Raw genomic sequence first — 141,527 nt, forward strand, 5'->3', positions numbered from 1 at the left:
GCGCGTGCAGAGGTGGTGTCGGGGTGGCATCTTCTGCTCGATGCCCCATACTAGGGACTGCCACCGTGGGGCCATCCCTGCCCATGTGGAGGGGAAGATAGTGCAGGCAGCGGTGGGCAGCGGGGATGAGCCTGCCCAGGCAAAGCCAACACAAAGGGAGCTGGAGAAATCCCCTGCCAGATGCAGGCAGTGCTTTCTAATTAATCTTCCCCCACCCTGTCAGGCTGGGAAGTGATTTTTATCTTTAGCAGAGTCTAAAACACTTGCTTGAGGGCTCTAGCAGGATTTGTGCTTTGTCAGGGCTCATCCTGGGCCACGCTTCAGAGCTTCCCCAGGGTGCTGCTCTTTCTAAAGGGGACCAAGGCCTTCACCAGCAGCTTGCAGAGCAGGTTCCCCCTTTTCTTACTGTGCTGGCATGCTTCTGATTAGGGCTGGAAAGAAGGGGGTTCAAGCAGCTGCAGTGGTGCACAGAGCAAACTTGTCTTTGTGTTCTTGCAGGGGTGATTTGGGGGGTTCTTAATGGATCTGCTTGTCAGGCTGAGGCTGGCAGTACCACTGAATCAAGCATTGTGAGCCTACATGAATAATGAATAGTGATCACATGAATATTTCAGAGACACGGCCCTGAGATCTCCCAGAGCTGCCTTAGAGGAAAATGGAGAAAAAGTTGTCCAGAAAGAACAATGTTTCCTTTAGGCAAGAATGCACTGGTATAGTTGGCTTTTGGAAAAGAGCTGCTGCTGCTAAATAGTCCTCAGGATTTGCATCAAAAACCGGAACAGTGGTTCGACTTGAAGGCAGAAGAGGTTGGGAGGGAAGCCAGCCCTTTTGACACAAATCAGTGCTTACAACATGCGAGAAGGACAGCAGATTTTACTTCATCTGTGCAATGGTTTTGTGAGAAGTCCCAAAGCTATGGCTACCCTCCAAAGAGCCGGCAGCGTTGAGCACTCAGTTAACAGTTTTCAACAAAGCAGCAAGAGGTTCAGTGATGGACAGGGGGTGCTCGCTGTCCCAGGACAGCATTGCACTCCATCCTGAGCACTGTCGTCAAAGGCCTGAGTTGTAAAAGCAAGGCTCAACAGTGAAAATAGTCTTCAGTTTGCAGCTGCTGCATTATATGAAAGTGGGCTGCAGAGCAACAGCAGCATGCCCCTCTCCTCTGTGTTCTCCTTGGCTGTCTGTGGTCTTGGCAGGTACACACAGGTGCCAAGCTGCCTTTTAATTCTCTTGTGAAAGCATTTATCTTGCTGTGGCCCTTTTCACTGCATGCAATTAATCCACGCATAAATGTCTTCTAGAAGAAGCAGGTTGTCATGTTTAGGTAAAAACAGAAGAAACCTGTCCTGTTGAGGTAGGCACAGCAGAGCATGAGGAGGGAGATGAGAGACATGGCAGTTAGAAATAGTCAGTTAAGACTCTAGCTGAGGCTCTGATGTCTGTCACTGGCATCACCCAGTCTGTACCTCCTTCAACACTTCTCTGCTCTAAGTGATCCTCACTGTGCTGCTGGCATCAGTGGACAGAAATAATTCCTTGGTGTTTATGGAGAGCTCAGAAATGTTTCTGTTTCAAGAATGAGGGAAATCTGGGCATTTCTTCAGCAGATCCCACAAAAGTGTCAGAAAATATCTGCAGTGACGGTCCCTGGAGTGCTTCAGTTTGGAAATGGGGAATGGTGTGGGAAAAAGGGCAACATGTGGGAAAAACATTCCAATGAAAATGCACACATCTTTGCTCTTCAGGTTACCCTCAAACCTTACTGCCTCAGGATGTACAGAGGGTTGCAGGCCATGGTGCAAGCCTCAGCCTCCTTTTCCCACCACACCAGCACTTCTGCCTACCTCCATGTGTCTCTGTGTCCAGTTCATGCCACTGCCTGCGGCTGCCCATGTTCCACGGAAGTGCATCAAGCCCCGCACTCCATACCAGTGACTGTGTCACCAGCCAAGGACCCTGGTGGTGCTGAGCCCATGCTGCCGAGGCTGTGCAGATGGGATTATTGAACTGTTTTGCCCCTGGTTGGGCAGCCTGGAAACAGCATTGCATGTGCCTCAGCTGTGGAGTTAGAAGTGCTGCCAGACCCAAGGTATGGGGAAAGGCTGGACTGGCTGGCTGCTCTGGTTGATGATTATGCAGTGGAGAAGGAAGGTAACCTTTAACTGAAGTACAAAAGAAATACAATAATGAGCACTTACATTACTGCTTTGGTGCCCACATAAAGACCTGAAATGGTTTCATTAAAGACGACTTGATTAAAAATGAATTTACTAAATCGCTGCGTGCTCTCTGCAGCCCACCAGCCTTTCACTGAAGTACCTCATGTAAATGAAAAGGTGAATGCTGAGTCCCATTTCATCTGTCTCATGTGCCTTTAGCAAGCAAACAAGGGGCTGGGCCAGGCTAGCAGTGGTGGCAGAGCCTGGGATGAGCATGGCAAGGTTTCAGATGTATGTGGGAAATTAGTTCTGTATGGTTGCTGGCTTTGAGAATTAGAAGAAAGGAAGAACTTTGTCTTCTTACCGACCATTTATCACGGGGAGGCATCACGTATTGCTGAGCATGAGAAAAGACCACTCCTGCCCACAGGGTGTTGCACGCTGTCGTGCTGCTGGTGGACAATACCTGAAGTTAAGCTTTGCCTGCCTGTGTAGGCAGTACCTGTGTTTTCCAACTATTAGCCAGATTATTCTGCAGTTACAACGGACACACAGTACAGAGTTAGAGTAAAAATGTCTGGCCTTAACCCAACATCGATAAAAGAGAAATGGTTCATAAATCAGTTCACTGTACAAGAAGAGGTCAAGTTGTTTATTAATTTAACCTTCTCTCCCATCTTGACCCAGACTGGCTGCAATGGCTGCTGCCAAATCCCATTTGATGGTTCCCTGGTTGGGCAAGCAATGTTCTCCATCCTGCAGAGATGCCCAGACTCTGATCAAATTTTGGCAGCTATCTCATGGCATCTGAGGTACATTGCTACATCTCCACATCTGAGATCCCTCTTTGTCACCATCATTCCTCATGTGCACTGTTTGGTGCACTGGGGATGGAGAACCTGTGTGGGGCTAGGTGTATTACAAGGTACAGGGACAACCTCAGCCCCGGAGCTTGCCGCTTTCCCTGGAGGGACACACAGAACCTCTGCCCCCATTGCCAGCTGCTGGAACAGGGTTTCACATGTCTCACTGCCAGCACTGTTTGCTTTCTCGGGGCTAGTATCTGCACCAGGCCAAATCAGTGAGTGAAACAGGCCCCTACAGCCATCGGTGCTGCTGTGGGCTCTGCCAGGGCTCACAGCACTGCATGTTGTCCCTCTGCCAGGGCTCCTTGCAGCAGTGCAGGGGTTGGGGTGCTCTGCTCAGATGTGCCCCGGGTTTTATTAGTGCTGTGTGTCAATGGTGGGGTGGTGGCTGCTAAGGGAGTGAGAGGGTTGGAGATAGGTCTCAGAGAGGCATGTCTCTGTGCTGAGCAACATGGAGGGGGCGGGAGGGAGGGAGGGAGGGAGGGAGGGAGGGAGGGAGGGAGGGAGGGAGGGAGGGATGGATGGATGGATGGATGGATGGATGGATGGATGGATGGATGGATAAATGGGGATGGGTGAATGGGTGGATGGATGGATGGAGAGATGGAGAGGCGGGGCAGTGTGGGGATGATCGGAGGGATGTGCCGGGGTGCTGGTGGAGGGGCGTGCTGCCGGGCACTGCAGCGTGCGGACGTGTGTCGGTGGATGGGATGGACCAGCGCAGCACCACGTTGGGCCCGGAGCTCCCGAGCCGGTCACTGGGCGGCGGTGCCGGTGCCGTGGCGCCGCCAGGCGGCTGGCGCAGGGAACACGGGGCCGTCCCGGAACGCGGCTGCCCGGAACGCTGTTCCGCGGGAGGCGGGGCGTGGCGGAGGAGCCCGGCGGGGACCGAACTTCCGTCTCCGGCAGCGGCATGGGCAAGAAGCGGAGTGGGGGGCTTGGCCGCTCCCTGCAGCGGCAGCGCGGGCTGGAGCGCCGCGGCGCCTCCTCATGGGTAGGGCGGGCGGGCAGGCTGCGGGGCGGGCGCGGTGGAGGACCAGGAGACCCGGGGCTGACTTCGGCGTCTTGTCCCGGCAGCTACACGCGAGCGAGGTGTGCGGTGAGCGAGGGCCAGACCTGCGGTCGGCTCCCGAGCAGAGCCCGCTGGAGGAGTTCTTGGCCACGGCCGAGCTGGCCGGCACCCGCTTCGTGGCCGGTGAGGGGCCGGGCCGGGCTGGGTCCTGGGCGGCGGGGGGGGCTTCGGGGCTGTGGCGAAGATCCAGGATCTGGGGACGGGAACCCGGGGGTGGGGTTTGCAATGGGGCTGTCGGGGTGGGGGGCCAGGGGATGGGGTCCTTAGCACGGGCTGGGATGGGGACAGCTGCCTTTGGATGATTGTCTGTCCCTTCCTGCAGAGCGTCTGAACATCCAGATCGTGTCTGCCCAGAGCCGCACCGGCCTGCTCACGGCACAGGAGGCCCAGCACGTCCGGCAGCTGCATGAGGAGAACCAGCAGTTCCTGCGCATCCCGCGGAGGTGAGTCCCGCGGGGCTGGGGCTGGGCCTGGAGCTCTGCTGAGTATGTTCAGTCTTTCGGTGACTGCGAGCATGTGGACAGTGCCCAGCTTTGCCAGTACCCTGGTTTTGGGGAAGCCACTGCCTAGCCTGCATGAGCCCACTGTAACCTAAAGCATGGGTGCCTACGTGCCATGTGGGTGCTGCCAGCCCTAGGCTGTCTGTCCTGATTGTGTGGGTGTTCTGTGCAGAACCTGGTACTGCTGGAGCTGGTGCAACCAGGCCCTCTAGTAAACGTTTCCAGAGCTCTGTGCATGCTAGGCAGAGAGGTGCATCTCCCGTCTTAAATGCTTTGAAAATCTTAGTTCGAAAAAACAGCTTTGTGAGATCTGGTGTGCATAGGATAGTGTCTTAACAGCTAGTGGGGTTTAGAAGAGCAAGGAAAAAACGTGTAATTAAAGCTGCTTAAGATAAATGCACTGTGTCTGAGCTGTAACCATCTCAGCATAGCTGAATGTGTGGTGCCTGCCTTTTTTATAGATGTTTCCAGCAGTGAAACTGGTGTAACTGTTACTTCTAACCACTCCAAAATATGCTTGTTACAGGCCACGCTGGGATCAGACAACCAGTGCAGAGGCCTTGCAGCAAGCTGAGAGGGAGAGCTTTCTTGAATGGAGGCGACAGCTTGCTCAGTGAGTATGTTGCTTGTGTGTGGTTAAATAGCTGGCATTTGGAGACACAGGAAGCAGTGGCTTGTATTTATCCTTGTTAGGCCAGTAGTTAATTCATCAGTAGTTCGCTGTACTTCTTTGGGAAGGCTGGAAGTCCTAGCCACAGTCCAGACATATATTTGTGGTAAGCTCTGCAAAGCTCTTGTGTGTGCATGTTCTTACACTGTTTAGAGTTACAATTCTTCAGGATGGAGTGTGATGGTTCTGCTTTTGCCTGTGCAGTGTGGTAGTGGTGAATGTGTCCTCTAAGAGCAACAGTGTTGCTCTTAATAGGGTGCAGTGCTGCCAGCCTGTGCCAGCTTGTGCTGGTCCTGGAGAATTAAGCGGTATCTACTCACACCCTGTGAGCAGACCTACTCTTGCCCCGATCAAAGATGTTCAGCAGGTGATAACAGCAGCTCAAGGGTTGCGTAGAGCCATTTCAGGTACCATCTCCAGATTTTCCAGGTGATGTTTGGTTGAACTGCTGACATTTGGGATAACTTCTCTGTTTTATTATTGTGGCTCTGACATTCCATGGGCAAATGTTTATCCAGGTGCTAATCTGTTTGCAATACTGGCAGAAATAGTACCTATATGAGTCTGATTTGACTCCTGAAACTAAACTATGAACTATCCCTGAAACTAAAGGCTTCTGGATCCAGGAAAGAACTGGTGCTGTGCTTATTGCCTGACATGGGCCGAATAGGATGTATTTTCTCTGTTTTACCTTAGCCTTGAGGAAGAAAAAAAGTTAATTCTAACCCCATTTGAACGCAACTTGGAATTTTGGCGTCAGCTTTGGAGAGTCATTGAAAGAAGGTAAAGTATATCCCTCTCTGCTTTTTTAAAGTGATGTTTAATGTGTTTTCTGGAATTAAAGTTTCTGAGTCAAGCTTCAAGTGTTTGAGCCCAGGAAGAACAATTACAGTCAGTAATATTTTTCTATCAGCACTGAAGTGATTTTGTTTTAAAGTGATCACAAAGTGATGTGAAGAAAGGTGGCTGCTTAGTGGCTCGTGCTTGCCCTCAGCACTGTGATTCTGCATGTGGTGCGCTTGAGTCTGTGATGGTTCTTCAGATGCTGCTGCTCTTGGCCTCTTCTGTAACTGTGGGAGGCCTCTTCTGAGAATGTGTCTTTGAGGTCTTCGGCCAAATTAACCGTTTCCCCTCTTTGTCAGTCACACAGCTGCAGCCTGACATCTAGGGACAGGTGGCAAGGGAGATGAACTAAATTAATGTTAAGAAAGAAAGAGCCTCTTGGTCCTTGGCTTCTTGCCATACAGAAAAATTGCAGCAGTACACAAAAGGCAAAAGCCTGTCATATCACAGAAGTAGCTTTGTTTGCTCTGCAGACCTATAATACAATAGGGGTGCTATCTGCTTTGTTAATCCAACTGGGGCATTTAATTTCGCTAGTAATTAAGTTTGACATCATCTCATTTGATTTTCCTAAAATTGAAAAATACTTCACCAGTGAAGTCGTGGTAAGCTGGTCCTTTCACAGAAGTGGCTTTGTACTGGGTGCTGCTGGGCCTTTGGCTGGGACAGAGCTAGGTCAGGAGCACCCACTACAGGGTATCGTTATGTGCAGTGTGTATGTATTATGTTTTGAGGGAGCTGGAATATGTTATCAGTGCCTTTCTGCTCTTGTTGAAGCTTTTTATTTCGTGTAGAGTGAGAATGTTGTCTCAGAATCAAACAAAAGTTTTCCAGTCCTTCACCTTGTCAGATAACTTGATCTGTTGTCAGCCTTTTCTTATGTTTGCTTCAGATGAGCTCCCAGGATTGTGATTCAGTAACTTCTCGATATCTCATCTCACTACCATGGTGTCAGCTTTCTGTCATCTTGGAATTTCTGTAACTATTCAGTACCTCTTTGTACCATGTGGCTTATTAAATTACTCCCTTAGGGAGGGTATTGATTTTATATTTATTTATTTTATTTTTTATATGTAACCAACTGCCTAGTGAGGCTTGAAATTCTTTCATTCACCCTGTGGTGTTCTGAAGCTGTCCCAAGTTAACAGAAATCACTGTCAAAGAAAATAGAATGAGCATGTGGCAACCAAAATTATCTGCCTGGAGACTTCTAATGGAAGTGCCTGTAGTTAAACTATTTTTTCGAAAGGAGGGGAAAAAGTTTATATGGCTTTCTTTTATTTTTCAGTGATATTGTAGTCCAGATAGTAGATGCCAGAAACCCCCTTCTGTTTAGATGCCAAGATCTGGTAAGTAAATCACTTTCTTGAATATTGTCTTCATTTTATTTCTTATAGTTTGTGTGATGTATTTTTGTTTAATACTTTCATCCACCTTGAAGCTGTTTGTCTGTTGTGCCTAAGTGGATGTCTTATTTATTTATGCAAGTATTCCGCCATCAAATTATATTTCTTCAATGTTTTTTGATATTTCACATGGAGCATTCAGGATTTAGAGGCAGTTCTGCAGATACTAAATTGCAGATATTACTTTGCTCCTCATTACGCACTAGATGTGTCCACACTTAAAGGAATTGTCCTATTTAAAAGCATGGTGGAATAAAAATGGGTAAGAATTACTGCGCTGAAATTGGAGGATCAATAATTATTGAAGTGACACTTTTGTAATAATTTAGAACACTGCATCAGTGAGTTAACAGAATTGTTCAAGTAATTGATCTCAGGAGTTCCTGCTGTGACGTGCTGATTAATATCTTGTCATAGTTCTAAGCAGACAAGGTGTTGGCACAGGTGGCCAGAAACAGCCTGTATTGCTGTAGTTCCATGCTCTTGATTTGTTCTTGTAACTGTCTGCTCAACACCAGTTTCATCTAGCCCAGGGATGGTAAGCTTAGCTGTCACTGGTGTGGAGCTGGATGGGGTAGCTTGTCTTGCTGCTCTCGTATCACCTTAGGGGGAGGAGGAGTCTAAACCAGAATACAAACTGATCTTTCTCTTGTTTTCTTCAGGAAAGTTATGTTAAGGAAGTCAGCAATGACAAGGAGAACATGATCCTGATAAACAAAGCAGATTTGCTGAGTGAGGAGCAGCGGGCTGCCTGGGCACAGTTCTTTGAGAAAGAGGGTGTTAAGGTGGTGTTCTGGTCAGCTTTGGCAGAGTGCAAACAGCTGTCTGGAGAAGAAAAGGTACTGTAGGTGACCAGTTCAAACTGCGTGTGTGCCAACTTCCTCTGATAACTTCCTTTGCAGTTATGCTTGTGATACACCTGATACCTTTCTAGGAAAAACACAGTCCTTATCTCAGGGAAGCATAATTCTAAGGACCTGTGTGGCTATAAACAGTAATTTAATGACTGCTTCAGACCAAAAGTGAGTACAGTAAAATTGTGAACAAAATGGTACACCCTTTGGTCACTGTAGTGCTTGCGATTTCTCTTTCAAGGTTTATGACTGAATAATGCTGAACTAAATGTAACTGTCCTTGAGGTTGCTCCTGAATAGCTACAGAAACATGCCTTGTAGATCTGTTTGCAAACCCTTGAATTGTTGAAAGAATTGGAATCCTTTCCAAGAGGGACGCTGTGAGGAAAGTATCTGCACACAGGATCTTTCTTTCAGGGAGAGGAGGTGTTTCTTAGAGAGCCTAAAATACTTGAGGACCTTTCTTTGCCCACTGGAACAAATTGCTGCTGCCCCACATTAATATGTTATCGATATATGCCACTTTCAGGTTTTGGTTACAGCCACTGCTGCTCAGTTATAGAATATCCCATATCTCCCTCCAGAAATAACTAGTCTGTTCAGTTGGTTTACAGCCCTTGGATAAAATCTTTTTACAGATGGATTCAAAGTGTTGGTTGTGCTTTTTTTCAGAAAGAAAAGTAAAAATACTATTATTATGAAAAGGTCTTTCTTTTTGAATGTGAACTGTTTGCAGTTTTCATGGAAGAAATGTGAAGAGTTAGACTGAAAAAGCTTGAAATCATTCTAATGAAATGTTTAGACCTGAAAAAAAATGGCTTTGTGTTCTGAACATTTAAAAAAAAATGTATTAATTCCTCTTACTGAGAACACTGAATAATTGAAAAAACTGTTCTCTATGCTCCATTGCTGCTGTGCATATGGGTGCTGTGGGTGTGCATCCATTCAGTTGTACTTCTGGAGAGAAACCTCTAACAACTGCACAATGAAGCTAACAGTCTCTCTTAGTATACTTTTCTCACTCCACTCAAACAGGCTAATTGTTTTTATGTCTTATTGAAGACCCCTAAAAAACCTCTGTGATTTAAGTAGTGAATTGTCAGTCCTTGGGATCTGGCTGATGAAAACACAATGGACTGTGCTGCAGTAGTTGCAGTCAGCAGCAAGACTTAGCATTCTCTTTGCATTTCACCTGTGAAATACTGTTCACACAGGAACTAAATGCTGAAGAAGTAACAGAAGACCTGAGTGATTCTGAGGATGAAGGCTCCATTCAAGAAGAAGGTGAAACAGAGCAAGATAGTGCAGAAAGTACATCCCCAGGCAACTCTCTGCAAACTGTAAACCAAGTTCTGGTTAGTGATGATGACAGTAGTGGTGAATATGAGGACTGTGAAGATGACGATGAGGAGGCCTGGCAAACCTGTTCTGAAGATGGTGGGGACAAAGTAAACGCTATTGCTCCAGGGAGGATCGAAAGCAGGACTGCTGGTGCTGAAGTGCAGGATATAGTGCAGGAGCAGAAGAGGAACATCAGGAACTTCAGCCATCTGGTGCAGAGAAATGAGCTGCTGGAGATATTCAAAACCATGCACAATGGACCAAGGGTGAAGGATGGGGAAGTAAATGTTGGGCTGGTGAGTTGGACTTTGTGCTTAAATGGAGCTTACTTAATTTAAATTTTAATTTTAATTCCATATGCTTTCCATGGGAAAAATCCATCCTGTAGCCTGGCTTCCTGTAAGGGTAAAAATATTAGCACGCACAAATTACTAAGGGTTTTCTATAAAGTTTAATTCTGAAGTTCTTAAAGCTTGGTGTTCCCCACTGCTTGCCTTATATTTTTTAGTACATTTTATTAAAGTACTTTTGTGTCAGAGCTCTGACAGTCTTCTGGCACTGCCCTGCCTGATATCACTGTTACCGTTCCACTTCTTTATCATCTAGGTGGGTTATCCTAATGTTGGCAAAAGTTCAACCATCAACACAATCCTTGGAAATAAGAAGGTGTCAGTGTCTGCTACACCAGGTCATACAAAACACTTTCAGGTATTGCTAACAAAGAGTATTGAACTTCTTATAACTTCTTTTTTCCCTGGTGGAAGAGAGCTTTATTATGAATTAGTTGCAACTGTGTGCACTCACCGAGAACTCTGTTTGTCAACTTGAACTCTGCCAAGCAAAGTAAGTTGGAGAGGGATGGGCTTGATGTATATGGTTTTGGAATTTTAGTTCTTGCTTCCAAACTCTTGCTACAGTCTGAGAGTTGCTCATGAAAACTGCTCTACAGTGGGAGGTGTATTCCATCTGATTTTATTTAGGTAGTTTAGCCCTGTTTTTTTCAACACCACCTCTGAAAAGTGAATGCTCCTCTGCATAGCTTAAGGTCAAGCTTTTGAACTTTCCTCCTTGTCCACAGTCATTGCTGTAAGTGTAGTTATGCTACTGATTTCATATTGATCAAATTTAATTTTGAGGTAGCAACTCCAGTGCTATAATGAGCATTGTGGGATTTGTACTTGTGCAATTTGTTACATGTTTCAAAAGGTCTAAAGGTTTCTGGAGTGCTTTCTTCTCTCCCATTGGATCGGAGAGCTGAAGATCTTGCTGCCCCCATCTGGACACCTTATTTATGAACTTTGGAAGTGCTGCTGTCTTCCACATCAGATTTCTTAAAATTTAAAAAGGGGAAGTTCAGGTCAGATATAAGGAAGAAGTTCTTTACTGTGAGAGTGATGAAGCCCTGGAACAGGTTGCCCAGAGAAGTGGTTGTCCTAGGTTCAGCAGTAGCAGTCATTTTTCTCCTTAGTAGCTGGTGCAGTGCCGTGGTTTAACTTGGCTGGGAACAGCACTGATAACACACTGGTGTTTTTAGTTGTTGCTAAGTAATGTTTACTCTGACCAAGGACTTTCAGAGTCTCATGGTCTGCCAGGGAGGAGGGGAAGCTGGGAGGAAGCAGAGACAGGACACCCGACCCAGACTAGCCAGAGGGGTATTCCATACCACAGCACATCATGCCCAGTATATAAACTGTGGGGTAGTTACTCAGAAGGCCCAGATCACTGCTCAGCTTGGGCTGGGTATCTGGTGGTGGGTGGTGAGTGCTTGTATTATCTTCCCTTGTTATTTTCCTTATCATTACTATTATTGGTGGTAGCAGCAGTGGTTTGTGTTATACCTTAGTTACTGGACTGTTCTTATCTCAACCCATGGGAGTTATGTTCTTTTGATTCTCCTCCCCATCCTCCTGGCAGTGGGGGGAGTGAGCGAGCAGCTGCATGGTTCTGAGTTACTGGCTGGGCTTAAACCACAAGAGCGGTAGATGCTCCATCCCTGGCAGTGTTAAAGGCTGGGTTGGACAGAGCTTGGGTGACATGGTTTAGTGTGAGGTCTCCCTTCCCATTGCATGGGGGTTGGAAGTAGATGACTTTAAAGTCCATTCCAACCCTAACCATTCAATGATTCTGCTATTAATTCAGTGGCTGTGGCCAACAGGGCAAATATCTGTGTTAGTAGAATTTCTGCTTATTCACATTTTCATCCACGTTTCTTCTGTGCATTTGACTTTTTTGTTACTTTTTCCTCCATGGACATTGACTTGCCTTGGTGAATTAATTGGTTATTTATTGTGTAGACTCTATATGTGGAGCCTGGCCTGTGTCTTTGTGATTGCCCTGGTCTGGTGATGCCATCTTTCATCTCTACCAAGGCAGAAATGATTTGTTCTGGAATTCTGCCTATAGATCAGATGAGAGACCATGTCCCACCTATTTCTCTAATATCCTTTGTGTGGGTTTTGTGAGAGTGTCTGCATACGCTGGATCTGGAATATGCAATGTAGCATGTTCCAGCCCTGCCAGGGGCACACATGCTCATGTGCTGAGGGTGGTGGGGACACACATTGGATAAAACAGCCCTGCTGTGCTGGTGTTTCACCATCTCATTTCAAGTTTGTCTTGTCAGACTGACATTGTTGTTCTTGTTTGCAACAAAACCTGAAAGTTCGTGTATGCTCTTGGAATGACTGGGGCAAGATTATTTGTGTAGCTGAAAATCAACCAGGTGGTTTCCTTCACTAGCTTACGTTTGCCAGCATATCCCACGAAACGTTTTGGAAGCAACTTATGGAATAAATATCATAAGGCCAAGGGAAGATGACGATCCAGATCGAAAGCCAACAGCTGAAGAGCTGCTAACAGCATACGGATGTGAGTGATGATCCCTTCAAAGCCTATTGCCTACACTGCATACATGGTCCTTAGGAGAACTATTTAAAGTTAAACCCAACTCAGATTTGTCACACATTGAATGCAAGTCCCCATTAAGGCTTGCCCTCCTCTCAGGAAGGACCTTTGGTAACAGCTAATCTCATGTGTTTGTTTCAGTGGTGCTTTGCCAGTTTTGTCAGACAGATGATGCAATTGTGTTGAGGATGTTGAAGTGCCATGCGAGCCTGTGCAGTGTGGTGCTCTCATCCTTTTAGATACTTTCCATCAATTCTGTCTTGAATTAGACTTTGAAGAATACAGTGAAGGATTATCTCCCTTATTTGATTCTCTGAGGCAGTCAATCTTCTCTGGCCTTAAAACAAAAACAGCTGTAGGGAGATGTCAGCTCATTTCAGGTTAGAATGCTTCTGCAGTACCTCTACAGTCAGCAGGTTCTCTTTTTTTTTGCCTGCTTTCCTCAACAGAAGCTTCTTTCTAATGGTTTTTTGGGGTTTTGGTTTTTTTGGTGAGTTGTTTTTAAGAAAGGATACAAATATGCAGTTAGGCAGCAGAGAACAACATTGCTAGTTTTGTGGTTGTACTGACACAGAATGTACTTTGGATTTGGTTTACAGATATGAGAGGCTTTATGACAGCTCATGGACAGCCAGACCAGCCAAGATCGGCTCGATATGTGTTAAAAGACTATGTCAGTGTAAGTGCTTCCTGCATCTGGGTTTTCTCTCCTCCTAGGAGTTGAATTGAAGGTTTGACTAGAGCCTGAGGAGCATAGTAAAATTAATTCTATTTCTCCAAATAAAATCACCATATATCAAAATATTCTTTAAATTTGGCTATTTTTATGTTTTAAAAGAATAAATGGAACTTTTTGAACTGCTTAATAGTAAAAAGATGATTGCTTAAAGATGTGGTTCCAGCTAAATAAATTGTGTCTCTAAAACAGGCAGGAGATATTCAGGAAACCCATATTGTATAGCTGGACCTGTATATGGCACTAAGGACTGTGGTGTTGTAATGCTGCATGCTTCTACAGCACCTCTTAGCAACTTATTGTTCAGTATTTCTTAATAGGATCCTCCAGTACTCCTCAGAGTTTTGCTCTATACTGTTTGTAGCTGGACACTGCAGCTGGAAATGGTTCCTTAAGTAGAGGTGGAATGGTACTTTAACTTAAAAGCTGAGCCAATTGTTACCTGGAAGGAGAAATAAAGTGTACTGATAATCAGCCGGTGTGAGTGCCTGGACTTCCAGGGCCCTTCTTGGGTTTGGTGTTGTCTTCTTTCCTCTGTGTATCTCTTGAGTTTTTGGGTTTGCTTTTTCTTGTAATAACTGTATCCCATTGCTTTCACAGGGGAAGCTGTTATATTGTCATCCGCCTCCTGGCATTGACCCCAGTGATTTTCAGCACCAGCATCAAAGGTGCTCAGAGAGCAGAACTGTGCATGCCAATGGACAGGTGAAGCCTGAGAAGAATACCAAAGCAAAACAGATTGAAAATGTGGTGGACAAAACATTTTTCCACCAGGTAAATTCTGGAGGAGACTTATTGTAGGATTCTTACTGCAGCACTGTCATGCCGTAGTTACTGGAAAACACATAGCTTTGAGGATGGGTTGAGTTAAAGGTGTGTTATGTTGCGTGTTAATTTCTACCCAAGACCTCTCTGTTTTTAGTATCCCCTCAGTGACTGGGAATGTCCTGAGGAACTGAGAGATAGCTAATGAGGAACACAGTTGATTTTTTTTAAAAGGTCAGCAGGGTGACACCTATCATCATGGGCCTGACACTGATCTTGAGTGAACAGGAGAGTCACTGGGAGGAGACACAAAGAAGGAGGGTGGTGTGATATAGCAACCTAGCAGGAACATGGTTTTGGACTAACAGATCCTTCAACTAACTTTCCTTTCTTGAGATGATATATTTAGGGGATGTGATAAGCTTCTTTAAGACAACCAATTTAGTACTATATGGTTGTTTTGACTCAAAACCTTAAAGTATATGAAAAGAACACAAACTCATGTAAACTCTAATTTAGAAATCTTGAAATGGAAAATGAGATTTTTTTTTTAACTCATATGTTTCTTATTAGGTCCCACAGGGATCTGTTTTGCCTATACACTACAGAAAAATTTGTTAGTGACTCAGAATGTCAAATCCAGAACTGATTGAGTCTGTGTACTTGACAGGGATCATAACAGGGTGTTTAGCAGTGAGGAGGATGCATGATCCGTTCTGTTTGGTTAGCTGGATATGAACAGTATTTGTTTCAGCACAGCTAAAGATAGCCAAGCATTTTGAAAACAAGAATTCAGGCTCTCTTCAAAAAACCCAGTGAGCTGTTTCAAAAACTATGACCTGAAGAGAATTTTTGGAATTACCAGACTCTTCCTCTGGCTGCCCAAAGTGCTGGCATGAGCTGAGAGCCCCGACAGTGCTACCCACGCTCCAGACTTCAGCAAGTTATTTTAGTCTCTGGCTTTTCACACACACCAGATTTATTTGCAAAGCCAGTTTGTTGTGTGCAAAGCAGAGACTGTGAGACTCAGTCATGGTGCCATAGCTTATGTCTGTCGGAGCTCAGTGTCTCGTCAATGCTCTTGTGCTTGCAGCAGTAGACACTGAGGACCTGGCACAGTGAGGTGTAGCTGCAGACAGAATTGGAGCATGTTGGCAGGCTTTAACTCAGCTGTGTGGTGTGACCTTTCCTGCAGCTCTGGAGGTAGGGCTGAGCAGGTCTTGATGGGTTTGAGCTTGTCTGTGTTAACATGTCACAGTTCTGTGTGGTTAGGTATCTTCTCATGGTCACTGGTGATTGTCTCCTCTTCCAGGAGAATGTTCGTGCCCTCGTGAAAGGAGTCCGGGCTGCAATGGGATACCGGCCTAGTGGTGGCCTTGTGTCTGTGACTACACCCAATCCTGGGAATGTTGTAGGAAAGCCCTGGAAGAAACATGGAAATAGGAACAAGAAGGAGAAAATCCGCAGGATCACTAAGCACCTGGAGGCTTAGCTGTGGCACTGGTGTCTGGCGTTTCTAGGGCAGGCACTGTGCTGTCTACAGGCCTGAACTGAGGCGGGTGAGAAAAGGATAAGTGGGCATCGCTTGCTCACCTGCTGTGGATTGTCCTGGGCAGGGGATGACACTGGGCTCTGCTAGTTGAGCTCACCCCTTCTGAGGGCAAAAGAGACCTGGCTGCTAGTGTTATCTGGAAGCCAGCCCAGGCATCTGCTTGCTGCTGAAACATCCTTTCAATAGGAGCAGATGGAACTGTGTAGGAATGTTTTTTCCTTCCATAAAGGATGTATTTTGTAGCAGTTGGGATCAAGGCAAGACCTGTAAAACTGACAAAAATTTTGGAACATTTGAATTTCAGTGAGTGTTTTTGGTTACATTTTGTGGCACTGTTGCTCATTATTCTTTTTAAGCTTGTTGATTTGAGAATACTTCAATCTGGTGAAAAACACAGTAAAGGATCTTTATTGCCCTCACTTCTCTCCTATGCAAGCCCTGTTCCATGCAATCCAGTACTGAAACCACTCTCTTTTTCTCAGCTTAAAGCAGAGCATGGTACACCATGCAAGGAAAATGCTGCTTTTATGTCCTTCAAACTGAGCTGGTGTCAGTTGTTTTTCTGTGACTTCCTGTTGGTATTTTAAAACACGAGCTCTGTGTGACTGGCCAACAATCTGGTGCTAATTTGTCCTAAAATATATTTGAGATTTTACTTCCTATATGGTGTCATGTTCTGTTGCACTGACCTGGTCACAGAAACGTCATAATAACAGATTTTAACTGTCTCTGAAACTAATTAGTATTTGACTCTCAAAAGGCTGTACTTACTTTGGGTCAGACTTAAGTGAGATGTACTCCTTGGTTACTCTGCTGAGAAAATGTGCACTTGGTGAGTGGTGTTCATTCCTACTCCAGCACACAGGGAGTAATAAAAGGACTGGAAAGGCTCACAAAGACAAATTGTGCTTTGTTTTTAGGTGATGGAGCAAGTTAACAGATGATGCTGTCTCTGCTAAAAAAGGGATTGCTGTCTTGTAATTTTGTACTTTCCAAGCCCTTAGTGTGAATGGAGAGATGAAAGCAACTGCTGAGCAAAGACACAGCAGATGTGGAAAGTGTGACCAAGCTGGTTTTGACTTTGTGACCCTTTGTGTGCTTCTACTGTACAGCCAGTTTGCTCTATGTGTGTGAAGGGTCATAGAATGGTTTGGGTTGGAAGGAACCTTAAAGCTCATCCAGTTCCAACCCCACTGCTACAGGCAGGGACACCTTTCAATAGACCAGGTTGCTCAAAACCCCAACCTACGCGGCCTTGAACACTGACAGGGATGGAGCAGTCACAGCTTCTCTGGGCAACCTGTGCCCATGCTTCAGCACCCTCACAGTGAGCTCTCACCTTGGCTTCTGCTTCCCCTGACGTCCCTACTCCCAAGCTCTTAATTACATCACTGGAGGGAAGATATTTCCCTGCCACTCGTACAGCTAAGGCATAATTATACTGAATGAATATGGTCACTGGTGGTTTAAGTAAGTTTACTGTGGCGGAAAGTAGATTTGCAGGAGAGACTGTTTAATCTGGTTCTCCTGGGGAAGGTGATCTTTGCCTTTGTTTCCTGAAGAGGTTGTGCCCTACCCAGATAGTGTCTGATCAGACTTCCCCACCTACCTTGGAGAAACAGTTTCTGCCTTTGTCCCTTATAATGCTTAAGAGGCCTGATTGCTCAGAAGTGCCCATTTTTTTTGTCCTGTTCGGTGGGAAGCTATAACCTGTCAAACTGACCTTGGGGTATCCTTTATTGAAGTTCTAAAATATATTTTTCTGTTCTGCTTCTCTCCTTTCAAGGCATTTCGAATTCTTGGCTCCTGTTGCACCTACCTGAGTTTTCTTATTTTGCATTCTCTGCCCCTTCCTGCCAGCTGGGTCTCCATGAACCTCCTTGCTGGAGAGGCTGTGTCCTGGTGTAGACTCTTCCAAATGTAGGGAGTTAACAAATCTGCAGGGCTGAGACTTGGGACAACTCTGCTTGTTGCTTGCAGAAACCTTTGGCCACAAGACCTGCCAAACCACTTGCAGTGTGTGTGAGTGAATAGAGGATAATGTAAATACAACTGAGCAAGTAATGTTTGCTCAGTTTTGTGAATTGTAAGCTGCTCCTTGCTGTGCTGAAGGACTCTTGCCTCAATAAGAGGAGGACCATAAGCAAGAGTTGACCTAAAAGCTTGTTAATATCTCATGCTGCTACTGAGCAGTGGGCAAATGAAGTAATAGGCAAAGACCGTGCTTAAATTAATGCTTTCCTCTGGTGGTTTGATCTGTTGCTCAACAGCATTTGCCTTGCCCTAACTTGCTGGGAAATGCCAGCTGGGCTGTGCTGACATCTCAGTGCGGTGCTTACAAGCAGCTGGCAGGCATGAGGCAATGTGGGGACTCTGCTGTTGTGAGGAGCCTACACAAAGGAGACATTGTGCTTTGCCCCAGCCACCTGTTGAATGAGCTGCTCTGCTACTCCCGCTGCTTTCTACAGAAGGCAAGTTCCATTTTTGAGTGCTGTTTACTTAAAAGTGCCTTGTGCATGTGGAGTGGGTGTGCAGGCTGCAACCATCTCCAGTCTGTTCTTCAGGATCTGCAGCACTTGTGGCACCCCAGCAGTGTGCCTTCCTTATAGGGGGCTTTTCTTTCTAATGGAGACAGTTATTTTCCTAGCTGCTGCAGTTGCCTGCTGCACTGACACCTGCAGCAGAATCACAGAGTGGTTTGGGTTGGAAGTCCAACCTGCCTGGCAGGTGCATGTCCTGCATCCTGTACAGCTTCCTGGGCCACATCTGCAACACCTTTGGGGGGCTGCTTGCCAGCCAGCTTGGCATCCAGGTGGGTACCCTGCCTCGCCTCTGGGGTGGCCATGGGCCACACACCTGCCCTGCTGCTCTGGGATGCTGGGCTTGGGGGGGGAAGGGGGGGAGGGGGGAGAGGCAGAGGATTTGGCAGCCTGGCTGCAGGTGGCATCACTCTGTCCTGCTGCAGTGTGTACGTTAAGGCATCCACCCCACACAGTGACAGTCCTGCTGCTAGGCAGATCTAGAGTCCTATTTGGACAGGTCCATCCCAGAACAATGCACAGGATGCTGCCAAGGCACATGGGCTGCTCTGTAGAGCAGAGCTCAGAAAATGAGCATGGAGGCTAGCTTGTCATGTCAAGGCATAGGTGCACCACCACAGCATCTCTACATCTCCTCACACATATGCCAGCCTTGCTTGCAGCCTGTTCATGGCTACCCCTGAAAAGGCTGGAGCCAGGGTGAGCTCCAGGCTGTCTCAAGCTCACTCAAAGATCTTTTTACTCTGAACTGTTGCTGATACGCTCCTGCAGAAAAGCTGCTGTGAAAGGAATGGATTTTGTAGGACTCATTGGTTGTGTTACATTGGCCCTTCTCTCTTTTTCTCTGCCTACTGGTCAGTAGAGTCTTATTACCAGAAGAGGGGCAAGACTGGTACATTTTCGGAGTTTCTATGCTATTTCCTGATAGTCCTACTTTCTCCCAAGAGCTTTTCCCACTCAGGCTGCTGCTGTTGGCTGCAAGGTTTCAGTGCAAGTCATCTTGGTGCAAGACTGGTGCCGGTTCTGCCTCTGAGGTTCAGAAGACTGGGGCTGTCCACACACAGGACTTGGCATTGCACAGAGAGCTGCTTCCTAGGCCATCCCTCTAATAGAAAATGTGCTTTGCAGCCCCTGCCTGGGGGGAGAGCAGTATTGTTTTATTCTGTTCCTGAAAATGGAAGCATCGCGTATGAACAAGTGAAGGGGATGCCAGGATGCACTCACTGACAGCTCTGCTGTGGGGTGCTGTGGCTCTTCCAACACTGCAGCACTACACAAGAGTCTCTTGCCCGTCACCCTACTGTGGAGCACGCTGTCAGAGTCGGGTGCGTCTGATCTTTTCCTGATGTTTCAGCTCAAGGACGTCTGGGACGATGACTTTTGCAGCACGGGGCTGCCACGCGTGCATCCCTCCAGCTCCTCTGCCGCTGCCTGGTTCAAAAACATCTCGTTTCTTCTTCGGCGGAGGATGAAATCCTGCACTCCCGCCGTTAGGGGCCGGCCTTTCCAAGGCAGAGGAAGAGCAGCCCTGCCCGCGCAGGCGGCTCTGCGCAGCTGGGTCCGGTCCCGTTGAGGGACCCCAGCAGGGGTGGAGGCCACCCCACACGCACCCTGCCCTGTGGCACAGGAACGGGCTGTTCCCAGCCAGCCTGGCAAGAACGCGGTCGGCAGCACCATCCTAGGGAAGAGCTCGTGGTCGGGTGGGTGATGCGGGGCTCCAGGACGGCTCAGGCTGCTTCTGTTGAAGTTAAACAGCTCTCTCCTGCCTGTCCTGAAGCGCCAGTGCTTTAATATAAGAAGCAACCCCGCTATTCACAGCTTCTTCCCTGCTCCAGTGAGCCTGGCATCAGCAGGCTTCTCTACATGCATGTCTGCGAGGAGCAGCGCTGTGCTCTGTCACCCCCTCCGTGCTGGATCTAGTCCAGCCTTTTTCCTGGGGTGGTTTTATTTATTTTACTTTCTTCACCTTTCTTTTGCAGCAAAAATATTGGGGAAAAGCATCACTGGGCTGCTGAGAGCAGCTCCCCAGGGCGCCCCAGAGGGTACCCTCTCAGAGACACATCGTGGGATATGCAAAGAGGTCATGGTGAGGACAAGAGAAAAACTGCTCCTGAGTCAGAAGAACTCTGCCCCAGTGTTTTGCTACGGCTGTGGGAAAAGGGTCTGTCCTATGGGTGGTGTCAGGGCAGCAGGACTCTGCTTGCCGGGTGGAGCAGGCTTGGGTTGCCTTCCTGGGAATGTCCCATTCCCAGTCCTGTGTCACTCCAGAGTCAGCAGCTGAGGCAAAGCAACAGAAACATCATGTCCTGGTGGGAAGTTCCCCCAGGCCAGCCAGGCTTTTGCAGCCTGCACACAGCAAAGGGAAGCTTGGAAGCCTCTGCAAAGCCCCTGTGTGTTGCTGGCACTGATGAACCAGCCTGAGCTTCATCTAGGGTTTTGCAGGGTTTTAGCAAGAGGTGACTCTCAGTACCAGCTCTGCTTATGGCACCTCAGGGAGATGTTCAGGAATCGTTGCTGTGGGATCCCAGGGAAAAGGGATTCTCCTCCTGACATACTCATTGTCTCACTTGATCACCACCCCATGTGCTCCAGAGCCCTGTCCTCATGTTGCCTGGGCAGGGAGGGAAGCACATGAGAAAATGGAACCCAGTGTTGTTCTGCTTTGAGCTTTGCTAGTGTTGCTGTGGAGAAAGGGAGAACCAAACACTTTCTGGTTTCAATTCCCGTTCAATTCAACAGCCAATTCCCCTTTCCTGTACAGGCGGTGCAGACCCTGTGCCCCCGCAGCAGCAGTGCCTTGAAGCAGTGCTGCCCTGGGCTTCCTCACACCCAGCTGTGCAGCTGCCTGCTCCTTGCTCTTCACAGTGGGACCCTGATGATGCAGTGGAGCTGGCCAAGCCCTGCTGGTCAGCCTTGCTCCATGCTGCGTCCATGCACCTTCAGATCTGCTGCCCCTCCGAGCCACCCCGAGTACCCACTCCCCTGTCCAAGCAAACAGAACGTGCTTCATCAGGGCTGCCCTGGGACAGGTGACAAGCTCTGGGGTGCCATTCCGTGCTGCCATGCTGTGTTGTGCCTGAAGCACTGCTGGATGGAGCAGTGACAGCTTTCAGCATCTCCTTTCATCTTTGTTGCTGCTGCAAAGGTCCACTTTTCCCCCTGCTGTTGGCTCCACTTCCTGGAATTGGGGCTGTGGGAGAGATACAGCCTTAACGCTGGGTTTAAACCCAGCAGTCTCCTCGTTTGGTTGGGCTCCTGTTTTCCCAGCACTGGGGGTTAAAAGCTCTGCCTAGTCATGTTTTGTAAACTCTTGAAGCATGCTGCTCTGCCCAGCAAGGCAGGAGATAGGGATAGTCTCAACTGTGGCTTCTTGCTGGTGACTGCTGCACTTCCCGGTCATCCCCATCTGCTTAACACTAGCCAGGGACCAGTGAGACAGACACCCATTAGGAAGGCTATAAATGTCTTAAGTCAGTGGAGGACTGACCCATTGCTCTTTGTCTGCCTGGCAGGTGCCTGCTGCTGTGCTGAGGATATGAATTTCATACCGAGATGATTGTGTGCTTCAAAACATGTGCAGTGTAGACCAGTGGAAGTTGCAGAAACAGGACACCACACGAAAGTCAGGAGGGAGCAATCAGTTTGCATTCACTGTCCCTTGGGCCACATGTGCAGTGGTGAGGCTGCAGCATGGGGATCTCAGGACCCCACAGCCCACATGGATGGATTTGTTGCACACAAAGTGCTGCTTTACCTCTAACTTCATCTGTATCTGTCAAATCCACATGCTGTGCTGTGCCCGGAAGCCCAACTCCCAGGATGCTGGGAAGGAAGCCCTGGCTGGCCTGGACGTTCTGTTGGAGCAAGAGGGTTTAAGCTGGGAACTTGGGGACCTGCCTGATGCTCTCCTGCTCCTCTGTGTTATGGAGCACAGAGGAGGAGAAGAGCTTCCCACACAGGAGGGCAGTGAGAAGCACAAATGGCACCAGTTTGCTCCATGTAGCTGAGCTCAGCTCTTTGCCCCAGGATGGGTGGTGGTGGCTTCTACCAAGAGTATATCAGGAAAAGAGCCTTTGGTATAGCCCTGGGCTGATGGTGTCTCTCACAGTCTTTTTCAAGGTGCTCGTGGCTCATAGCTGACCCTCCTTCCCAATGGCATGTGTCCTGCCCTGGTCTCTGAGCATTGCTTTGGATGAATAAACTGGGAGGAGAAAAGAAATGAGAGACCATGTTTTTTTAATGCCATGGTCAAACCTCATCAAGCACTGCTGCCTGGCACTGCTATCCCTCCAGGTGAATGGCTGAGCTGGAACCTGCTTTAGGCAGTGGAAAATGCACAGCTCCTTAACAGAGTGATGCTTAGCAGGGTGAGGATGGGGCCCTGGGGTGGTCAGACCCTGCCTGGTCTGGTTGCAGCAGCAAAAGGAGCCTTTGCAGAGCTTCTGCTGATAAGAAGTGCCTGCATTCATGTTTCCAAGGGTCCGAGTGAACTGCTGAGTGGTAAGGCTCAGAAATCCAGACGCCAGACAATGGAAAGGCTGGAAACATGAAGGAAAGGAAATTCTTCTGCTGTATTGCCTTTCCTATGGCGATAAGATAACCCAAAGTGAAACAAAAGTCCCCGCTGCAGACGGTGGGGTGGGCACCTCAGCTGCTCTCTAAAGCACCGGAGGATGTCGGCATGAGCCAGGATCTCCTGCGCTGGCAGGGCACAGCCATCGTGTGCTCCTGTTGCGCAGTGCACAGTGTCAGCAGTGTCTGCAGTTCTCTGCAACAGGGAACCTGGCCTGCTCCATCCTACATGTCCTTCATTTACACACTGATTGGAGAAATCTTACTTTAAATGCTCTGGAAGACCAGCGAAAAGTGAGGCTGCAATGTTTGCTAATGATGCATAATAGCTGGGTGTGTGAACATCCCAGAGCTGGTACTGGAATGTGTTGAAAGGGTCTAGCACTGCTGTGTGGCTGCAGTCAGTGTGACAGCTTATATTACATGCCAGAGTGGTGGGGACAGGGACGGAGAGTGTGTCCATATGGCAGGGCTGAGAGCAGGATTAGCTCCAGCCATAGAGGAAGCTGGTCCTGGGAGCACAACACTGTGTGGGAGCTGCCAGGGCAAGGGCTGCAAGTGAATCTGTGCAATGCTGGTGTGTGTACAGAGCTGGGCATCCCCCAAAACACCCGGAGCTACATAGGTCACAGTAAGAGGAGCAAGTGGCACAGATGGTATCAGAGAAAGGATGGAGGTGAACCTCTGAAAAGGCGTCCTGTTCCAAAGAGGGGATGTAATGGGGTGGGTACCATCAGGGCAGCAGAGGAAAGAACAAGTGCCTCTGCTGCATCTCAGAGCACAAGCACAGGGAGCTCTGGAATGAAGCTGGCAGAGACAAGTTCAGATTACAGCATGCAGGCTCAGAGGAGGTCTAAATTAACTGTGGAAATCATTGTGTGCTATTTCAGGAAGCAGGGCTGGGATGAATGATGAGAGGAGTTTAGGGAGACAGGCCAGGGCAGCCCCTCTGGCTCAGGAAGCACCCAGGGCTGTGGCCACTGGGAGCAGCAGGGCTGGCTGCAGGAGGTCACCCTATGCCTCCCTGCTTAGAGGTGAGCCTCTGCTGTTTTGGGCTGCTTTGGGATCCTATCATTAGCAGCCAAACTTCAGACAACAGGACAGGTGCTGTGTCCTGCTCCCTTCTGGGTTGAGGTCCCATGATGGGAGCTGTGAGGGGCTGTGATGGTGTTAGTTCAGGCTACAGTGACCTACGTGAAAGGAGAAGCTGCGCAGGGGGGGCCTGGGACGCGGGTACATCACACATTGCTGTGGTTTGCAGCTCTCTAGTGGCTGCACTTGCTCTTTGTCCAGGATGCAGTGGGCGGAGATCAGTGGTCTCAGCACTTTCAGATCTTGTACTCAGTCCACCTGGGTTTTTTCCCCTTTGTTTTCATGCTGATGGCTCTGGAAAGAGGGGGGACTGAGTTGTAGGCACGGGGAGAAGTGCAGGAGTCAGAACAGCAGCAGCTTTGGTTGGATCGTCGTGACACTTGCAGTGCTTCGCTTCATGCTGCCTAGGGAAACAGGACCTGGCAGCAGAGCAAAACACGGCACAAAGCACCGTAACACTGGGCAGGTGTTGCACATCTGTGCAGTGTGGTTTGCTGTAACCGCTCTGCCTGCTCCCTGTAGCCTTCACTGGTTGCTTCTGCTGGGCTATTTTGGGAGCTACCTCTGCCACTAGCACCTCTGGTGGAGATCACCCCACAGTAACCACAGCCATGTGGGGGCATGAAAAGCTCTGGAGTGTTCCCAGCACTGCTGCCCAACCAGTCCTGCTGCAGCCACACGTTGCACAAGCAGTCACATGATGACGCTGGCTGTATGCGCCCAGCATGGTCCCTTTGCTGTTTGGTGAACCGAGTGGGGAGGGCAGGCTTCCCCCATGGGACATCACTGTGGGCTTGTTCTGGCTGTTCCAGTGCCATTACAGTTGCCTTTTGGATCTTCTCCTGCCCTATGGCTTGCAGCAAAGGTGAGCCAAGCACCCACTGCTCCCTGTTCTGCCAGAGGGTGTGGTTTGTGGGGTACTTGGAGTCCCTCAGGAGGTTCTTTTGGCCCTCCCAGGCCTGAGGGTCCCCAAGTGGTCTTGCAGCAGTGAAGAACAGAGAGATGGCAGGAGTCACCTGCTCTCCTCCCTGTAGGGATGCTCTGCAGGTGGAGAGGGGCTCATGGGCTTTTAGGCTTCCCAGTGAGATGACATAAGCTCTTCAAGCAGTGATGCTCCTTGCCCCAGGACTGGGAACAATGCATCTCCTGTTTCAACTGTCTACATGTCCCAGGGGGAGGATGGCCACTGGCCATGCTGGGTATCCCGTGCCGTGGCAGCATGAAGCTGAGTGGCTTTGAAGTGCTCTCTGCACTGCTGTTGTACAGGATCTGAGCAGCCATTGTGCAAAGCAAAACAAACCCTTCCTATCCTGTCAGAGGCTTGGAGGGTGGCTCTGCTTCCAGCTGCAGGGCTGAAGAACCCTGCCAGAGCCTGCTGATAACCATCTCCCCTTGCAAAAGAGTTCAAGTCCGTGCTCCTGGTGGATGATGTCACCTTATCAGCACTCGAAGGCTCCTGATAAAGGGATCAGTCTAGCTTCAGTTGCATCCCCACCTGCAAACACAATGTAGGGGCACAGCAGCAGGGAGCGTGGCCGGGGCCCCCGTGCTCTTTTGACCTGGGGAGGGTCGTGGCTGCCCGGATCTTGCCCAGCGCAGCACCGGGACTGGGAACAATAGTGGCCAGGGCAGTGCTGTGGCCAGGGTGGGCGATTACTGAAAATCACGTGCTTACCCCGGCTGCAACAGAGGCAATTTGTCAAAGTCCCATTTTCCCTTCCCTGATAAGATATGGCTTGTGGAGTACAATAATGCTGTTCTGAGACACAATTGTGGCTCTTCTACCCGGCACACACGCAGGGGAGGCTAATTTTGGCCTTGCTGTCAGGCAGGAGGTGAGAGGGTGCTTCTGTCTGTGCCAAGGGGCAGAGCAGCTCTTTGAGCCTGGAGAACTAGGACAGCCCAGGAACAACAAGGTCACGCTGTCTCCTACGAGCTGGCACACTCCCTGCCAGCGGTCCTGGAAGGTGCCATGGCTGCAGAAGGAGCTGTTGCCACTGGCTTTGTGATATGGAGCCAATACAATGCAGCACATTGCTGCAGTCCCTGCCAGCAGCTAGAGACTCAGCCTGAGGCTGGGGTAGCCCTGATAGCCAGTGGTCCCTCTTACTCTTGGTGGCACCCAGCACCCTCACACCCTCTTCCTTCCCATGCTTTGGACATTGCCCTGCATGGTGATGTGAGGACGGTGTTCATGCGCTGGGCCAAGGGAAGCTGCCTGTTCTCAGCTGTCTGCACTGTGGCTTGCTGGCCAAGCATAGGCAGGAAGGTCTTGGTTACCTTGTGCAAGCCAGTCTCTTTGGAGGCAGCACCAGTGCCACCACAGCCTCAAGGAAAAAGTAGTAAACAGCACTCCTGACAAAGCCAGAGCTAATGAGATCCCCAGCCTGCCTGGGAAACAGACCTTTTTGGTAAGATGTATTATAGTGGTAGGTGCTGGATCTGGCCTTCCTCAGGAGGGCAGTGAGCAGCACACCCCTCTGGCAGAGCCAGAGTTTCCATTTTGGCATATTGCTTGGGATGCATTTTCTTCACAGTTTGAAATCCGAGCATAATACTATCTTCATGAACCACATTCACCAGTCTGATAATGTGACCCGACAAAAGGTCAATGGAAAAGTTAATATAATTTATTGGCTGATTTTTAAAAAAAAAATCTAATCATCCGTCTTTCCTTTTTCCTGACCCCCCCACCCGCACCCAGCGCCCTGCTGATATTTTCCACCCATTCCCAAACAATAGCCAGGGTGGGAGCGCTCTGAGCGGGCACAGCTCTGGAGGAAACTTTTCCTGAGGAGCTGGAGCTGCATCTGTCTGCTCAGCTCCCCCTCCCGAGAGCTGTGCTCAGCCTAGCTCACCAGCCTGGCCAGGGACAGGGATGGCACTACGTCAGGTTTGGGCAGACCTAGTGCTTTTAGTATGTTTGCTGGGGGTTTTCTGCTCTACAGGGTGGCTTGAGGTTTTAGGCTTGAAGAGAGACATTAATCTCTGCTGGTTTTGTAGGTGTGGACAGGAGGGAAGGAGGGTCCAGCTGCTCTAGCTGCTGGAGCAGTATGGCCAGATGTCTTGGATTAAGCCCTCAGAGGCCCCAAGAACATCATCTCCGTGGACACAGCCCTGTGGGGAAGTCCCTATCAGTGCATGTTGTGCTGCCTCACAGGAAAGCTACAGGAAGCCCCAGTGTGGTGCACATGGATGTATTCCTTTGCACGTGTGTGTGAGTAGGTGGGATGTGCTGACACACAAGCGTTCCTCTTCCTTGCACAGTTCCTCAGTTTTCCCAGCCACCAAAAGCATGGTGCTGCTTGCTCAGCCCAGTGCATGGGGCTGAAAGCTGCTTCACCCCATAGCTACTCAGCAACCACTTGTCTTCTCATGCCCTAGAGTCCACACTGTCTTTAGAATCCCAGGAGGTGTCTGAAGCAATCAAGCAGCCAGATGGTTGTCTGGGCATGACCTCTCCTAAGGAGGCAGATGAGCTTGCTTTGTTAGGGTGGAGCTGCAAAAGTAATTAGTAATTTCTCATGCTAATACCTTACAGATGCAAAAGAAAGGTTCCTAGAGGGTAAGGGATAGTGGAAAGGATCCAATAGTTTTTCCTTCAGCATCAGCTGTTGCTTACGTGTAGTGGCTTTGGAGTTCACACCTTGCTGAGCTGTGGGAAGGAGAGAGAGCATGGGGAAGCTTTCTTCTGGCACGGGCTGGGAGAAAAAGAAAGCCCCCAGCTGCCCGTTTCTGTCAGGCTGCAGCATTGCTGAGCTTTGTTATGGTGATACCATGGCTGGGCATAAAAACCCCCAGATCCTATCAGTCACAAGTGACTGTCCTCCCTGCTTCCTTTGCAGCACTGTCTGCAGGCCTGGTTGTTGCTGAGGAAAGGCTGGAGAGATGGAAGGAGCCTGGGCAGTGTGTGTTGCAAAGCAGGGGACAAAGGAAAAGCAGGTAACTTCTGAAGCCTGGAGTTTCAAAAAGGCAAAATGACCCTTAAGCATGTTCTCACCTTGTGTTTTGTAAAGCTGTTTTATGTGCATTTGTGTGTGGGGCTGGCTGTGGTGTGGGGGCTCCCTGGCTGTGCAGCTCTGCCTGCTGCACACCAGCAAACCCAGCCTCTCCAGCTGGGGGAACTGGGTGCCCATGCTGGGGATACCCCACTGCCTCTCTTGGTGAGCTCAGGAAGGTCTGGCCTTCATCATAGGTAGCATTGGGTTTCTTCAAGTCTTTCACAAGCAGGAGCATTCAGATACTGCTGTGCCCAACAGCCCAGCGTACAGGTACCCCTAGCCAAATGCTTACAACAGGCATCACTTGTGCAAAACTGCCTGTCCTCGTCACTCTGCAGTTACCAGACTGTGCTGCTTGTGTTCCCAACGCTTTCTGCCTGCCATAGAAACTGCTTTTCCGTGTCTTGTGGGTGAGTTGATCTTCTCTGGCCCTTGCACAAGACGTTTTTTGCCCATCAGCACATTCAGTTCCCGCTCTGTTCCAGCTGGTGCTGGGCCACGTGGGCAGGGCACACTAACCTCAATGGCAGTGATGCTGCTGCTCTGTGGGGTGAACTGGGAGCCACCAGGGCGGCAGAGGGCATTGCAGAAGCATAGTTTCTCAGACCGTAATAAGCTTGTGGACTTGGCCCTTTTAGTTTAAATAACGGAGATGAAAAAGTTACTAATGAGGATGATTGATGATGAGCCAAATGAGCAGACAGCATAACCCGCATTGCCTCCTTCCCCAAGGCACTGTGCCAAGGAGATGAGATGCACACACGTTCTGGCTCCTGTGCTCTCTGAAAGCCAGCACATCCCAGCCTTGCTCTGGAGTGCACAAAGCAGAAGAAAGGCTTCCCAGCCTTCCACTTTGTTGTAACAGCACCGACTGCCTGTCTGCTGGGCAGTTTCCCAGGAGGTGCTGTGAGAACAAGGTTGCATAAGTCACTTCAGCAGTAACCCTTCCTGTTCTGCCCTGGCCCACACTGTTAAAATGGTGTCTTGTCTCCAGGCATGGCAGGGGTTAGGAGCTGTTCCTTAGCCTGGCAGGACAGGGGCAGCTTGGTTTGAGATCTCTGATGACCCCCTGGAGAAGCTGTGGATGCCAAATACCCCCTGTCCTGCCTGTGTTACAGTCCCAGGTGGTAGGCAGTAAAAAGGGGATGTGTGTTTGATACCCTTATGGGAAGGTGTGTGAGCTCACCCTAGGTTTCAGTGCACTTCAGCTCCTTACTGCATGATTGCCTGCTCTGGGCCAGCTCCCGTCAGAGATGGTCAGGACAGTAGGCTGCACAGACCTTCAGCCTGGCCCAGGATGACTGCAAGATCTGCTGCTTCTCTGCAATTGATGTTGAAGGACAGAAGGTGAAAAGGGGTGTTGCATATGTTATAAAAATCAAATAAATTTTTGTTTTTTATTTTAATGGGGAACTTTGCTATGAAAAATATGTCTCAGAAACTGAGAATCTGAACAACAATGGCTCAAAGAAATCTTTCTAGTGTTATAAATCTAAATCTCCTCATCACAGCACAGCCCTTGTCAGGGTAAGTATAATGGGGATCGTGTCCTCACTTTCTGCCAAGGGTGTCAAAGCAAGCAAATTCACAGATCTTGAAGAATGTGCCAGTGGTATTTCAGCAGCCCTAATGCTCTGCAGCCAGTGAAGTCTGCACAGTAACTGAAAGGAAATATCTTTGTTTTTATTCACTTGGCTTTATTCCTAATTTACTCTTTGATGCCATCAGCCTGGGATAACACATTTTCAGAGATACGCTTTAAATTAAGGAAATGAGTTTGATTAAGTCCTTTAAACATACTTTGATGGAGAAAGTATAACAATAGAGGTATTAAAGGCCCTATTTTAAAGCAATTCTAATATGAAATCAAAACATCGTGCTGCTAGATGGCAAGGTCCATTAGTGGTGTGTGTGTGTTCTTTAGCTGGAGGGGATATCTCCTTTTCCAGCTGGGAAAGTTACCAAAGAGCTTGAATCTGTCCTCTGTGCTGGGTGGGCAGTGACAGGCAGGTTCATTTCACTGTCTGCTTACTTGCAGCCAAATAATAAATACACAAGCACTTGCCCTTTGCCAGTTGTACTCTGCTAGGTAAAAGTAATGTTTTCTCAAGAGTCATGTGTTTGAGGTTTGGCTGCATGTTATTTCTTTTTATTTCTCTTTAGATAGTTACTTTACTATTATTTTTTTTAGCAGTCCCGAGGTAGTTTATCTGTAAATAGGTTACCTAGTATTGTGTTTATGCTGTTCATCGGTGTGGGTGGAGGGCTCCCCCATTTATTGGAATACTTCCAGTGAAGTCAATAGAGTTGCAGGTATCTGCTGTGTCCCAGTGGCAACTTCTCCCTCTAGCTGGGACAACTGCTACCAAATTCAAACCTCATTCCTAGTGCAGCAGCCTTTGTTCTGCTGTTAGCATCACCAGTGCTGATGTGGTGCTTGAGGATCTCAGCCCAACTCAGCTGTGGCAAGTGCTGTGTAAGCCATCAGGATATTGGTGTCCTCAGTGGAGACAATCCATCAGCAAGTTTTTTGGTGTGTGACACATGGCAGCATTCAGAAACAATATGGTGGAGGCATGAAAGTGGCTAAAGACACTCAGATCCCACTTTTTGTTGGGTATGATACAGGCTAGACAAAGACTGACAGTCCTATTAACTGAAAGACTCTGTATTATTTAAAATAGAAAGGGTAGAGGGAAAGGGACAAATGCCAATGAAAAGGATGTGCCAAGGAGCTGCACAGTGATTCAGTTATGGCTTTGTGGCAGCAGGGAACCAGCATAGGAGAGGGGATGGTAACTTCTGGGGAGGGAATAATCTTCAAAGTGTCTGAGAAGTAACCTGGTGACAGGCTTGACATCCTTTACTCCTTCCCATGGCAGTTGTGGGGCTAGCAAGAGGAATGGGGGAAAGCACCATATTATTTATTCCATCTACTATAAAAAGTGACTAAGATCTTGTTCGTGTAAATGGAGCAATGAATTCCCCTTTCACTCTGACTGTTGTTGAAGGCATGTGACTTATTAGATATGCTGCTGTTGTAATGAAAATAACTAGGCAGGCTATTTTAAACCAAAAAGAACTACATGTCTGGGGAAAGGGGGGAAAGAGGATTGGATAGCACAAGAAAAGAGAGGCTTCTTCTGTGACAATCTTGGGCATTTTGTACAATTTGCTCTTTAAGATGTTTCCCAAGCTCTTCTGGCAGAGAAGCGATAACAAATTGTTTAACAACTCAGGCTTGTCAAAGCAGTTTAAGGAGCTTTTAAAAGAGACATTTTAAGACTTGTAGCTTTCAACTGCATATGAATCATCTTCTTGAAAAGTGAAACTGTAATTTCAGATTCCTAACAACCATTTCATGGATCACCATATACCTGTCTGTGTGCTTATGAGCTCTGGCACTCTATTCAAGAGTTAGGTGTTCCTATGCAGAGCCCATAGGACACAATGCCTGTGTCTGAGAGCCAGCACAGCATTGCTGTTGCCAACCTACTGAACTTGAACGTCTCAACTGGCAGAACCTGTGAGCAACAGAGGTCAGGGAAAATGCATAAGGGGAGGAGGAGGAATGTCATGTCCACCCACAGCCAATTCCTTCCCCTCTGTGGCTCAGGGAAGGCATAGAGCCTTATCCACTCCCAGCTCCTTTTCTTATGGAGCTCTTTCTATTTGCTGAAGGGTGTTTGGGGATTAGAGAGTGGGCCAGGGGGACTTCATCCTCTAAGCATAGCAGGGATCCTTTGCCTTCTTTGCCAGGAAAGTGAGGCAAACAAGCCCAGAAATGTCCCACAGGAGGTCCTACAGCTGTCCCAGGGGGGGGCTTGGTGGTACAGGCATAGCAGAGGTGTGCTTGCAGCATCTGGCATCAGATGTGGCCAGTTAGGTGTCTGCACTGTGGAGACAGACCTATAACCTCCTCTGAGCTAACCCATGTATTTATACAGCCCTACTAGAAAAATCAGGGTGGAACACGTTAATATAGACACATTGAAGAGACTGAATAAACAAATGGTAGGTTTTGATTTATTTTCCCTGCTACTTGGATATCCTAGTTTTGGCTCAAGGTAGATTTTGTACACAAATGTGATCCCCAGATAGGTTCTTGTCCTGGCTGATTTAGAAATCATGTGCAAAGGAGAAAAACTTTGCAAATATTCTTAAAGCAAAATTATATTTATGCTGTTTACTGCCGAAGCATGTAAAATTCTTGACCCCCATTAGCTAGGTAATATGCGACAAATAACAAAGCTGGTCTCTGCCCTGAAGGATTTACAGTTTAAGATAAGAGATAATAGTGGATACAGTCAGAGAGAAAAAACACATAAAATGTGATTAGTCAGCTAAATGCCATGCACCTAACGAGCATCATTCAGCACATCTGTGCCTCGCCTGGCAGAGTGCAGGGCTTGGTGGGGCAAAGCTGGACATGGAAAACAGCCTACGCCCTTGACACTGGGGAAAAGGTGATGGGAGGGAGCAATTAAGAAATGTCACAAGTAAGAAATGTTCTAGTCACAGGAAGTTGTAAATGAGTTAATAACTTTTATTGTGGGACCTACACTCAGTTCAGGTGGAATGTAGGTAACTAAGATATCAAAATAGCCATGGGAAGCTTGTTAAGAAAGGCTACAGGACTTACTTCTCTTCCTCAAGGTCCGAGATGCTTGTCTGCTCCCACATTACTGAGCAAAGTGAGGAATTACACCGGCTGTGAATGGTAGCAACATTTCCAGGAGCAGTGACAGTGCTAAAATATGTGCTCTGGCTCACTTCCTCCTCTTAACCAGTTCACTAAGAAGAACTAAACACCAAAAACCTGTTGTTTCTCTGCTATTTTTTTTCTTGTTTCTACCAGGTTGAACTACTTGATGTTTTAAAAGCACCAAGCATGATGATTTCTCGGTATATATCTAGCGATAACTCTTGATGCCCTGTGACACATCCCATCTCTGCAGAAGGTGCAGCCAGTGATGCTGCAGCAGAGTGGAGGTTGCCAGGCACTTCCAGCAGTACAAACCAGAGTGACACCAAGAGAGCTGGAAAGCTGCTGAGAAACAGCTTAATGAGATGGGTGGAAAGATTGTGCCAACAGTGAAATTAATCTCTGGATTTAAAAAAAACTGCATGGTTTGAGGTTTGTGAAGCAATAAACTAGTTCAGATTTGCCAGTAGCTGAAAAAGAAAAGCAATTAGATGTGTCCTGGTTTTGGCTGCTTCTGTCCCTGTGACAAGCACTGCAGCTACTCAAACTCCAGTGACAAGCATTGTGGCTATTCAAACCCCAGCGACAAGCACTACAACCACTCAGACCCTGGTGAGGGGTGATGCTACTGAGCTAGAGGACTAACATGTTGGTATCAGTCACCCCTATGCATGAGAAGTGGACACAAAAGATGTCTCACTTAGTGAAGGAGGATAAATCAAGTTCATTGCTGGAACAGGAGGAGAAGGCAGAACAAGAGGTAACCTCTCAGTCCATATCCCTGAGTGAGCTGCAAGATATGCAAAACAGTATCAGCCATCATCCAGGTGACGACACTATCACCTGGCTGCTCTGGTGCTGGGAGAATGGGGCTAGTAGTTTGGAATTAGAGGATAGGGAAGCCAAGCAGCTAGGATCACTTGCTAGGGAAGGGGGCATTGACAAGGTGATTGGAAGAGGGATAGAAGTCCTGAGCCTCTGGAGGTGACTCCTTTTAAGCATAAAGGAAAAGTATATTTTCAAGGAAGATGTTATATGTCACCCAGGCAAGTGGACTGCAGTAAAGTATTCAGGATCTGCCAGTTGGGCTGGCCCTGCCCAGTTAAAAGTTTTATGTACTTTAGAAGAGGAAAAAGATCCTGTAGTACACATAAAGGATATGCTAGGAAAAACAGTCTAGGTTGTTCCTGCCTCAGATAAATGCAAACTCCTTTGTGGGGTTGTTTCTGTTCAAGGAGCCAGATGCACTTGGTGGGTAATGCAGGAGGATGGGAAAATCTGATGTGTGCCTCAAGGGGATTTTATTTTTGGTGACAATAGCCAATGAATTAAACTGTATGATGTTAATAGCTATGTAACACTGTATATTATCACTTCCATAGCAAGTATACACCCATCACCTCACTAGGTGCCTCACGGTGCTTGTCCCCACCGCTCCAGATTTGAGGATCTGAACCAGACTCTCTTTTGATCACCACATTAATGAGGAATGAACTTTGATGAAACCAAGCAGGCACAGTGCTGATAGAATCAGAACTGGCTTCAGCATGTAACAGTCCAACACCACATACCATCTCTCCTGCCTTGAAAAACTGTTATGACAGATGGAGCCCAAAGTCATGGACTGAGTGAGCTCGATGGACTTTTATAGGGATGGTCCATAGACTAAGGGAATGACATCTGTGTATATGTATCAAAAGACAGGAAAGGTGATGGTGTATAGGAAAGTGTGTGACCTGGCATGATGTAAAAGGTATGGAATAAAGAGTGGCTACTGTCCTGGCTTTGGCTGGGATAAAGTTAATTTTTTTTCTTAGTAGTTGGTACAGGGTCGTGTTTGTATTTAATATAAGAATAACACACCAATGTTGTAGTTGTTGCTAAGCAGTGCTTACTCTTAATCAAAGACTCTTCAGTTCCCTATGCACTGCCAGTGAGGAGGGGCACAAGAAGCCAGGAGCCAGCATAACCAGGAGAGATGACCCAAACTAGCCAAAGGGATATCCCATACTGCAACATGTCATGTCCAGTATATAAACTGATGAGTGTTGGCTAGGAACCACCAGTCTCTGCTCACGGATGGGATGGACATTGGTCAGTGGGTGGTGAGCAATTGTGTTACGCATCACTTGCATTTCTTGGATTTTATTTCTCTCTCTTTTTACCCTTTATTATTATTATTATATTTTACTTTGTTTCAATTATTAAACTGTTCTTGTTTCTGATAAGATAAAAACCTGTGGGTTTTAATTTTTTCTGATTCTTGTCCCCATCCCACCAAGGAGGGGAGGAGTGATCAGGCACCTGTGTGGTATTTAGTTGATGACTGGGTTAAGCCATGTCAAGGTGTTAAGAGAAACCTAATAGGGATAAAGACAATACATTAGAATATGTTTTACACATGAATGCAATGGTTTGAAAGATGTGATGAGAAATTAACCTTTAATTGAAAATGACTAAAGGAATTTTGATGAAGAACAAAGAAATATATGTATTAAAACATATCCTTTTACTAATAGAGAATAACCATATAAAAGTGTCTATTTAATAGCACTAATAACTTAATAACATGTTTCCTTTGAGTCATATGGTAGGCTCTTTTTACCAGCCAACACTTAGTCCAAAAAAAAAAATTCCTTGGCTTCTCATCACAGTTATGTTTCTAGGTTTGTATGGGTGTCTGCTACTTCTTCTGCTTATGTGTTTTGCCTGTGTTTCTCTGTTTTTTCTTTCCACAATATCCAGGAGGAGTGGTACACATTTCAATCTCCCTGCCTTGGTATGACTCTACTGGGGATGCTGCTGCTAAGTTTGCAAGGCTTTTGCATTTACAAGCAAAAGTAAGCATGAGGGAAATACTTCAGTGTGATCCAAATGGAAACTGGAAGGGTTCTTCACCAACGATTTGTTAGATGACTCAAATACTCACAATTTCAATGTCATCAAAGGAGGCTTTTCTGATTTTAAGATGAAACAAAACACCCTGCTCAAAAGGGGAGGTATAGGCAACAATAAAGATTATGCAGGTGGAAATTTGAAGCTGATATCAATGGGTAGATCAACACTTTGCAAACAGGGGTAATGAATTAGGAAAACTCAGTGAAAATATATGGGCCCAAGCAATGTTTCCTTGAGATAGATACAAAGAAAATTCTAACAGTAATTTAGGTTGAATGTTAGACAAAACCAATAAAAATTCAGTGAAAAAACTCACAACCTGAAATTATTAGTGATTTTTTCTGTTCTTTGTTTGGCAAATGGACAGACCAATGTGCCCATATTTAATTTTTGTCTAGCATGTATAACCACAGTGAATGAAACCCACCAGTTAATACACATCTATCTTTAAAACTTGCATACAAAATTATTTTTAAAATTGCCTCAGATCACCAAACCCTTAGTACTAATTTCTTAGCAAATACTGCATCACTGAATTTCCAGAGAATCAGAGGAAGTAACTGCTGAATCATTATGTAAAAATCAGTAACTGATGTAGCCCAGGTAAATAGGAACTGAGTTCTGGCTTAGGCTGATGCCAGCCTTGGGCAAAAGTGGTAAGCGGGTTGATGAAATGAGCAGTCAACACAAACTGTGACAGTTTAAGAGTTAACACATTAACAGCAAATAGGTGGTTTTAATTGTATTTTTATTTTTGAGAGAGAGAAAGGTCTCCGTTCTGGTTTGAGTCAGTATTATGCCTAATCTGTGGATGGATGCCGAAAGGGGCAGTTTTGTTTCTCCTTTTCCTCTCATTCCCATAAATGGTGGTCACATGCGTGCCCTGTGAATCAGTTCAACTCACTGGGCCAGCAGAAAACTGTGCCTTTTCTTTTTATTCCTGGCAGTTTCCTGGTGGATCCCCATGCTGGGCTGACTCACCCGGAGCTGTGGAGTCACAGGAGTTTCTGTGGGAAGCTGAGAGCAAGGCTGCTGTGCCAGACAGATGTAGTCAGTGTTCAGTTGCTGCTGGGATTACATGCAATGAGATGTAATGGTCAAAGGCTCCCTTAATCTGCAATAGTGGAGAGCTATTGGGGAAAAAATAGTACTATGTGAAAATAAATGTTGACCCTATTGTGGTTTACAGATCCCCTAAATGGTTTGTAGTGCTCTTCAAACTCTTAACTGATGCATCTGGAAACTTAAACTGTGTCTTGCTTTCAGCTGTATGGTACTTAGTTGCCAGCTGGGTTTAAACTACTATATCTGTCATCCACCTGAAGGTATGTTTTGTGAAGTCACGCATTTCTTGCCTCTACAATACTGATTATAGGTTACCTGAAAGTAGTAAAAGTAATTTGTGATCTAGTGCCTGGAGAGATGCCCAAGTTGGTGGGGCAGTAACAGAGAGGCTGTCCAGCACACTGCTCCAAAGGGATTTCTTGGCTGGGCATTTCCAAGCATGTTCTATACAATTTCTGAGGGGCACCGAGAGCTGTGCACACCCAAGACCCAGCGGAGCACGCCATGGAAAGCAGTGACATGGGAGAGGAGGAAAACAACAGGCAGCTGAGGGCTGGGCATGTCCCTTGGACACCGTTGCATTTCCAGATAAGCATATCGTTACCAGATGGCAAAGGCGGTTGACAAAGATGGGTTATTAAAAGCGAGTGTATATTGGACAGTGGAGCTGTGGAAAGGCCTCTTGGCACTCTTGTTGGGCTGAGAGGAAGAGGAGCTGAGTGACCGGCTGGCTTTGTTAAACTCGGGGAGCTGGGTTGTGTCCCACCCCTGGCATGGGGTCTGCGAGGGAGCTCATTGTCAGGTGGTTCCTCTGCTGTGGTGCTCCAGGGCTCCCACAGGGAACACTCCTCTCTTACAGGGAGGTTTCCCTGAGCTGATCCCTACGGTGTTAACACACATGGTGGTCATATACGTAGTGGCTTGCTCCTCTGGCCCTGTGGTTAACTGTCAAGCCCACCATGGTGTGAATGCCTGTGGTGGACCGGGTCAATTCCTCCAGCAGAGGCTTTGAAGGTCTTTCCCTGTCATCACTGAAGTGCCACTCCCCACCCCATGGCAACTCAGGTCTGGGGCAACTCAGGTGTCCCCTGACTCCATGGGGATGTCTGCCCTGTGGCTTTTACGGGTGACGTTCAGCCCCGCACTGCCTGCAGGACACCCCACAGCCAGCACAGGGGGAGCCGTTGGTCCCATGCTGAAGCGTAACCCAAAGCCCGCTGCCATTCCCTGCTGAGACCCCTGGCACTGCCCCACCGGTCGGGTCCCCAGGGAGCCCCAGGCCTGCACCACTGGGACCCACATCGCTGTCCGCTGCCCCACAGACTCTGTCCCGTCCCCATGACAACCGCGTCCCGCCCCGTAACCGGGCACCCACCCGGGCTCCCTCCCACCCCCTCCCTCCCCTAGGCCCCGCCCAACACTGGTGTCGCGCGGCACCCCGCTCTTCCGGCGCGTGACAATCGGGGTGGGGGTGAGGGGAGTGAGGAGCGTGCCGCGGTGACGTCACTTCCGCGCCCCTCCCTGCCCCCGCCCAGCGCGGCCGGCGCGTGGAGCCGGTTGGCGGCGGATCCGGTCGTGCCTCACGAGGCAGCCGCGGGCGCGCCGCTGGGCGGGCGGGGTGGGGCGGGGGAGAGCCGGTCCCGCTCCGGTCCCGCGCCCGCCCCGCCAGCATGGGGCTCAGCTGAGGGCGCCGCCGGTGAGTGGGGCCGCGGGGCGGCGGGCCCGGCCCGGCAGGTGAGGGAGGGTCCGCGGGCCGTGCCGGGCCGAGCCTCCGGCGACGCCGGCAGCTCCTGCCGCCTCGGGGTCGGCGCGGTCACTCGCCCGCCAGCAGCGCCCTTAAGCCGCGCCGGCCTCTCCCCTGTGCGCAGCGGCCCCCGCGGGGCGGCCCAGCTCGGGCGCAGAGGTCGTGTCGGGGCTGCTGCCGCGATCAGTTTGGAGCGAGTCCAGAGCCCGGGGCAGCCGCCGCCGCTCGGGAGCGAGCGGGCGTGTGGCTGCGAGTGTGTGGTGGCTGCCCGGGGTCTCTCGGCCGCTGGTGTCCGGACACGTGCGGCGCTTCCCGCAGCCCCGTGGTTCCCTCTCCCCTCCCGCCACTCGGCTTCCCGCCAGCAGCGCCGATCTGCCCCGGGCTCACGGCAGCACCTTCAGCACTTGGGCAGCTGAGCGATCGCTCTTCTTCCGTCCGCTCTGCCCTGCTCCCAGTCCCGCCTGCGGGCTCTGGCTGCCACGCAGCCGCGCGTAGAGCGTTCGCTGCTCGCGAATGCGTTCGTGCGTTTTGTAGTGGTGGGGTCGGTGGGAAGCGTTAGTGTCGTGTACCAGAGAGAAACTTTCTCAGTAGAATACAAGGTGAGGGCTCAATGCGGCTCACCCGTTTTTCAGCAGATGAGTTGGTGTGCTATGCTGCTGTTGGCAGAGGTTATAGAGGGCTTTCTGTCATCTGAGCTGTGGAGATGGTGATCTCACACTGAATGGACCTCTGGCAGCCCCTGCATCATCCCAGAGGGGAGGCCTGTTTATGCTTTTTCAGGGATAAACAACTACTAAGTGATTTAATCACTGAGAATTGAAACAGAATTGACAAGACAGTCTTAAAACTGCACTGGTACTGACAATGAATAACTTGACTGTCTGCAATACAGGCTTTAGAGCTTGTTGCTCTGGCTTACCTCCTTCCCTGGACCTGCATATCCCTGTAAGTGCTGTGGTTGGATGATGCTCTTTTGGAGCCCTTCAAGTAGCTGTTGTCTTTCTCAGCTAAAATAGCATAGCCTCCAGCAGCAGGAGGTGGTTAACTATAACTGTTCTTAAGTGAGTACTCATGGTTGTCTGGCCATGTAGACTGACTGCTTCCGCTTCATCTGAGCTTGCTCAGAATTTTGTTCCAGTTTTATAGTTCAATTAGCATGTTCCCTTTGTTGTCCACGTTCACTAGAACTGTATGGTATTTTCTTAGCCAGGACAATTAAATTTCAGTTAGTCTGTTCATTCCTCTAACTGTTGTTTTTTTTTTTTTTACTGTAGGTGACTCAGCCTATGTATGTATGAGATTTGTCCACACACTGGCTCTTCAGACAGGTTAGCTATATTTTTCTGCCATCATTTCCATCATATCTGAAGGAGTCACTATTACCTTTCATTAAAGAAAAGCTGACTTTTATACAACACTGTTATCTTCTATAGAACACGGATTTTTTCGAACCTGCGGAGAAACATCTTTTTGGGGGTGGCATTATTTAGACATATTCTATACTATAAGTCAGGCCCTCATAAACTTAGTATCCAAGTAGCAGTGTAGGTAGCAATAGATCTTGACTACACTTATACCAAGGAAGCGTTTGTGTTGTGCATAGCATGACAGTAGGGGTTACCTACTGCTGGGTTTGTAGCTGCTTTTTCTCATTGGCTAACTACAAAAATAATTTTACAAAGGTTAAAGAAGATGTACTGTGAAAACTTTGGACTGTAGAATTGACTAGGAAATTTACTGGGACTGACTTTTCTGACTTCTAAGAAGCTTATTGTTAAGATGGCTTAGTGAAATAAAAATGTGAATTGTTGGTGTAGTCACCTGTGAGGAAGAACACTTGCTTCTGGCAGCAGGAAGTGTTCCAGTGCCTAGGTCAGCTAGGAAAAACTGTTGTGCTCCAAAGATGGCTTTTAAAAGGCTTCAGGAAATGGGCAAGAGGGGCCTTGTTAACTTTGGATGTGGCCGAAGCTGTCTGTCCCTGCCACAAGGAGGAGAAAGCAGTGAAAGGGATCTGAGCAATTCTGCAGATGCTGTTTCTGGCAGAGGTGCTGGACAGCAGCTTCTGGCTTCCCAAATACCTCCCTGGAGCAGTGGTGCTGTTTTCAGTGTCTTCCAGTAGTGCTCTCTAGACTTTGAGCTCGGCATGCTCTCACCCTTTATTTTTTTTTGTTACTTCTAGTATGAAGCATCTTCCTGGTATTCATGTGTATCTTTTTCATTCATCCCTTTCTGCTCTAGGGAGGACTTGATGATTCAGGCAGGCACTGGTTTATCTCTAATCTGAAGAGAGAGGGGGATGAAAGGTTCTAGCTGCCTACTGAAGCAACTTTCAGTGTTGGCAAGGGAGCATGGGGGCTGTGTATCAGGGAAGGAAGTTGCATCATGATGGCTGAGTATGACTGAGAAACTTTGTAGTTCAGTCTTCCTCTGGTAGTATGCCATGTGAGAGGCCTGATGCATCTGACAAGCTGTTTTGCTGGGGTCCTAATAAATTATTTTTAAAAAGAAAGAAAAAAGTCTCTATTTACATTGAGCTCTCGGATTGAATTTGCTCTTTTGCTTCAAAGAGGTAGTTCCTCACTGTCTTCTGTGTGGAGTATAAAACAGCAAGACACAAATTTTCAGTGGCATGGAGACAAATTCCGTTTATTCTGTGAGGGTAAAATACCTTTTCATTGTTAAAGCCACGCCCAAGTGTGTTGCCCAGGTCATGGAGGAAATCTGTACTAGAACTGGAAGCTGACATGGAAAGGCCAGTTTTTTGTTAAGCATCTTAAGCATTGCAGTCCTGTTCTGTTTTCTGGAAACCTTCAGGTACTGTTTGCATTATTTCTGTAAAGTACCACCAGTGGATTACTTTGACTTAGTTTCTCCAAGGTCTGTTGTAGGAATTACTACTTCTGGTATGAAAAATGTCTGAGTTGAGTGGTACACTTAAGCCTCTTTTAACAGCAGGCCAGGGAGAACTGTTCTAACACTTTCCTAATTCAATGTCTATCTGGTATGAACCTAATGGTAGCTGGCATGGAATGAAGTGGTTTCATTCCTTTAATATTTTGTCGAATTTCCAAAACTCAGAGTTTTGAGAGAATTAACTAAAGGAATTAACTAATTATTATTATTTATTAACTAATAAATTAACTAATTCCTTAAATTTAATAGTGCTCAAACAGTATCATTGTGGTGTAGAAATGTACCTGCAGTCTATAGTTAGACTCACTTTTAGAACAGCTTAAACACTTGCAGTGGAGAATGGAGTATTTAAATATATGCTTTTTTAGGCAGGGATTACCAGTCTCTGCAGCATGTCATCTAGTATGGCCAAGCTGGCTTTGGGTCTGTAGGCACAGTATTTTGCAAATTAGTAGATTTTGTGTTCTTTCAGTAGCGAAAAAAAACTCAGCATTCTGACTGATGCTTGGATCTGGTTATGTCTAACATGGGGATGTTTGTACAAACTCAATCCAAGTTCAGAGTTCCAAAGATCCTAATTTCCCAATTAGACATTTAAAAAAATATTTTAAAATAACAGTAATGCCAAAGTGTTTCCCTTTCACTGTTAGACAATGAGCTGAAAATAGTTTTCATTCATAAAAAAGCTATTTCCTTTGTTAAATAATCTGCTTAGTGGAGAACAAAACTCTAGTTTGTAGTAAACTGTAGTTGTATTATAGCCTCAAGTCTGACACCTTTATTTCTGATGGAAAAAAGATAAACTTTAAGCTTTGGTAGCTGAAAGGCTGATTTAAATAAAAGAAGGATGGGTGATTAACAGTTACTTTTCAGGAGTTTTGGATGTGATCCACACAAAAATTTAATGTGCTATATCTTGCTGCTCCTTTTCTAAAGTATATAACTTCCCCACCATCTGAATGGAGTCCTGTGCTTGGGTTGGGAAGGGGTCTTCATGGCCATGGGGTCTAGCTGCTTGCTCTGAAGTGGTGCGTTGTTTATCATGTTCAGGATCCTATCAGTCTTACCATAATTAGTGGCGTTTTGCATTCTGTCTGTATTTTTATTCTTTGTGTATTTTTCATTTGAAAGAACTTAGTCCCTTTTTTCGTGCTTCTGGGTTATTAGAATTGTGGCTTTACATTGTTCATCTTAAACCAGCTCTTTGAAAGAGGACCAGTTACTGGAAATAGTAGCATGTCCATTTTTACTTAGTTTGATTGATATTTTATGTTGTATTTAAGATCATCAAAAGACCATCTTTAAAAATCAAAATACTTAACTTCCTTTTTTGACCTTTGTCAAAGTTATGTGATGGTGACATTTTCAGTTTATAAGGTACCTACAGCTAGAAGAGTGGCAACTCTTAGATTTTATTCTAGCTAGAGGATGTCAAAATGAGAGGTGATACATGGCGACAGCTATGAAATTAAAGCTGTGATACTTATGAAGGGTAGGAGACAGAACAGCAAAACGGGAGTGCTTTTGAGAAATAGAAAAAGTGGTAGGATCAAATTTGATTATGAGCTTTACTTTGGATGCAAGAAAACAATGTAGTGCTTGAAATTAAGCCATATTAATGAAGAGCATGTATTAAAGAATAGTAGAGGCAGATACTGGAAAAGCTAAAGTGCACATGGAATTGCAACTAGAAAGAGGCATAAAAGCTAGCAAGGTTCCTGTAGAAGTGCATTAATACCAGGAAGAAGACTGGGAAACATCTCTCTAGATTTAGTGAAGAACATATATATCTACAGAAAGTGCAGAACATTTAAAGTCCTTGGTGCTTCTTTTGCTTGTTTTCTCTAACAGGTGTCATGCAGGTGCTTAATCTTACAAATACTTGTGTGAGGTGGTATTTTGCACTGGTGTGTATTTCCACTAGATGTTCCTGTGTCAGCTGGCCCTGATAAGCTTCACTGTACAGTTCTCAGAACAGCTCAAAACATGCAAAAATGTAACCTAAAAATACTCAGAAGTACTAGAAGACTGATAAAGGGTGTCTTCAGAGAATTGTGAGAGAGAGCTGAGTTGAAGTCTGACAGTTCACTTTATTTCAGTTTTTTCCATCAGTTGAGAGTAATAGGCAAACATTCGGTTTTCAAGTGCTTGGAAGATAACTACAAAAAGAGCAACATCATGATCTGATTTGTGGGAAAACTACATCCCAAGTCTAACACCTTTTTACTGCAGAGCAGAAGGTTTTGTGGCTATGGCAGAAGCAGTGGAAATCTTGTTTCCTGATTGATTGATTGATTGAATAAGTTTTCCACATTTTAATAGCCTCATAAGTGAATGGAGACATGATCTGGGGAAAGCAGTCTAAGAAACTTGCAAAATTGGGTAGATGACTCTCTTCAGAGAAGGGTAGTTAATGTTTCAATGTTGAAGTGAGAGGTTACGTTAAGGGCTCTGTCCTGGGTCAGGTTACCTTTAGTGAAAGCATGGGACAACTGGCTGATTAAAAGTGCTTATTAAATTCTTGGGGACAGGGTGTTGTAGGACATGATGAGAGTTCAAAACGACCTGAAAAATAGGATGACATGTAATAGGGAGAAATGCAGAGTACTGCACTCAGGCAGGCATCATCAGCTGTGCAAATGCAGGGTGAAGAATAGCTGGTTAGGTACTAGAAAAAGGACCTGGGGGTGTACTGGATCACAAGTTGAACATGAGTCAGTGTCATGCTGTTTGCAGAAAAGGCAAATATCTTACTGGGATGTTTAAATGGGAATATTGTCTGAGAGATGTAAAGTTTAAATCTGTCATCTTTATTTGCTGTTGGTGTACTCTCAAAAGACAGCATCTCTTTTGGGTGCCAAAATTCACGAATTTGGACCAGCTGGAAAGAGTTCAGAAGGGAGAAATGCAAGTGATCAGTTTGAAGAAACAGCTTCATAAAGATGGAAGAAAATCTGAGTTATTTTGGCAAGAGATGAGGAAGTTAAGTGGAATGTAAGAGATTTCAAGTATTTGAAAGATCAGTAAGAACGAAATGCTACTTTCAGTGACTATGATGGGCAGGTTGAAATGAGATTAAGTTTCACCAAGGAAAATGCCAATCAAGCTTTCAACTTTCTCACAGTAAGAATAATACTTTAAGAAATCTTTTATTGGTGGCCATGAACAACAAGTTTGTGTATTGAAAAAGACTGGTGTAGTTGGTTTAGTTTGGAGAATAGACTAAACTCTCTATTGATGTCTCTTTCATCTCGTCTGATAGGATTGTTTTAGTTTGAGTCAAGTTTGGGCCAAGGAGAGGGAATACACTGGATTCTTTTTGTCCATCACTTGGTCATATCATGCCAGTTCAGACGTTGCACAGGTTGCAATGACTAGACTGTGGTGCTTATGTGAGTTTGGAAACATATGGTGTTCTGGATGTTACTCTTTCTCTGGGATGCTACCTCTTGCGAATGGAGCAAGTTTTCTTATGCTCTCAGAATGTTCTAAACCTCCACAGTGGAGATACTATGGGACATCCATATATCCACGTGGGAAGTGTGGTGTAACTTCAGTGTAACAGAACAATGAGGAATTTTCAGTAATTTTAGTAGTGTTAGTACCTTCAGGTGGTAATCCTGATGTCTCTGATCCATGCTTAAAAAGGTCTACCTTTGGCTTTGAAGATCTTTTGAAGAACATATACTTTGGTATATTCAGCAGTACAGGGAGCCACAGTGAGTACAGACAGATTTTGAAGTTGAAAGTCCAGCTGTGAGTGTAGCCATGCTATTCATGCACTTCTGTAATTGCTTTTGATTGCATGCAGTACACTGTATGACACAACTGAGCCAACTGTTCCTTCACTTTCAGTGATTGATTTGTAAGGTAACTGGAATGTGTGGAAGCATTTAAATTAATACTATGCATTTTGCTATCATACCGCATCTCCAAATCAATGAAGAAAAGAACAGTTACCCTTGTGAACCCTGGCCTTTAGATCTGCTATGCATTTAGCATCAACAGTAGCAAGAGCTTATCTTCTGGAGGATCCGTTTAATGCAGTAGTAGATAGCAGAAGCTGTGAAAGTTCAATGATGTAGGTATGGGTTGGCCTCCAGTGTAGAGATTTTGTGGTGTATTGGCAGTTACATTGCATTACCTGCCTGACTCTACCTTCACCAAGTAATTTATTGAGCTGCATAACTTTTGGGTACAGATTGATTTCCTGAAAGTCCTACTACTGAATTGCTAGAGAATATGTTCTCTGAGCAGAGGGATAGTCTTACTTATGTTTCTCAAAAGGGGAACTGTTTTTATCTTAGAGGAGTGGAGGATCTTAACATATCTGCTACTAAGTTGTCACTAAGTTGTGAAGGCTTGATCCAAAGCCCAGTGAATTCAAAAGCTGTTCCATTGGCTTGAGCAGTCTTTGGCTGAGGGTGCTGCTGTCTGAAACTGGTGCTTCTGTCACTGTAGCAGTACTCCAGATCTGACAAGCCAGCAAAAAGTTCTTTTCAGACCAACTGGTAATTCAAACAGGAACATAAAAGAGCTGTCAAATGTGCAGTCTTGCAGAGAGTGTTCTTTGGATTAACTATATCTTCAGTCAGTCCATTTGTCGAGGGCCACAGAAAATTTAAATTGTCTTTCAGGAGAGGGTCTTCAAATTATTTTTTTTTTTTTTGCATCACAGCCATGCTTTATTGCTGGAGGCAGTCTCCTGAGCCTTAATACCAGCAATACTGAAGACTTGTGGTGTGAGAAGGAGTAATCATGTTGACTCCGTTTTGGACAGTCAGGCTTTAATGCCAACAGTGTATGGATGAAACACAGTTTCTGCCTGTGTTGTTCTGTACAGTTGTACTGCCCCAACAGTTACCTAGTGCTTGGATAAAGCATGTGATCAACCCATGGTGAAGGGTATGTGTTTGGAGCAGAGACAGATGTAATGTATGAGCAAACAGAAGCACTTGGAAAACCACCACTGTACAGTCTCTGTTGGTGGTTGAAAGTGTACTTAGGCTCCTGACTTCGTAAGTTCATCTGCAAATTTTATTTTTTGTTTTGCAATATAAATTGTATTTTCTTATAACTATGTCTTTTTCCAACAGAGATAGTTTTACTTTAATAATAAACAGGCAAGATGTAGGAACACATACTCTTTCACCACACAAACTGTATACCTTTTGTAAGGGGAAAGCACAGTGCAAAGTAACTTACAGTCTTGTCAGCTTGACAGTCCTTACTCAGGACTTTCAGTCTATGGCATGCAAACGTAGGTATCCTCATAGTGTTCTTCCCTGTGCCAGCCTTTATCCAGCAACATCTTTTTCCCTAGAGAGACAGCTTTTGTCAGTAGCAAGACTGTTGGCATAATTGCATTCTGAGCATGTGTTACGAAGGACGTCTGTACCTTAAGCTGGTATTGGTATGCCAGTAGCATTTGTAACACCAGTTTTTAGGCTGTGGTCATTTCGGTAGCGATTGTCTGGTGTGTTAGATTGCTGCTGTCTCTTTGCTGGCAATGGCTGGTCCACACAGGAAGAATTGATCATAGGAGTGTTTTGCTCAAGTTTCAGTGCAAAGTATTTTTAATTTCTGTAGTCTGCATCTTACATGTGGAACAAAGGTGGAGAGCCTCAGTTTCTTTTGATAGCAGTCATTTTCTGATGGCATAAGCAGTAATACATTAAATGCCATAATTGTCCAGCTAAAGTCAAGTAACACTTGTTGTGTGTAACATTGATGGACATTGATGGATGTGATAGGAGAACTTACACAGACCGTAGTCAGACAGTGATTGTACTGGTTGATTAGCTACTGTCAACAGAATTTCCATCAGGTTGAGATTATTTTGGTGTGCACCCTGAGAAAATGCTTTCTGATGCCTTATTGCTAAATTGAAGTAGCTCACTTTTGGTAAAACTAATTGTTTTTTTGAGATTGTAACTTTGTATTGTGGACATTGAGCTGTATCTAGGCAGTTGAATTTGCTAAGTTCATGAGATGGTATTTTGTGGTGAATCATCTGCTTGGTGTTTCACTCTGTCCCCCCATCTTACTTTTGCTGGATTCCTGAAGTTTGTTTTTATATTTATGCCTTCATCAGGAAGCATCCTCATTCCTTAGATGCTAGTTTTGATTTAGTGAAGTTAATATCTCTTTAATTTCAAAAGTGTGATCGTGCATCTATTAAATACAGCTAAGAAAATTGGCTTGATACCTATTACATCAGCTTGAAAGGTAGTACAGATACAGTAACTTGTGGCCAATTCCCTTCCTAATGTTCCTTAGAAATAGGTAATATTCAGAGCTTCAGCCTTTTTCAAAACTTTTTTGATTGTTTTGTTTTCATTCAGGTAAATTGATTGTGAATTTGCTTTCCTGAGTGCTGTGGCCAAGGAGAATTCCAAGTATATATTCATATACTGAATTGTGATTGATAGTGTTTGAGTCTGTCTCCTTTTGTTTTACCTTGATAAATGAACATATTTGATATGTTTGCAGGTAACATAGGAGTTAAGTTAATGTCTGTTGGAAAATTTCATGTTTTGATTTCTAACTGTATTGATCACACTGGTTTGCTAAGGTATCCTGGGTAAAGCCTACTGCATCTGGATTTGGGCTATACTGCTGTAGTTTCTGTAAGGAGTATATGAACTCAAGGACTCGGCACAGCCTCTACAAGAGGTTCAGTGTATCCTTAAGTCTTATGATTCAGTTGAAGCTTCAGGGTGAAGTGTCAACTTTGACGGAGGTGCCCTGTGGTCACTTATGTAAACTATGAATGTCCACCCCCACTTCCTTTGTGTAGAAAGCTAGGTTGAAAAATTGCTTACTTTGTGTTTGAGGTGTTTTCAGATATATTCTGTGATCTGCCCTTGATCTCTTTATTGTGGAGTTCAAAGTGTAAGACGCATGTAGGATTTGGGTGCAGTGGCACCATGTGGAATAGAAGCATTGACTTCATCCTGTAAACCAGAAGTCCATAAAGACTTGTGTTCATCAGAAATGGCATTAAGGGATAGTCCTGATGGGAACTTGGGATTTTATAGAGAGATCTCAGGGATCCAGGACTTGATGAGGAGAAATTTAGTATTTATGTAACTGCCAGTTTAATTCCTTGATGACTTATGAAAACTCAGTAAATGTTTGGCTTAAATCTCTCATCTTGTGAGCCACCATGGTTCTTTTATGAAAATGTACTGGGTACAGGTGGAATCACAGACTCATAGGATGGTTGAGGTTGGAAGAGACCTCTGAAGGTTGTCTTCCACGTACCTGTAAAGAGTCAGTGTATGAATAAAGAGTATGTATGACAGAAAGCACACACTTCTGCTATTTGAAAAATGTTTGGGTGGGTTGTGAGATTTTTTTGTAGTTGTTATTTTGGGTTTGGTTGTTTTTCTGGGTTTTTTTTTTGGTGGAGTTGTAATTTCCCCCCCCCCCCCCCCAGTCTTAATTAGCTATTTGCATAGTATATTCTAATTTATTTGTGGCATTAGTGTGTTATTTGCCAAATGCAAATTCTTACGGGGGATGAGACATTGTAAGAAAGATACATATCAGAACGGTGAAAGATGCTGACAAGGATGACCAGAAATATGGAATGACCTCTGTAAGGGAAGCTGTTATTACTGCATGGAGAGGAGAGCACTGAAGGATATGGGATAAAACAGTTTATAGAAGAATCACAGGTGGCAGGGATGAGTAAGTAAGGCATGTCTTTACTGCCCTTTCAAATACAAGAAGTAGGAGGATTCAACTGAAACTAGTAGATGGACAGCTAAAATCCTTCTCCACAAACCTGAATTTTGTTTGCAGGATGCTGGCCAGCTTAAAATGTGCCTCAAAATAATTTAAAAGATGAGGGAAAAATCCACTTAGTGGGAAATAAGATTATATAGTATTTGGCTTACAAAGCTCTTGAACTGCAAGTCACTGGGATTGGAGAGTGTCTACTGGAAAGTATCATTATACAACTTCACTTCCATGGCTGCTACTCTTCAGGATGCTGAGCTAAGTGCACATTTGATCTGACCTTTTGAGGACTGTTATTTTCTTGCTCTGCTAGCCTTCAGCCAGGCTTTCTAGTCTGTTTCGTTGGAAGGGTAGAGAGTGAAAGCAACTTCCTCTTTTAATGTATGTGGAGGATAGTGGCAGTCGTTAACAGTGCTTTAGAAAGCTGACCTGTTTTCACCCAACATTTATGAAAAAGCAAGGCTGGTGGGGGAAATCTGAGAGCGTCTAGATCAGAGGTATCTGAAAAGAGGCTACTTCTGAGTATTTGGCTAGATAGTGGTGGTATTTCAGTTAGTGCTTGAGTAAAGACTGCTCCTTTATTGTATCTTTAATGTACTTGCTTACATCATTTCACTCTTGGTTTTAAGAAAACTTTCTTTTCTCCTTAGAGAAGATGGATACAGTTACATCTCTCAGTACTACTATAAAAAGGTTTATAGGCTAAGAAAGGCAAAAAAAAGCTAAAAAAGGTAGCTGAAATGCTGACAGAAATATAGCACTAGACATTAAATGTTAAAGGAGAATTTTTTATGTAAGTGCATAGGATAAAAGTTAACTATAAATGAATTGGTAACTAAAAGCTGTTCACTGAGAGAAGCAAGACTGAAGACATTTACTGACTGTCATCACTATTGAGAAGGTTGCAGCAGTTGAAGGGGGGTGACATGTCAGATTATTGCAGTCTGTTTTTATTATACAGAAGATGTCTCCCACTGCTGATGCTGTGGAAATGATTCTCAAGAGGTACACAAGCGCTGCAAAGTGTCATTTAGACTGAGCTATTTAAGGCAATGATGAAATGTATTGTAGCAGGCTGCTGTGAGTTCATTTAATGTCACGGATTGTAGAAGTTGTTCTCTGAGGGATAACTGTTCACTAAATTGATAAAGCTCTTCTGGTTTTGTAGGACTGCTCTGAATGTCTGGGGCATAACAGCTAGATGAATGTGGGCCAAAATTTACATTACAGGCATGGAAAAATTGAGTTAAATGTTACAGTCCTGTACATCTGTTCTCCTCTTGTCTTTGTCAAATTTCTGCCATGGACGTAGAGTGAAACATTTCCGCCTTCTTTTTTATCATCTTAGCCTCATATGGTAGTTCTGGGAGTAAATTAGTCATTTTCAGGAGCTAATCTGTCAGGTTGCTTTATTTCCAATGCATAAGAGAGTGTTTTTTCCACAGTCTGGTCTCTGAATGAAGCTTAAGCATCAGAAAAATCTGCAAATATTCAGTTAGAATTTCAGCAAGACAAATAAATTGCTTGACATCTTAAATTGTGTTAAATTGTTTGATACAACCTTTTAATTTGTAATTTTTAGTGTTATATATTTAAGAGTTTTAGCGATTTCTGTCATGCATAGTGTTCCTATTGATTGGTGGGTTGGTTGTGCACATGGAGAGCTTTCTTGAAGTGTTTCTAAGTGAATGTGCCAATTTGTATCAATTTATTGCAACTGTTTTAAAAATTGTACTTTCTGTAAGCTTTAGAAACCCCAGGTTTAAGTGCTGAAGTTTAACCTATTTGCATGTATAAGACTTCTTACAGAGTAAAGTTTTAGAATTGAGTACAGTTTGGTGCTGTTTCTGTTAATCTGGAAGATGGTCTATATGTGTGCATTTAGTAGTCATATAGTTGAACTTTAAGTTTTACATCGTGTCTTCAGGAAAGTGTGAAGAAATACTGCAGTGACAGGTATTAAGTCATACTTAGGATGGGAAAGAGATACTAAAGCAGGTTGCTTATGTATAGTATGACCGGTTCTGGAACTGTGCTGTACTCACAGCTGTATGCCAACCATGTGTACTTTTGAGGAAACAAAAGTTAAATGTCTAAACTTCAGAGGAAAGTTCATCTCTTTATGATTGTTCTGGTTGTGCTTGATGATTTCCTTGTAGGCAAACAGAAATTTGATTCAAATGTTCTTATGTTAACCTAAAAAATATTTTCCAAGAATTTAGAGGAAGAGGAAAAAAAGTCATTACCTCCTTTTACTGAGCATCCATACTACTAAAGCAAATATATCCCAGGAAGCAGATACTCTACATCTCACAATAAGGCAGCAGCCACACAGGAAAGGTTGGGCTCTTGGCATAGCCCCTGAGGGGAAATGCTTCCTTGAAAGGACCCATTGTTACTGGATCTAGGTCTTCAGACTCCCAATTCTCCACTGGAATATTTGTGGTTCTCTTGGTGCTGGAATGGGGCACCTTTGCCATCTCCATTATCTAACCATAATAGTCTCAGTTATTTAATAAAATAGAAGGACTGGGTAGAGTTCACACCCCATGTGAGAAAGGAACATCTTTTTTGAAATAGCTTCAGAACTCAGCTATTGAAAACTCTCTCTGTGTTTAATGGTGCCATGCCTTTTCAAATACTGAATGTATTTGAAGGAGTTTTAACTTTCTCTTCCAAGAATAAATAGAATGTTTCACTGTCCCTGTTGTCAAAGCCTGTGAATTCTAACCCAAATGTCTGGTATACTCTTCAAGAGAGGAGAGAAACAATAAGCATCTAAAATAAATGTATGCTTTGCTGGATTCTGTGACTGTGGGACCCATCATCTTTCCTTAAGAGCAGCCAGGTAGGACACCCAGAAAAATAAAAGGGAAACAAAGAGAGACTGTATTTCTGTGTGCCTGAGAGCAAGAACAAGCTTTGGGCAATGTTGACTTTTGGTGCTTGATTTGTCAGTTGAAAATTTTTATTAATATAAATAGCTTCTGCTCAAAGGTAAGATAAATGAGATGCTGGGAAATATAGGTGGTGAAGTGCTTGACTGGTTGTCCTTGATATGACCACTGGCTTTCATAAATTCTCTTCTGGTACACCTTCAACTGTGCAGGTGCTGTCATATTTATAACAAATTTTTGACTGGTCTGAACATAATGATCTGAAGAACAGCTACAAATTAAGTTCTGAGTATGGTGTTGCTTGTAGTACTTTGTTATTATGATGAATTGCGATATGAAGTTTATTGTTAGATGTAGAATTATCTTTCCTTACTGTAGCATGTATTCTGCTATAAACATTGCAATTGCTATTACAGCCTGCAAAAAGTATACTTTACAAAGAATACACTCTACAAATGTAAATACAATTTTGGTTTGGTGATTGTTGGATACAATGGTCTTCCTTAGGCCTAAACACAGAAACAAAAGCTTGTATTATAACAGAAAGCCCAAGATGGGAAGTGATAAAATAGGTATTGAGTGGAGGGCTTTGTTAAAATTTAGCTCGTGTACTTGTAAAATTTCCATGTATTCATTAAACTATTATGTCATTCTTATTGTTGAAGCTTGGTTACTTGACTTAAGTGTTAAGCTTTGTTTGTAGTACAAATTATAACCTTAACTCCTTTCAAAATATAGCTGGAGGATTTTTGTTCTTCCATAGTTCTTTTAGCTTGTATGTCTTACCCAAACATTTATTGTATATAATGTGGATAATTTTGTATTCAAGGGTTTACCCTCAACCTATTTGAGAACTATAAATGACATCCATGTAAGGTACATTTCTTAGATTGAGCATGCTTCTTAAGGAGTGTGCCTCTCAAGGGAAGTATATTTTGCATTTGTAATGTAGACTACAAAAAAATGGTTATGTTAAAATAATACTGAAAGCATTACAAATAAATTCAACCTACAAGTGTAAACTCATAGTGTATGTTGAAGTAGAATGTGATAACCTTTGGATTTCATGGTCATAAAACATGATTATCTAAAGACTTTTGGCTAAGTTGTATATCAGGTGTGAAGTGATCTGTTTGAGTTTTGAAGCAGTCTTTGAGTGACATGGCTTTTATGTTTTGGGAGCAGGTAAAGACAGGCTCTTGCACATGGTGTTAGGCTTGCCAGGTAGTGTGCGGAGCCTCTAGCATTTGTGCTGCAGCTCTGAGACCAGGGTGTAATGTAATCCCGTCTGCCAAAAAGCTATGCCTGTATTCTTAGATACTTAAGTAGAAGTTGTCTCTGCAAGTTGCTGACATGGACAATGGAATTGAGTGTGCCCCCAGCAAGTTTGCCAATGACACCAAGCTGTGTGGTTCAGTTGATACGCTAGAGGGAAGGAATGCCATCCAGAGGGACCTTGACACACTTGTGAGGTGGGCTGATGCCAACCTGATGAAGTTTAACCTTGGCAAGTGCAAGGTCCTAAGCCTGGATCGGAGCAATCCCAGGCACAGCTACAGGTTGAGCAAAAAGGAAATTCATGGTAGTCCTGCGGAGAAGGACTTGGGCGTGTTAGTCAATGAGAAAACGAACATGAGCCAGCAGTGTGCACTCGCAGCCCAGAAAGCCAACCATATCCTGGGCTGCATCAAGAGGAGCGTGACCAGCAGGTCAAAGGAGGTGATCCTGCCCCTCTACTCTGCTCTCGTGAGACCTCACTTGGAGTACTGTGTGCAGTTCTGGTGTCCTCAACGTAAAAGGGACATGGTACTGTTAGAATAAGTGCAGAGGAGGGCCACGAGGATGATCAGTGGACTGGAGCACCTCCCATATGAAGACAGGCTGAGAAAGTTGGGGCTGTTCAGCCTGGATAAGAGAAGGCTGCGTGGAGACCTCATAGCAGCCTTCCAGTATTTGAAGGGGGCCTACAGGGATGCTGGGGAGGGACTATTCATTAGGGACTGTAGTGATAGGACAAGGGGTAACGGGTTGAAACTTAAACAGCAGAGGTTTAGACTGGATATAAGGAAGAAATTCTTTCCTGTTAGGGTGGTGAGGCACTGGAATGGGTTGCCCAGGGAGGTAGTGAATGCTCCATCCCTGTCAGTGTTCAAGACCAGGTTGGATGAAGCCTTGGGTGATATGGTTTAGTGTGGGGTGTCCCTGCCCATGGCAGGGGGGTTGGAACTTGATGATCTTGAGGTCCTTTCCAATCCTAACTATTCTATGATTCGAAGTGGTGCACATCAGAGAAGCAAAAATGCTGAGGAGGAACTTTGGAAACTCTTTCCTTTGAGAAGGTAGTGAGAGTAATGAGGGAGGGATGATGAATCCTGGTAACAGACTGTGTGGAGGCAAGATGTCATAATGTAGAATTCAGCGGGGCATTCTGGAGCCCTTAAAATATTTCTATTTTTTTAACTGCAAGTCTACTTAAAAATGGTCCTTTTTTAATTTTGAGTGGCTGCAGGTTCTGTCAGTATGTTTTGAAAGTAGCCAGTGGAGAAATCATAGGAAATAGTATATTATTTTTATAAATGCTGAAGCAGGATCTCTTACATAAAAGACAAGAACTGGGCAATAAACACAGTACTCAAGTCCAAGGCACTGTGGATAGAAGCTTTGGTTTCAGCTGTTAAAAGTTTGAAATGTTCTGTTCAACTTTGCTTTATTCTGTGTTTTTTAATGTGTGCAGCATGTTATGTGGTGCTGAGAAGAATGTGCTCTTATTTTTTTATTATTTTTTTTATCCTTGCATCATCTTAGCCTTATATCCATTTATTTATTAGTATAACACGTTTCAAATTAAGTGTTGTAGGTTTAGCTTTTCAGGTATTGTATGTGGAACTCATTGGCAGTTGGCATGGGCAGGAGCTGCAAGCTCAAGTAGTAATAGCTGATAAGACTTTTCCTTCTATTTTTATAGCACCATTTAAAAGTGTTTTTTCTAGAGCATGGCCTCTTACACTATACCTAGAATGCCTTTCCTCGACTGCTGGCAATTCTGACATCAGGTTAGATATTATACACACATTGAAAGTGATGTATTGAATGCAATTTTTTGTGATTGGTGCTTCCCAGTGTTATGCAGATCAGGAGGTCTCATTAGCAGGGTGGCAAAGGAGTTCTTAGGTCAAGAACAGGTGTGGGGTTTTTTTTGTTTCGTTTGCGTGTGGTTTTTGCTTGTTTGTTTTGGGGTGTTTTCTCCTGAGAAATGGCTCTGTGGTGTGGGGGGAAAAAGTTTTTAGTCTTTCTGTAATAGTTTTGAAAAAGCATTATCATTGGGTTTGCTGCTGGTGGTTAAATAAGAAATACTTTTCTATGCATACAGGCATATTATAACATTAAAATTACAAAATGCACTTAATATTCAGAACATCTTTTGGCATTTGACTTGAGATACAAGTGCAGAGCTGTCTTTCGAATTACTATGTCCTTGGATGTGTCAAGTGCTCCCGTGCAGCACATGATACACTGCCTTTGTAGGGTGAGATGGAAAGCTGGCTTCTGTGGCAGGGCAAAGGAATACAGTTTTCCTGTCAGTTGCTTTGCAAAATTATCTGACCATTCTGCTAATGGTCAGCTGTGTTTTCATCTTTCCTAAGAAACTGGATGTATTTTGAAACTGAATGTATTCGCAGAAGATACATTCTTACTGCTTCCTGGCCTGTTACTGCTCTTCCATTGTGAGTACTTAAATTTTTAATTTTGGAACTGCAAGTGTGGCAGAGATTGAGCATTAGTTTCTGTTTTGTATATGTAAAGGAATTGCTTACCTCCTGCATATGCATCACAGGAATGCTGGAAAGCTTTACCATAATGCCTGAAAAAAATCGACTGTTCAGTAACTGCTCTTGATATGTGGGAATCATGTTACTGGAATGAGAATAAACTCTAGTGTTAAAAGTTGCTTTTCTAAGGTCTGTTACCTTGCAAGGTTGATTCCTTCTTGTGATAAAGGGGTGGAAGTATGGCTCTTAAATGCAGAAATGTTTAATTTCTGAATGACAGAAATCATGTTTGGCTTTCTAGCTTCAAAACAAAACAGTTTTTTTTTTCTGTGTTCTAGCAGCTAGTGAGGGTACAGTTGAAGATGATGTCTGCCTGCTGTGCAATAATTTGGAGTTAAGACTGCTCAAGATATTTTTTAATTCAGAAATCTAAAAGACTTCTAATGACATCAAGCTATTTAGAAACTTCTATTTTCAACTCCAAAGCTCTGTGAATTATCTCTTAATGAAGCATGTATTTGTTGTAAGTAAGTTCTGGAAAAGGTTTTCCAGTCTTTCAGTAGTGCTTTGAAGTAACAATGTTCCCTTTTGGACCAGGAAGAGCTAGACAGGTCATTTAGGCACTAGAAGAGTTCAGGGATATGATGCATATTTGATCTGTATCATGATCTTTTTTTTTCAGACAGGTCAGTCTGGTATTTTGGTCTTAATTCTCTTCCTGTAGAAGTTGCTGCTTGGTTTATTTAATGATAGTGATTACATAGGAATCACTATCATTAAATGATACGGAAGGAATGACTTGTATTAATCCTTGCACATAGGTGGTTTTTGAATTTGTTGTCTCTCATGGATGTCTCTTGCTTCTCTTGTCTGATTTGCTAGATCTTTTCATCAGCCCTTTGTGTTCTTACCAAAGCAGTGCTGGTTGATCTTTGTCTTGTATAGAAAAGAAACTTATTTCTGTGACATTTGGGTAGTGACCAAGTTCCCTTTCTTAGCTTTGTAGCGCTTGATCTCTAAAGGCCGTCTAATTTGGTATGATTGTTTTGTTATGCTCTGTGATAAATTGCAAAATGCTGAGATGCAAAATGTGTGTATTAATTGCCGCCTGTAGCATTGGTTAGCTCCTCAAAATGCATGTTGTCTTCACTCACAACAGCTGTAAATACATGGAAGGGTTTGGTCAGAAGCATACATGCTTTTAGTTGGACAGATAGTATCAGAACTCGTGCATAGACCTGAAACTGTCTGCGCGCTCCTGGTGAGGTATTTGTGGTTTGAATAGAAGGAGCTGGACCGGGCGGCTGATGCCTGGAAGCGCAGCCTCCGCGCCAGCCCGGCCACAGTCTTGCAATTGTTCAGCCACCCTGGAGGGAAGAGGGGAAAAAAAAAAAGGCATTCCAAGCAGTGCCAAATTTTCTTTGATATGTTAATCTTTTGATAACAGTTTGAAAAGCCCTTGGAGACTTTTTTTAGATTTTAGACAAAATAGTTCATTTGTCAGGACTTCCCCTGTAGATAGGGTCTCAGTTATTAAGAACTGCCTCACTAACTCATGATAACAAAAGCAAGTGCAGAGGACAGCTGCTGGACTGCTTCTTGGTAAGAGAAACTCTTTTAGTTATCTCAAGATTTTTACAAATACCTAAAAGTAATAAAATGGGGGATGTTTAACGTACAAGTTTGTAAGTTTATTTACTTGCATTTTTTAAGCAGGCAAACAATGATAGAGCATAAGCAGATCTAACAGCTTGATGATTTTTTGAATGCATAGTACATGGATTTTACTGAAGTTTTGAGCTGTCAGAAGTCTAATTTCATCTGAGAAACTTGGTATTTAAATTACATGGTGACTGCAGGAGATACCAAAAGTTTTTTCTTTCACAGCAGTAATTTTTCCAGACCTTGGGATTTTTCTCTTGAAATGATGAAATTTCCAGTTAAGTTGGAAAACTGGAAGAATAAACTGATGGCAACAATGTATTCATGCTAAAGCAGAATTAGTTTTTAAGGATTATGATCTTGGGACATATATTGAGAACAGAGGGAAGATCTCTTTGCTTCTTACCCCTCAAATCAAACTTGAAGGGTAAAATTTGCACTGAATTATTTTGCTAATTATGCCAACTATTAGAAAACTGACTTCAGATCAGATAGTCCTTTGAAAGTGTGGCTTGCAGAACTCTTCAGACATGCTGATTGAGACTTACTGTAGCTCTTCTACAACATTTTCCTCAATAAGTATGCCAGGAGTTCACTTGCACATTTTATAATGTTGCCACAAATGTTTATTGTCTATAAATATTTTGATAGAACTGCATGGTATCCTGATGGTTTAGTCAGGATAGATCAATAAATAGATATTGGTGGAGTAAGAGGTGCAACACTCTCTTCAATGTGCAGGATGCATGTAGTTTAGGGTGTGTGCACTGCTGTAATTTCTCCAGTGATGCAATTTGTGATGGACTTTAGCTCCAAAATAATATCAGCAGAAATCTGGAATTGCAGGTTCTGTCCTGCTCATAGCTATGTACTCTTCTAGACACTGGTAAATAGCAAATGCAGTTGCACTTAATTTTAGTATACTTTTTTTGCCAAATGTCAGGTTCACTGTTTAAGCTTGTGATTCACATATATGTTCTCTCAAGTACTTACACTTCAGACACTGTTCAGCTGATTACTGTACCATTCATTAAATTTATACCTAAGTTGTTCTCTTAGTTTCAGTGGAAAACAGCATTTTTTTTACAGACATTTTTGATACTTCCTACTTTTCTGACTAGAAAACTCTTAGCTATGCAATAGTAGCTCAATGAGAGAAAATTACGTAAGTGGAGTGACAGTAACTTTCACCACTTTCATTGGGTTTGGCCCCTCTCTTTAAAATTACTAAATAGTGCTTTCTGGTTGATATTTTCAGTTTGTTAAAGGACTTCTCCAGCTATTCAGTCCTGGGAACTTGTGCCAGAGAGAGGTGAGTGGCAGCCCTCTTGGTACTTGAATATTCCTGAGTCCGCATTGCTTCTTCTGAGTGGATTTCAACCCCACTTCAGGTACTAGTAAAATGCTATACTCCCTTGTAGTCTGAAAAGTCCAAGGCTTATATTTAAATACTTAATCAATTAAATAATTGATTTTTATTAAATTTGAATATTTGGTTAGGTATTTTAAGTATTGTCATGTTTAATTCCACACTATATTATAGAAAGAAGGAAGTAAAGATCAAATGCAGATGGCTGAAGTCTTTTCTGAATTGGTTGGATGCTGCTACGTATTTCTTCAGTCTGACTCAGCAGCCTGAAGTCACCTCCAAAGAGGGCAACCCTGTAGAGCCTGTGGTGGTGGTGTTTAAACGCAACTGACAGTTAAGAAACAGGACAGTGAGAAACAAACCCATGATGCATTTGAACTCTTGAGGATGAGTTTGGGGTGATGATGTGTCAAAAGGGGCAAGATTGGAGAAAGATTGCTGTTCTTTGTTGCTGAATAGTAATGATTTTCATGACCTATCAGCTAAGAAAAGATCTCTTTTCTAAATTTAGAGAGTTAAGTTTAAAATGGAAAATTACAAGCAGTATATAAAATATTGAAGAATGTGTGTGTTAATTGAAGGTTGCTCAGTAAATGAGTCTGTATAAAATAATGCAGATGCAGTTAATGATGTGAGTCAGAAATAGCTTCCTAATGCTGCTTGTGTATTCCCTGTGTGATTCTACCCAGCTCTTCAAAGTACACATTGAATCACAGGAATTATTGCTGGTGCTCTCAGATTTCCCTTTGCGCTGCTTTAGACTGAAAACTTGATGACGCACCTTCCTAGCTGTGGAACAGCCCTAAATGAAGGCAGCTGTACTTCTCTCTCATGCTGCTGCCATGTCCCACCAAGTGCCTGTTCTGGCAGATTTGCCACATGGAAATCTCAGTTGAGTTTTATTGATCTTGAAGTTGTTTGCATTTATTTTGCCACCTGGTGCTTGCCTGTATCAATACAGTTGTTGCTAGGTATGTTCAAGATTGGAATTTTGCCTGCAGGCACTGTTTTTAGTGGTGTGGTACACTATAGTGAGGAAATGCATGTTTGTTTAAGAGCAGACTAGTTCAAGTATGATAAATCTAACAATTCTGTCATGGAGCTGTGAACTGTGCTAGAAGTATAATTCTGTAAATACAAAAACTTTTTCTGGCTGCATGACTTCTTGATTGAAAATATGATTTGTATGGTGTACATAAAGTTGCTTGGTGTTATTAATTCAAAGGCTGTTCTCAGGACCTTTCTCAGCAGTCCTGTGTAGGTTTAGGGCAGATTTCAACTAGTTGCTTGCATATATATCTTTCCCAGGATAAACAGTTGTTTAGTGAGGAAAAGTGGCAGTTTAAACAAAAATGTGTTCTAGAACTTGTATGACTTGTGTAACAGGTAAGGAACTATCAGTGGTACATGCCTTTTGGCTTAATTCCCAAATTAATTTGCAGGAAGAAAGGTATTTATAGTTTAGTACTGGCTAGTAACAAAAAATGTTCAGCTTAAAGCAAGGAGCGTGTGAACTGGTGTTTCTGTCAAAGGAGACAGTTGTTACCAAATTAGCTTTCGTCCATACAAAACATACAAATTGAGAATGTCAAGCACTCAATTTATGAAGTGCTGAGTAGTTTTTCACCTGTGACAGCCCTTTGCTGTGATGTAGTTCTTTGCTTCAAGTGTGTATTTCTTCCACTAGGACTTTATTCAGCAGTGGGAATAGGTTTCTCAGGAGAACAGATTTGGGCAGCAAGAGAAACCTGTTCTGTTGGGTGCCTGCTTCATTTGTTGGCTTTAATTGATAGCTTGCAGAAAGCATATGAGGGTGTGATGATGTTAAGCATCGGGAGTTGGGAGGAAAGACCTTCTGAAGTTGTCGTTGCTGTTCAATATAAGTGCATGTATTCAGAGGCTGACGTTGAGAGGATCTGACCTGGAGTCTGGTGACCATAAATGAACCCTGAACACCAGTGAACATTGGTACAAATTGAATGGTAAAAGTGTTGGAAAGAAGCGAGAAGATTAACTGGCCATTAAACATGCCTTGACTTAGAAATACTGGGGACTAGACTATTTAGCATGTACTTATTTTTCTGATTTTTTTCAGATGAGACATGCACATCTTGGGTACAATGCCTCTTGAAAGATAGCCTGGCTTCTGAAAGCATGTGATTTGAGCTATTAAGTGTAGAATGATAGAAATGTGTAATCTTTATGTACTTTTAAGCTTTTTTAACAGGTTTAATTTACACTTTCATCATGATGTTTGCAGACTGTACCAATAATCGTTTGTTGCATGTAGAGTATAACCAAGTTGTATTGGTACAAGCTCTTTTCCCTTATTCAAAGCCTGCTGTTTCTGCAATATTTCACTTGTCCTCATCCAGTGTTCAGTCTTAAAGCTTTACTAGAGCTTCATGGGTTGTTACTACTGGAAACTAGTAACAGTGCAATTTTAAGATCTGTATTAATATGTTGTCAATGTGTTTTAATACTTGAGTATAAAACCAGTAACATTGCTCCAATTTTTAATTCCTTTGTTGTTAAAGGTCTTCCATATCTCAACTTGAGAAGTTCCATATCCTAAACATGGAGAAAGAAGAAAAGAAGTTTGTCAATAAAGCAGAGGAAGATGAGATGGTAATAAATTCTGTTAATCGATTTTTATAAACCCACATTTTCCTGGTTTTCTCTCTGTGGGGTATGTTACAAATGTTTGTCATGGGAGATGCAGCAGTTAGCTTTGACAGGGAGATAGGGGCAGCTGATCTTTAAATTTCTAGCCCATTCTAGAGACAGCAGAAACTATTTGGTATATGTATGGATTTTTGTTTTAAAGCATGGTAGATTCCTGTGAATTGAAGTCCTTGTTCTGTATTTGTGCATGCTGCTAGGAAAATTTGCTCTTCACTAGAACAGCTGTAGCACGGGGAGTAGGCAAATACATCATACAACAAAAATCGAAACTGAGATGCTTATGTTCTGATCACTAAAAATTTATGCTTTTTAGAGAAAATAATTTGTTTTGCCCAAAAGAAGCATCAACCTCTCCCACTATCTTTCACCCACCTGTTTTTATTGGTAAGGAGTGAATACTGGCTACAGTGTTTTGAAAATAACAGGGAATGGGTTTTGTCTCTGCATTTTGTCAGCTGAGAAGGCTGCAAAGCAAACTTTTTGAAAAGCATTTTCTTAAGAAAGGAGTTGTCCTTAGTTCAGCCAGGACACGAGAGGAGTTTAAACCACGACAGGAGTTTAAACAATTTCTAGTAATATTTAATGAAAAGTACAAAAAAAAAACAACGCCAAAATGTTGTCAATATGAACAATGTGGGTGGGACTCAATGGGAAACTTCATTGCCCTTTTGTAGCAGGAAATATAATCTAATGATGTAATGTGAAACTCAGGAATGTAACACAGCATCTACTAAGTCACTGAATTATTTTCTCTTCCTGGCTGTCATCAGGTTAGGTTGGTGCATGCCTTTGACTAAGGCGCACTTAATACTTTGTGGATTTTTTTAATGGGAGAAGAGGATTTTTCCAGCTGGTGCAAGTTACAGACCCTTTGACAGCATGGCTTGCAGCTGCTGATGTTTCACAATAGCATTTCTTGTTAAATAGCAGGCAGAGTAAGCCAGTTCTGTACTACAAAGTAGTGTTTGATAAATATATTCACAGGCTTGTTTAGAAAGTATGAAATTCAGCTACCACCAGTAATTCAACACTATGTATGCTAGCTAATAAAATGCTGTAATATGGTAAAATCAGCATTTGACAAAACCACATATGCTTTTGCTCTTAAATACTTAGCTGACTTGTGCTGTGCCGTGGTCAAAAATTTTGTTATTCACTGAGAGTTAAGACAGGTTGTGTTGCAACTTCAGTACTTAAGGAGCAGGGCAGAGAGGAGATGGGATAGTCTACCTTTGTCAGGCTTTTACTAATGTTTGTATTTCTGATAGAGCAAAACTGTTCCTTTTTGTTGCCACTCCATCATGTACTATTTTTAAAAAATCTTTCCTTCCCCCAGAAAAGAAAAAGGAGAAAATGGCTTTGAAATTTGATTCACTTTAAATACCACACTTTATGAAAAATGAATGTTGTATTCCCATGCCAAAGTAATTAAGGGCATCACTGTTTGTAATTTGTTCCTCTATTTCCATGCAGGAGATCTATGGCTATGATCTGTGTCACTGGAAGCTGGTGCTAGTTGCTATAGGAGTGATCTGTTCTGGTGGCTTTTTCCTCCTCCTCCTCTACTGGATGCCTGAGTGGCGTGTGAAAGCAACATGTAAAAGGACTACCCTTAAAGACTGTGAAGTGGTTCTGCTGAGAACAACTGTAAGTCAAAGGAGGGTGTGCTTCTCCCAGTGTGCATCTGTTTTGCATCCCTCTTGCTGCTTGCTGAAATGCACAAACCCTTCTCTGCAGAGTAGACATGATTTCGTTTTACAGCACTGCAGAATTGTGCTCCTTGATGCTGTATATAGCTTTGCTGCCTGTGTGGGAAGACTGACAGCTGTTTGCAAAGGACATAGCAAAAAGAAAGTGTTTGCTTTTGGATTTTAAGAAATACATGAATGCTGTAGTCATCAAAAGTTACAAAACAGATACCTTGTTCATATAATCTGATAACGTGGTTATCAGGTTTTCCCTCCCTGTTCAGCAAATATACGTTTATTGAATTAAAGTGTAACTGTGACCCCAAGTATGGTTTGATTTCAAGCTATTTTATTCCTGCACAATTGCTGTGTGCAGTCCCTTGTGTTAAGTCCTCAGTTATTTGAAGTTGCTGGGTGGGCGCAGCTGAATGCGTAGGAATACCACAGTTCCTCCTTCCACAGAACCACTATGCTAAATTGTGAAGGGCCAAACATGTAAAAATTCAAGTACCAAGACTCATTGTTTAAACACCCCCCCCGCCATATATATATATATATATTCCAATGCAAAAAATATGCTTTTAGAATTGTGGAAAGGAAATACATTCATAAGGTAGTTGATATTAACTTGGGGCTGTCTTTCGTAGTTATGTATGGGCTCTGTTAATCTGTCATCTGTTGTTGACATGTTTTGCTACATCTGTTGTAGTAAAATGCTGTTTAAGTGCTGTTTGAACCTGCTCACTTTTCCCCCCTCTTTTTAAGGATGAATTCAAGATATGGTTTTGTGCAAAGGTTCGCATTATGCCTTCTTTGGGAGCCAGTCCTTTACAGAATCCCAACCCTATTGTACGCAAGGTTTCAAATGGCCATGCAGTTCATTTCTGTGAATCTGATGCAGAAGAGAATAAAAGTGATTTAAAAAAGTATTTGCCTGTAAGTAAACCTGCAATGCTACACTTATTAATTCTCAAAGTATCTCAAATAGTATCTAGAGTAAACATACATAATACAGTATGTGTGAGCTGCTGCTTTTGTCTAAAAGGCTAACTCATTCCTTGGGTGGAGCACAAATCTTTTCCTCAATAACCTTTTACTGGATATTGTGGAATGCTTGAAAGATTATTTTGAAAGAAAAGTGTTTATTTTTCAGTGGAGTTTTTTCTAAATTTACTTTGTATCACTGTTCAGAATAATGTCAGTGAGAAAGAGGTGTTAAGTTTGCTGGTTTAACAGCTATGTTTGTTGCCCTGCAGATTCGTTATTTCACCCATCACAGCATGAAGTATTTCTGGAACGATTCAGTTCAAAGTTTTGATGTTATACGGTAAGAATACCTTTTTCTTTTGTGTTGTGCCTCAAACTGCTTTTTTTAAAAATACTACTGAATACATAAGAACATGGTGAAAATTCGTATTGTATTCTGACCAGCTGGTTTAGCTCACTGACTCTTTGTCTGAGCCATAGTGAGAGCAGGGAGGTTTTAACTTGGTGTGATTTGGCAGAAGGGTATTTGTTTAATCTACCTTTATTGAGCATGATTCGTTTAGGGTGACAGGCTGCATGCCTATGCAGGCTTTTTGCCTGTTCTTGGAGTGTTGAGAATCAAAGCACCTGTTGATAGACAGTAGTTCTCCTTCTATAAACTCTTTAAAACTTTGCTTCTGATGGAATAAGTCCTATTTTTTGCATTGCTGCTGAGCTAGGCCTAAAGGAAGTATTTAGGAAGAGGGGAATTCACCATATACTTTATTGGTCACCTTTCTGTAGCTCTGCTGTTACATTTTAGTACAGTTGAACTGAATTTGATCCCTCTTTTTTATTCTTTGGTAACAAAACCAGGTCTCTTGCATTGATAGAAGATGTCTTTTGGTGGGCAGTAGTAGCTGTGCTCACTGAATGTGGTGCACTGTATTTTCTTTTATCCAGCAGCACTGTTGCATTACGTTAGGGTTGAGAAAGAAAGTTCTCTAATACTATTGATGAGACCTTCTCAGTGCGAACAAGTTAAATGAGCACAGGTTTCTCTGGTTTTGACAACTGCTTATTAAAATAAGACGTTCAGATCAATAATAATAACCTGTCCAAACACTACATATACAAAAAAAAATGACCAGAGACTGAAGGAAAAAAAAAAATTAACCAGAGTTTCTGTAAGAATAAACATTTTGAAACTGTTTCTGTTTTTTCAGAAAAGCATGTACAAATAGTATGGAAAGTTATCAGCAATGGCAGCAATTTAAAGAAATTATCATAATACAAGCAGTTACAAAATTGAGCAGTCCCGCTTGATGGCAGGGGGGAATGGGTGTAAATGTCTCAGTTCATGTGTAAATAATTAAAAGCTTCGTACGCATATTTTTTATGTTAAGCCTGTGGTGAATTACAGTGGTGCAGGTAGGGGCACTTGTTACTTTGCATTACAGGGTCCTGTTTCCATGCCTATAGTGTTGCTAATTTAAACTGTTCAAGGGGAATGCTTCCCACGGATGAGATTACAAGTACTGTTTTGAGGGGTTTTTTTTTATGCTAAGAACAGGTATAGGGAAAAAATCATACAGCTCCATGTGTTTAGGAAAAATGTTGCTCCTTAGTATTAAAGCAATGACTTGAAACTTGGCATTTGCTGGCTCTTGGACTGTGCCTTTTGATGTTCTTATGATAACCTAGCCAATTCATAAGCCCTGGAAAAATCTCAGATATGCCTGTGAAGTTATGTGACCATTTATTCAATCACATTCTTGCTGATATGCCAAACTTTCATTTGTTTGATGTGTTAGCAACGACTGAGCCAGACCACTTGTTTAGTCAGGTACTGTAGCTGAGCTGGATGGCATTATTTAGCAATTGGATAGTAAAGAGTAGAAACAGCTGGATCTGAGGCATATGTGATACTGGCAGAGTACAAAGTCACTTTTGCACGAGGTCAAATAAAGAGTTTGCTATAAATTTCTCTAAAGTGAATTGGGTATGATGATTATAAGTTTGGAAATATAGTAGCTGAACTTATTAATGATAAGTATTTTGAAGTCTGCAAAATTTGTCCTTCATCAATATACTTTTTCTTGATGCTCATCAGCTAATGTAAAACCCAGGAATTGGTATTGCTTAATAACATCTTGGAGAATCGAGTTAAGATTTGTAAAGAGGCTGTATATGAGGCTGGAAGGCTTCATAGTAATATCTGTAAGGCAAATAACACAGATATAGCTGTGATCTAATCACTATACTGCATCATGAAGATAGAGTCACTCTGTGCGGTTAATTATGCAAGTATCCAGAGACAGAACAGTTTGATCACATAATTAAAGACTTGGAATAATACAAGGGAGGCAAATTAATATTTCTTGGGCAACTAATTCTCTTACGAGAGCTTGAGCTTCAGATCATTGTTCTCTTTTTAATCATGTAATATTAAGATCACTGTGTTAAACACAGGAAATGCAAGTGTAATTGTTCTTAAACTAAATTAGACTTGGCCACATAGCCAAAGAGGATGCAACTTTGACCTTGTATGTCTGTTTTGTTTTAGCTAGTGTCAACTGAATCTCAGAGTTGATGAGAGTTTTATGTAATAAACTGTGTGTGCACAGGTTTTTTTCAAATGCCCTGGGAATTCAGTGGTGTAACAGTACTCTAATAAGCAAATAACATACTGCTAGAAGCTTTGTATTTGCATGGACATTACACACATAAATATGCATATCTACATATGAAGCACTTAGTTTTCGGGACACTTCTTAAACCCACTGTTACATTCCTTTTATGCAGGGTAAAAAAATTGGCATAGAATGGCAGGGAAGGCAGTTCTTAACAGAGAATTGAATATTTCTTCATTGAAAAATCATGATTTAAAAATCTTTGAACTTGAAAGTTTTTAGTGAAACCCTGTAAACCTGTGGCCAAATTAACACACTGACGTTTTCACCTGTTCTTTTACCAGAAGTTGACAGAAACATGGTCCTAGCCTTTGTGCTAGTGAGGTGTTTAAAACTTTCCCTCTCTTCTAGCAAATGGAAACAATTGTTTACTATATATGTACTGTAAAGAGGTTTTTCTTCACTGGGACACACGAGAATCTTTTTAGTAGATAGCTTACTGCATATCCAGTATAAAAAAGACTTATGTTCAATAGTGCTGGTTTTGCCATCTCAGAAGGCCTTGTGAAATGTAATGGTATTTTCCTGTGCATCCAAAGTATGTCCACTAGAAAGCCCTGGATATTGGTCATGATAGGTCTGATTTACTGAGTTTGGTAGTTGAAATGACCCCATAGTTGTAAACATAATGATGCTTCTGGTGTGCTTGCTTATCTGCAGCTCTACTTAATTATAGTATTTGCTTCCACAGCATGTAGAGAAGTCCTATGAAGGTAAGTCTTCCAGTGATAAAGAAGCACTTAAAATGTTAGATCATACTTTACCTAGTCATGGATTAAATTTTGATAGCAGGGTGCTGCAGTATAGTCTCAGTATAGATTTATTTGATAAATTGATTAATAAGACAGAGGAAGAGTAAGACATGACAGCAAGAGGACTGCTTTTAACACCTCATTGGTATCTGCAGTTGTGACAAAAATAGCTAGAAAAACATTAGTTAATAGCCCTTGTGTTTTTTTATAATACAGTGTAACTCTTAGGAAAGACCCAGCCCTTTTGAGTTACTTTTGAATGTCACGTTTCTTAACTCATAGACTTTTTCCTTTACTTAGAGGTCTAGATGAATCTACGTTATGTTCTTCAATTCATAATGAATACAGCACAGGACTGACAAAGGGAATGCATGATTACAGGTAATATTACAATATTTGAGGGAATAATTGTTTTAATTCCATTACCTGTGCTCAAAAGTGTTAACAAAAGTAGAAGACAATTGAGTGATTAGTGTTTGCAGACAGGCTCTATGCTTCTTTTAAAGGCTGTTAAGTATATGAAATTCTTGTGTTTCTTATGTATATGCTGAGTAGGAAATAAATTCAGGTAATGTGTTGACTTAATTTTTTCAAACTACACTGACTATGGGAATTGGAATTATTGCTTAAAGTAATTCAGAATATATTTGTGAAATTGTGTTTACTAATTGACGTTTTGAAATAAAATGAATGTACAAAAAGAAGCAAGCAGTCATGTTTTCTGCCACATCACAGGTATATGATGAAATTTGGTGGTTGATGAAAAGAAAATCATATTTTTTCTACATAACTCACCCTCAAGTGACATAAGTATTTCCACAACATACTGTCATTGTTGAACAGTGTATATGGGTTGAGAGACAAAGAGATGATTCCCAGTGAAAAAGTCCATCTAAAGTTCTTTATCTGGAAAGATGCTCATTTGTCTCAAGCTGCAGGCTGTTGAAGGTTTGAAGGGAATGTTAAGGGAGCTTACTTTGCTGCTTGTTTTCTTTCCTGTTCTTGGCTAGCAGTGATTGTGAGAGGGGGTAGTGTGCTTGATGGCTAGTAAGGAATATTAGATGCAGCAAACTTGGCCTAAACTGTAACTAATTTCTTATTTTAGGAAGATGAGGCTTAAACTTCCCAGGTCTCAAGACTTTGGCTTTAATTTTAAAACTTCAATATCACAGGTGTGTCCCATATGGACCTGCATCTGTCTCTGGTTGGTTTGGGCTAAATGCATTCCTCACTTCTAATTTTGGTTGGCAAGAAGTAACAGGGGAAAACCTAATCTTTAACATGCAATTTTAGACTAACAGTGTAAATATGCCTGTCAAGGGACACAGCTCAAGTGCATAGGTAGAGAAGAAATTAGTCTAGAAAAAAAACTTTAAAACGTAACTTTAATGGTACATAATTCGGGGATTTCTTAGTCCTCAAATGGAAACAGCAAGCTGGAAAATGTAGACATGTACTTAATTATTGGTGGTTTAATTTATTGAAACACTACCTCAACTAAAATAGTTCGGCATCTGTAGCACTCCTGGCTGTTTTTTTTAGTTGTTTTTTTATGTTGTTGGGGTTTTTTTGTTCAGTTTTCTTTTTTTGCAATTGGGACCTTCTTTCAGTTTAAAATATGGAAGCATCTGCTTGCTCATCATTCTGTTTTCTGTCATTTTGTGTCTTTGCCTACAATAAAAACCTTTTCCTTAAGAACATCCAGTAAGGGCTTCTTCATGTCAATGTAATTTAACTATCTCAGATCCCGTCAGATGATTGTTTCTTGTCTCCTTCCCCCTCCTCTACAATTTGCCTTTCTTCATCCTAAGAATAAAATTAAGATACAGAACTATAAATGGTGTCATACTTCAGGATAAAAGTTAACACTTGTTTGCACTTAAGTTAATGCGAACCCCATACTGGCATGTTTAACATTGCACCTGTATGCAGTTTACAGGGAAATTATGTTATGAAAGAACCTAAAAATTAAGTTACAGTTTAAATCGAAGTATAAAATAATTATCCTTGTATTTGAACATCTCAGTGGGTGAATGTTTTCAGATAAACATGTTTTGAAACAGTGATAAATAAAAGGGGCCACAGATGCAAACAAATACAACAAATTTTGTTCTTTCTCATATTAATGGAATTGCTTTGAAGTCAATAAGACTTAATAAAAATTTCAACTGTTTTTTGATATTTTTCTTTTTGTAACGCAGAAAAGCATTCTATGGGGTAAATGAAATTGCTGTGAAAGTGCCTTCCATTTTAAAGCTTCTGATTAAGGAGGTAAGATCTTTAACAAATTATATATAAAAAAGTGTATCATTAATTATTACTTTAAATGCAATGACTTTTGAACTGGTCTTCAAGTAATAATGTAAACCAGAAGCTTTCCTCCAGAGCCCAGCACTGTAAAAAAAAAATTATACTACCTTTATCTTGGAGCTCTTCAAACTTAAGAGGCCTTAGCTGTAAGCTCTTCAGAGTTCACAACGTGGTGCATAGCAAGGATACTAGGAAAATGTGTCAGAATTCTTTTCAGAGGGTATGCATCTTATTTGTTTTCTATTGTTAATTTCAAACATAAAGTGACTGCGTGATCAACATGGGGATTATACGTAACAACATATGCCACAAGTCAAACGTTCTTGCATAAACTTCTGTTGGATTGTTCCATTTAATTTCTTTTTTCTGTGTATAAGGTGGATTTGCATAATTGACTTGTTATCCATGTAGTATAATAATGCATGACAGAAAGTTTTGAACAAAGAAACTCTCCAACCTGAAGTAACAGAGTGCATTTATTAGGAAGAAGTAGATAATAAGATCCAACTTAATTTAAGAATTGCAACTTAAGGTGCATCAGATATACCTAGTGTTTTGCTTTGAGGTGTATTTAAAAGTACATATTTGCATATTCTAGTAAGAACTGTGCTTTTAAGGGGTTGAGGAAGTGATGAAAAAGAGGGATAGTTTGGCAAAACAGGCAAACCTCTCAGTTCTTCACACATGATTTTTTATCTCCTTCATAGAGGAAGAGAATGATTTTGACTCTGTTCTGATGGGGAATGCATGTGACCCTGTGGTGTAACTGTAATATTCTGTCACTCTTCTAGGTTCTCAACCCTTTTTACATTTTTCAGTTGTTCAGTGTGATATTGTGGATCACTGATGAATATCACTACTATGCATTAGCAATTGTGATCATGTCTGTAATATCCATTGTTAGCTCACTCTACACCGTTAGAAAGGTAAGTTCAAAGAAAACAGATGCATCTTTTCAGCTTTTTACTGATTGGTTTATTTTGATATGAAATTGCCTACAAATCTTGAAGAATTTTTAGAGGTATACAGGTAGAATTTTGTTACAGGGTTTCCCTTTTTGAGCTGGAAGAATTTGGACTTGCATTTTTCCTCAAGACCTGTCTCTGCTCACTTTCCATGCTGTTGAATCAGTAGGTTGACCTCAGATAACATAAATGCTACCTCACTTAAATAAAACTAAGTCATATTGACAGTAGTGATTCCATCTTGCATTGTTTCCTTCTGTTTGAAAAAGTCAACACAACTGAGCACCAGGCAGATGTGTGGATCGTTAGAATTGGTGGTGCTTTCATTTCTGTAGACTTAGCTGTAGCTGGTGGTAATCAAAGTACCAGTTATCCTTGAATTGCAATCTGAATTCAAACCAGAGACAAAAAAAACCCTCTTACCTTAATCTGGGGTCATATAACTACTGCAGTTTTTACTTATGTATGTTAATGACCAAATATTTATAACATTTTGCCTGGCAGTGTATGTTTGCTTCCAGGATGCTGGTAAAAGTAGGAACCTGTACAGATTGATGCACTCAAACTATTTACCCATAAGTTTCCTAAACTATGTTCAAGATAATGTTTTGAGTAACATTTTGTTGTAAAAGAGTGTTGGTAAAGAATCCCATCACTTTGGTTTGTAGAAATAGAACGTGCATATAGAAGAAGGCAAGTTGTGCTTTTAAATAATAAACTGTTTTCTCCCCTTTGCAGCAATATGTTATGTTACATGACATGGTAGCAGCTCACAGCATTGTAAGGGTTTCTGTCTGCAGAGGAAACCAAGGTAAATTTCACAGGCTGTTTGGAAAGCTGAGTTTAAATTGTCCATTAGCAGTGAGTGTAAAGTTGGTGTGCATCTGTTCTTTCTTTGATCACCTTGAAATGCTTGATTTCTTAGCAAAATTGTGTGAGGAAAAGGAGAAGTTGCCAAGAGGAATTTAGATAGGATAATAATATGTTCAGGATTATCCTTGTAGATGGTATTCTTAGCAAATATCAGGTTTGTTCTAGATAGGTGTTTTTCCTATTCTTGTTTCTCATTATCTACCATGTATACTACATATCTATCATATGTAACTGTTACTGTAGTTTCTTTCTCAGCTTAAAGATGTGCATGCGTTAGGTTTCCATTGCAGTTTGTTACCCAGCAGAGACTGTAAATTGATTTCTGGACTTCTGCTTATTTGGATACCACAGCAGTTGAAGATGGTTAGGTTGTAGTGTGATACTGTTTTGTAAGACATACGTTTGTATTTGACTTGTATCTTTACATGGACATTTTACTGTAGCTGATTGTTAATACCTTTTGTTTCCTTTCATTTGTTATGGTGAACTATATCCAGGTGATCTACAGTTTAATCTGCAGTGGAATTTAGTTTGTCAGTGGCTTTTTCTGTTTTAAAAAACTTTTCATAATGCCATCAAGACAACAGAGTATAACCCCTATTGTCACCACATGGATCTTAGCTGTGGGGATCTTTATGGGGTTTTGTAGGTGGTGGCTATTTTCAGGTAAACTTGTTTGTGTTTTAACACTCAGAAATAGAAGAAATCCTTTCCACCGACCTTGTGCCTGGAGATATCATGTTGATTCCGTCTAATGGGACAATTATGCCCTGTGATGCAGTACTTCTCAGTGGTACTTGCATTGTAAATGAAAGTATGTTAACAGGTAAAGTAAACTTAATACAGTTTTGTTTGGCTAAATGTATTAATTTATACCTGTGTGAATGCTTAAGTTGCAGTATATTCTAGCAGAAGTGGATATGTTTATTTTGTGTGAAATGTGTATGTTCTCAAATTTACATATGCTCCTAAGTACTTTTGTACTTGTGTTCTGCTTATCTGCAACAGCTAGCTGGTGCTGCTTGGCAACTCCAAAAATGAATGATGGTTTCTTGTTGAAATGCTTTCTTGATAGTTTGTCCTGCTTCCTGATTTGATGTTCTCTGTAAATTGCATTCTGCAGTATGTTCCTTCATTCTTCTTTTGCCCAAACTTTTTAGCTGCTTCCATGAATACAGGTAGTGAGTGTTCTGCTGTATTTAAAACCATTAATTATTATCTCAAGTTGTGCATGCATATTTGTGTGTTTTATCATGTTAAATTCTTTGAATATACTTAAACTCTTGCTGCTACTAGCAACAGATAAGTTGATTGCAGCCCAAGCTTGAGAGTACTCAGTTACCCAAGGAGCTGAAGCTGAAGAAATTTTTTCTCTAGTTTCTCTGAGTAAAGATGGGGTGATGCCTTGCAGCAGCAGAAGGTTGTTTAATCCTTTTTTCTTTCAATAAGCTATATTTTACACCAGTGTGATTTGAAGTAAGAGGTACAAAACCCGCATTGGTGAATAATAAGTAGAGTTAAATAGGATTTTATAAGGAATCTGGTGAGCTGAGACTAATAGGTGAGAGACTACCTAGTAACATTCTGAAAGGAAGATATTTTCTCCATAAGTCTGCTTTTGTGCTGATGAAGTGAGATTTATACTGTTCTACTGGAAGTTGTGAAGGGAGAAAATGTTATTTGATCTTGCTTAGACATTCTTTCTTCATTTAAGGTGAAAGTGTTCCTGTCACAAAGATTAATCTACCAAATCCTTCGGAATATCCGAAAGCAATGGGAGATGAAATATACAGTCCAGAAGTGCATAAACGGCATACTTTGTTCTGTGGAACCAATGTAATTCAAACCCGTTTTTATACTGGAGAATTGGTCAAAGCTCTAGTAGTGAGAACAGGTATTGATTGTTGAGTTTATTACTTGTTAACTTATACTTTGGATTATAGTATTGAATGTTGCTAAGCTTGGATAAATGAGTATACCCCAAATAATTTGATAAATGTCTACAACAATAATAAAACTAGATAATGGCCTGAAGAGTATCAACTGGCAAGCAAGAAAGTAAATCGGTATTTAGCATCAGTTTAAAACTTACCTGAATGTGTTTTTAAGTCCTTTAGGTGTCTTCTATGCAGTGTGTAGGTTGAACTACATGAGCCTCTTTGAAAAGGTTTGCCGTACAATTGGATTGGTAGTGGGGAATGGCTTATTTTACTGGAATCAGTGACAATCTCAAATGGTTTTCTTTGCCCATGGTTTTGTCAAAGCACATAACATTTGCTTAGAAACTGCATTTGATCTAGCACTTTATACAGAGGTGCCACTTCATACTAACATGTTAAAGGTTTGGTTTTAGATAACACAGATATTCTATTGCAGAAAATTGCAGAGACTGGTGTAGTTGTAGGATTCTGCTTTACAAAGATGATCTTAAGAAAACCACCACAAAATAGAAGAATGTAAGCTATAATCAAGTTGCAGTATAATGGATAGAATAAATTTGACTACATTGACTAGGATACTACTTAAAGCAAGTGTTCTAATAACTTCATCCTAATTAGCCTCTTCTTTCTCTGGTGCCTTTACCTTCTTTAAGTCTGTTTTAGCAGTAAATATTCTGTTTATTTTTTAAAATTAAATCTAATGTCTTTCTATAAGCTTTTATTAGTCTTTTTTTTTTCTCAGAGAAAAGTATTACCCTTCCCTTGAACACATCTCCATATATATAGGCCATGCAAAACAGCAACAGAAATGAGCTGCAGAAGACTTTACTTTTTCTATTCTGCAGAAAGACTCAACACATGGAGTCTTTCTGCCTTCACATCTAGAGTTATCTTTTTAATCTGTTCTTTCCTCATGACAGGTCAGAGTTAGCACCTATGTTGTAAACGGGATGAATTTAGCTCTGTGAACCATGTTCAGATTTTACGTATGGACAAGTACACTTTTCCTGCTATGACTACATAGAGAGAGAAGAGTAAAGGGATATAAAAGCTCCCTATTCTCCTGTCTGGTTTACAGGAACAACTTTTAGTCAAGTAGGGCATTTCCCACTCCACAGAACTGGATGGATATCACAGCACTTGTAGTGTCTCAGTCCTAAGGTGTCTGATATTAAGAACTAAAGTAATTCTTACATAGTGACATATAAGTAAAAATACATTTATCTGAGGGAGAAGGATGAAAAAATTGAAGATACTAGATAATTTAGTCCTCAAAAGAATTCTAGGAGAGCTGAACTACATATGGTTGTATGCAAAGACGTGTTGTCTTGATCTTGTCGTAAATGGAGATGTAAGATTGATCTATTGAACTGTGCTTACAGCACTCTTCAGAGTTAAGCCTTTAACACAAAATATTTGGTGTTAGAGCTAAAATATGTATAATATACTGATGAACTAAAGGTATTATTTTTTCTTCTCCTGAAACTCAGTTCACGGGTATGTTAGTGCATACGTTATTGTGAACTTACAGAGACTTGGCACTTAAGTACTTAAGTTTGGACTCTATGAATAGCTTTATTTTCTTTTTGCAATCTCTGGCTTAATTGGACAACTAATAAATATACCCACTAGCTTTGCACTGTAAGGAACAAAATGCAGTACAACAAACTCTTCCAGGCTAAACCATTAGAGGGTTTACTGCTGCTGTAGAAGAGGGGTTTGTTGGCATCAGCTGCATGTCCTTGCCGTTGGAGAGAAGCACTTAGTATGGGGTGCACATATTTTTTAAGAACCTTAACTACAGTAATGCAAAATACCTTTTACTGTATATTGAGAAACAGTCTAATGAAATTAGTAGCTTAAGGGTTTCATTGGGGTTTTTGATATATTTGAATAGCTTTGCTCTTATTTGTACTTTCAATAACTCGTTTTTATTTCTAGGCTTTAGTACTGCTAAAGGACAGCTTGTTCGTTCCATACTATATCCAAAGCCAACTGATTTTAAACTCTACAGAGATGCCTATTTGTTTCTTCTGTCTTTGGTCGTGGTGGCAGGCATTGGGTTTCTTTACACAGTTGTCAACAGCATCTTAAATGAGGTATGTTTTCATTTCTAGTCAAGAACTGCCTTCTTTTAGAAAGGGTCTGATGATTACAGGCACTTCAGATAATGAGAAACAATGAAATTTGAAGTAAAAAATTCTTTGCTTTATTTTATACCCATGGAACGAGAAAGGCAAGCTTATTGAGAACAAAATTCAACATAGAAGCAGGACTTCAATATATTACAGTGAAATTTGAGTTTACCTCTATTTTTACTGACCCTGTTACTACACTTTTATCTTTGTTATATGTAAGATTTCTATGTGACTGATAATTTGCTTGGAAGAAATAGGATAGAGCATATCTAAAGCATGCTTCAGGCAAAAATATCCTTACCAAGAAACTGATAACTGATAACAGTAACTTTTGTTTCTCCAAAATTTTTGCATTACTTAGTTACTGTTTTAAAGTAATGGATTTACTGGGGAAAAAGTAAAAATGCTAAGTAATTTAGGACTGGATTATCATGATTGCTTATGGTGGGTTGAAGATTGCTAAGTTTCTGGGCAATCCAGAATGTGCTGTACTGGAGAAAGCAATATGGGGATTTTGCTTTTGGTAGCGGTGGTTGTAACACTTAAGTGAGATAGTAAATCTTTAAATAGCTAGTTGTTGATCATCCACTCTGACCTTTGTTACAGGTTCCAACTCATACCATCATCATCGAGTCTCTTGACATTATCACTATCACGGTGCCTCCAGCGCTCCCTGCTGCCATGACTGCTGGCATTGTTTATGCACAAAGAAGGTTGAAAAAAATCGGCATCTTCTGCATCAGCCCACAAAGGATAAATATCTGTGGCCAGCTGAATCTTGTGTGTTTTGATAAGGTTAGGTGAATTTTGAAACTTTGTGTTGCCACCTGGAGGGGCATTATTTAAAAGAGAATTTGTATAAACTGGGAACTACAGGAAAATTCATTACTTATATATAAATCAGATAATTTTTTGTCCTATTAGCTTCCAGGTATTCAGTGCTTATCACCTGTTAACTCAATTTAGTTTGTTCTAAAAAGCTGTTATAATACAGAGCTGCTTTCTTATGTCAAGTCTCCCAGGTCCTAACTTATTATTGGCACCCCAGAAATGTGATAGTTGGGGTTTGTTAAGAGTTTTATTTAGTACACGTCATCTGGAAAATGGAAGTGTGAGGTCAGACTTGTTTCTTAGTTTTATTTATTTCAGTGAAAAGCCAAACCAGCATATTTTGTTATTACTCCTTAACAGAAACACAAGTGAAAGACAGTAATGCCACTAGCCAGAATCCTTTGCTTGTCACTATGCCTTAGATAAAATTTATTTTCCTCTTTAGATTTTTAGCTCCAAGGAGGTGCATGGCTTTGAATGTTTTTGGTGTTTTTTTTTAAGTTATTTAACAGAGTTGGAACTTAAGTTACTATCCAAAAGCAAGGGAGATGCTGTATTTCCTGTCCTAAAGTCCTGCTTATATTTTTATATATATATATATATATATATTTTAGTGAAAGTAAAATAAAATACATTGTGGAGGTGTAATTTGGTTAATTAGTCACTAATTTTTGCTTTACCTGAGGAAAATATTTTTCTGAAGGGTTTTTCTTCTTGCCATGTCCTTTGGTTTATTTTGCAGACTGGCACACTTACTGAGGATGGCTTGGATCTTTGGGGAATTCAACGGGTGGAAAACGCTCGGTAAGGATAAGCTCACAGCTGATAGAGTATGTGATACTTAGTTGTGCTTTAGCAGCTGCAGCAAAATAGAATAGAAAATTCCAAGTTATCTCATACATGTTTGCATTTCTGTAATAAGCAGTAAGAATGCAACTGGAAATATGGTTTCTGTATAATGAAAGTTACAGGTCTCTTATGAGGCTGAAGTGAAATTTAATTTGTTAAAGTCTGAGACCTCATTAGGTTCATACTGCGGAAATGATGCAGTTAAAAGTATAGCATTTTCCTTAACCCTGTCCTCCCAGGTGATGACTTTTTGGGCTGCTAAAATTAATTAGCTTTAACTAATTTAGTTAAGTACAAAATTATAAAGTGTCTCTGTATGAGGAATCAAACTACACAGTGAATTAACACAGTTTTTTAAGGAGATGGAAGTAGTGACTGTTTTGGAAGATTCCAGCCCAGAGTCTAAATGTATTTTCTGTGATGTGTGAAAATACAAGTGAAGAGACTCGTGCAGTCAATTTTCTTCTGTTAATATAAACAAACCTTTTGAATTGGCTCATAATAAATAATTATAGTGCTAAGTATATTATTACTTCATTGTTTTAGTTTCCTTTTGCCGGAAGAGAGGGCTTGCAGTGAGAGCTTGCTGAAGTCTGAATTTGTCGCTTGCATGGCAACTTGTCATTCCCTTACAAAAATTGAAGGGGTGCTTTCTGGGGATCCGCTTGATTTGAAGATGTTTGAAGCAATAGGATGGGTAAGTGTCGGCTTGTTTTAAGAGACTCAGCATTTTCAAGATCAGTAATTGGAAATTTCCGATCCTGCTACATACAAGATAAACCATTATATGCTGGTTTAAACTGTAACTGTAAAATGGTGGGCTTTTGACAATGCTTGTGTCAAAGGAAGTCTTAATATGAAAGTGTTCCTAAAATGTGTTTTTCATTCATAGAACTAAAAAATCTGAAAAGTTATTTTACTTCTTTCTGATTTTGTTTGTGGCAAAGTATCAATACATTTGATAAACATATAAAATAGCTAAGTGAATCTTTACGTTAACTGCAAAAATAAGACACTTAATTCTCACAGGAAATCTTGGTTAGAAAGGTCATGGCACCCTGGGCATTCTTAAAGCCTGTTGGGGTTTTTTGGGTATTGGTTTTTTGTTTGGTTGGTTTGGTTTTGGTTTTTTGGTTTTTTTTGTTTGTTTTTTTTCTGAAAATTACATTATGAGAAAATCAGAGTTAATAAATGTATAAAGTAATTGGTTATTTTTAATACAGATTTTGGAAGAAGCAACTGAAGAGGAAACAGCCCTTCATAATCGAATCATGCCAACAGTGGTTCGACCTTCAAAACAACTTTTCCCAGAATCCAAGCAAGCAACAGATCAAGAAATGGTAAGAAAAATCAAAGCAATTACTTGAATTGAAGTAATCCTTCATGTTAAACAAATACATTGTACCATATGCTGTGGTTCTGGCTGATATAATTCAAATTGGTTCAAAACTGCATGTTTTTTTGATGACAAAGATAGGGAAAACATGCCTAAATTGTTGTTTAAGGTAGTCGTTCAGTATATGCCACTTTCAGTGTGAGCAGACTGTCAGCATCATGACCTTTGTGAACTTGCTGTAAAGTGCTGTAATGCTTTTTGAGCTTACACCTTTTAATATTAGTATCATTTCACATTTTAATATTAGTATCATTAGTAAATCCTTTTTGTGCTAATGAAGTGCTTAGGTGTGCTCACTTTGCAGTTATAGTTAAAACAGTCCTTTGTTAATGTCACTGCATGGTGTAGAATTCTTGCCACCATTGTGTACGTGCACAGCAGTAATTACTGCGTAGTAGTTGTCATGAACATTCTTGAAACTTATTACATGATTTTTGGGGGGCATACTTCATCATCATGGCCATATTCTAAAATCTGTAATACTTTAATCATTTACATAGGCTAAATGAACACAGGCTGGACTATGAAAGTCTTGCAAATTCTGATCAAGAAATCAAGCTCTAAAGTTCTATGTCCCACTTAAAGGATACTAAACAGATTTAATAGATTCATATTCCGCTGTAGTGAATCCATTGCAAATACAATGCAGCTTTATGCTGAGAGTGCTGTGTAGATTCATTTGCTTATTTTTTATTGAAATACCTTGTAGCTGAAAAAATACTTAATATTTACAGTAATGTGGTTTGTTTTTGTTTTTTATTTTAGGAATTGTTCGAGCTTTCGGTAAGTATGCTTTTCAATCAGGCATGTACCTCTTTTCTTAGAATATAGGTGGATGTGACCCTTTTCTTCCTTCCTGTATGACACAGACCAGTTATGAAATTGGAATTGTGCGCCAGTTTCCATTTTCTTCAGTTTTGCAACGTATGTGTGTAATAGCGAGAGTTCTAGGGGAGAAGAGAATGGACGCTTACATGAAAGGTGCCCCTGAAGTGATTGCAAGCTTATGTAAGCAGGAAACAGGTAAAAGAACAAACTGTATTTTCATTTCTTGTGTAGCTCAGCTGCAATATAGATAATTTTAATAACTCTAAACTTGAACTTTTTTTAAGTTCCTGTTGACTTTGAGTGTGTCCTCGAAGAATACACTAAGCAGGGCTTTCGAGTTATTGCTCTTGCCCACAGAAAATTGGAGTCTAAGCTTACATGGCACAAAGTCCAGACTATTAATAGGTAAGAGTGGCTTCACTTTCTTAATAAGCAGTTATAGGCTTTGAAAGCTGCATGCTTTGGATTAATTTTGTAATGCTGATTTTTGTTTAAATCTATTACTACTGTTCTTTCTTGACAAGTGTAGTTCTGTGCATTTTTTATTTGTATGCTGTACAATACATAGAAATCTAAGATAAGGAAGCTTTTCTGCAATAATGTGGAACATCTTTAAGTTTGAAATTAACTGTAATAATTTTATATTGTTTGATTTATATTAATGTGGCAGAAAACCTCATCTGATTTCTTTGTTACTTGATAATACTTACACCATCTGTGTCCATTAAAGATAATGGAGTACCATGTAGTGGAAACTCTCCTCTATGTGTTTGTAGTTTTTTCATCTGCTGTGAGCAACATGTCCTTTTTCTCATTGCAGAGCTTGTCAGGAAGATTAAGAAGGTAGAAAGATTTCTTCCTTCAAAGAGTAGTATTTCATCTTAATTATTTTTCAGCTGGTCCTAGTTTTGTGGGTAATGCTATCTATCTTTTCCATAGTATTCAGAAAGTGTAGCATTGCCATGAAAATGCCAGCTTTGGGCTCTTTTGTATCAGCTCTGTGTGCAAGATGACTGTAAAGCAGTGCAAAGCAATACAGAGCAGACAAATGGATTTTCCAATTTCAGGTGTGAAAATCAGTACCAGTAAAATACCCAAGACCTGTAAATGCTGACTTTCATGTAAACCAAAGTTAATTAGTTGCTTCACTTAGTTAGCTAATGTCTATTAATCTTCCCAGAGTTGGTAACATTATTTGGTGGCTTGTATGTTAGGGGTCAGCTAATTTGGAAATTAGATATGTGAATCTAAACAAATCTTAAAATTTGGCTGTGAATGCAGTTAGCCTTGGAGCATTTTTTTTTCCTAGGGATATCTCTTTTGAGAATATAATCTCTTTCAGAAAGATTTCTTGTGGAAGAAACTAAAAATGGTACTTGAGGAAAACATTTTCTCATACTGATTTTCAACTAAAACAAGGGAAGTAAGTATAAATGTTTGTAAAAGGTGATAGCTCGTAGGTGACCTTTTTATAAAGCAAATTCTTCACTTTTTATGATTCAAAATATACATTTCCCTTTGATAAACAGAAAATCAGGCTCTTTAAGCTACATGTAATAATTGTAATTCTTGTAATGTTCTCTTCCTTGCCTTCTTTCCTACAGAGATGCTATTGAAAGCAACATGGATTTTATGGGGTTAATTATAATGCAAAACAAGTTAAAGCAAGAAACCCCTGCTGTACTTGAAGATTTGCATAAAGCCAACATTCGCACTGTCATGGTTACAGGTTAGCACATAAACATTCATACTCAAAAATCCATTTTATTTTGGTCTTATTTTAATTACAGTGTATGAAGTCAGATTGTAGTGTCAACAGGTTGGGATTGCACTGTATTTATAGAAAGAGGAAAGTTTAGAAACTACTGTGAGAATATTCGGACACCAGTCTGCTGTTTCTTTTTGAATGCAAGTTGCTTTGTAAGTCAGAGATCAGAAGCCAGTGTAAGGATGAGTCCTCTTCCTAGCTCCATGCACAAGTTACTTATACTGAATTGAAGGATGAAAAACCTTAGAGGTCTTCCAAATCAGGCTAGGTGAAAGTCCCGGTCTGATCTTATGACTGACCCTCATTTGAGCAAGGGTTGGACTAGATGACCTCCTGAGGGTCCCTACCATTTTGAATTATATTATGATAAGTCACTTTGTGGTGTTGGTTTTGTTTTTGGTTTTTTTTTTTTTTAAAGAATGATTTATGTCCCCTTTAAGCAGGCTAGGTATCTGTACTCAATGTTTCCATGCAATAGGTATGTTTGCCTTTTAAATCACAGGTACTGCAGCTTTGGAATAATAGTGTGATAGGCTGGCAATACAACTCAGTGTTTGCATGTTCTGTGACTGTGTTTAAAAAGTGCTGTTTTAAATGGCCATGTGCTTTCTGCCAGATTTTCAGTATATCCTAAGGCTTGGCCAATAAGAAATCTTTATGGCTGAAAGAAGCATTTTAGTGATGTTAGCGCAGAGGAATGGTTTAACAGGCTGGGTTTTGAATTTTGTCCAAAGGCTTGGTTTTCCCTGAGGTTGTCATGGGTATGTTAGGCAGTCCTTTTCTGAATTTAAAACTGGCTTTGTTAGCTTTTCTCTTAATGTGGATTATCAGTGAAACTGACTGAAACTATTTTAAATGTAATTGTTTAACAGGGGATAACATGCTAACTGCTGTCTCTGTGGCCAGAGACTGTGGAATGATTCTACCTCAAGATAAGGTCATTATTGCTGAAGCACTACCTCCAAAGGATGGGCAGGCTGCCAGGATCAACTGGCATTATGCAGATACCCTCGCAAAATGCACTAGTTCATCACCAGCCATAAACTCAGAGGTAACATGAGCATTATGATGCCATTACAGTGTAAGCAGTTAGTTTTACAGTTGAGTTTCTTTTTATCTTATTCTGTCAAATAGCAAATCTCCTGTTAAGTGTCAAATAAAAGTTGACGTACTAATTAACTTTCAGATTTTAAAATACCAGAGTAACAAAACAGCTGGGGGAACTAGTTTTTCAATGGTGATACGACATTTGATATTTTAATTCTGCAGGAGACAGGATTTTTTCCACATTTCAGTCTGTTAAGACTGCTCTAGCTGTTTGTAGTTGAAATATTACATTGTGTTTTCTTGTTACTAAATAAGTGTTTTCATTATATGAGGCTTCCTTTCAAGTAACGTTCTTAGAAACCTCCCCTCTAGCGTGGGATCTTAAGGAATAACCCTCTTGAGTATTAGCTTGAAATTACAAGTATCTATGTAAATACAGTAGAGTACACTACTAGAGTATTGAATTACTTTTGCTAGGATATTCCAGTTAAATTGGTCCATGAAAGCCTTGAGGATCTCCAGATGACCAAGTACCATTTTGCAATGAATGGGAAGTCATTTGCCGTGATTTTGGAGCATTTTCAGGACCTGGTACCCAAGGTGAGTATTTCATTTGAGTATGAACACTTCTGTTGGTGAACAGATTTTGCCCTGTGAGCATTAAGAAATCTTCTGTCTTCCAGCTTGTGTTACATGGCACTGTATTTGCTCGCATGGCACCAGATCAGAAAACTCAGCTGGTGGAAGCTTTACAAAATGTAGAGTAAGTATTTGCTCAAGCACAGCAAGTGGGAGGGTTGACAGACTGTTTGGTGTGATAGGAGGAAAAAATTATATATGCTGCTAACTGTTCTTCCAAATGAAAAAAGCTGGGCTAATTATATATATTGTATATATATAATTATGTATATATGATATATGTAATTACACATATATATATTAGTTGGGCTAATATAACTTCCTTGTGTTGGTAAATAAGCCTGCTAGCTGAGCAGGAATGAGAGTAGTACCACCTGCTGGCTGGTTGTGACAAGTTTCAGGCTTTTCATGAAGTTACAAATGATGAATAGCTAAACTGACTAACACAGTTTATAAATCTGGTTGCTTGGATTAATAAAAAAATCCATCAAATGTCTTCTCTGTATTACAGAAGTATTAATGGGATGACTTCCCATTCACATACGATCAGTATACTACTGTCTGTTAGTTTCAGGCTTTGCAGCTATATAAAATACTACAAAAGTCTCTTTTCCTAGAGCAAAGATGCTTTAGACCACGTTGGAATGATAGAGGGCTATGATAATCATTACTGGTTTGCTTGACCTGTCTACATCATATTACTTTTCTGTCTACTTCCTTATATGTATAATGGCAATAGTAATTGGTTTCAGCATTAATGATCACTCATAATTATGCAAACCCCGGACAAGTCAAATTAACATTAAAGTATTTAATGAAATAAGCTAAATGGATAACAATTAGGGAATGGTCCAGAATGCTGACGTCTGTTTGGTTTTTATAGTTACTATGTGGGCATGTGTGGAGATGGAGCAAATGACTGTGGGGTAAGTGTGTTTTTATTTCCTATACAATACGGTTCAGTTAAATTTTACAGATGAAAGCAAGTTTTAAAATGTTCTCTACTTCAATGTTAACTGGCAGGCACTAAAGAGGGCACATGGTGGTATATCTTTGTCTGAACTTGAGGCTTCTGTGGCATCACCATTCACTTCCAGAACACCTAGTATTTCCTGCGTGCCAAAGCTGATCAGGTAATGCGACTTACTGTGAACTTAAATGCATCTGTGTAACTCTTTTTGCGTACCCTATATGAATATATGTTTGATGCTGTAGAAGGCCAGTTTGAATTAAAGAAAAAACATACATTTTTAGTAGTTCTGGTTTTTTACTGTAGCATTATTTAGCATTTTGTTATAAACCCTTTTGTCCAGGTAGAGTTAATTTTTCAAAGCATGAATGAGTTTCTACATGTTAGTATTTAATTTGATGTCTTAGTGACTGTGCTGGTTTCCATAAAGGTTGAATTGCAAATGGCAAAATCCTTCAGGTAACTGCTTGGCACCACATAAAGTAGAAAACAGATTTTCTAAATAGGGCTTGACAATTTTATTCTAGAATTGTAAGTTAGGTAATAATTTTGGATAAATATCAACCAGAGAAGAATCTACTTAAGTCTGTGTGGAACTAATGAAGTAATGTGTATCAGAAAGATTTCTGGTCAGCAACTCTGTGGTTGACTGCATGTTCATTCAATCCATGTAATAAACTAGTGCTTCACAGATATTTTTGCAAGCAGGCCTTTATTTTAAAACCTCTGTTGGAAAACCATATAAAGTCAAAGAATGACAGAGTAATATGGTGGCTCGATTCAGAAGGCATGCTCACAACTTTGATACATTTAAAAGCATACCATTCTGATCCCTTTTTCTCTGTATGTCTTCAACCTAATGTCCCTCAAAAGGACTTGCTGGCATGTTCAGCTAACATTTTGCTAAGTAGAATATAACTGCTTGCATGGAAAACTTACTAGTTATATGATTGCATTTGTTTTGACAGGGAAGGCCGTGCTGCTTTAATAACTTCCTTCTGTGTATTTAAGTTCATGGCATTATACAGCATTATCCAGTACATCAGTGTTACTCTGCTATATTCTGTAAGTATTCTGTAAATGCTTAAGCAGTGTCAACCTAATCCAGAGAGTTAAAAATTGATAGATAATTCACATAAACTGTTGCAAGTCTCTTTCTGAGTACACGACACCCGCATTCTAAAAACTGTCTTTGGACTAAAGGTATTGTTCGTATTTTTGTCTTGTTTAATGTTAACTGTATGAAAAACATGGTAGTGTCTATTTTGAAAAGGCAATAACTAATGCCTATGTATAGAAAGTCACTACAGTGGGAAGACCAAATAAGCATATAAATTTAACAAAAGTAAGATTTTCAATTATTTAAAATAACTCTCAGCAGTTTTAAATAGCCTAGCTCTTTAAAGGGCAATGCATTCCTTTTGTGTAAGGATTGAAAGAGAGCAGCTTGCAAGTATTGGGGAGGGGAGCAAGGTAGAGTGTTTCCTGTTAACATGACTGGATTCACAATATGGCACATGGTAGAAATCCTGGATTTTAATTTGCATTCTGAGTAAGTTAAACATGTAAAGCATTAAAGGACCTTTGAGGTGGAAATTTTGACAACTGTATGACTACATCATAAGCTTACAGTGTTTTGAGAATTGTGGGCCTGGGCTATTACTTCATTGGTATTTAAGATTCAGTAATGCAAGCTTGATTATAAATTTCAATTACAAATAGCTTGCGGATTTTAAAACTGAAATTGTCTCATGCCTTGATACTTCAGCAGTTAATCTGTGAATTGTGGAGTACTTAAGACTCCTACAGAAAAAAGAAACCAGTTTGACAAGGCACTGTCTTGTCAGTAGGGGGAAATCTAAAGAATTAATGCTGTAGGAGTGTCACTGTAAGATATTTCCTGGTGTGAAGAAATTACCAATGTTCCAGTTGTGGTTTCTGTCTAGATCCTGAGCAATCTGGGAGATTTCCAGTTTCTCTTCATTGATTTGGCAATCATTTTGGTGGTTGTCTTCACAAGTAAGTATTGTGCTGTACTGCTGGCTTCTATAAAGCAGTTTCTGTTTGGTCAATTTTTAATTTTTTTTGTGATTACATATTGTTTGAAGTAAGCACCATGACGTACAATTTAGATGTTATAACTACTACAGTTTATGCATTAAAAACCCAAACCACTGTGTATCAAGTTAGATTTATCTGAAGTTTGTGAAATGTCCTCATACAAAATCAGGTTGTGGGCGTGATCTTTGAAAAGTAATTGTTCATGATACAGGAAGTCATAAATCTCTAGTGACATGAGGAAACTGGTTTTGGAATCAAAACAGAAGTTGTTCAATAAAATCTTTCTCAAATGTTTTGATTTTCTTGCATTTTTTGGTTGAAATTCTGCGTACAAAATGTAGTCCTCCAAGCTATCATCTAGTGAAGTATTTGATTCCACATAGGAACCTAGCACTCAGTTTACTGGCTACTGATAGAATACCAATTTTCAGTTTAATAGAAAATGCTTCTTTGAATGGCAAACCAAAACCAAAGAGCTGTAAGTCCTTGTGCAAGACAAAGCGAATTTGGCCAGACGCTACTAATTCCTTAAGTCTCGTGGCTTCTGTTATTGACCCCTGCTGTCCTGTGTTGCTGGGGGTAACCAGCCTGTAGAAGGCACTGTGGCATTATTCTAGAGCAGTATAATCTTTTCAAGATGGTTTCACACTTGCAGTTCTGGACTGAATTTTAAAGTGATGTCATAAGCAACCCATTCTGATTCCACAGAATGTGAACAGAGTGATCTTTTAAAACCATAATGATGGAATATGTAATTTGGTTTTCCTTCTCTTTGCAGTGAGTCTAAACCCTGCTTGGAAGGAGCTTGTTGCTCGAAGGCCTCCATCAGGTCTTATCTCAGGTCCACTTCTGTGTTCTGTTTTGTCTCAGATCATCATCTGCTTTGCTTTCCAAGTCTTCGGGTTTTTTTGGGTCAAACAGCAGTCCTGGTATAAGCCTTGGAGTGCAGAATTTGAGTAAGTATTTCAGTGGTTCCATGCAGAATACAGTAATGATTGGAAAGCTATAAGTAATAGTTGCTCTCTTTATTGACCCTCTTTGGGTACTTGGGATGTGAAGCTTCTGTATGGCAGGTAGTCTGTTCAATCTTTTGTGAAAAGCATACGAATACATAGGAGTTACCCAATGGCTGAAATGCAAAACTGGGTCAGAGCCAGACTGCAGGGTCTGAAGACTCCTCAACTTTATAGAATCATAGAATCACAGAACAGTTAGGGTTGGAAAGGACCTTAAGATCATCTAGTTCCAACCCCCCTGCCATCGGCAGGGACACCTCACACTAAACCATGCCACCCAAGGCTTCATCCAGCCTGGCCCTGAACACTGCCAGGGATGGAGCATTCACTACTTCCCTGGGCAACCCATTCCAGTACCTCACTACCCTAACAGTATCTTCCTTATATCCAGTCTAAACCTCTGCTGTTTAAGTTTCAACCCGTTACCCCTTGTCCTATCACTACAGTCCCTAATGAATAGTCCCTCCCCAGCATCCCTGTAGGCCCCCTTCAGATACTGGAAGGCTGCTATGAGGTCTCCACGCAGCCTTCTCTTCTCCAGGCTGAACAGCCCCAACTTTCTCAGCCTGTCTTCATATGGGAGGTGCTCCAGTCCACTGATCATCCTCATGGCCCTCCTCTAGACTTGTTCCAACTGTTCCATGTCCTTTTTATGTTGAGGACACCAGAACTGCACACAATACTCCAAGTGAGGTCTCACGAGAGCAGAGTAGAGGGGCAGGATCACCTCCTTCGACCTGCTGGTCACGCTTCTTTTGATGCAGCCCAGAATACGGTTGGCTTTCTGGGCTGCAAGCGCACACTGCAGCTGGCTCATGTTCATTTTCTCATCAACCAACACCCCCAAGTCCTTCTCCACAGGGCTGCTCTGAATTTCTCTTTTGCCCACCCTGTAGCTGTGCCTGGGATTGCTCCCACCCAGGTGTAGGACCTTGCACTTGCCAAGGTTAAACTTCATGAGGATGGCATCAGCCCACCTCACAAGTGTGTCAAGGTCCCTCTGAATGGCATTCCTTCCCTCCAGCGGATCAGCCGAACCACACAGCTTGGTGTCATTGGCAAACTTGCTGAGGGCACACTCAATCCCACTGTCCACGTCACTGACAAAGGTGTTGAACAAGACCGGTCCCAACACCGATCCCTGAGGGACACCACTCGTTACTGGTCTCCATCCGGACATTGAAAACAACTCTTTGCCTGCGGCCATCCAGCCAGTTCTTTATCCACTGAGTGATCCACCCATCAAATTGATGACACTCCAATTTAGAGACAAGGATGTCTCGTGGGATAGTGTTGAACACTTTGCACAAGTCCAGGTAGATGACTTTGGGACAGTTGAGATTAAAATTGTAAATTAATGGTTCGGACCTATTTTTAACCCTTCTGTTGTGAATGCTCCATCCCTGGCAGTGTTCAAGGCCAGGTTGGACAGAGCCTTGGGTGATATGGTTTAGTGTGAGGTGTCCCTGACCATGGCAGGGGGGTTGGAACTAGGTGATCTTAAGGTCCTTTCCAACCCTAACTATTCTATGATTTTGTGATTTTCCTGTTAGAGTTACCGTATATGAAATTGGTATTTCAGAAAACAAAGACATGTTTCAACCTTTTTTTAGATTGCTATATTTTCTTATTTGTCTTCTAAATGTATCTACAGTGATAGTTTCTAAACAGTTCATGTAGTAAACTTAAAACCTGTAAGCAGAAAAGAACTCAAAGTTCAGAATTCACAAGAATTGCTGCCTCCCTTCCATAGTTTTCAGTTATTTCTTACTGTAATAGATTTTCAAGGACAAACTTTTTTAGCAGTTTGTTCTGTCATTGCCTGGTTTGCATCTTCTCCATAACACAGTGATAATCATTGGGTTTTTTTATGTCGTAGTGAATGTAATGTATTGGATGCCACAAACACCAGCTCTGCACACCATGGGAATGAGACTCTTCATGATGAACATTACATTAAAAATTACGAAAACACAACTTTGTTTTTTATATCCAGCTTTCAGTACCTCATAGTGGCAATTGTCTTTTCTAAAGGAAAGCCCTTTAGACAACCATGCTACAAAAATTGTAAGTCCTTTCTTATTGTATACAGTTCCAAGTGAAACTCCCAAGTGACTGTTCACTTGTTTATCCATGGCTTGCTTACAATTGTCTTCTGCCACTTCAGCAATAGTAGTATTGCTGGAGGAACACACTACAATTATCCTCTGATAATCAGAAAAAAATAGGGAAGTATTAAACTGTATGAAGAAATTTATGGGAATAGTTGCTTAGTTTGTGGAAGTATATGTGTATATATATTTCAGCATCACAAGTGAGCCAGTGAGAAACTGAGTCTGGCCTCCTGTCTCTTTGTAGCTATCAGCACAACTTGTATTGCCAAAATCCACCAGGAAAGGGTTTAGAGGGAAAAAATAAGTTCTTTCCAGGGAGTAATAAACCCATGATATATGGGAAAACTGTCCAAAACTCTGTGTGATGATCTGATTAAAATATTTTTTCTTGTTTTACAGTTCTGTTTGTTACATCTGTGATAGTTCTTTATGTCTTCATATTTTTCATCATGTTGCATCCTGTTGAATCTATTGACGCATTTCTTGAGGTAAGATTCACCAGTTACACTCTGCGTCTCTACTTCTAGGGTAGCTGATTGGCTGCCTTTTGGGCAAGCTTGAACCGTTTTAGAGCTTTAACTTAGCATCTCTGGGAGAGGGAAATGAGAATTTAATGACTGAGCCTGCTTGGAATACATGTTTGTTTCATATGAGTGTTGCTAACCTCTGGCAACTTTTTCACACAGCTCGTGTGTTTGCCATATGAGTGGCGCCTAAGAATTCTCATCATTGTTATTCTCAATGCAGTTGTATCTGTGCTGATGGAGGTAAGAAATTCAAATGGAAAGAATGTTTAAGTGGGCTTTTTGCTAGGGTAGGTGTTTGTCTTTTGTTAAGAAGGTACTCTCTTCACGGTGTGAGTTGCCACTGTGTTCTTGTTAAGTTTGTATTCCTAAAAATGTCCTTTTAGGCTAGACTTAGGGTGTCAGGGTTTTCTATGTTAAAAACATAATTTCAAAACCTTTTAAATAAAAAAAAAGGGGGGGAAGAGGGGAGAGAAGTGGAGGGGCTTTTAAATTATTTTAACTGTTTTATGGGACAATACTCTCCATATTGATTTCCTAAGTTAATTCAGTTCAGAATAAATTAACATAGCAGAGAACTATGTAAAATCACTAGGCAAGCACATCTTTATTGAGTTGATTCATGTGCAAAGCTTATTGTTCAAAATAATCCAGGCCTATATAACGTGCTAATTTAATCTGATGCAAGTCCAGAAGTAGAGATTTTCATTCAGATCTGCTTTTTCCAGCCCTGAGCTTAACCAAGGTCAGTCACTCTGGATATTGACCTCTTCTGCTGTAATTCCAGAGTTAATGTGGGCAGAAACATGCCCTACCTTTTTTCCAGTTACACCTATGTTGTTTCCAAGAGTTGAAGTTTCACAGATACATCTTCCAGGAAGAGTCTGGATTCAAAGTCAGTCATTTATTCCCATGGTTAGTTCTTCTTGTTAAATTGATGCCTTATTTTCAACTTGAATACATTTGGGTTTTGGTTGCAGCCATTAGTCACTTTTTTTCCTGCAAGATGAAAAAACCTTTCAACATTATCTAACACTTGCACACTACAATTATCTATTTTTACTGTACAATGTTTTCGTCAGCTTCTAGTCAGTATTTCCATTACTATGTGAGGGATTGCTATCAAGGTAACCAGCATATTGTTTGCTTGGATCATGTCAGTTTGGCCTTTGAAGATTGCTATAGTATTACTGTTCTTTCCACTTGACTAGTTTTTTCCCTGTTATTCATAACTTAGTAAAAATAAATCAACCAAAGAGGTTTTTTGCATAATTTGATTGAAAAGGCTTTCTGTTCAAAACACATTCCAAATAGAACCTGCAGTGTATGCTATTATGTCACTGCCTATTGGAACATGTATTCAAGTGGTTCACATGAATATGGGGTAACTTGTCTTTTCCAAAATATGGCAGTAGCTACTAACTATTTTGGCCTTTGCCTTGTGGTTAACAAGTTTGTCCTCAGATCCTGTCTTTCTTACATTGTCTTATATTTACTCTTAACCTTGCTTGTGGTGTTTTCCTTTATGCTTTTTAATTCTTCCGTAGTTTTGTACTACTAAACTCTTAATAGTTTGGGGGGTTTTGCCTCCTTTTTATTTGTTAAGTTAAATTTTATGTATATTGCTTTCTTTACTACTGAAACAAAACAGGCATTCTGACGTTGTGGAACTGTGGCTTTTTTTGTCTTCTGATTAATTTAAACATTTTTGTTACCATCTCTGAGTTATCAGCTTTTTTTTAAATACTAAGATTATTCCTTGGAATTGAGCTTTGTGTTGATACATAAAGTCTAAATAGGTGCTGGTTACAGTTTTCAGTCCTGTGATAAATGTCACTAAGAGAAAGAAACTTACCTTCTGCTGAAGAATTACTTTGTTCTTGCAGGTGATCTTTCTAACTTCTATGCAAGCTGGTGATATTTCTGTTGTTGGAAGTGTAAGGGCTCCAATAGACAGTCTGTACAGTGTCAGTCCACGTATCAGCATGTGCCTCTTGTAGACAAATGGTTCTCCTCTGACTTAAAAGTTCATAATGTTCCACTCCTGGGCCTTGTTGGTTGCCACGCCAATCTGTAAAGTTGTGAAATTCTACTAAACATAACCTAGGCAATATAATTACTGTGCAATGTTTCTTCTCACCCAGTATTTCAAACCACACCCCACTCTTTTTCCTGTGTTGGTTTAATTTGTCATCTTTTGGTATTTTAATCGCTTAACTGTCATTGACAAAACTGGTAGGATGATTTGTTGCACTCCTTTCATACTGACTTACCTATTTATCTTGTTGCACATACTTTAGCAGTAGAAGTACCCATACAATTCAGTTTTATTGACATTAATTCTTTGGGATGTTCTGCATTGACTTGCAACCTATTTCTTCCGCTTCCACTATTAGTTGAATGCTTTGTTAAGACAGGTAAGTTGTCTTACAGCAAGTGACCAACAGAAGCATTGTCTTGTGATCCTCAAATCCCAAACCTTGTTTTGATACACACTTCACCTTCCGTAACTTCAGCCTGCTTTTGTCCCACCTTTTGAGCTGTGTCCAACTCCAACAATACTATTCTAGGCTCCCTGAAGCTTTTTCATGTAGTGGCAGCTCATTGCGTCCAATGTGTCATGTAGAACTCCCAGGCTATTTCATTCCTTCACTTCCAGTACAGCTCATTGCCTTTCTGTCTTTGTGTGTCTGGCTGGATTTTTTGCTCGCTATACTTCACACTACAGAGTTTCTGGGTGTGAGTTACTGAGAAGCAGTTATGGTTCATACTATGAGTATCTAGGAAAAGCTGCTGGTGGCATCTCCTTGCTTCTTTTAACAAGGTAATCTGTATGTATATCACCTAGAGTTTGTTCTACTGAGACTAATCCCTCAGTAATTGCATCTTTAAGAGTCTTATGATGATGAGATAAATAAGGGATTTGATTTATCATCTTTTGTTACACGTGTCAATTTGAACCTTTTGTGTCACACTGTGATCCTATGTAGTTTTTTCATGGCTTCTACAACAGGAATGGTTTCTGACTGTGGCTGCCCCAGGCATGTTTTCTGACGTGTTCTGTAAAGCTTCTGCTTCCATGTGGGTCCCAGACTAGGTTCACAAAGCATGCATATTCTTTCTACCAGACAACAGACATACATTGCACAACAAAGGCAGACCCTAGCAGATGTTTCTTTTCACCTCCTTACAGCCTGGGACAGACTGGCTTTAAAAACAAACATCTAGTAGTCTGAAGATTTGTTGGCAAATCGTTTCTAAAAACGCTATAAAATTCTGGTATATTATAAAATCATAAGCATTATAAAATCTATTATAAGTCTGGCTAATTAGCTCCCCTTTCTCAATGGCAGGGGTTAGTCAGAAGTTAAAAATGGAATCTGTCCAAAAGATCAGAGTTGTAGGCTCTAGGCCATGGAAGATACAGGTTCACACCTGTGTTGCCGGATTTGTCAAGGCTCTCGAGTCCTCCTACACAGCAGTATGAGAGTAACCAGATGTACTGAACATATTGTTCAACTTCTGCCTGTTCTGAAATCTGGAATGGCTCCTGCAGTATTCCTTCAGACTTCCTGCTGGTGGCCTTGCATTGCCACCTCACTAAAGCTTTTCTGGGAATGTGACTGGTTTAAAACAAACAATGAACAAAGCATAGCTCCAGCATGAAATCCACTATAATATTAAAGATGGTTTGAGGGGAAAGTGCTTTAAGCACTGAAGTTTTCAGTACTTCATAGTTTCTTTTAGAGTATTGAAACGCCTTAAGAATTTGTATTTATGATTTTTACCCATATTGATGGATGTGGATGTGGTCACTGTTGCAGTTGGTTTAAAGTACATGTTTGTATTCTTAAATCTCATGTAAGCACTTTAAGAATGAAAATGTTAATCACATAAGTACTGACAAGTAGTGTAAACTCTCTGTTCTGGCACTCTGTTAGTTATGCCTAACACTATTTCAGGTTTTATTTTTAACGTGCATACTAACAACAAATGATCATTAGTTTCTTTAACTCTTCCTGCTCACTATAATGTCTCACAGAATGTCCTCCTTGATATGATCCTTTGGAAGGTTGTGTTCAATCGAGACAAACAAGGAGAATATCGCCTCACCATGGCCCAGCCTCCTCAGGTTGGAGACTAATATTTTGCTGTCATCATTTGAGTGCATGTGGATTAATTCAGTGTTATCTTTTTATGATCTATGAGTGTCTGTTGCCTTATCTTAAGCTTAAGCTGCTTAAATCAGATTTCTGTTACTAGAATATTAAAAAAGAAAGGCTTCTAGTTATATATTTTTCTCCTTGTTGACTATCAAAGAAATCACCTCTGTATAGAAGAGCTGTGAAGCAAACCCAGAGGATTGCATTTTAAGACTTTTCTCACTTTATCTTCATTTTGCACACTAGCAAATTTTATTTGATTTTTCACAAGTTAGCATGCTAGGACTGGGAAGGGCTCAATGTGCTTGGAATCAGAATTGCTGATGCTGGGTCTAATCCAGTTCTTTAATAAACTGATTTGGTTGGGAGTTTTAAATCATTGTCTGAGAGCAGTAATTTATAGCATGTATAAATGAAATTAAACAAAACTATAAATGAAAGTATGTTATTAACCTCAGATGGTTTAGGAGGCCATTAGGAGACGTTCGGATTTAGCTCCTGGTTTTTCAGGTCACCAAAAATGTTGGTCATGGTACATGAAGGAAATCTATGTGAATCCCATAAAAACTAGCTTTTTCTTTAGGCCTGTTGTCTTATTACTTTCAGTTGGTTGTACATCTGTTCTTGCTAGAATTACAATGGTTTATTTCTCAGCACTAGTTTTTATTAAATGTATTCACTTCAGCTTGCATTTGTCCTTTTGAGGCTGTTTAAGAACAAATTGCCTTGTGTTCACTGAAGAATGGAAGTTGTGCTTAAGGTTCATGTTTGGTTCAGTTCACCAACTGAAAGAAATTCAGAGCATAAAGAAAACCATAGAATATATCTTCATTTAAATGTCAGCCATGTAGGCTATAGGTGCTCTCTGAGACATGAGAGGGATCCAGTCTTGAGAATCAGGAATGGTGTTTCTCTTCTCCAGCTAGTTAATGTACATTTAGGACTGGGAGAGGAAAAATAGGAAGGAAGACATAAATTCAATAATTTGTGTCTGTTTTGATAACTATTGATACCTGCAGGACTTAGTTTTCACAGTATCAGCAAGTTGAATTCTGCCACTTTTGGCTGGCTGCCTTCAGTTAAACAATTAATTGCTTAAAAGTGTTCTGAGACTCTGGGAATTTGTCTTCTTTTTCTAGACCAGGCTTTTATTCTTCAACAGTAACATCATTTAACTGCGCCTGTTACACCCTTGTTTATGGAAACTATTATAAAATATGCATAAAAGCTGTTGGTGACCTTCGATGTTGCAATAATGCAGAATACTTGGGTTTTCTTAATATTTTTTAAATGTCATTGCCACCATAGTGTAGAAGTAATGACACAAAGGAAGAGCTTCTGTACTATACATTCTGACATATGACAATATGACAAAATAGTAAATTAGAAACTAAAATAATAGGTGTTCCAGCGTTTTAGTATGTTCTTAGTTAATTTTTTCCTATGGTAATCCAACTTTCAAATCTGTTTGCTTCTGCAGGAGGCTGTGGATCGCTGTGGAGTCTCTTTCCTTTCTTCCCTGTTGGGTTGCAGAGAGAAGACACCAAAAGCCAAGTATATGCATCTAGCTCAGGAACTGCTGGTTGATCCAGAATGGCCACCAAAACCCAGAACAACAACAGAAGCAAAAACACCATCCCAAGAAAATGGTTCATATCAAATCATCACTGTAACATAACAGTGGATATTGGCAGCATGTGTCTTTAGTAGTATTCGTAAGAATGTAATTTTAAGGCTTTATTTGAAATTGCAGTATACTAAATGTCAAATTCTAATGCAGATGTGTCCAACTGTTTTGTCTCCCTGAATACAAAGTTCAGAGCCAGACATGTTATGGCTATACATTTTAAAAATGTAGGTTTCCTTAGGCAGAACAAAAATTATTGTTTCCTTCCACCTTCTTTCAAATTTCATTATTCTTAAATGAGACATATTTGAAGGCTTAAACTGCAGGGCAGTGAAAACAGGTTCATTATATTTGCTTGGAGTATCTTAATCATTGTGCTAACCTGCTTACCAGGGCACATGTTCATGTAAACCCTATGATGCAATGACATCAATGTACTAGAGGCACATAATAGTCTTACCATGCTTTTCTTTTTTTTCCCTTTTTCATACTCAGCTGTTGAAAAGCTTTGAGCTTCAGAACGGTTCTGAAGTTTTGGTGTGTGTACCATGAATTTTGTCCCCACTATTAAGGACTGTTTCCAGGTGTAATGTTTGGGGTTTAAATTTAATTCTTTAGTCTGCCACAGCAGGAATTGGGAATGCAATAGAAACATGCTCTGTCCTTAAGAAGAAAGCACATTGCTTTCAAGTGGGTTCTTGGCTTCTTTTGTAGCTAACCCCAAGGAAGGGCTTAAGTGGCCTCCAGAGGAGGAGGCATTTGGCTACACTCTAAAGTTTTTGGAGAAGGAAGGCTGGAGAATCTAAACACTCTCTTCTGTGTCATGTTTTATTACATTTAGCTATGCATTTCTTCACACACCTTGTTTTTTCCAGCAGAAGGATTTGATTATCCCTTTGTGGACCATGTTTTATTTGTAAATCTTAAGACAATTTTCCTATATACCTTGAAGTAGTAAGGCCAGAGTTACTGCTGCAAGGGAAATGGGGGTGGGAGGGAAGAATATTTTCACGTGCCCATGCTTTGGGATTTGTGCATGTTAAGAACATACACATTTCAAAGAGACTGCCAGTGTCTTAAGCACTATATGTAGCTGTATGAAACACAACTAAGTGAAAATAGATGAGCTAAAATCTGTCTTGCTGCAGAACTATAAGGCTTATGTGTATTTTATTTATTAAAAAAAAAAAAAAGAAGAAAAAAAAAAGAACCTTGCATCACCAGTAATGCTGCTTAAGCACTTGGGGTAGCGATACATTGTTTTGCCATTAGGCGGTGTCAAATACAAGACCACTAGAAAAACAGGTCTGCAAAGATGTAGAAGCAGGCATCGTCTTCATGTGCAGAGTTTAAAACTTCTTTTTTATTTTTTTGAGACCACAAATTACTTCTGTCCAAACCATCTTCAACTTGTTAAACTGTTAGAAAAGTCATTTTTGGTGTCTTTAGGAAGATGACAAAATAAGGACTCTTGATCAGTCTGTTTTGACCAGATGCAATTGACTAGTTCAGACACCTCCAAGCTTTGGGAGAGATCTGGAGAAGTCGCAATTCTCTAGAGAACCTTCAGAGAAGCAAGTCAGGTCCTTTAGAGGCATTGTGGAAGGAGGGCCCCAAACTCCCTTGCTGGCTGGGATCATTTAGAAGTGTGTGTATTCTGATGATGGAATTTGAGGTTGGGTGGTATTCATTGTTTGTTCTATGGGCTTTGGGTTTTTTTTTTGTTTTGGTTTTTTTTTTATTTTTTTGTTGTTGTTGGTTGGGATTTGTTTTTATTTTAATTCCTGTGGAGACAACTCCATTCCTGCATTGTTTTAATATGGGGAAATTTTCAGGTTGGACCTAATACTCTTGTGCTGTTCTGTAAGTCAGTACGGACAGTGTCCCCTGCTGCTGAGGTTATGGGTTCTGCAGCATTTACTGTGCCAATGAGGAATTTAAAAGTTGTGCTAAATGGTTTGGAAGACTTCTTCCTAGAACTTAAGTTATTAGGACTTGCTCCTCATAAATAGTATGCATATGGTGTCCTATCCTCCGGTCCAGCTGTCATCTCTCTTCCTGATTACTTTTTTTATTGTTGTTTGTTTTTAAGAGGTGGAGCAGGAAGAAGGGGGAAGTGGTTTTCTTAGCATTCATTCAACAGAGCAGTGTAAAAGTCCTGGCTTCTTAAGGCTGTAAACATAGAACAACATTGGTACCTTTTAAGGGGTCTACAGCTGTGGACTTGGATAAATTTATTAATCATGAACTTGAGTCAGTTGGCTGATTTCTGTTAGCGTTGATTTTACAAAATCTTTGTAGCATGGAATAATTGATGAAGAATAATTCTTAGCAGCGTAAGTAGTATTCAGATTTTAAAAAACCCACAATATTTTAGTTGAAAAATGTTGTGAAGCTATGCATCTTGGACCTGGGAGCTGTGACTTACGCTTAAATGCTTTTGCTTTCCATTACATTGACCATTATAGCTTGACTATTCCATCAGAAGTGAAAGAAAATATTTGTGTCTTTCCCTTTTAAATACTTTTGCTTAATACTTTCTCTAAACTGATAATTTCTCTTGGCATATTTTATTCCTTAAGATAGACTTTCAATCTGATTCTGATTAATTAGACTTATCTAGAAAGTAAGGAGGAAACAGCTTTTTAAGGTAGGCTTGACTTCGGAGAGCATTTTAGGGAACTCAGTTGCCAAGTGTCTCTCCACTTGATTGAGTGACTCATGGGTCATGAGCCTATTAAACTTGAATATTTTGCAAATGGGAGCTGGTTTCCTCAAGGTATGCATTCAGAGTTGGTAAATGTTCTTGAGGTTGCATGCTTGAGCTCTGACCTATTTGCTTCTGACGCTTAGTCAAGAATAACAAATCAGCTTTTCTAAGAATCCTTTTTGTTGTTGCAAGTTCAGCCACAAAATAAGCTTCTGCATCTTCTGCAATTATTGTGATTTATGCCTTTCTGCCCAAGAGCTGAGTTTAGCCACCTATAATTTTTCTCATCTTGAGCAGTTTAGTTTTTCTGGTTTTCAGAAATGCAGCAAACTATATCTGCATAGTGTATTCAGTTTCTGCTTTGAAGTAAAACGAAATTCAGTTTGTAGTGAAAAGAATCTCTTCTAATGTTCATCTTGGAAGTCTAAATTCAGGTGAACAGACTGATTTAGTGAGCTCCACTAGATACTTAGTAGACATTTTCTTCCTGCTGTATATTTTGGCCTTACATTGAGGAGTTTGATTTATTATTAAATTATTTGTGTATGCAGACTTTAATCTGTACGTATTTTACTTTGATGTATTAGGATTTGTAAATATTACTGATTTTTAAATATTATTTATGCACATACCTAAAGGACTGGTCTATCCAGAAAAGCAATTGCTAAATAATAAATGTTACTTTTTAGAAATAAATTGCAAGATCATTAAATTGTATATCCCTCAGGGTAATTTTTAAAGGTTTTTTTTCCTCTTCTCTTCAGATTTGATTAGCAGAAACTGCAGTTTCATGTACTATAGAATGAAATCTACTGTAAAAACAACAAAAAAGTGCTGCGAGTAATGCTTGAGTAGAAGCAGCTAAAACACCCACAGCACTGACTGTCCATATTCATTGTAACTTCAATTGGAAACTCTTACTGTTGCACTTTTAAAGAGTTATTGGATTTTTAATTCTATTTATTTTTGTCTTTCTTCATGAAGGTTGTGCTGAACAGTCATCACAAATTGGGTAAATAATCCTGTACTGTATATGTATATACAGTATAATGTTAAGCAGATGTGGAGTCCTTTTTATGCTGCAAATTTTTAATGCTTATGTTGGGCATCACATAATGAGAGAGCTAAAGTTCTGTAGGATTTCTCCCATGGAATTCTGACTTGTAAACTTAGGGTTTTGTATGTCTAAGGGAAAGCTGTGGGGTTTTGACAGTTTTTAGAGTCTTGAGTATGTTGATTTTATACAGTAAAGCTTCAGGTTTTTAAAGATATTTTAAACAAACTGCAGCTTGTTTGATAATTATGTGAACCAGAAACTACTCAGTTTGTCATGAATTCTCAAGCCTAACACAGATTAAAAGGTTCATCACTACAGTGCTCTCTAGAAGCTCAGCTTCCTTTTTATTTTTAGATCTGAGATGATACTACATCTTTGTATTTAAAATATGTATTGCTGCTCTAGAATGGTACCCTGTTGTCAAGAGGCATACATAATTAACTGTACAATAGAATTGTAAATAGACTTGTAAATCATTTTTGTGACTGAAGCTCTTTGAAAATAAAATTAAAATGAACAGATATTTTAACTCTTCTCATTAGTTTCATGAAATGGTTTTTAATTATTCTTCATAAAATTAGATCAAAAGCTTGTTGAAGAATACAGACTTATTCCCTGATGTCCTGGTATCTTGTTCAGTGCCTGCATATTTTTGAAGACTGGGTGCAGAACTATGCATGCTGTTTGTTAGCAGTGGTATGGTAGTACTGCAGTTCTGCAGGAGGAGAATACTGACCGTACTTTTACCTGCTGGCTCATGAGAGCCATTTCAAAGCCAGACCTTGTACATGTGATAGCAGCTTGTTTCCATTTCCTGTTATCCACATGTTCCTTCTGCTCTTTGACACGTGGGAGGTGTTATCTTGAAAAGACTCTAGGGCAAACGTTCCTGGTTGTGAGCTGTCACTTTGCTGCAGTCACCTTCAGAAGAGCCACACAGAAATGAAGACATCTTTTCCATCCTGTGGCTGACCCACCATTTAAATGTTCATTGGCAGAGCACATGATTTTAAATTTGAAGATAAGATACTTATAATACCTGGTTACTTAATTAGAAAGACTTAATCTTTCAATTTCAAGCTAATATTTTGGTAACTTAAAGCTTTTTTCTCTTCAGAATCTTTCTGGATTTAGGCTTTGTTGGCCAGAAGACTTGCAGGAAAAACAGAAGCCAAATAAGCCAACTCTGGATCGCTTAGCCAAAGCATTAAATAAAAAACTCTCCATTCTTTACTCAAATTGCTTTGACTCCAGTCCTTCAAGAAAGTCAGAGCAGCCTTCTAAAGGTACAGATCAATCACTTGGTTGTTTAAAGTAGGTGTGTCCTGTCCTTCAGAACATAATGTGTGGCAGACCACAGTGAATCTGTGTAACAAATATGCAATTTCTGATGATAATTTGTATTGAAATGTATACTTCTGACTTCACCCAGATTTGCACTGGGTTGGCTGAAGTACATGCCCCAGTATTGCTATCAAAGAAGCTGGAAGTGTTTTCTGTGCTGTTGCATGTGTGAGTGCAAACTTTCTCCTGTTCTGTCAGTGGTCTCAAAATCTAATTTTGGAGTTGCATACAACCTGTGGAAGCTGGCTGCTTACACAACTAAATATAGGCAAAATCTGCTCTGAGGCTTAAAATACTCTTTGGCCTTTCACAGTAGTTACGCAAATAGGGGTGAAAGTGTTATCTAGAGGATGCGTTTTGCTGTTTTACTTCCCATTTAAAGTGCAGAATCATGGTGAAGGCTGATTGCCTGCTATGCTCCTACTAAGTTTATCTGAAAGGCAGATAAGTTTGTAAGGTACAATTTAAAATTCCTTTTTCATGCTCACATTAGTTTAGAAACTTGCAAGAAAGTAAAAAAGTTAAGTCCCAAGGTAAATTATATGTGTGCTCAGTATTCTATGAAATTAAGCTCAAAACTGATCTGTGACTTTTAATATAGCAACACTATTAATGCATTGCTTCTGGCATCCTTTTTCAGTCTTCAGAAATAGTAAGGGGGTGGTAGAAAGGGAAAGAGGCTTTAGACCAGGACATGGTAAATGACCAGCCAGGCTGGTGTCCTTTCTGGAATGCTAGGTGTCTCACAGAAGGGTTTGAGGAGAGATATTAATGCAGAGGAATGTATAATTATGATTATTATATGGATCTTACTGTGACTTCCATTATAGAAGTTTATTTCTTTTAAAAATACCATTTGCTTGAGATCCATAGGATTATCCAGATCCTGTGCCAGTTGTATGCGTGTGGTCTTACTCTCTTGCAAGAATTTCTACCATTTTGTTTGTGAAAATGTCTTCAAGCACTTCTAAGTGTCTAACATTGTCTCGTTGCATACATTCTTTTGTTATAAGACCAAGGAAATGGACATCCCCAGTCTAGTCTAGCGTAAGCCTGTTTCTTATTCTACAGACTGTGGCCTGCAGTCATGCCTTCTGAGCCACCTGCATTTACAGTCTCTAACATAACAAATTTGTTCGGGCTTTTTTACCCTTCTTGTTCTCTAGATTTTAATTTCTCTATCTCACTGAATCCTGGAATTCTGCTGTGGTCTTGGGTTGAGCTGGGGAAGGCTGAGATGCCAGTTAGAGTTTGAAAAGTAAATTTCTTGGTGTGTTTCTGCTGCATGTGGAGGGTTGTGCCCATGCACCACCAGGAAGCAGTTCACCAGCTGCCTGCTCATCATGCTGTGGGCTGAGGTGCCCATGTGGACAGGGATGTGCTCATCAGCATGCCAAGGTGGGGATAAGTGGGTTCAGGGACAGGCTGGTTCTTGAGTTTTGAGGTGAAGGTTCATGAGAGATGGTCGGTCTGGGGGTCGGAGGTACTACTAGGAAGACAGGATACTCTGTTTGACATGGAAAAGTCCTTTAGAAGTGTGAAATCTTACAGCCTGGTTTTGGTGACTTACAGTCTCATTCAAAAAAGTTCCAGAAAGCCCAGTTAAGAGCTTGCTTTGTGACACCATGTTGATACTGTGTAGTTGATACCACTAGGTGCCATGTTCTTACCTTCCGAAGGAAGGGAGGCAGATTTTACCAATCTGCAGTACTCTGAACCTAACCAAGATTTTTTTATTATTATTTATTATGTTTAAGCTACTCTCTTTTGCTTTTTCTTTTTTTTATGCAGCAGCTGGTTTTGATCCATGGTTCTTGTCAGCAGTTAGGCATGTAAGAAGCTCTGCTATCTCAGTGGTAGGGTTTGTACCTGTGTCTGTTGATGTTGTTGGGGGAGAGCTTCACCCTTTCCCTTGGAAAAAGGGTATGTTGGGATGGAGCCCTCCTCTTCCCTAGTATTCTCAATGCTGAAGACTGACACGGCATCGGCTGTGCCAGCTGTGTCTCTAGAACTTGCGCAGCTATTCCTGCAGTCCCAGCTGTTGCTTCTCCTACTCATCAGCCAGGTGCTTGACTTCCAGATTTCTGGTACACTTAGACTTGTTGATTTCACTAAGAAAGTATTTCTAAACTGTGGATTTCTGTTTGACATGCTCTTTTAAATATTAGCATTATAGCCAGGATTGCTTTCCTGTTCCTTTTTTTGGTTGGAAATCTATACAACTTCCCAGCTCCATGGTGTTTTGTGCTGATTTATCTTTATTGCTACAGCTTTCCAGCTAACTTCATGGCACTTCTTTCCTCTCATTTCATTATATTTTTACTACCACTGATAACTTAGCACTATGTTAAGCTGTTGAAATGAGACTCGTTAGTTATTAGAGGCTCACTCCTGTCCTGTGCTCTATGAGTTCTTGTGTGTCGTTTCAGACTATGTCAAAAATAACCTGTTGCTTTTTCTGTGGTGTTGAGCTGTTCCAAGAAGTGAGTATTTGCAAATACTGGGAAATGCTTTAACAGAACTTTGTGCTGCTTTGCTTTTAATATAGGCTGCTTAAAATATAGGACACCCTTTTACCTCCGTTGTCTGTTTTTGCAGGCTAAACTTTATTTTTAAACCTTGGGTAACCTACAATAAAAAAACAGTGGGTACAGGACCTTTTGCTTTTTTTTAAAAATACTTTCTGTGTGTAACAAAGTTGCTTTTCTGTTCAAATAAACACATGCCTTATGACTACTTAGGGTTTCATCATGATTTTCATATGATTTTTTATACTTGACTAGTACAAATATAAACAAGGAATTCTTGATTTACAAAAGAGTTTTATGTGTACTTCTCAGTGTAAGCTGACCACCTTAGAAATATTGGCAGTCAACAGTAATAGAGATTTTGAAGTTTACTTTCACGCCAAGAGAAATTTTGCACACATTTGCAGGTTTTATGATATATTCATACAAGTGCTGCTAAGTTACTATCTGTGATCAAATCCTGACTCTCTCTTGTCTCTTGTAACAGCTAATGTTTCTGGCACTTCAACAAAGATGTTGGTGTTCTACTTGTCAGTGATGATCAAGCTTTTCTTACAGTTGGATGCATCTCTTTGTCCTCAGAAGTGCAACTGCTCTTCAAAAAATGCAATTCATTGCTCTGGTCCCCACATCAAAGACCTGGAATCCTTAAATCTGCCTTGCAATATGACAGAAATTCACATAACGGGCACTAATGTAGCATACTTGAAGAATGTTTTTTCTAGGATGGTGGAACTGCAGCATCTCATCTTGTCTTCAAACAACATCTCTCTGATTTCACCAGTGGCTTTTAAAGGCCTGAGAAGGCTAAAAGCCCTCAAACTGCTAGAGAATAAGCTGGTCGAACTTCCTGCAGAAGTTTTTGATGACATGGCACAGCTTCAGCAACTGATCATTGAAAATAACAGGTTGAAATCCATCGAAGAAAACCTGTTTGACAAACTAGCTAGTTTGGAGGAGCTTTACTTGAACAAAAACCAACTAACAGCACTTCCCAGTGGTGTGCTGAAGAAACTTGCCAAACTCAAAGTACTGAACTTGTCAAGAAATTATTTGGCAGCACTGCCTAGAAATATATTTAGTGCATTAACCAGGCTCGAGAAGCTGATGCTGTACTTTAACAGGCTGTCTTCAATAGAGTCTGGTATGTTTGATAGCCTGAAGGAGCTGATGGAGCTCTTCCTGCATTCCAATAACATCCAGTCCATTGCCCCTGATGCATTTTGTTGTCTTAATAAACTGAAAAGCCTAACGCTTTCCAGGAACAAACTTGAGGTTTTGCCCTCTGGGCTCTTTCTACATTTGCATGACCTGTCTAAATTGACCTTGTACAGGAACCCACTGAAGTCTCTTCCAGAAGTATTGTTTGGAGAAATGAGGCATCTTGGTGGCCTGTGGCTGTATCACACAAAGCTCTCAACAATACCAGATTTTGTGTTCAGTAACTTGACAAATTTAGAGCTTCTTGTGCTGAGTTTTAATCCAGAGCTTAGTTTTCTTCCTAAGAATGTATTCAGTGGTCTAAATGAACTGCGGGGCCTTTCTCTGCATACAAATAATATTTCCAGTTTGCCAGAGGGCATCTTCCTGAGCCTTCAGAAACTGCAGAACATTTCTCTTTTTGATAAGAGGCTGGAGGTTCTTCCTAGAAACCTCTTTCATAATCTCAAGCACCTTCAGAAAGTTTACCTGAATAGCACTAAGCTGCAATGTCTTCCTGGAGACTTCTTTACTGCTTTACCTGAGCTGCAGGAAGTCTTTCTTGACAACAACCCTTGGAGATGCGATTGCCAAATTCTTGGTTTCAGAGAGTGGCTCCTCAAGAGCATGGAGATAGTTAAAAACGTGCCATCTCTAATGTGTCAGAGCCCGCTGGCACTACAGAATATTTCTCTTGTGGCTCTAACAGATGAGCACCTGAACTGCCCGCCAGCCACAGCCATTACATACCAGACGTTCAGCTCAGCTTACTCCCAGACATTGACTTCTCTTGTGACGGAGCACTTAACATCTTGGGAGACTGCAGTGCCTGACATGGATACCAGCACACCCACATCAATTCCTCTTGCAACCCTGGGTTTTACCTCCTCACGTCTTGAAGATGTTGGACAGCCTAGGTTTCATTTGTCAGAAGTGCCAATCCAAACTTCACCCAGTGTCATTGTACAAACCAACAGTGTCAGAGGAACAGATTTAACTACTCTTGCCTGGTTGGATGAGATACCAGCCCACAGAAGTGCTAAACCCTATTTTAATGCCAGAGTTGCATATTGTCAGTTGTTCTCGTGCCTTTACAATTTGATTTTAACACTCCAGACTGTAACCATTGTGCTCAGTCTGTATGTGATGGGTAAAACCAGGCAACTCTTGCACTCCAGAAATACTGCTACTCAGCCTGTAGTTCTGGTAAAATTTTTGAGAAGATGATAGAGAATACCAGCTGAAGAGAGGATTAGAAGCATTGTTTTGGATGCATTTTGAGCATTTGGGCAGTTGACACTTGATTCAGGTATGGATTGCAAATCTTCGTGCAAAGAACCAAAAAGAGCTTGGTTTTACAGCATAATGAAAATGTGCTTTTATGTACCTTAATATTTGCTAAAAGTGGTTGTAAACACCATATATTGCTACAACACTTGGTGTGTGAACCCAGAGGGAGAGTGAAAGAAGATCTGTGGTCACCTCTATGTGTGTATTACGAGTTACCTGCATTGGACTGCAACCCTGTCCCTGCCAGGCCCTGTTGCCTGCTGTTGTGCTCACGTTGCTCTCATGGACATGGCATCAATGTAGGGAAGTCCACATAGGAACATGGCTTTAACCATGCTTTAAAGGTTATCTGTAATACTCCAAAATGTTCCTTATACTACCTGCAATGTTTTGTCTGTTTATTGTGAAAGCAAAGGGTATTTCGGGGAAGAGATGCTGGAAAATACCTTCTAAAAATACGGGTGGGGGCTGAATGGTATAGTGCAAGTGTCTTAGTTTTTGCTTTATGTCCTCAAACCCTTTCCAGGACATGGCAGTAGTAAGGGGTACCATTTAAAGCTAATAGTGCTTTCCTCTAGCTTAACCAGAGGAAAGTAAGTAAGGTGCTAGGCTAGGAAATAGAAACTTGATGTGTTTTGTTCATTTATAAACTTTGTAAAGTGACTTAGCTTTTTCTTAAAAACTCTGATGTTGTACTTAAAAGCCTCTGGAAGTGGATCTGTGGCTCTTTGGGCAGGAGACACTATACTCCAGGAGTCCTTTTGTAGCTTTACTGACTTTCTGACTATTGAGGTCTTTCCTGGATGGCCTTGAAATGGCACATTACAAGCCTGAGGTGAAGGGAGCCTGCATTTGCTGCAGGTCTGTGGCTTGTTCCCTGTTGTGTGCTCCTCTAGGCTGTGCATTGTTCTACAGGCTGCTTTGTTTCAGAGTGCTCTGCTACTGGACTTGAATTCCTCTTCTAGGCTGTGAAAGGAGACAGTATGCTTCTGTGGTGGTAAGTAACTGTACTGGTGTTGAGGTTTAATAAAATTTAGCAAGCCTGGCTAAACAGAAGCTGTCTCTAAGGAAAGAGAAATACAAGTCACTACAGCTGGGGCAAAATAATCTGGAACTGGATTCATAAACACAACCTCCATAATACTTACTGCAATGTGTTTAAGAGAGAGCACAAACCCAACACGCAGCTTTCTGGGTGGTTGCATGCTAGTGGCCCAAAGGAGGCAGTTGTTACAAATACAGGCTCTTGGTTGGCCAACTGTAATGACCACCTAGTGTTGTGCCTGCTCCAGTGCTGTTGTGCTGGTGCCACGCAAGCATCTGCTCGCAGCAGGCAGAAGATAAGTATAATCTGAGCTACTGAGGAAGTTGTTGTGCAGACCGTGCTGGTCACTGTTTGCCTCGGTGAGATGCTAAAGAAATGTGCTGGTGGCTGTGGGCCCTTGGATGCAGTCTGATTTCTAAGAAAGGCATCACTTTGGATGTCATAGGGGTGTATGACCCCCTGGTGTACAGCCCCTGGAAGAGCAGTGGGATAGCAACAGCTGCCATCCTCCTAAACTCTCCTTTGGCCACTCCAGCTCCGCAGCGGGGCCAGCTGGGTCTCTGCGCTGCTCCTTTGACTCCTGTTGCGCAGTCGCTGAGCTCTGGCGCGTGGTGGCTCTGGCACATGTCTGCATGCAGTCAAGTGCTCAGAGGAGGATGATTTGTCTCTGCATGCTGTCATCGGGCTTTCCCCATGCTTGAGCCAGACGAGGAAGTGAAGTCAGCAGACAACAAAAGGCTGGAGCACTAAGGGGTCTCTTACTTAACTCTTCCTCTGAGGTGTCATGTTCTGAACTGCCTCTGATTCACTGCTTCTTGTCCAGCACAGCTCACCCCTTCCTGCACAACTCCTTGGCCTGGGAAATCCAAGGATATGCTTGTTTATATCCCATCTCTGATTTGCCTGGAAAAAAGTGTCTTCCAGGTCAGCGTGACAGTGGCTGTGGTGGGCAGGGAGGCAACATGGGGGCCCCTTGGGAAAAGTGCAGCCCCTCCCTGGGCAGCATTGCCTTGCAGCTGTCTCAAGGCTCCAATGGCTTGCCATCACCAGTGTATTGGCAAGGTTTTTCCCAGTCCCTGCAGCCCACACCTCCAAGATCTACTGACCAACCTTCACCACTGTGCTGGGCTTGGAGGGACAGGGGGCTGGAAAAGATTGGAGCTATGTAATCCCTGGTCCAGGGCGTCCCTGCTGTTGGAGAAGGGGTGGGTGCAAAGCACATCTGCACTCAGTGGCTGAGGGGATTGGCTGCACACTCTTGGCTTCTGCATGGGATGAAGAGTCACGATTAACATGAGTCCAGGAGCTGCCTCTGGGGCCACATCCTAGTCAGTAGCACTTGGGGTACGTCACTAATGCAGCCAAGCCAAGGGTCTTCATAACTTGCTCAGTTGCCTCAAACACTCGTTTCTGTGGAAGTTGTTCCTGCTTTAGGAAATCCCTGAGCAGTGGGAGCTCTGATCCCCCATGTCAGACCACGGGAGTATGCTCCATGTTTCCAGCCTGATGTCACTGCAGGTGCCATTCTCCTTTGCTTGCTGGGACTTGAATGTACAGTGTCCCTGAAGAGCAGCATGGCAAGGAGGGAATTAACCACTGCTGTAAGTGCCAGCAACTTTCTGCCTGTTTCCCAGCTGCTGCATGGCCCTTCAAGGCCATCAGCACCCATGTCAAGTGCTTGTGTCCCTGCTGTGTCTCTGCCTGATGCTATGGAGATTGATCATGTCTCATCCAAGCTTCCAACCAGCACATCTCGCCTGCGGATGCTGATGCAGCAGCCACAGTATCACAGCACAGCATTTCTGAGGGATGACAGAATAGCTGGGAAGAGATGCAGCCAACGGCATGTACCCATGGGACAAGGCTGGGCTTGTGAGTGTTTATAGGTTCTCACAGTGATCAGGAGGCCTGAAGCTCCTGCTTTGCCCCTGCTCCAGACAGAGATTGGAGATATGGAGTTGTTCTGCCCCATTTTCCTAGCCAAAGTCTGGGTTCACATCCCCTTTCCTCCTGGGTGTCTATGGGTGGCTAAGCCCTTCTTAGCTGTTGCTTGGTCCATGGTGAATTGCAGGGTATGGGGCTGTTGCTGCCCCTGCTCCAGCAGTACCCCGAGATGTGCTGCTACCAGGCCCAGCCCCTCTTGTGCAATCACTGCTTCAGGACTGTTGTGTTTCTCTGGGAGTTGCCAGGCTTCCAGCTGTGCTTCTGTGTCCCTCTGGATGAAAACAGGCCAGGACAGGGAGCCAGCGCTGGCTGGCAGTGGGCTCCCTGCACTGCTGTGCACTCCTCTGCCTGCTTTTCCTGGGCACTTGGGAGCCATGGAGCCTCTTCTCCCTTGGGGTGTTAGGAGTGGGTCCCTGGGGCCCTCCTGGCTGTCAGGGATGGCTTTACAGAGGTGAAGAACTGTGTGAAGCTGATCCAGCAAACACACAGCACTGCATGAGCAGGGACAGCCCCCCCACCATCACCTCCTGCTCCAGCGGGTCCTTCCTCCCTCTCACAGCACTCATCTGACAAGCTCTTTCCGCTTCGGATTATCTCTCCAGGCGGACTTGGCCACAGGCCCTGCATTCTTTCCAGCCTAGTGCTGCCCTGAGCCTGCGCCAAGCCCGGCGTGCTCCTGCTATCGCTCGGGCCAGGGCCGAGCCTGGAGGACACGGTTCTGCTGGCCAAGCAAGCTCCACTGCTGCTGGAGAACCTAAATATCATTTTACTTGAGTTCTAGGAGAGTTGTGGTGGGTCTTGTGCTGGTGCTTGGATATAGGCTATCCTTCCTGCCCATCCTGGAGGGTCCAGGACTGCTCCTCCTTCCAAAAAGCTCTTACCTTGCCCATGCACTTACTTCCTCAGGAAAGGCAGGCCATGTCCCCATCCCGTGGGGCAGATGGAGATGGGGCATTGTGTAGCTGTGAGCAGTGAGGCCCCTGTGCCTGTGTTCCTCAAACAGGGTGCTGAAAATGATGTAAAGGCTTGGCCCTGTCCCTTTGGAGGAGCCCTCAGGTTTGGGCTCCTCAAAGGGTTAGGATGGGCATGTGGTGGGGAAGGAGCTGCTGCTGCTGCCTCTCTATGGGTGCTGTGGGCCCTAGCTGGTCCCTGAGGGTCTGACTAATGCTACTTCCCTCCCCCGGTCCCCTGCGCCCGAGCCCGTGTCCTGCTGCACGGCCCGGCCAGGAAGTGCTGCCGAGCGCTGAAGGGCCCCCCTCCCTGGACCCCGGCCCAGCCAACACCCTGCTCCTCCCTGCAGCAGAGCAGAGCCTGGCCGGGTGCCCTGGGCCAGCCGCTCGCTCTGAGCACCAGGGGCCACCGAGGGGGTTCTTCATGGCGGGGCGGGCGCTCTGCAGCAGCGCAAAGCAATGGGGGTCCAGCGCTGCGGGCCTCGGGACACCCCGTCCTTCCAGGGGTGCCGGTTCGGCCGGGAGCTGGAGGGGGGAGCAGGGGCCGGGGAGCAGTGCGGCCTGGGTGAGCGTGCTCAGCTGTCTGGCAGATGAGCGCTGCGGGCTCCGGCCCAGCCCACAGCCTGCTAATTTTAGCGATTACATGAGTTTTTCCAAGCAGCCGCGAGTCCCCGGTGATCCAGAGCCGCCCGGCTTTGCTGCAGGGATGCGCCGGAGCTGCGCCAGCACGGACAGACCCCGGGCTGCTCTGCCGTGTGGGAGTGAGGCGGACCTCCCCGACAATGAGTGATGCTGTTGTTCGGGGGCTCCTGAAAACCTCCCGTGGTGGCATTTTGGGGCTGAGCTCGGCAAGGGGGAGCACCAGGGCTTGTGCAATGTTCATAGGACAGACGGGAGCCCTAGAGGGGCTGAGAACCCAGTCCTGTTAGTACAAGTGACTTGGAGAGCGTAACCAGGCGTTGCCAGCTCCTGGCTCTGACAGCCTCCAGGAGCCCCAGGCAGGATGATGTCAAAGCACAAGGGCTATCTCTGGCTAGAACTGTTTTGCCACAGGATCTCCAGCGCTCCTGTGGGCTCAGCTGCACGCAGAGAAATACCTGCAGGAAGTTCTGGGGGCTCTCCTGCTCTTCCATGGACAGAGGAGCCGCATCAGAACACTGTGTTTGTGCAGGCGAGGAAGGCTGGGGCTTCGGGGGAAGGAGCCACTCCCCAGCCCAGCCCTGACCACAGGTTTTGCTGCTGGCCCAATCTCCCTGGGGCACAGAGTCTGACAGATGCCCACACTTGGGATCCACCATCCCCTTAGGGGTGCAGGGACATGGCAGTGACTCCACGTTGTCCTGAGCTCAGACAGGGCACCTGGGGGGCTCAGCATTCCTCTGGCTGGTGTGGCTGGAGGTGGGGAAGGTTCCCAAAGCACTGCTGGACCCTGGGGCTTTCTGCAGCACAAGGCTTGCTTTGCTTCATCCAGCACCGTGTGAGCTCCCAGCTATGTGGAGCAGTCTCTCCCTCAGAACACTTATGTCACCCTCAATCACATCCACATGCTGTCTGGGGGAGCTGCCTCTTCCCTCCAGATGTGCAGAGCGTGTCTGTGCGGCTGTCCCAGGCTCTCATACCTTCTGCTTCCCTCCCCTATGCATAGCCTGGGGCAAGCTCCTATGTGCTCACCTCTGGGAGCGGATCCCTCCCGGCTGTGGGTGCGGTGCATGGGATTGTGCTGTTACTCAGCCTTGCTTTATTTTTAGGGATGTCTTGAAATCAGACTTGTCCTTGCCAGCCAGGAGCTGGAGCCAGGCTCTCGAGGCCTGGGTAGAGGCAGCTGGGATTTTGGCAGGGCTCCTCTGAAGCTTTGGGCACTCTGTTGGACATTGGAACCATGGCCTGATCACCCCCCTTCCTGGGGGCAGGGTGTTCGAGGGTACCCACCACCGCATTTCTGTCCCTCTCAGGCCATGCTACTTGGAAGAAGCTGAGTCCAACATTCCTCTATTGGACTGGGCTTCGGGTGATGTTTTTTTGGAAGTGCTGGGGTTTAATTCCTGTGTTGCCTTGCTGAAAAGCTGTGTGGTTCTGGGATGAGTCAGAGCCAGCAGGAACCCAGCAGCGCTGGCAGTGGGCAGACAGAGGCGGTGATAAGGATGTGATAAGGCCATGAGAGCTCTGCTCTTGTGCCAGGGCTGCAGGGAGCGGGCAGCTCCCAAGCCCGCTGCCTGACCTCCAGCTGCACCTCTGTCAAGGAAGCGGGAAGGTTATTTTGGGAACGGCATTGCTGGGAAAATCTGCTGTGTCAATAGAGCATGAGCTAAAGCACTTGTGGGTGGTGTTTCCAAAATGCCCCTTCTCTGTGCCCAAGTGCCTGGGCTTTGCCCCCGGAGCAGGCAGGGAGCATGGCTGGGGGCAGCCCCAGTCTTGGTGCTGACTCCCCATCCAGGAAGGGGTCCATGACCATCTGGCATGTACCATGGCAGCTAGGGTCCCTATGCAACCTACTACATCAGCAGTGGTTGTCTCCAGCAGAGGTCCCACCTCCCTACCCTCTTCCCACGATCCCTGTCGCCTTCCTCTGAGCCTGGCTGAAAACTTCCCTCTCCATCTCTTGTCTGCTGTTCATCCTGGTCTGATCCCCTTCTTGAACAGGACGCCTCATCCCCTCCACTGCCCTGTGCCCTCCCACCCCTCGCAGCATGGCAGGACATGGGGCTGCATGGGGATGGAGGCAGCATCCTGCCCCCTCTGCGGCAGCCCCATGTTGTTCCCATCATGAGCAGCTCATTAGCGCTGGCTGAGACATGAGCAGGGGCTGCTGCAGCCGGCGGAAACATGGGTGGGCTGAGACGGGATTAGACATGGTCAGGGACATTCCAGCTACCCCGTGGTTAGCACGGGGCTGCTCTGCCTCCGGGAAGCCCAAAGCATTCACTCACACTGGCTTTCCTTAGCTGCTTCCGCCCCAATATCCGTTCCTGGCAGCTGCTGGACAGGGGCTGCCCGGGAAAGGTGGGTGACGGGGTAGTGACGTGGGCTAGGTGGTGGGGACCCAAGGCACCCCTGTGCACCCATGTGGGCTGGAGGGGACAGGACATGGGTGGCAGCAGGTACTCCTGAACAAGAGGATGAGATGGGCTTGTACCCTGCTTCCTGAACACCCCTTAGTGGTGGGATCTGTCACCCATTTGTCAGGGCTGCTGAGGATGAAGAGCAGCACATGGGCTGTAGCCATGGCAGCCCCTGGGAGATGGCAGCACATAACACTTTGGGGTTGGAAGGCTGCCTGCAATTGATGCTAAGGGGGTCTCTGGGTGCCCACAGGCATGGTGGTGTCAGCGGGAATGATCTGGCTTGCCAGGGGCTCTCTGGAGCAGCCTGGCCTCTGGCTGGCACCAGAAGTGCTACTGACCCCTGTTTGGTAACCACTCCCTGGCTGGGCTGGGCAAGGTGTCTGCAGGTCAGAACCCGGGGGGGGGGGTGCTTGAGTTCCTGGCCTATTTGTGGTTGGGATGGTGAACCCTGGGCAGGATCAGTGTGCTGGGGGGAGCTGCCTGCACTGTTGGGTCTGGCTGGGGCGTGGCTGGAGGTCCCAATACTGGCAGGAGCCATAGTTGGGGACGCAAGCACTGTGCATGTGTCAAGGTGATGCCATGGGGCAGAGCAGCGTGAATGTGTGCTAGGAAGGGCAGGATTGTGCCATGGGACCTAGCTTTGTCCTTCCTGCTGCCATGGATGGGGGCACCCACCCCTATCCCACCAGGGGCCAAGAGGGGCTCCCAGGGCTGAGCTATCTGGGCACTGGCTGACATGAGCCCCCCATGTTTGTAAGGCCATCTGCTTGTCTTCAAGCAAGAGCAGTGGGGTTCAGGAGAGGGAAACCCAAAACTCCATCCTCGAGACTCTTGGTCTGTTTGCTGAGGAAACAGGAGTTGGAAGCAGCTCTGCTCCAGCGCTTTCCCTAACCCCGCTGCTGCCCCTGTGCTGATTCATTGATTTGGACGGGTTATATACTGGGAGGGGAAGCATGAACCACACTTGGCTCTCTTGTCAGCTCCGAGCTGTGCTCACTCGGCGCTCGCGGCTGCAGGACACTCGGGTAAGTCTCCTCTCCGCTACTGCTCCTGTGAGTGGCCCTGGGCCAGGGGACTCCTGGGACAGGTCCGAGGGGTGGTAGGACCTGCATGTTCAGCATTGTTTGATTTGATGGAGATGTTTGTCTTGCAAGGGCTCTCCAACAAAGCAAGATGACATTGTGGGAGCTGAATTAATTATATAGGCAACCTATCTTAAATGATAACCAATAGGCAAAAATAAGGGGGACAAAGTAAGATTATGGGGAGCTGAAGTTAAGAGCAGTGGGATGCTGAGGGGCTGAGTGGTAAGGAATATTCAACCCCTTGGTCTGTAAGCTGCTTTTTGTCCCTAGAAGAAAAGAGGAGACAAATTGTTTTCAGCTGTTTTTTCTGAAGGACGCTCCAGCGTGGATGCTCTCTGAGCTGCCTTACCAGGGAGTGACATGAGCTGGGCTTTGATGTTCAGAGAGTTTGGGGAAGTTTATAAGTGGCTTGCTATAAACAAAGCTGTTCTTGGATGCAGATTGTTTCCATATGGGAAACATAAACTGTGCTGGCTTGTGAAGGGTTCCTCCCTCCCTGCCAGAGAGTAAGCGTGTTCCCTGGAAGGAGCCCAGAGCATAGGGCAGGGACTGTGCCCCAGCACCCCAGGGTGCTGTGCCAGCTGGGGCACCGCGCCTGGACCCCTGTGCTGCTGGACTTGCCCGTTTGGCTGAGCTGTGCTCAGGGATGGGGGGACACAGGTTTTCTCCATTCCTTGTGCCACTTGAAGCTGTTAACAGGGACTGCTCCATGCCAGCCTGGCACAAGGCTGCTGCTTTAATCTAGGGAGGGAGAAAGCTCCCAGGCCAGAGGAGGGATGAGAGGGTGTCCATAGTGGCCATGCTTTTTATAGGATGATGGAGTGCCTCACTGCAAAGCCTTCACTCTTCCTAGGCTTTAGGGTTTTTTGGGCACTACTTCTGGGACCAGCCTGCACACCAGACACCCACTCTCACAGCCAAAACTGACTAGGGCTGAGATCTTTTGCTGGAGATGAGGGGCAGACAGGGCCACCCGTTTACCCAGCCTGGGCTGGGCAGCTGGCAGAGGGTCCCACTGACCCAGGCTCCTCCAGGACTGGAGCTGAAACATGCCCTGGCAGCGGGTGCCAGTGCTACTTTTGGATCCACAACAGGAGCTTAGAGCAAGGAGAGTGCTTGAGTGTGCTGGGGAGCGCCTTTCTTCCTGGCCCTATGCAGCATTCCCGGAACCCACCCTGCTGAAGGTGCTGTGGGCCAGCTCTGGTGAAGGTCTGGGCTGCTCGGTGGTGCCAGGCCAGTACCACTGGTAGCCACTCACCACACTCACTACAAAACAGGAAACCACACTCCTGGCCGCTGCAGGAGCTGAGCGAGGGAGACGCCAGCGATGCCACTAATAGCTGTGGTATGGCAGCCAGGCACTGCAGCCCCCAGCTCTGTCCTGCCCTGCACTCCTGCCTAGGCACCTGCCCCCAGCCTTTCTTGCCCACCCTCTTCTGCCTTGCTGCCATGCTGGGGGCAGGATGGCCACAGGCTTGGTGACTTTTCCCACGGAGGAAACAGCACCCTTCCCTGGTGGAGGCCCAAGGAGCTGGGAAATTGCTGAGCCCCTCTCCTTTGTTTTTCCTGCAGGCCCAATGGAGCAGGGATTTTGGCAGCGGTGGCTGCTGCTGCTGCTGAGCATCCAGCTGGCCAGTGGCCAGTGCCCAGAGCAGTGCCAGTGCATCCGCACTGCCCAGGTGGAGTGCTCTGGTGCTGGCATCACTGCAGTCCCCAGCCCCATCCCTGAGAACGCCATGACCCTGCAGATCATCAACACTCTCATCACTGAGCTGGGTGATGCATCCTTTGGCAACGCCTCCCTACTGATTGGACTGCGCATTGAGAAGAACAACCTGTCGCGCATCAGCCCCAGGGCCTTCCAGCACCTGCCCGACCTGCGCTACCTCAGCCTGTCCAGCAACAAGCTGCAGGAGCTTCCTGTGCAGGTCTTCCAGCCCCTGGGCAAGCTGGAGTCTCTACTCCTCTCCAGCAACCAGATCCTCCAGATCGAGCCTTCCCACTTCTCCCACCTAAGCAACCTGAAGGAGCTGCAGCTGCACGGGAACAACCTGCAGGAGCTGAAGGAGGGGGTGTTTGACCAGCTCATCAGCCTTACCAAGCTCAACCTGGCCAGGAACAACATTGACCAACTGCCGCGCCGGGCCTTCGAGCGGCTGGCGCGGCTGCAGGTGCTGCGGCTCTATGAGAACAGGCTCCGGCAGATCCCAGTGGGCACCTTTGATGGGCTGCCTGAGCTGCAGGAGCTGGGGCTGCACCAGAACCAGCTGGAGACACTGTCCCCGGAGCTCTTTGTGCACAATGGAAACCTTCAGAAGCTCTACCTGTCCAACAACCTCCTCACCACCCTACCAAGCAGCATCTTCTTGCCCTTGCGTGCCCTTGCTAAGATCACCCTGCACGTCAACCGCCTGCGGGACATCTCCCCCAGTGCCTTCGGGCCCATGCCCAACTTGCGGGAGCTGTGGCTCTACGATAATGAGCTTTCTACCCTCCCCACCGCTGTCTTTGGCAACCTCACCCAGCTGCAGCTCCTGGTACTCAGCAAGAACCGGCTGCGCTCCGTGGCACGGGGTGCTTTCCAGGGTTTGGGAGAGCTGCTGGAGCTGTCCCTGCACTCCAACGCTCTGCGCCGCCTGGATGCCCAGGCACTGGAGGGGATGCCCAAGCTGCAGAACATCTCCCTGCACCACAACCAGCTGCAGGTGCTGCCGCGGGGCCTCTTCAGCACCACCCCAGGGCTGCGGCACCTGCAGCTGCACTCCAACGTCCTAGAGTACCTGCCCGCTGGCATCTTCTCCCCTCTGGCTGCCCTGCGAGAGGTGAAGCTGCACAACAACTCCTGGCGCTGTGATGAGGGCATCCTGCCTCTGCGGGGCTGGCTGGAGGACAACCCCCACAAGGTGGGCGAGACACCCCCACTCTGTGCCCAGCCTCCTTCCCTGAGGGGCATCCCCATCACTGAGCTGCCTCAGGACCAGCTCCTCATCCCCCTGCCCTCCACTACCTCCCCCCGTCCCAGCACCCCATTCCCTGCTGGCCCCTCTGAGGTGGCATTGCCAGAGGGTGCCTGGACGGAGCCCCCCATGGGGCTGCCAGTCTCCCCACAGGAGGAGGAGGAAAAGGAGGAGGAAGAGGAGAGGGGGCAGTGGGGGCTGACAAGCACACAGAGTGGGGTGGTGGTGGCTGTCATCGTGCTCGTGTGTGCGGCCCTGCTTGCTGCTCTGGTGGCGCTGGTGGTCTATGGCTGCAGGAAGAAGAGCCACGTTGTGCTTATGAGGATGAAGGCGCCCAATGAAGCATGAGCACCCAGCAGACCCTGGGGTAATGGTACTGGTGGGGCATTCCCTCCCCACGGGGCCAAGGGACATGATAGTGGCTCTGCATCAGCTGCCCTTGCTGATTGGGATGGGCCACAATCACTGTGCGTGCTGCATGTCCCCTGTCCTGTTCTGCTTTGCCCTGCCCTTGTTCTGCAGTAGGGTGTCCACCTGGGTGACCTCCCATGGCTGCCCTGTTCCCAGCCCCTCCCGCCTCTGTGCTCATCCACTGCCCAGGGGCCAGCAACTGGGATGCCGAGAGGGGACCCCTCAAGCAGAGAGCCACAGCCTGGTCATGATGGTGCTTAATTCAAACAACAGGACTCCCTTGTCCCTCACGTTGCTTTGTCTCCTCTAGTGCTGCCTGTCCTTGCACCGCCTGCTGCCCGCTCCTCTGCAGGAGCCGCACACCCGGTGCTGCCGTGCCCTCTCCGACGGGCTGGCACACCCACACCGCTCCCCGCTGCCGCCCTGCCCGCAGGCAGACAGCACCTTCCCTGCCCCGCGCAGCCTCCTGTCCCCTCCTGCTGCCCCTCCTGTGCCCCGCGGCGGCCGGAGGCACCGGCCCCTGCTGCGTGCGGGGGAATTACCGGGTGGGAGGATGGGGGTGAAGTATCTGCAGGGGCTGCATCCTTATGCCCGAAGGCAGCGGGAGCGTGCCGGCGAGGCTCCTGCTGCACCCCATCCCTAGTCCTCCCTGCCTCAATACCCTGTGCATCTTCCACCAGCTAGTGAACAACCTGGCCCTGCTTTGCCTGCCAGTGCTCCTTCCTCTTCCTCCCGCGAGTATCCCCCTGTATCTGCCCAGCCCTGCTGCCTGCACATCCCTCGGGCAGTGGAGCTGCTGGCAGTGCACATCGGGGGGTCAGCAAGCTCTGCTGCTCTGCAGTTCCCAGGTGGATGCCACACCATGCCCCTGCAGCAGCTGCACCCAGCGCCGACCCTGACTGCTCCAGCTGTAGCATGGCCACGGAGTGCTCCAGCTCACCTCTGCGTGTGGTGTGGTGGTGTTGGGCTGCCTGAGGGTTGCTGCCATGGGACGAGTGCCCCAGGAGCCAGTGCAATCACAAGCAGCCCCACACTTGTGTACATGACGGGATGCTCCTCTGGGCTGGGACCTGCATGGCAGTGGGAGACACGGGACTGCTGTGGGGCTGTTGGGTGCTTCTCTGTGACCTCTCCATTAAAGTGCAGTTGTCCATCCTCAGGGCCAAGAGCTGTTTATTTGCTCCTCCACGGTGCATGACTGGGAAACGACCCAATGACCCAGCAGGAACAGGAGATGTACCTGATCTTCACTCCTAGAGATTTTTCTTTCATATTGAGGAAAAGTCCATACAGCCTGGTGGGGCTAGGAGAGGGTTAGTGGGCTGTGGTTGCACAACTTGTGCTGCTCCGTGGACTCCAACCTGTAGTGCAGGACCAAGGAGGGCTCAGCCATCCAACAGCAGGGGCAGAGCTTTTGAAGAGTGAGCTGAGACCTCAGCAAGCTTCTTGATGGAAACACTGACTGCCTACTGCACACCACCCAGGGTGGTGGGAGCTCGCACGGCTCCCTTCGGAGCTGGCTGCCACAGGCTTGCAGCAGCTGAGTTTCTCTGTACTCACTGTGTGTTCCATCAGCCTGGCTGAATGCACCTAAGTGTCCCTCCTCCTACCCTCGGGGTGTCCCCGTGGCAGCTGCCACTCCAGCCTGTTCCAACACAGGCTCCTCCAAGGCAGCCCTCACAGTGGTGTACGCTGCTCTCCTAAACGGATGGCAAGCTCCCAGGGAATCCAGCTGGTCCACAGGCCCCTCTGGCCATCCCATGGCCAGCTGGGTGCACTTCATGAGATGCAAAACATGTGATGCATCTCAAAGTGATGATCCAGGGTGGTCCCCTCCCCATGGCATTGCCTTGCCTTGCTAAGCTGTGTCTGGTCCCCTCTCTTATGCAAAAGATGTGTGCTAGCACTATTTTCCAGTGAGATTTCATAAAGCCTAGGGGAAACCTCAGGGGGAAGCAAGCGTGCTGACCTTGGTGTGGGACTAGTGCCAACTGTGACAGCAGCACCCTGCCACCATCCCCAGGCCAGTGGATGTCCGGGGCCAAGACCCCTCTTCCCTGCCAGGATGTTCACCGGCAGCTGCCTCTGGCCTGGCCTCCCATCCCTCTGTGACTGGGTTATTTTTCGAAGCACTCCAAGGACGCTGGTTGTTGTTGCCGATAAGCAGCGAGGGGCAGCTCCGCCCCAGCAGGAACAGCTCCCTGCAGGTTTCCCATCTGCCCCAGAAAACATTGTTTCATCTTGGTGAGCAGCCTCCCTGCAAACCTGCTGCTGTCTCCCTGGTAGTTGCCACGATGCTACACTCGGTAAGTGGTGGCCGTGTCACTCTGGTAGTGTGGGGGGCCTGGGATAGGAGGAAATCACTGTTGGCTCTGGTGAAAACAAGTGGGATGGTGCAAAGTGCAAAGGAAAAGCCAAGCCCAACACTGCTGTTGAGCACCAACTAAATCCAGGATAGCCCCACGTGAGTGGTGTCTGCAGGTGGGCATTGCTGGGGGTGGGCAGCATCCCCTGTCATACAGCAGCAGTGGCAATGTATCCCAAGTAGGGATGGACTGGCAGAGGTCTGGAGGCCACTGCCTCAAAAAGTGCATCCCATGGACTGGGAACAGGCATTCGATCAAACTCAATGTCCCTCAGGCAGGTCTGATGAAGTGTTTGATGGGCACTTAGAACTGGTGGAGCCTGCTCCTTTTGTCACTGAGTGCAGGGCAGCCCTGCAGCGTTGTCTCCATCACCCAGTGTGTGCAGCAAACCCTGTGCTTCACATGCTTCCTCCCAAAGGACGTGGGGACCTTTGGTGAGGGTGGCACCACCCTTGTTGTGACAGGGTGGGCTAGAGTGAGACTGGGATTCAGGGTAAGAGCCCCTATGCACACACCACATGGAGCAGGCAGGGGGAGATATGCGAGGGGAGCACTCTGCATTCCCTCAAGGGGAGCACTGAGCAACTGGGCAGCTGGGGCTGGATGGCTGCCCCCATGTCCAGGCAGCTGCCCACTCCGGCAGTGCCCCAGAGATTGTTCCTGCTGCATTTTTGGCTGCGGAACCCACTTCCTCAGCAGCACCTGCCTGCTGGTACAGATTTCTGCCTCACTCAGGCAGAGGATGAGGCTCGGCTCGTTCTCCAGTGCAGGCTGGTGGTCTACATGCTGCTGGGACTGGGGTTTCTGCTGGTGAGGGGGCTGCCCCTACCCTGCCCCTCCAGCTGCCAGTGCTATGACACCTCCAAAGTCTTCTGCTCAGAGGAGAGGATGCAGGAGATCCCAGCGGGCCTGCCAGGGAATGCCACCCAGCTCTTCTTTGTGGAGACAGCCCTGAGAAGTGTCCGCAGTGGAGATCTGGGCTCCAGCACCACCCTCACCAAGTTGGTCTTCCTCAACAACAACATCCAGGACCTGGAGGACGGTGCTTTTCAGGGGCTGCCCGGCCTCACTGAGCTGGAGGTGTCAGGCAACCCCTTGTCGGCAGTCAGCCCCAGGGTGCTGGTGGGTCTGCCCAGCCTCAGCAAGCTCTCCCTGGCTGCCAATGCCCTCCGCTCCCTGCAGCCAGGGCTCTTCGCCGCTGCCTGCTGCCTGCAGCATCTGCGCTTGCCGGGGAACAGGATCGAGGCACTGCCCCCCGGCATCTTCCGCCCCCTCCGGCACCTCCAGACCCTGGACCTCTCGCAGAACGTCCTGACCGAGCTGCCGGCAGGGCTGCTGGCGCCCCTCACTGCCCTCCGCCTCCTCAAGCTCAGTGACAACCTGCTGGCGCGGCTGCCCCACGGCGCTTTTGGGGCGCTGGGCCGGCTGGCCGAGCTCCACCTGGATGGGAACCGGCTGGAAGAGCTGCCAGCCAGCGCCTTTGTGGGGCTGGTGGCGCTGCGACGGCTGCAGCTGCAGCACAACGCTCTGGGCAGCCTGCCCCCTGACATCTTCGCTGGTCTCCCCAACCTCACCGTCCTCAGCTTGGAGGGCAACCGCCTGGCCACCCTGCCTGCCACCCTCTTCACTGGCACCCCTCGCCTCCTTCACCTTTCCCTGGCTCGCAATGAGCTGGAGATGCTGCCCCAGGGACTCTTTGCCAACCTGTCTGTGCTGCAGACCCTGAGGTTGTCATACAACTCCATGGACCACCTTCCCGATGGGGTTTTCCAGGGTCTGGCGGAGCTGGCAACGCTGCATCTGAGCCACAACAACCTCTCCAGCCTGCCGGCTGGGCTGCTAAGAGGGCTGCCCCTCCTCACTGCCCTGGTGCTGGACCACAACCGCCTGGCCCACCTGCCTCCAGGGCTCTTTGATGCCAATCAGGAGCTGGTGCGAGTGGGGCTGGGCAGCAATCCCTGGGCCTGTGACTGCCACCTTGCCTATCTCCTGAGCTGGCTCCAGGGCTTTGCCGAGCCCCTCACCCATGTGCAAGCCTCCTGTGCCAGCCCAGCCGCTCTCCAGGGACGGTCCCTGCTGGATGTCCCCCGCGGGCAGCTGCAGTGCCCGGGAGCACCGGGTGTCCCCCTGGAGGAAGGCTGGGATGGGGAGCATGCTCCGGGGCAGTGCACGTACAGGAACCCCGAGGGCACCGTAAGCATGGCCTGTGATGCCACGAGCTGCCAACAGCTCAGCCTTCGCCTCCCTCCTCCTTCTCCTCCTCCCAGGCAGGCAGCGGGCCTGGGGCCGGTGTACCAGGGTGCCTGGGTGCTGCACTCCCGCTGTGGCACACTGCAGGTCAATGTACTGGTCACCGCACAGAGTGGGGATGAGGGCACATCTCCAGGTCTTCCCATTGTGCCCTAGAGCTCGGGCAGGCACCTGATTCTGCTCCGCTCTTGCATTGGCAACCTCTGAACCAGCCCAGGAAACAGCACTCCATCTTGCTCTGCTACCCCTACCATAGCCACCAGCTGTCACCAAGCTCTCCATAAAAGCTGGGCTGGTGGTATTTATCCTTCCAGCTGTGCACTTCCTGTATATTTCAAATATAATTAAAATATATATATTATTTCTGTGTAATCAGTTACCATGGGAGAGAGAGAAAACACTGTTCTTCTGACCCTGTCTGCGTATCTGAGGGAAATGGTGAAGGTCGCTGTGGTGCAATGGGGCCTTGTCTGGGGCTGTGCGTGGTGTGGCAGGGGTGCAGGTGCCTGGCAGGGTGTAGGTGCCACTTTCTGTCATGCTCATCCCTGCCTACTGCAGCTCTCCAGGCCCATCTTCTGCCCCCCTTTCCATCAGCAGCGCAGAGACCCAGCTACAGTCTGGCAGTAACCCCCTGGCATGCATGGGTTTGGGATGTCGAAGGGAGACATGGCAAGTACTGTCCAGCGAGGGACACGGGTTGCCTGGCTGCAGGGGGGCTCCAGCCCAGGGCTGTGCACCGGCAGATCGTGTATCCCACCCCTGGCAGGGCTGGGCCCGCAACCCCGGACGCTGCCCGAGGGAGGCTCGGGAACCATGGAGATGGGGCAGAGTCCCCGCGGCGCTGCCCACGCAGGGGTGACAGGTAAGGGGGGTGCTCCCCTAAGAGAACAGGAACGTGTTGTGGGTGCACTGACGTGTGCGTGTGTGCGAGGCGCACGCCCGAGGCTGCTGCACCATCTTGCGGCCGCTGCGACACGGTTCGCTCCGGGACCACGCAGCGCCGGGAGAGGCCGACCAGCCCCGGCCACGCACCCTCCTCAGAGCCAGCACTGCCGGCCCTGCCCTACAGGGCAGCCGGGGTCCTTGCTTGGAGCCGTGCGTCCCTGCCAGCCCTGTCACCGGGGAGTCAGTGTCGTGTCAGCCCCACCTGCTCCGGCAGCGGGCTGCGATCCCGGCCGTGCCCTGGACTGCTGGCCCCTTGCTCCTCGGAGGAAGGTGGGCAATGCTGCACCCCAGACACGGTCCTGCACGGCCACCCTGCTGCCTGTCCGCACATGGGACTGCCACTGTTCCGCTGCCATCTCCCAGCTGATACTGCATGGCCACCCCAGGCTGAATCAGGGATGTTGGGGCTGGCTGCAGCTTCCCAGATTCTGGCACAGCTGCCACGCTGAGGCATGGGGAGGCTGATGTCACTCTCACTATGAGCTTTCTCATCGATCCTTGGCTCCCACCACCCTGCAGCCTCTGGAGTAACCTGCCACCAAGCATGTGGGGACCTGGACACATATGGCTTTGATGCTGGAAAGGGGTAAGGCTGCTGAAAATGTGCAGGAGTGTGAGTGGTTTTAAATCTGCCAGGAAAGGTATAATGAAACCCAGCAAGCACCAGCTGAGCCTTAATAAGAGTAGGTGGAAGCTGATGAAGAAATGTTTGAATGCAATTAGTGCAATTATCCATTGAGCAGCAATGTCATTTTAAGTCTTTGAAACACAGGGCTTCTTTCCACAAGATGCCCTGCACCACCCAGGAGCCTTGGGTGTCACTGTGGCTTGGGTGTCTTTGGCTTGTGCTAGGGTGGAGGAGAGCACAACACAACTAGGGACCTAAGGCCAGCGAGGTGTGAAGATGTAGTGCTGAGCTGAGAATCTGGGTGTCAGCGTACCTGTCCTGCCACAGAAGTCATCCCTGCTCCAAACTTAAACAAATGGCTTCAGAGCAGCACCTTTAGCTACGTAAGCTAATTCCTGAGGGAGGAAACAGCAGAATATTTTTAATAATAAGAACTTCAAATAGGAAATCTCCTTTTGGTTGTGTTTGTGGGGGTGGTGCTGGTGAAGCTGGTGGGTTATACTGGTGGATATACTGGGCTGCAGAGGCCATCAGCTACAAAACAGACTGGCCTGGAGATTTTCAGGTTTCCCTGGACGTGATGAGTCAAGTGGCGTCAGCAGATAACGCCTTAGTGAGTACGTGCCTGCATTCTGAGGGGTTTCAGCAACAACCTCCCGCACAGGAGGCACAGCTCCACTGCCTGCTCCATGGCTATCCCTTATCTCCCCACCCAGACCTGAGCCCTGACCTCACATGAAACCAAGCCCTGTGCCTGGGCTGTGGATAAAGGGTTGGCCAGGTGATGGACCCCTTTATGGTTGCCTCACTCGTTGCTCTGGCAGCTGGACTCCTTTGCAAGCACTCAGCCAAGTAAGTGATGCAAACCAGTGTGTTTTGCTGTTTAAATTGTGCTGGAAGGGGCTGCTCTGGGGGGGACTTTTTATGGCTTCCTTGCAGCATGGAGCAGGAGAGGCTTGAGCACTGTGAACTGGGTCTGTCTCGGTGTCCCTGAGCTGCTGGAGGGTGGCACAAGTACAGGACCACACTGAGGTCCACTGCAGCCCGATGGGGTGAGGGAGGGCTTTGAGAGCTTTGCAGTTCCAAACTGCTTATTTTCATGCCCATGCACTCAGCCCAGCCATCCCCACCTGCGCATTTAGCCTATGGTGCTGCTCCTGCAGCTGAAGTGAAGCAGAAAATTAGGCACCTGCAGCCCTGGCTTCTGCACCCGAGTCTCCATGGGAAGAGGATGGGCAGGGATCAGCAGCATCTTCTGCCCTGGGGAACCCCATGGGGCAGCTGGCACACATGTCACCTCCCATTGGTTTCTCTTGGAACCCAGTGACTTTTGGCCTTCTGTATTTGCTGACCTCTCAGCATTTTTAGGAAAAAGAAAAAAGCTTTTCATAGCAAATCTACCCTCCCAGCACATTTTTTTTTGCATGGTCAGCTTTGATGGACACCCAAGAAGCAACCCACAGCCTTTCCCTTGCTCCCACCCAGGGCTGTGAAGCTGGAAACTACAGTCCAAGTATGATGTACATGGCAATTAAACTCCAGCTAATGTGTTAGCTGAGTGTTTCCAAATGACTGGATGGAAGTGATGGGCTTTACATGACTGGTGGGTGTGCATCTGTGACTTCACTTCCTAACTGCAGGTCAGAGCCCTAAATCTTAGGTATTAAAGACTTCATCTGTGGACTCTTCATTAATGTTTTAATGAGCCTTGCTCTAAAACTTGGTTACTGCTCACAAGTTAACTATTTTTATCTGACAGAGCTGCATAACCAAGGCCAAAATATAATGCAATCAGCAAGCATCCTGAAAAGGAAATGCTTAGAAGCTGTGTTTTAAATGACCCCTGAGCTGAGAAAAGCACCAATGAAACAGCAAGTACATCCAGCACAGTGTGGGAATTCCAAGTATACAGGGTCATCTGGTGTTGACTGGCTCCCGGGACCCTTGCTGATCCCTCATTAACAAGCACAGGGCTGTCTGATTCTGTTGTTGCATGAACCGGCTGTTGCCCTGCTGAATAACCAGACCCCCTGGGGCAGTGCTAATGGGCAGCAGCACTGTGCCTTCTTCACCCAAAGAGACGAGAAGGAAGGACAGGGAACACAGTCCAGCCCTTGTTCCTCCTGAAGCATCTCTCAGTGCCAACCCACGAGCTGGCTCGCTTTCCCTTCCTCTCTGACCCTGGATACCAACAGCAGCAAGCTTCTGCAAATGCAGTGTATATTGGCTTGTATGGTGTCTCTTTTTCTCACGAGTTATGATGTGTGAAGTCTTGGGAGCTGAGCAGCTCATGAACAGTGCCACAGTTCATGAGCTGTGGAAAGAGATTTTTATTTTTCTTCTTCATAACTGGTTTTTACAACCTCCTTTTCAGGACAATGTACCAGCATTTCCTTTTCCTTTTCTTCCTTTCCTTCCATCTCCATAAATGCCAAGATCAATTCCTGGGTGAAGATCCATATGAAATGCCCAAAGACTACCAGGAGATCTACAGAGGGACAAAAAATGATGTCAAAGAGATCCCAAAGATTGCAAAGCCATTTGTTTCTGAGATGATCTTTGTGCAAACCAGCATCACTGCTATAAGGAAAGGTGCCTTCAGGTATATGCCCAACCTGGTCAAGATTTTGTTTATTGGCAACAAGATCAAGACAATTGAACCTGGAGCCTTTGATAATTTGGACAACCTGAGGGACCTGGACATCTCTGGAGCCTTGTTAGAAGAACTAGTTGTGGGAACTTTCCAAAACCTCCCAAGCTTGCAGAGGCTGGAGCTGAGAGACAGTCACCTCAGATACATCCCCAAAGGACTGTTCGATGGGCTGGGAAGTTTGGGGGAGCTCTCCCTGCACATCAATGCCATCCCTTCTCTTCCAGAAGGCATTTTTGATTCTCTTGTCAATCTAACGTTTTTGGACCTGGCCAGAAACAGGATCACGACTCTTCATGGGGATGCCTTTAACAAACTCGTGCAGCTGCAAGTCCTCCGGCTCTATGAGAATGAGTTGCAGGACCTCCCGGAGGGGCTGCTGGACAGACAGACAGGGCTGCTAGAGCTCAACCTGCAGAACAACAGGCTCAAGGTGCTGCCACCCATGCTTCTGAGGAGTCTGCCTCACCTGGAGAAACTCCTCTTGGACAACAACCTCATCCAGGTTCTCCCACCTCAAGGCTTCTTTGGCTTAAACAAATTGAAGCTTCTGACCCTGGGTTCAAACTGCATTACAGAGCTACCCTGCTGCCTTTTTGATGCCATGGCAGACCTGCGGGAGCTGGACCTGGGCAGGAACAGTTTGGCCACGCTTCCAGACAGCATCTTCGTCAACCTCACATCTCTTGGCAAACTCATCTTGTCCCACAACCAGCTAGCAGCCCTGTCAGGAGGAGCTTTCACTGGGCTCAGCAAGCTCTCAGACCTCCAGCTGGACACAAATCATCTCTCTGCTCTGGATGATGAGGTCTTTGCTTCTCTCCCAAATCTGAAAACCCTCAACCTTCGGAAGAACCAGCTGGAGAGTGTTCCTCCAGGGCTTCTGGACCCCTTGAAAAAGCTCAGCTCAGTGTACCTAAGTGGGAACCCATGGAAATGTGATTGCAACCTCTGCTACCTGCACAGCTGGATCCTAAACAACAGTGAGAAAGTCAAATTGCTCACCCAAGTGTCATGCAAGAGTCCACCCCACCTGGCAGGGCAAGCAGTGACATCACTGAGGGATGACCATTTAATTTGCTCAGCTACTCAGCCTCTTTCATCTTCTTTTACCCCATCTTTGCTATCCACCTCCACATCATCACAAGAGATGTCAACCCTGCTGCCCACTGCAGCACCAACCATGCTTTCATTGGCAGCCTCTCCTGTCATGACACTGCCAACCATGCTGTCACCTGTTGCCATGTTGCCATCCGTGCCAACGGATGGATGGCAACACTTTACCATTCCATCTCCAGCTACGCCATCCAAGGCCTTCATCACATCATTGCCAGCTGTGCTGCCCAAGGCCTCCTTCACCACACCATCATTAACAGATGTGCCCAAGACCTCCATCACCACACCATCAACTGTTCTGCTGAAGGCCTCTATCAGCACGCCATCACCAACTGTGCTGCCTGAGACCTCCATCACCACACCATCACCAGCTGTGCTGCCAAAGGTCTCCATTGCCACCCCGTCACCAACCATGCTGCACAAGACTTCTATCACCGTGCCATCACCAGCTGTGCCAGAGGAGGCCTTCAGCCTGTGTCCAACTCCAGCCATCATAAGCCTAAAGCCTCCTGGGACCACCAGCTCAGAGCCTGCGTTGTCCACTCTAACTTATGCTACCACACCAGCACCAACCAGCTCACTGGCAGCCACCACCAGACACATGCCTCCTGTTCTGGTGCCCACAGAGAGGCCAGCCACCATCCCATGGGGAACACCCAACATCTCCCTCATCTCAATGCTCCTTACGGCACTCTCACCATCACCCAAGGCGGCTGCACCAGGCACCATCCCGCCAGCATCATACACCCTGACCCACCGTGCTCCTGTATCAGACAGGGAGCGAGACCATGCCACCGTGAAGGGCTTGTCCACTGCTGGCACCCAGCCTGCTCCTACTGCCCCCCAAAACGCTCCCACCACCACAGGCACCATCCCGCACCAAGTGCCTTCCATCCTCCCAGTGCCAGACCACACGAGCCCCTGGTCACCCTCCCGGGTTCCCAGCAGATATCACACCCGGGGCTTGTCCCTGCTGTCCAGCCCACAGCAGTGCTGGGTGTCCCTAGTACTGGGCCTGGCGGCACTGGCGCTGCAGGCAGGCTGCACGCTGCTCTGGGGGATGCTCGCCTTTCTCCTCCAACAGGCCACCGGCAGCCGGGCCCGCTCAGCACCACCGGTGAGGCTGCTGAGACTCCAAGCCCTGACCACACCAGGGTCCCCATAGCAAGCCTGGGCACCGCTTTGAGCTTCGCTGCTCCTGCATGACCTGGGCAATGCCCATCGTTATCCTTTGCGGTCTGGAGCCACTGGGTGAGTATGTCATAGGGTGCGGACCGTCACCAGGATGAATGTCCCAGCACCCAGGCTGTTTTGGGGTGCGTCCCTGGAGATGCTGTGCGCCGTGTCTGCCTCACGGGTCCTTCTGTCAAGCGACACTAGATGGCATCACGACACAAGCAGTGGCTGCCACCGCCTGCCCAGGACCACCAGCTCTGGAAGGTACCGAACCAAAATGCTGGAGACCCCGGACCCGGCCACCTGGAGACATCTCTAGACCTCCTCGCCGAAGCCTTGGGGCTCCTGCCTGCATCTCCTCCCCATCCCTGACAGGTACCTGCAGGGTGCAAGTAGTCCTTGGGGAAGGACATCCCAAGGCTTCCTGCCCCACACCTTGGCTTCTTCCCCACATCATGGATGTGTCAGTGCCTGTATGTCCATCACAACACTCTGACCTCTTCCACTGTCTTCTCTCTTTCCTCCTCACTGATATTAAAAGCCTCACCTGCACCTCTGCTGTCCACTGAAGGGCTGCCAAGGGGAGTATTTTCATCTCAGGGCTTTTCTTGCCATGACCTGCAATGGAAGATTCTTGTTGCTTGATGGAGTGTGGAGTCCCCAGTCAGTGCTGGCCATTAGGAGCTTGTGTAGGATCAGGTTTGCACACCCTACTGCAGACAGTGGCATAATGATACAATAAAATTGTTTTCTTTCCCCTCTCAAATCTCATACCCCTGAAACCTCTTTGTAATGCTGCCTGCCCTGGCCTCTCTGAGAGAGTAATGTTTGCACATAGCTGGCTATGTGGTTCTTATACCATAACTTCACCTGATGCTGAGCCCCAGCTGCAGGCGTGGCACCAACTGGCACAGGAAGCTTGGGATGAAGGGGCTAATGCCCTTCATAACTGAAGGGCTGATGTGTACCTTCACCTCCGCAGTCCTGGGCTGCTGCCAGGGCCAGTAAGGTGACAAATTTGACAGATGTGTCTGTTTCTTTGGGTTTTCTGCCATCACAGAAAGTGCTGAAACTGTCACAGGAAAGCTTTAGCACAGGAGATGTTTTGAGCTGATGAACACAGGGGCTGTTCCTTAGTTTGGGTCTCTGCATATGTTATTTTGCTCTACGCTCAGTGTTGACTTTTCCCTGTGCCAGGCAAGCTGCTCCCAAATTTAATCACCCCGGTCACTGCAGGGTGCAGGTGTCTGTCTATCTCCAACTCCTCACCTTTGCTGCTGGCGCCTGCTCCTTCCTGCCCTGCCTTTGGTGTGGGACACGGGATGCCTGGCTTTAGGGCGTCTCAGGGAGGAGAACCTCTGCAAATCAATAGCCTGGACATATGCTAGGCAAAGAGGAAGTGGCTCAGAAACCTCCTGGTGTGTAAGTTCCAAGTGCCCCAGCTCTCTGCCTGGTTCAAGACCAAGGGAGGGGGAAAGGTGCTTTTCGTTAGGGTATGTGCCTGCAGCTACGCGTTAAGGAGCTGGATATATGTCTTTACTAAGAGCCTGTGCAGTGTTACAGGCCCTTCGGCTGCTCCTTGAAGTCCTGCTGACGGCTGTGAAATACGGGAGGCGAGTGCGGGGCAGCACATCTGGGCGGGATGGAGAGGGGCCGGGCTGGCACGGCGGGTAATGAGAGGCAGATGGGGGAGGCAGTGTTTTCCTGGTAGTCCAGATGGGCTCGGCTTTATACTTGATTTAGAAGGTTTGAAAGTGGGGCCTGGCTGCTGGGGAACAGATCCCGAGCACTTCCCGGGGCGGGGGGGGGGATGGGGGTGTCTCCGCTGGCTTTTCAGATATTTAATGGCCCAGCGCAGTCTAAACAGGGAAGTACTTCGGGGTGAGATTAGCACAACATAATCACATCTTAAAAGGTCTTCAGAGACACAAAGCACGTCCGCTCTCATATTAATTACTTGTTATTAATAAAGCTGAGGTCAGGCTAGAGGTGTTCTCTCCTGAGCGTGCTGGTTCCCTCTTTGCAGAGCGGTGCTGTGTCTGAAAGCAGCACAAAGCCCCTCCAGCCTCCACCTGTGCCCACCCCGCTCCAGAAGCCAAATGGCCAAAATTCCTACAGTCACTTTTAAAAGCAATTTGCCCATAATACCCCCATAGCGCTATGCCTTTCTAAGTGCCCAGAACACTGCTGAGTGCTATAAAATGGTAATAGCCAGAGCGTTCTCAGCACGGGAATTTCCTGCTATGATTGATTCCTAATTTGCAATGAAAATGTAGACATCCATGTTCCCAAAGCCAGGCTGGGCTCGCAGGCAGGAGTTGTCTTCCTCCATTGCTGTGGGGCTGATCCTTGGAGGGCCACGGCTGTGCTGGGAGGAATTAACAGCTCTTCCCATTAGCTCGCCGTTGGAGGGAAAGCTGAGAAGCAGACGGGATGCCGGGTGTCCTGGGGGTGATGCCCCTGCGCAGCCTCAGGAGAAACATGCTTGGGTTCCTCATCGTTGAGCAAGAGCAGCCAGAGAGCACGCAGGGATGGGGCAGAGCATGGGGGATCTGCACCAGGGAGACCAGGGCACAGGTTTGCTGCTTCGGAGCTGCAGCTTCTGCAATGCCAAGGGGAGGAGGCCTTCCTCACAATGGAGTGGTACATGGCCAGGAGAAGTGCCCAGGAGTGCACAGCCCAGCACACCATCCCTGCTATGCTGCAGGCAGCCTGGGCAGCTCTGCAGACCTGCCACTGCACTCAGCAGCGCTCTATGGCTTTAAATCTGAGAATTTATCTGGTTTCTCTGAACTCAGGTAAGATTTTAACATCCACAGCACCCTGTGTCAAGGAGTACCCAGGGTTGCCCATGCACTAAATAAGGCAGCACATCACTTTGCTCTCCCTCTGCTTACTGCTCCTTGAACAGGATGCTACTGGTTCTTGCATTGGAAAACAAAAGATGAGCATCCTGTGTGATGTGTCCAGGCTGCTTGGGATGCTAAACCTCTTTCCAGTTGCAGTGACTGCCTGTGATCCTCATAGTTAGCTCCAGGTGACAGCCAGTTAGAAGCAGGGACAAGACACCATGTGTGTGTTGTCCTTGTGTGGTGCTGAGACTGGGGGGTCTCTGGCATTGCATGGCTGCCACTGGCTCTCTTCATGCTCTGTGCAGAGGAGATGTGGTTCCCACAGCTCTGTCACTCGTGCTGCAGTACTGATTGGTAACCACATAGGCCATTGGCCCTGCCGGGAGCCCCTATTCCTGCCACCTGCCTCTGGTTCCCCTTCCTGCCCCTGGGAGCTCCGTGGGCAGGAAGGGGCCTTGTGAGCTACAGAACTTTCTTGTGGCTGACGGGAAGGGGGGCAATGAACACCTGCATATGGGGATCTGCACAATAACCCATGCAGGGACCAAACCTGGGCCTCTGATGGGCAGGTCCCACTGCTGGCTTTCTGCTGGGAACCTGACCCAGCCCACAGCCATGCTGCCACAGCTTCCTCCCGGGTGCCTGCCTCCTGTGCCAACCCTAAACATGTGCCATGCTATGCCTGTGCCAGGAGAGGCATCTCACCAGCTGCGGGTGTGGTTTGAGCCCCATGTCTCCAGTGGCTGCATGCCCCGGCAGGGTTTACGGCTGAGAGGCTGGCTGCTCTGTGTGCTGTGGGCAGGGTCAGGTAGGACTGATTTGGCACCAGCTCCCATAGGAGCAGTGCTGCCTGGAGAGGTGGGATGTGCCACACAGGATCTGCAGGGTGAGGACCCAAACTGGGGCAGTCCCTGGCAGAAGCAGCTGTATCTGCTGGGATTGGTATCAGCCTAAGGACCAGACTAGTAGCTATGGTATGTCCAGCATCCATCCATTCATCCATCTCCTATTGTGTTTGACAGAGATGACCATGGGCTGGCAGTCATTGCTTAGTGTTGCTGTTGTGCCCTCTCAATGCTGGTGATGGTTTTGAACACCAGCACTACTCCTCTGTGTGTCCTCTGGGTGGTCTCTCTCCCTCCCCATCCTTCACCCACATCATCCCTCCTGTGCCCACTCATGGTATCCACACAGCTGTGTGAGGCTGCTACTGGCTGTGAAACCCTGCGAGCCTCACAGGGAAGGAGCTGAACTGAAGCATTCATTCATCTGCTTTGGCCTTGGCATCTCCCAACCCTCCTGCAAAAGGGCTGCAGCCATGTCCCACTGGAATAGGGGCCTGACCTCCTGCAGGGCAGCTGGGGCAGCAAGAGGGCAGTGGGAAGAGGGGATAGAGCTCAAACGGGTGCAGGGCTGGCACTCCCAGCATTCTCATCCTTGGTCTGCCTGCCTCATGCCTGGTGTTGCCTATGCTTTTATCCAGGATATGGGCAGGGCACGAGAGCAAGGGCAAGAAAAACCAGCTGGTGCATCCTTCCTTGGGCACGGGGAGAGCCCAGAGGGGCGGAAGTTGCCTGTTTGTTTAAGGTGTAAACAAGTGCTATTAATCTGCTGCCTGTTTGTATTTCTTTAGAGTCCATGAGAGCGGGGGTGGGGGGAGCAGAGATGGGGTCTCCCCTTTGTGTGGGGGAAGGGTCAGGCTATTGGAAGTGGAGGTGAGAAAACACAGAGGGGCAGCTGGGACCTGCTTTGGGAGGGAAAGATTTTTTTCGGCTATTTATGATAATTAGTGGGAAACGTTCCTCAAGCGTTTCAGATGATTCTGTAATGAAGTTGGGCCTAATGTTCCTGCTTTGTTCCCCTGGAACCATTAAAAATCCCCCTTCTTTGGCTGCCTTAATGCAGTGCTGAAAAGGCACAATGGCATAAAAGTGGCTCTGGGCAGGGCGGCACGCCTCCTGCCCCGCCAGATAGAGCCCTTCAGAGCCCGCATTTTCTGGGTTATAAACCGCAGCGCTCGCAGTTCCTATGTAAAGGCTGCTGCGGATCCCGCGCCTGGAGCTCCTTCACATCCCTGATGCTGATGTGAGTGCCAGCCAGACTGCACAACCCAGCGTGCAGCACGCTCAGGGGGCCACAATGGCTGACGCAAACAGACCGGAGTAAAAAAGGACAGGCACAGCGAGTCTCCTAACTTCTATGGAAAAGCGGCTTTTGGCCTGCGGTTGTGCTGGGAATTTTCTGGGAGAAGATCCATCCCTGTGGAGGGGAAAATGGGGAGTACAGCCCCAAGGAAAGTGCTGCTGAGTCAGTGCTGTTCTGGGCCAGATCCCTCCCTGCCCCAGGCGAGGTGTGTGAAATCCAGCTATGACCCACTAGCAGGCTGCGAGAGCTGGCTCATTCTCATGCTTTTAGGAGTGGAAGGCTTCTCCAGCATAAGTGATGAAAAGAAAATTCACATGCCTGATCTCACACATCTATCGGCACTATTTCCCCAAGGATGACGTGTGAAGCTAATGTGAGCTCTCCTGCTAAAGCTGTGATAAAAGGGGGAAAAGGCAGGAGCTTTTAGCATACTGATGAGGATTGAATGTGGTGGCATTCAGTGTCTCCATCAATATTCCCATCTAGACTCCACCAAGTGAGCTCAGTGCCCCAGGCTGGGACACAGGGCTGCAGCTGACAGGGGTGAGCTGCTCCCCTCCTGGTCCACCTTCAGCTGGACAGTGACATCTGCGAGTGAGCTGTGCCTGCTGGCCAGGTTCCTTCCTTCCCAGCCACAGCCAGCACTATTTAGATGGCAAGAGATAATGAGGGTCAAAATCACATCACCCTTAATGTCCACCCACTGCCCCATGGCTGGAGCTGATGTGCCCCACTAAGGCATTAAATCATCAAGGCTGGGGAGGAGAGGTTAAGGGCTGGAAGCACAGCTCTCTGGAAGCTGTCCTGTCTCTCCACCTCACTGCTCCAGCTGTAATCAAATGACCACCTCAGCTGCTTTCAATGGGGAAAAATTTGCAGACAAATTCCTGCCAGCGGGATGCTGGAACTCTCCTGGTTCACAGAATAAATATACCTGTTGGCTCATGCTGTGGCTGGGGAGCCCCATGCTGGCTGTTGGGTTGGTGACTCTGAGCAGTGTGGGAACAGGTCAGGAGGGCTCCTGGGAGAAGGAGGGCTTCCCTTTTGCCCAGAATAATTCATGGCGAAACAATGAGCCCAGCTGTGAATAGGCTGGAGTCCATACCTGTTGTGGCAGGTCCTGAAGCACCACTTGAGTCACGATACCTCTGCCAGTGTCTGTGTCTGTCCCAGCAATATTTTTTGGGGAAAAATCTCTAGATCCACAGTAAATTTTCTGTAGGAGCTGAGGTAGAGGTATTTGGACAGCTGGATGGGATATTGGACACTAGGATGGACTATTTGGTTGGCGTACGTCTGCAGGCACGAGTGATGGGTCCTGGGCAAAGTGTGTTGTGTCTGATATAGGAAATGGGAACACCAGGGGTGCTGCCTGTATTGTGCTTTCATCCTTCATGCTGAACCAAATTGCTCTCTTTACAAAGTTTGCTATGGGAAATCAGCTATCTCAATGTGTAAAGGTGATGGTAGAGAGGCTTTTGGATCATGGCGAGCCTGTGGCTTCCCGAGCAGCACGCAGCAGCTCTGGCCAAGATGCAGCGTTTCTGATGGACTAGACAGCTCCACTAATGCCAGCACACCTCCACCCTTTTACTCTGCTTCCACTCCGGGTGCAGTGATTGCTTTCCGACAGCTTATTTCCATAAGCTCTCAGCAGCGGCCAGAGACAAAACCTCAGGTACGCAGCATCAGCATGCTCCTGACCTTTCCCACCACCGGACAAACGGAGCCGGCAGCACGAGGCAGGCGCACAAAGGCGCTGTGCCGGCCGGAGCGCTGACCCCGCCGTGCCACAGCTACCTGCTGCTCAGCCACAATGGCTCCGCGGCCCCGGCCGGCCTGCCGGGGCGATGAAAAAGGGCCCAAGATAATAATGAGGCTGACTACCACTGCTCTCTTCAGAGAACCAAGTCAACTCCTTGGGAAGAAAGGGAAAAAAGAAAAAAAAAAGAAAAAAAAAGGAGAAAGAAAAACCCCTCTTGGATAATAAAGAAGTAACAAATGAAGACTGAAAGCCTATAGAAGGCGTCTTAACCCAGTGAAGAAAAAAAATGTCAACATCTGTGGAGCTGTCTGCAAAAACAGACCAAACCCCTAATGAATACCCTCTAGAAAAGGCATTCACTCGAGGAAAGGCAAAAGGCTACATTTTTCTATGGAGGTATAAAGATTTTGATGAATCTGCCCTTTCCCTTTCCAGTGCAGTTGAACCAAGCACTAATGTTCATCTTCAGCTGTATTAAAGGGTGCGGAGGGGGGTTGAGGGGGGAAGAGTCTTGATCTGAAAGCTTATGAGGAGGGTGGATTTAGGGAGCCTGGATAGATGTCTGAGCACTAAAGCAAGGAAGAAAAGCAACAGGCATTAGAGAAAATACTGTTTAACAAGAGTTTCTTTAGTCAGCCCATTTGAGCAGAGATTGGTGTGCCATAAAGGTAATCCTCTTAGTGGTGACTTAAACATGTTTGTACAAAACAGGGAAATATAATATGAATGTAATAGTCACGTTTGCTAAAATGCTTAATAAAAAGACAAAAGTCCTTTATTTTGATCCTCAGCTCCAGTGCGGGCTTGGGGCACAGCAGATGTTTTCTCAGAAGTCTGCTTGGAAAAAAAAGAGAAAGAAATTGAGAATATGGCTGTTCCCAGCCAGCCAAGTCGCCCAGCACAGCAGCATCTCCACCGCCGTTGTTGCCCGTGAAGCCAGCCCTCGACTAATGAGCCTCTGTGCTCTCCAGTGTGAGAGGTGAGCCACCTTGGGTTTGAACCTATAAACACCTGATGAGTAAGTAAACAAGGTGTGCTTCAGGTGGGGAGGCACACATGATTGTATTTACTGTCCCCAGAGGCTTTGCTGGGGGAACAGTGTTAAGGAACAGTCCCCAACTGGAAAGGGTGCAGCTGTTCCTGAGCCAGATGGAGTTTAAGTCCTGGGCTGTCAGATTCAGCCCAGCCAGAGCTGTTGTGGAAGGGACTCTGACAGTCATCTCAAGTGCTTCCTACCTTGTTCCATGGTCACAGCATGAAAACCAATGAGTGCAGTTGCTGTAATCACCATCCTGACATCTATGCTAATCACAGATGAATTTTAAAGATACAAGTGAAATTTTGCAGGGTTTTTGGTTTGTGGTCTGGTTGGTTTGGTTTTTTGTGTTTGTTTGTTTTTTAATTGTCTTTAATATAATAATAATGGGAAATGCTAAACTGCTAACACTGCTAAATGCAGTGTTTGGTTTTGACTTAGCTTTTTAAATTTCCAGTTAGCCTTGATGCTGTACAGCTGTACTGGCTAATGTTAAATGTATCAGATGTTTGTCATGGGTAGTGTTGGAATATCACACTATGGAATACCAGCAATACTGGCAGAAGATGAGGTGATAGTATCAGGTCACTTTTCCAGATCTAACAGTCTAACAGTCAGACATTGCTATTCCACACCTTTCTTCCAACCTGGGACAAAGAGCAGTGCTGCAGTATTGGGCAGCTCGTGAGGTGGAGCAGAAAAGGGCATCTCTGTAACTGTTCTTGAGCCAGCATGACCCTGGGGAGCTGTTGACAGGACTAAAATGAGGTATTTGATCTTTCGAGGTCCCTTCCAATCCTTGGGATTCTGTGATTTTAATCTGTGTTTCTCAAACAGGTATCATCTTGCCTGCTTTACTCTTGGGCCAGTATGGGTGGATGCTGGCTGTTGGTCCTTGGTGGCCCATGGGACTTGGGTCAAAGCTTGGGCTGAAGCCAAGGGTTTGTGCTGTAGGTTTGGGTGCTTGGTCATGCCAGGGTGCCCCTACAATGCCACCTCCCGAAGATGTGGGGGTGATATGGGGACAGGGCTGCTTGCTTTCTGCTGCAGCAAATGTCAGTACAAACTAGGTAAAACTTGTTTCCTGACGAAAATTTCCACTCTAATAGGAAAAGAAATGCCCCGGTGGTTTTGGAAGCACATTAGATGTTTTCTGGTATGGCCCACAATGTGTACAGTGAACGCAAGGCATTTTCTGTGGAGAGCAGATATTTTCCACAATAACAAATTTTGTTAGGGAAAAAAAAAAGTAAAAATTCATCCGGTCTCCCAGTTAAGAATCAAGCTTTGAAAGCAGCTGTTTTCTGACCGCCAGTGCCCTGTGCTCAGGCACTGCAGCAGTGGACAGCAATGGAGCAGCCCCTCCAGCTGCAGAGGAGTGAAGGGGAGCCTGAGGGTGAGCTGGGCTGGTACCCACACCTGGCTCCTGTTAGTGAGTATATGTGGTCACATCAATGCCATATGGTTCAGATCCATGGCATCACCAAGCTCCTCTCTGTCATTCATCACAGGGCGAGGATGGCAGGTCCTGCATTTCCTACCAGGCACTGCTTGGGAAGGTCTGCTGAGGCCACCAAGGCAAGTGGCAGCACTGGGGTGAACCCAGCAGCATTTGCAGCCAGGCTGGTGGAGACATACCTGTAATGCATGCATTACAGATCATCCAGATCTGTGCAGCAGGATGACTGTGGCTGATAAGCTCTCGTGCTGGTCTTGGACAATCAGTCAAGGTTTGGGTGTGAAATGATAAAAAAGAATCAAACCAGCCAACCTGCTGACTGCAGAGAAGCAATGCATTTTTAGTAGTGGGGAAAAGGGATGTTGGTTGATTATTTGGGTCCAGCATCATGTTTTTTTGGAGGCTGCTTCTTTGGCTAAAGGAAAATTAAGCACAGGAGATTTTTCCTTGGTGCTCAGGGGTGCTCTCTTGGGCAGCAGCGCCCTTATTCTATGCTTGGCAGCAAACCCCATGTGTCACATCTTCTCAGGTGCTGCCGGAGGCAGTGCAAGCGCTGGAGCAAGGCAGAGCAAAGGCCATCAATACATTGCCGAGGAGCTGGGAGATACTTGCTGTCTCCCTGACACCCCTCACACCCCAGCACTGAACTCCCAAGGCAGCAGGCACAGTGTACAGTCCCATGTTGGGTGCATGAGAGTTGAGCACCAGTGAGCTGAGTCTGGGGAAGGTAAATGCAAAGGGCTGAAAGGTACAGCAGCCCTGGAGGTAGTGCTAGTATCTTCTTGGTCCCTCCTCCTGGTTTCTCCCACGCCTGCTTTGTTTCTCTCTCTCTGTTATCCCAATGGTGACAGCAGGGCCTCCAAACAACCCTGCTATGTTTCATTCCAGTACACCTGGTTCCCAAGCCTCGTGTGCGAAAGGCACATTTCTTCACCAGCAATGTCGTTACTGTAATGGGAACAACGCAGTTTACAACCCAATAAACCCCACGTCCTTCTGTGCAGGCTCCTCTTACGTGATGCTAATGCTTACAAGATGTGCAAAGCTGTGGGACAGCCCTGGTAACCAACGCCGCAGCTAGTGTTTTACATTGCTCTGCAGCCGCAGCCTTTGCTAATTAATCCCAGGGATGAACCTCCTGCTATCGGTAGCCCCGCGGCCGCTGGGGTGAGCAGTGCCCACCGCGGCTCCCTGCTCTGTGGCAGAGCACAAGGCTTTCTCCCGTCCGCAATGGGTGCCTCCCGCTGCAGCCCACCCTCGGTCCTTGCTTTCCTCCACAGCTTGGGGCTGTTCATAGCACGGTGCTGGCCAGGACTCGGCGGGATGCCCAGGTGCCGGGGAAGCACGGCATTGTCTCGCAGGGGCGTTGTGATCACACACTGCGGCTAACGTGATTTACATCCCATATTCAACCTCTGGCGACTTCAAAGCTTGGGCGAGAGGGGGATTAAGCAGAGGGGCTGGGGCCAGGGGAGCCAGGGGGGGCCGGCTCACCTTTGAGCTCCCGTCATCCCCTCCCCACCGGACCCGGGATAATCATCTCCCTTTGTGCTGCCGAGGAAAGCCGGGGTGCAAACACAGGAACCTTGTCAATATTGGTTTTTGAGAAGACTTTTTTCTATTCTCCCATGTCTGGAGTTTTTGTACCCAAATCCCCCTGGGGCTGCCCAGTCTTCCCCTGGGAAATCGGGATCCCGGAGGTCCCTGCTAAAACCAGCCATTGATTGAAATTTCACACCCACCTGTTTGCACACAAGATTTAATTTGGTTGATTCTTCATGCCCTTTTCCTGCTTAATCATCAACCTATTGACCTTAATATTAAAAGGGGCTAAGAGCAAGGGAGAGAGAGACTAAATTTCTGTAAGGGAACAAAAGCTTCCAGAGAATAAAGTAGGCACAGCCAGCCCTGAGCTAATGAGTCCCTGCTGCACACAGGAGCAGAAAACCCCATGCCTGCACTTGGCTGGTGCAGCACTCCTCTCCTGTGTGAACAGGGCACGTTTCATTGCCTGTCCCCTTCCTTGCTGCCCTTTATAGGACCCACAAGTTTAAGGTCAGAAGGGATGGGAGACCACCCAGGCTGAGCCTGGGCATCTACCAGCCTGCTGTGTTTTATTTCACTTGCACAGGGTGAATGTGCCTTGCTGAAGCAGCTCTTGTTTGATGGAAGATGTCAGGATGCAGGAAACTGTTCCAGCAGCAGCAGTGAGCAGAAGTCAGAAACACCCCGCACACCTGCATGGCAAGCTCCAGTCCATGCCATGCCCCAGTGCTGCAGTGTGGCTCTTACACATCAGAGCAGCTATCCATGCAGCAGTGTGAAGCCAATTGGAGCCCGGTGCCACAGCCTGCACCTGGATAATGCTGAGCTGTGGTCCCGTGACCCGGCCATCCTGCCCTGTGAGCTGGGGTTGTGCCAGAGGCCCGACTCTGCATCCTCTGCCTGGCACGAGGCAGCCCATGGGGAGCAACTGCCCCAGCCTGTGAACTTAACAGTGCCCCAGCTCACTCAGCACGGGGTCTGCAGCACTGAGGCTTGTGTCTGCCATTGTGCAGGGCCTGGGCAGCCTCCCCGCTCTCTGAGGGTCCAGCCACTCTCATGCTTGCTCTGCCTGTGAGCACAGGCAGGGAAAGGGCAGGAAAAAAAGGCTTTTGGTGCTCACCAAGGTCACAGTGGGGGGAAACAGTCTTTAAACGAGGCTGGCAAGAGGGTGGCACCATCCATCCCTGCTGGGGATGCCAGCGGGATGCACAGAAACTGATAGGGCAGGGCCCTGTGCTAATCTGCCATCAGCCCCCCAACACGGTGGGCAGTGCTGGGCCTGTGGGGGCTGCAGGAGGGGCTGGGAGGGGCAGTAAAGGCAGAGCACAGTGTGAAGTGCGCACACACACTGGAAGCCACATGTGGCTGAAAGCAGGGCTGAGACCCTGAGCAGCAGCTTTGGCTGTGGGGTATCGGCCAGCCCAGACCCCAGGGGCTCTGGCCACCTTCCCTGCACCCCCCTGTTCCATGGGGTAGGGTTTTCCGCGGTTCCTGCACTTGCAGTTGCAGTCTGCCAGCTGGAAAATGAAAAAGGAAAAGGAGCTCTGTTTTCTTCCCTGCTCTGCCTTGGCTGACATGAAACCCAAGCTGTGTGGGAGCCTGCAAGCATGTGTGGCTGTGCTCACACGTGTGTGCGGCAAGCCGCCGTGTCCTGCACCTCCGCCGAGGCCATGCCGGGGGGAGGAGTGCGGGTGAGGGTGCATGTGTGCCTTCCCTGCGGGGACTGTTCTGGTCTGCAGAGTGCGGTCGTGTTTATTTAATATCTGACGTCCCTTCTGTCTTCAGCTCTGACATTAATTGCCAGACAATGAGCAATGGAGCCCAGATGTTCCCTGGTGGTGGCCTCTCTTCCTTCACCAGCACGATGTGGGTGATAAAAACTTGAGGGGGAGTCATGTTTGGGCCGCTGTTGCTGCAGGGCCGTGAGCAGGAGCATGCAGGTGGCTCACAGGTCAGCTCCCGCAGATGGGATGTGCCCTAGCCCCTCTGTGCCGGGAGCTGAGCACCAGCAGCGTGGGTGTCAGGGAGCAGGGGCCATGTACAGTGATGGAGGTGAAACCCACCAGCAGCTGGGCTGACTTCCAGCACCTCCCCAAGTGCTTCCCTGTTCAGGGCTATGGCAAAAGGCTTTTGCAAGCTGTGCCTGGCTGCCGTGCTGCTGGCATGCTCGCTCGCCAGCCAGAGATTAGCGCTGCAGCCTGTCATATCATAAATATCTTACTCACAAAGCAAGAGGCTGCTTTACAGCAGACATGGCCTTATCAGAGAGCTGCAGAGCTGCTGAGCCCCCCCCCATGCATCCAGCTGAGCACCCACGCTGTGGTTCTGCGCCTGCGAGGGAGCACTGGATGACTCTGGGATTTGCCCCTTAGGAATGGGGCAGGATTGATGAAATACTGCTGACAGGTTTCTGAGGGCTGAAATGTCCGGACAGAGGAAAGCAGCATCCCCTCTCTGTCCTCTGCTGTCCACAGGACATGCCACTGGGGAAGATGGTTGTGTGGTTTGTGGGGAGGCAGCATAATT

At 45.1% G+C, this 141,527-nt stretch overlaps 5 protein-coding genes across 10 annotated transcripts; all 5 read left to right on the forward strand.

Moving 5' to 3' along the window:
• The first annotated feature begins 3,874 nt into the window (after nucleotides 1–3,874).
• Nucleotides 3,875–16,087, forward strand: LSG1 (large 60S subunit nuclear export GTPase 1). Its single transcript, XM_034063548.1, has 14 exons — nucleotides 3,875–4,019; nucleotides 4,103–4,220; nucleotides 4,420–4,540; nucleotides 5,124–5,210; nucleotides 5,964–6,050; nucleotides 7,399–7,459; nucleotides 8,179–8,355; nucleotides 9,585–10,007; nucleotides 10,318–10,419; nucleotides 12,006–12,149; nucleotides 12,456–12,579; nucleotides 13,215–13,294; nucleotides 13,952–14,125; nucleotides 15,429–16,087. Exons 1-14 carry the CDS (start codon nucleotides 3,939–3,941, stop codon nucleotides 15,606–15,608), a joined length of 1,959 nt encoding a protein of 652 aa, XP_033919439.1. The 5' UTR covers nucleotides 3,875–3,938; the 3' UTR covers nucleotides 15,609–16,087.
• Nucleotides 16,088–38,216: 22,129 nt separating this feature from the next.
• Nucleotides 38,217–99,786, forward strand: ATP13A3 (ATPase 13A3). Of its 5 annotated transcripts, XM_034063594.1 has the most exons (34): nucleotides 38,217–38,237; nucleotides 39,560–39,613; nucleotides 61,180–61,270; nucleotides 62,801–62,974; nucleotides 63,781–63,951; nucleotides 64,272–64,342; nucleotides 67,727–67,807; nucleotides 69,628–69,697; nucleotides 70,528–70,662; nucleotides 71,440–71,512; nucleotides 72,269–72,400; nucleotides 73,289–73,468; nucleotides 75,456–75,613; nucleotides 76,259–76,447; nucleotides 77,226–77,287; nucleotides 77,879–78,029; nucleotides 78,556–78,672; nucleotides 79,494–79,511; nucleotides 79,598–79,751; nucleotides 79,841–79,961; nucleotides 81,161–81,285; nucleotides 82,197–82,375; nucleotides 82,849–82,971; nucleotides 83,055–83,134; nucleotides 83,894–83,936; nucleotides 84,034–84,143; nucleotides 84,949–85,045; nucleotides 85,927–85,999; nucleotides 86,820–86,997; nucleotides 88,937–89,124; nucleotides 89,571–89,659; nucleotides 89,858–89,938; nucleotides 93,738–93,827; nucleotides 95,339–99,786. In XM_034063594.1, the coding sequence occupies exons 2-34, from the start codon at nucleotides 39,576–39,578 to the stop codon at nucleotides 95,534–95,536; spliced, it is 3,840 nt and encodes a 1,279-aa protein (XP_033919485.1). In that variant the 5' UTR covers nucleotides 38,217–38,237; nucleotides 39,560–39,575; the 3' UTR covers nucleotides 95,537–99,786. The 5 variants fall into 5 exon arrangements, with proteins under 5 accessions (XP_033919485.1, XP_033919488.1, XP_033919489.1 ...); XM_034063597.1 differs by lacking the exon at nucleotides 93,738–93,827 and having other exon boundaries at nucleotides 38,220–38,237; XM_034063598.1 differs by lacking the exons at nucleotides 38,217–38,237; nucleotides 39,560–39,613 and adding an exon at nucleotides 58,558–58,664.
• Nucleotides 99,787–103,619: 3,833 nt separating this feature from the next.
• On the forward strand, nucleotides 103,620–105,668 carry GP5 (glycoprotein V platelet). Its single transcript, XM_005147004.2, has one exon. The coding sequence runs from the start codon at nucleotides 103,638–103,640 to the stop codon at nucleotides 105,549–105,551; it is 1,914 nt and encodes a 637-aa protein (XP_005147061.1). The 5' UTR covers nucleotides 103,620–103,637; the 3' UTR covers nucleotides 105,552–105,668.
• Nucleotides 105,669–112,512: 6,844 nt separating this feature from the next.
• On the forward strand, nucleotides 112,513–117,409 carry LRRC15 (leucine rich repeat containing 15). 2 transcript variants are annotated; one of them, XM_034064405.1, is made up of 2 exons: nucleotides 112,513–112,553; nucleotides 115,273–117,409. In XM_034064405.1, the coding sequence occupies exon 2, from the start codon at nucleotides 115,278–115,280 to the stop codon at nucleotides 117,003–117,005; it is 1,728 nt and encodes a 575-aa protein (XP_033920296.1). In that variant the 5' UTR covers nucleotides 112,513–112,553; nucleotides 115,273–115,277; the 3' UTR covers nucleotides 117,006–117,409. The 2 variants fall into 2 exon arrangements, with proteins under 2 accessions (XP_033920296.1, XP_030903127.2); XM_031047267.2 differs by lacking the exon at nucleotides 112,513–112,553 and adding an exon at nucleotides 113,588–113,640.
• Nucleotides 117,410–120,049: 2,640 nt separating this feature from the next.
• On the forward strand, nucleotides 120,050–122,005 carry CPN2 (carboxypeptidase N subunit 2). The gene has a single exon (XM_034063780.1). It carries the CDS (start codon nucleotides 120,050–120,052, stop codon nucleotides 121,838–121,840), a length of 1,791 nt encoding a protein of 596 aa, XP_033919671.1. The 3' UTR covers nucleotides 121,841–122,005.
• The last annotated feature ends 19,522 nt before the right edge of the window (nucleotides 122,006–141,527 follow it).

This window comes from Melopsittacus undulatus, chromosome 6 (genome assembly GCF_012275295.1).
Source record: "Melopsittacus undulatus isolate bMelUnd1 chromosome 6, bMelUnd1.mat.Z, whole genome shotgun sequence".
In the NCBI taxonomy this organism is placed as follows: domain Eukaryota; kingdom Metazoa; phylum Chordata; class Aves; order Psittaciformes; family Psittaculidae; genus Melopsittacus; species Melopsittacus undulatus.

Bases quoted from the DNA above. Each gene is read 5' to 3' on its own strand.
- LSG1 (XM_034063548.1), top strand. From the start codon at position 3,939: ATGGGCAAGAAGCGGAGTGGGGGGCTTGGCCGCTCCCTGCAGCGGCAG. The intron at 6,051-7,398 runs GTAAAGTATATC...TTTATTTTTCAG, and splicing joins TGGAGAGTCATTGAAAGAAG to TGATATTGTAGTCCAGATAG. The intron at 14,126-15,428 runs GTAAATTCTGGA...CTCCTCTTCCAG, and splicing joins ACAAAACATTTTTCCACCAG to GAGAATGTTCGTGCCCTCGT.
- ATP13A3 (XM_034063594.1), top strand. From the start codon at position 39,576: ATGTATGAGATTTGTCCACACACTGGCTCTTCAGACAG. The intron at 76,448-77,225 runs GTTAGGTGAATT...TTTATTTTGCAG, and splicing joins ATCTTGTGTGTTTTGATAAG to ACTGGCACACTTACTGAGGA. The intron at 86,000-86,819 runs GTAAGTATTGTG...TTCTCTTTGCAG, and splicing joins TTTGGTGGTTGTCTTCACAA to TGAGTCTAAACCCTGCTTGG.
- GP5 (XM_005147004.2), top strand. From the start codon at position 103,638: ATGTTGGTGTTCTACTTGTCAGTGATGATCAAGCTTTTCTTACAGTTG.
- LRRC15 (XM_034064405.1), top strand. From the start codon at position 115,278: ATGGAGCAGGGATTTTGGCAGCGGTGGCTGCTGCTGCTGCTGAGCATC.
- CPN2 (XM_034063780.1), top strand. From the start codon at position 120,050: ATGTCCAGGCAGCTGCCCACTCCGGCAGTGCCCCAGAGATTGTTCCTG.